Source organism: Rattus norvegicus, chromosome 4, assembly GCF_036323735.1.
Source record: "Rattus norvegicus strain BN/NHsdMcwi chromosome 4, GRCr8, whole genome shotgun sequence".
Lineage (NCBI taxonomy): Eukaryota > Metazoa > Chordata > Mammalia > Rodentia > Muridae > Rattus > Rattus norvegicus.
Genome location: NC_086022.1, coordinates 33,588,105 through 33,732,283, shown reverse-complemented (window position 1 = coordinate 33,732,283; position 144,179 = coordinate 33,588,105). Strand labels below are relative to the sequence as shown.

At 46.0% G+C, this 144,179-nt stretch overlaps 1 protein-coding gene and 1 long non-coding RNA gene across 2 annotated transcripts; one reads left to right on the top strand and one right to left on the bottom strand.

Annotated features, from left to right (window-relative positions):
• Window positions 1-26,462: 26,462 nt before the first annotated feature.
• Window positions 26,463-118,479, bottom strand: Casd1 (CAS1 domain containing 1). The gene is made up of 18 exons (NM_001402046.1): window positions 118,089-118,479; window positions 111,401-111,497; window positions 110,731-110,851; window positions 62,413-62,457; window positions 60,883-60,945; window positions 57,686-57,730; window positions 57,134-57,257; window positions 55,782-55,996; window positions 52,602-53,024; window positions 51,597-51,686; window positions 40,302-40,421; window positions 39,335-39,491; window positions 37,994-38,073; window positions 35,736-35,837; window positions 33,961-34,101; window positions 33,037-33,114; window positions 28,715-28,807; window positions 26,463-27,952 (listed from the first exon to the last, which is right to left on the bottom strand). Exons 1-18 carry the CDS (start codon window positions 118,219-118,221, stop codon window positions 27,686-27,688), a joined length of 2,394 nt encoding a protein of 797 aa, NP_001388975.1. The 5' UTR covers window positions 118,222-118,479; the 3' UTR covers window positions 26,463-27,685.
• A 13,691-nt stretch (window positions 118,480-132,170) lies between these two features.
• LOC102552043 (uncharacterized) lies at window positions 132,171-134,104 on the top strand. Its single transcript, XR_353108.5, has 2 exons — window positions 132,171-133,178; window positions 133,982-134,104. It is a non-coding gene; the product is annotated as an uncharacterized LOC102552043 (long non-coding RNA).
• The last annotated feature ends 10,075 nt before the right edge of the window (window positions 134,105-144,179 follow it).

Here is a 144,179-nt window from a genome sequence, read left to right as displayed (position 1 = left end):
CTTCCCAAGTTCCGAGCTCATGTCACCAAGACAGGAATTCCAGATTACAGAAGACAATGGAGACATGGTGGTAGTGACTGTGGTCTCCAACTGAATTCCGAATCAGAAGCAAATAAGGCCTACTTATCAGATAATAGAATTCAATCAATAATAAATCCCTGGTTTTGATGACTAAACAGGTAATGTAATAGAATGCTTACTGTTTTTTAAAAAAGATTTATACTAAATGATTTAGAAGCAGAGTGAAATCATGTCCACAACTCATCCTCATCTACCTTACAAACTGAATGAAAACGGATGAACACAGCTTGGTAAAACACCAACATTTGATAAATCCTAGTTTATCTGGATTGTTTACTAAATTTAAAGTTTGTGCCCCTCTGTAATTACCTCAGAGGTTAACTTCTTAAAAATAACGCTGTCCAGGGCTGCTCCAGCAAGCATAGGTGCCTGCCCTTGAGCCTGAAGAACTGAGTTAGGTTTCTGGCAACAGGCAGAATAGAAGGAGAGAACCATTTACTGAAAGTTGTCCTCTGGCTTTTCTCGTGCAAACCGTGACACACCCAAATACGCCAAGCTATTTTTAAAAAAAATAGTAAAAATAACATTGTGACCAAAAATTGAAGGCTGGATGAAAGGACAAGAAATCAATGAAGAGGCAGAGGATCAACTGTTTTCGAGCTGAGGACGCTTTAGGCTCAGACGCGCTCCTCATTTGAACATAGAACTACTAAAACTTTCTGATGAGTTATATCACATGAATTAGGGAACGGAGGACTCAAGAGAGCTTCCAATATCACGGTGGGTGTTAGTTTGTGAATGTATTTTTGTTTCTTTCATTGTGTTGGTGAAGACATAAAGGATGAATGCAAGATTTCTTTTTATTTTGAGCATTTTTATTTCCTGTCAGAAAGATGAAATCTCTTCTAGGGACAAGAACAGGGTAAATGTGACATCTTGGGAGTTTTCAATGCCACCTGTCAATTTTTTTTGTCAGTCTTCTGAAACAAACCTTATGAGCTACAGCAGATGGTCAAATATTAGCTAGCCATCATGTTGTCTTGGTCAAAGAGTGTTCAAAGGTTCTACCATGGATATCAATAGGGAAGTCCAGGGGTCTTCTTCATAGGAATGTGTAACACAGCCTGTCTTAAGCAGACCTCTGGAGCAGTAAACACATCGGAAAAGTAAATACAAGTTATAACCCAACTGACCTCTGGTAATCTCTCGTTGTTGTGATTGCTGACAATTAACCCCTTTGTGTGTGTGTGTGTGTGTGTGTGTGTGTGTGTGTGTGTGTGTGTGTGTGTGTTCAGATATCTGAAAGTTGAGACCAAGAACTCACAGACTGTTATAGCCATGAAGAGAGAGAAGGCTCCGCTTACTATGCATGCAACGCCTACCGAGACATAACAGCATACACTAGTGCTTCATCTTGATAGATGAGAGCCCTGGATTAGACTCTTAAGAGCTTTCGTGGCGAGAAATAAAATCAATCATGTCCACTCATTGCATCAGAATGACTCACCAGCTTGTCAAGTCTACTCTGTGAGAAATTCAGAACACTTAAAACTTAAAATGAAGCAGGGGCTATTCTGAGTTACTTCTTTCTTCCTGGTTACATGGTTATCTGCTGCTATCATTGAGATGTGAAAAGACAAGCCATTCTGAGTCTTAGTGGACTTAAATAACTTTTTGGAGGTCTTCGTGAGTCATCTATTTCATCAGAGGATGCTTCTGCTCTCATCTGGGTCTCCCCTTCAGCCTTGTGTTGGGTGACCACTAAAGACATTGGCACATGTAGAGCAGCCTCAGATGCTGGCCGTGCCTAATTTCTTCCTTGTCTGAACTAGGCTGGCAGGATGTGTTCTCATGGTATGACATGTGATGGGGAGAAACTAAAGTGCTCAACATGTACGTCTCTCAAGTCACTCCTTGTGACACATTTGCTAGCATTTGACCAAGCAAGTCAATTAGCTGAGCCCTAAATTAGTGTGGGGAAAGCACATAAAACTATAGGACAGACTATAAATATAGGGATGATATTTAGTGACACTATTCATGCAGTCAGTCACTTTTCCGGTCAGTGCATTGACCCTAAATATTTAGTTCTTACAAATACACAAAGACCTCCAAATTCTGTCCCAAACATGGCTAACGATCTTCATCTACCGAAGTAGTCTCATTTTCTGCACTAAGTACAGATGGGTCCCCTTGGTTGTCTCCTTTTCAAGAGATAGCTAAATCTTTGACTATTCTGCCCCCTCTCACACCCCAGCATCAAATGCACAGAAAGGGAAAAGGTTGGTAGTGAAGACACTTCTGGTAGGAAGCAATCATGACGAACATACAGACAGACCAACATAAAAATAGCCAAATAATCGTTCACTTCTGAGCTCACCTTAATAGGTGAGATTGCCACTAAAAATCAGATCCCGGAAATGGAAGTCTTTCTGTAATTTTCTTCATAACTATCCCAACTTGAACAACAACCACAGTCACTTCCAAGATCTGTGTCTAAACAAAAGTATCCATTAGACAATGCAGAGAAATCAAGACATTCTCAGAAAAATAAAAGCTGAGGGAGTTTAAATATCATTATTGCCGACTGCCAACAAATGCTGAAGGGTAGTCTGTCTGGCAAAGATAGAAAACAGGAACCTGAATCCCCGTGATGCATTGTCTTCAATGACCGTGAGTACCTAGGTTAATAGAAAAGCTACTTCTCTTGTGATGGGTAAATATGAAAGCCAGTGCTTTGTAGTTTTGTTTTGAAGTCAAAGATTTAAAGGTAAATGAGTTAAGAGATAAATTACTAATCCGTACGACTGAGAACTGTATCAGTGACTTTACTCATTGCTCTAAGAAAATACCTGACAAAAGCCCTTTAGAGAAGCTCGTGGTTTGAGGATAAGGTTCAACATGGTGGGGAGGTATTGGTGGCAGGGGTGTGAGGAGGATGGTCATGTGGCAGCCACAGTCAGGAAAAGAGGTGATTGCTCGTTCCCCAATCTGTTTGTCCTTATCCACATTCAAGATGGGCATTCCCTCCTCTGTTAAACCTCTCTGGTCTGTGCCCCCACAGACACACCTCAGAATGTGTCCTTTGGTTTATTCCAAATGCAACCAAGTTGATAATGAAAATTCTCACCGCATGTTCATCGTGTTTAAAAGTTTAGGCAATGACATCAGGAAGACAAAAGAAGACAGAGACATTTGTCGGTTGCTAACAGTGTGAATTTAGAGGCCTGGGTTATGCTGGGAGATTGCTCTGAAGCACCTGGGAAGCCCGGGTTCAACCTCCAAGACAGAGAAAAGCACACGGAAAGGAGAGAGGAGTGTCTGCATGTGTGTGGTTTTGTGTAGTGTGTGTGTGTGTGTGTGTGTGTGTGTGTGTTTGTGTATGTGTCTTGTGTGTGGTCTCTATGTGTGAGGGGTGTGGTTGCGGTTGTCTGTGTGCCTGTGTGGTATAGAATGTGTGGGAAAAGGAAGTAACTTAAACACCTCACTGGAAAAAAAAAAAAAGGCAAAGGAAAGAATGAGGAAACAGGGGACTGAAAAACTTTGACATGTATAGCAGTTAGCAAATGGCAGAAGTGACATCTGTCTTACCAGAAATGACTCTCAAGGTAAATAGGTTAGAGAACGACAGTCAAGCCAGAACTTTGCAGACTGATTTGTCTTTTAAAGCACTCTTAATGACCATGGTAGTCTTCTTCATCGTCTGATCTCCTACCTCCATTTCCCTAGTGCTAGGATCACGTGTGTGTGTGTGTGTGTGTGTGTGTGTGTGTGTGTGTGTGTGTGTGTGTGTTTGTGTGTGTGTGTACCTCCACACCTGGTTTGTGTGGTGCATGGAATTGAACTGGGACTTTGTGTGTGTTAGGCCAGCAATATACCAACTGTATAATACTAAGCTGTAATGCATCCCTAGTTCTGGAAGGTGGCTGTTTTAAAATGATCCAGACATAGCTAAAGATCTGAATTCGTATCTAAACGCACTTTAAGTCATCAACCGATTTTCTTACTACTGTATATTTGTTATATAAAATAATGGGCTTCATTATGAGACTTGCTAAGTTTATTTAGTGTACTTTGGCCAGGCCCCCTCCACACACAAATGCATTATCTTTCCATGCCCTCTGCACAGGCCCTCATCCTCTTATCAACTGAGTTTTTGAAAGAGCCTCAAAGCCATTCTGTGGTGAAAGAAAGCCCCTATCAAACGATGGTAAGAAGATAAGAGAGCCACGTGCAAACATTGTGGTTTAAGGCTACCGTGGGGCAATCACAGATGCAGTTCTAGGCACCTGGAAGTCTGAGGCGGGGAGAGAGCACCTGGTTAATTAAGCAAGACTTCGGCTCAAAAAAAAAAAAAAAAAAAGATAGGAATTCAGTTCAGTGGTAGAAAGGTTGTTTACCATCTATGAGGGTACGGTCGGTATTAATCTGAGTTGAAAGGGGGGACGAAAAGAAAGAGTGAGTTTATGCTTTGTACCATAGTTGAAAAAAAGATCACAGATGAGTGAATAAAGAAAATGTGATATGTGCACATGAAGGAGTTTTCTTTCTTTTTTCCAGAGCTGAGGGACGAACCTAGGACCTTGTGCTTGCTAGGCAAGCGCTCTACCACTGAGCTAAATCCCCACCCCCTATGAAGGAGTTTTCTCTTTTCAGTCATAAAGAATAAGATTATGACACTGGCAAGGACAAGGACATAAATGAGGGCTACCATACTAAGCAGGATGAGTTAGAAGGAGAAGTACTATGTACTTCTATTTAGTACTAAGAATTTATAGGTTCTAGATTTTATACGTATACTTTAAGTCATATACACATCTAGGCCATGAAGCTGGGTGTGAGTCTGATGGGAAAAGAGGGGAGAGGAGGGGGCAGGCGAGGGAAGAGTGGAGGGTGAAGACGGTCGTAGGACATGGGACAGCTGAGTGAAAATGACTTTGTGACACCGGTCCCATGTATGCCAATGAAATTATATAAAAATAATAATTTGGGTGGGAGAGATGACTCAGCAGTTAAGAGCACTGACTGCTCTTCCAGAGGTCCTGAGTTCAATTCCCAGCAACCACATGGTGGCTCACAACCATCTGTAATGGGGGATGCACTCTTCTGGTGTGTCTGAAGACAGCTACAGTGTACTCATATACATAAAATAAATAAATAAAAAAAACAATAATAATTCAAAAGGTCTCAAAGCATCAATTTAAAAACCATAAGCTCAGGAATATGGAAGAAACTGAGTCAGTTAAGGTTCACATATCAACAGCCACCATCAAGGAAGTGAACAGAAATTCTGAAGGACTGGGAAAATGTCTGCAGCTCCGTCATCTGATAAGAGACGCGCACTCTGTACAAAGAGCGACTCCAAGTCAACAGCGGCAGGGCCCAGTCACGTCATCGGCGAAGTGAGTAAGCCTAACAGACATCTCTCCAGGAGATCCAGAAACGGCCAGAAATCTGGACAAAAAGTGCAAATCCGACTCAATGCTGTAAATCCTATGGTTCTATAAATTAATTAACCAATAGTATACAATGAAATGGTCATCCCTATTGTAGCTGAAAAGTAGCAACAATCTTAACTCTCCTTTCAACAAATGGAACCCAGTACTCTGAAACAGAACCCGGCCGGATGTTTGCTTGGTAGGATCCATGCTGTGAGAGGGAAGGGCAGAGGTGATCTGACCCAAGCAGCTACTAAGACAAGACAACAAAAGTAACTCGACAACCTGGTGATGCAGAGACACCAGAAGCAGAAAATAAAAGCAAATAAAAAGAGTAGGCTTAGCTATCAATATAAGGAAAAATATAAACATCTGAGGGGGTCAAATAAACAATTACAAATGAGTCAAAAAGATGGCTTTTTAGAAACCGTCTAGTGTGTGTGTGTGTGTGTGTGTGTGTGTGTGTTACAAGATACAAAGGAAATGTCCTCGCTTAAAATGGCCTCCAAAACCACATCCAAGCAATAACCAAACAGCAGCAACTAGAACATCTATTAAATTGGCCTGCAAAAATTTATGTAACTGGACATTTCAAAAAGCCACTGTGGTTACCATAAAAACACTTGCATGGAGCTTGAGAATTTAGCTCAGTGGTAGAGCGCTAGCCTAGCAAGCGTAAGGCCCTGGGTTTGGTCCTCAGCTCTGAACCAAAAAAAAAAAAAAAAGGTGCATAAATAAAAAAGTCTATCATTCTATCATCTCTGAGCTTAAGAACAAAGGATATCATCTATCCTACAGTTAGTAAAGCTGGTTGGATTTGAAGGTATTTGTATATGCGTCTGTACAATGAGGATATTTTTGAAAGTAGACAAACTAACTTTGAATTTAATTGGAAAAAAATAAGCATAAAAATTGTTAGTAGACAGGCTGGAGAGATGGCTCAGGGGTTAAGGCCGCTGACTATTCTTCCAGAGGTCCTGAGTTCAATTCTCAGCAACCACATGGTGGCTCACAACCATCTGTAATGGGGACCCTGTTCTGGTGTGTCTGAAGACAGCTGTAGTGTCCTCATATAAATAAAATAAATAAATCTTTAAAAAATTGTTAAGTAAGTTTCTCATTAAAATAAAAAGAAAAATAGAGAAGGAGTCTTTCACCAGTAATAGATACATTTCATAGTCTATTGTGAGATAAAGAAACTAGAATCCTCCATAATTAACACTGTGGGAAGTTGCTACCTAAATGTTAATGATACAATATGAAAATCGTAGTGGTCTAGGTACATGTTATAATCAATAAGAAGTCATTTATGGAAAAGGTGGACTGCTTAAAAATTGTTTCTGGCAACAGAGTGGCCATCTGAAACAAAACTAAATTGGATTCTAGCCTACACCACTCAGGACTGCCAGTTTTCCTTTATTACCTTCCTTTGTTAAAGAAGAACGGGAAATTCTGTTTATTCAAAAAGTATTCAAATGCAAAAGTCATAAGACCGCAGATTGACACAATCTATTCTTTGAAAGAAATCTTTTCTTGTAGAACAAAACAGTAAACAAAAGGCAGACTGAGAAAAAGTATTTATATTTTACATCATTGACAATGAGCTAATCTTTCAACTACATAAAAAAATTATTAACAATTTGTAAGAAGGGAAAAAGAAACAATGGATACGCACGCACTTAGGTTTAGATGCCTGTACAACCCACACATATATTTATATACTGAAATGCACGCTGCTAAGCATTGGTATAAGAAGGCAAGGACTTTGTGGAGTAGCGAAGGCACACAAGTGAATCCCTCATGAATGACGTCAGCGACCTTAAAGAGAGACTTTGGAGATGTTCATGCCTTACCCCCTCCACCCCATGGGGACATGGAGAGAAGACTGCTGTCTCTGAAACTGGCATTAGGACCTTGTAGACAGGGTCTGCCAACGTCTTGATCTAGGATTTCCCAGACTTCAGAAGTGAAAGGAATAAATTTTTTGCTTCTTGGCCACTCTGCTGTTAGCCTTTTTGTTAGAGTAGCCTCATGGACTAAGGCAGAGGGCAAGCAGTCACACCAAATTGTTCATATTGAGAGTAACATTGGCTATGCAGAGCGTTGAGTTAGAGCTACGGTGTTGAGAGACCAATGAGGCATCGCTCTTGGAGGTGTACATTCCGAAGGTCCCCAAGGAGGGCAGTCCCCCTGAATAAAATTAGAGGTGCACATTCCCTACGACTCAGTGATTCCACACCTGATGATGTCTCTTACACACTCTTATTAGTGGAAATGACACACAAGCAAAGTGATTTGTGCTGTAGCATTTTTGATATTATTTGGATGGGGTTAACAGCATCAATAAGTAAAGATTATGGTGGCAATGCTACCCATGCCAATGATTTACATCCACACTACGCCATGGTTTTAAGAAAAGATTCAGAGGGCTATAGGGGATGCCCCAATGATAATAAAGTACCTGTTTTTCAATTGTGAGGACTCGAGTTCAGTCCTGAGAACCAACACAGTTGGATAGTGACCTATGAAGGTGCATGGTGATGGGAAGCAGACAGACACAGGCCTATTTCTAGATGACCGGACAGCTGGTCTAACCTAAGACGCAAAGTTCTAGGCATGGAGAGATCTCATCTCAAAAAACCAATGTGGATGACACCTGAAAGTTGTCCTTTCACACACTCACACACACACACACACACACACACACCACACACACCACACACCACACACACACACACACACACACACACCACACATACCACACACATACCACACACATACCACACACACACACACCACACCACACACACACACACACACACACACAACTGGCTCTCACACACAGACTCATATGTATATACACTCACACATATTCTCTCTTGCTCTCTCTCTCTCTCTCTCTCTCTCTCTCTCTCTCTCTCTCTCTCTCTCAATGGAAAGGTAGTACCTTAATAGAGAAAGACATTAAGGAATATTTTTTAGGTGAGAAAAAGCTCAAAACTCTGGTATGTTTTATGTTAGAGAGGAAAAAAAATAGCGATTTTCTTCGCTGTCTGTGACACAAATTTTCAAGAACACAGAAAGCTAATAAATAGATGAACTACATGGAGTTGGATGGTAGACACCACAAGAACTGGGCAGACAAGGAAAAACTGAAACTTCATGCTACTTCTCCTTAGTACTTTTTTTATATTTTGAACTATCAAAATCCATTCCCATATAAAAATAAGTACATAACAAAATATTTTGTCCATGGAAGAAGTTAGTGGTGGGGTGCTGGTAGTTACACAACAAAGTATCTTGTTTTTGAAAGAAGAGGTTAGTGGCAGGTGCTGGCTCCCGCATACAATCCCATCTCTGCAGACTTTCTGTCTCCTCTGGCATTTTAAAGATAACCAGAACCCGGGAGACTCTGGGAGGAATGCCGATCCCTTGGTACCTTCTTTCTGATCTCACTGAGTGATAAACTGATCTCTCCATTGATATTTTTAAGGTCAGATTCTTCTCATAAATGAAGCGTGCACTTACTTCATGGTGGGATCACTGCAATTTAAGTTTCTGTCTCCTCAACTGTCTGCTCTTATTCATGGCCCTGTTCCGATTACATTAGAACTGTGGAGAAAGGGAGAAAGACAACCAGGGCATGGCCGTAGCCATGTGTGGAAGACTCAAGGCGGTAGAAAGGAATTAAAAACTAGACGATTACAACATAGAAGAGAAAAATAAATCACGACGTTAGCGAGCGATAGAAATAAGTAAACTGAGACACAAGTAATAGGACTCAAAAGTAAGCTATCAGAGTACATGTGAAAGTGTAAAACTCTGACCAGTGTCAGCCATGTGGCTGTTTTGTTTGATTCACTGACTTTGCAAATTTAGGCCTTTGCTGCTAGGGGACACAGGGTGACAAAAAGCTTTCGTCTGGATGCTAAAACCCTCACCTTAAGGCTATCTTACTAGCACACCAGGATGAGCTGTGGGAAACACTAAGGGCTAGTAGAGTTTCTCCAGGGAAGCCTTAGAATTTACTCTCAGTCATGGACAGATGGGGCTCTAAACATTCATCCCTACATTGTGGGGTCCCACATAACACAGACGGGGTGATGGAAAGCCCGTGGTAGCACATTTCAAAAGAAAAAAGAATCAGTGAAATAAACATAAACTATCAGCAGGCTGTTTGTAGAAGGACAAGCTTTGATCGGTTGCTTCACTGTAGCCCAGCTAGTCGGTTATGAAATGGAGACCAACATGCTGAAATGAACTGCCGTACAGTGTGGTACAAACTAGAATGCCTTGTTTTAAAAAAAATAAAAACCCTTATGTAAGGATATTAAAAATAAACTCATTAATTTTTTAATTCACTTTTTAATTTTGTTTGGAGCTTTTTTTTGACTAAGAGAAATAGTTCTCTTTTGCAAATATTATGATTGCGTGAATTTTCTTTTCTTTTGTTTGTATGACTAAGCCGTTCCTTCTACGTTGGAGATGAAAATAAATTTTATTTTGTTTCCCTCCATTCTTTGCTTATTAAAATACTATGTCCTCTCTGTTATTAATTCTCACACATATATGACTATCTCATCTTTTTCTTCTGGTTTCTGGATGGAGCATGAGAACTTAATTGTAAATTCTGTCTTATCGTTATTATGAATTATCAATGACCCCTTGCTGTTTTTTTGATTTTTGTTTTCAGGATTTAATAACTTGTTTGTTAGCTCCAGAGATCTTTGACTGCTCAGCCAAAGTGTGTTACTGTGATTGTCATGGATGCTGCTCAGAGACGCCGACTACAGAGGCACTGTGGGGATGGCAGTGGATGGATAACCACCACTTTAAACCTTGGGGTCAGCCTTGGTGTTATTAGAAATTCTGACCGGCTGTGGCTACTGAACCCAGCCATGACTAGGCATGACAAGGGCACGAACTCACCGTAGAACTGTTCAGTATAAGTCTTAGTTCTAGGGTCCCTGCCACCCTCACCATGATGACACTGTTGTGACATGCCTTCTTGGGGATCCTGGCCCACACACTGTTCTGTGTGTAAGTGGTAGACCTGCACGGGGGGCTTCCTCTGTTGACCCCTGCTCCGCCATTTCTCCCTTCTCTGCCTTGAGTATTTCCCATAGCCAATCTCTTGGACATCTAATTCCTTCTGCTCTCTGGGTGCATAGCTGGCAGCCGGGGCAGTCTGAGAATATGATGGAAAAAGAAGAAAAGGAGTTACTTTAGGAGGCCAGAGTGCTCTGCTCAATTGTCGATGAAGAGCCATTATTAAGTAGAACATGGATCACGGCTACTTAGCATAAGATGATGGCATAATTGCCAAAGCTTTCGCTGACGTTGATTTGATCAAATGTCCTGGAGGAGGAAAGAGCCCTTAGAAGTGTGGTAATTGGGACGTTTGAAAGTTTCGAGAAGACTAAGAACAGTGAAGAGCGTTCTGTAGATGATGTGGAGAAATTCAGGGTCGTTAACAGCCATGGACTGGGTTTTAAAGCTGCAGAGTCTATTTGGGAACTTCCAGAGAGGACCTCATATCCTGAGATGCAGAAACAACACAGCGGAGCAGTAATTTCAGGGTTTAGTAACTTGAATGTTAGCTCCAGAGACCTGTAAGTACTCAGTCAAGGTAGGTCTGTGACATTAAGTCAGGACCCATAAAGAATATCCGGGACCCTAAACTGTAGGTTAGGGTCATAGAAAGGGACTAAGGATGCTTATTGGCCTCCGAAATAGAGGCCAGGTGAAGTCCCAGAAGTCTCAGAAGGTGATCCAAAGTCTTAGGGACAGTTATGGGTGTTGGTGAGAAGGAGCAGGAGAGACAGCTACCAACAGGCTGGGAGCTACCATGCCAGTCAGTTAGTCAGCATTTAGGATAAGAAACCAGGACTGAAGGAACAGAGATTAAGAACACCAGTTTAGAGGAATGTCAGAATGTCTTGTTTAATTTCCAGACCTGGAATTCAGATCAGGAACCCACTGACTGTAAAAATATCTTCGCTCTTTTCCCCATACAGTTCTACGAACATTAAACAGTCATGCAGTTGCTTCAGTGAGAAGAGAAAATAACCAGGCATTTGAAGAATATTTGACATTGACACCTAGAGACTCTAAGTATAACTCTACTTGTGGAGGTGGAGGTGGGCCACCCAGGGATTAAGTAGCCAAGGTTCAAGCTAGCCTGAGTTTACAGGTCTCACAGATATGCTCAGCGCTTATCCCGTGAGTAGTACCAGTAGAATTTACTTGGCTTCTGGGTTACCCTCAATTGGATCTTTGCCCATGTAATAAGAACTATATCATAAGCGTGTGAGTGGAAGACAGACTTTCCAGTGGCTGTGAGGGTGAGTTACAAACAATTCTTATATTTGGGGTAATGGTGGATATTAGTGTAGCTGTCCTCCAGTGCCCCAAAATGGGGTTTTGTGGTACTTTGATTTGTCCTGTTTCCACATTTTTAAAACTATACCCAATCAACTTGGTTAAATAGAAGAATGATATGCTTTGACTCTCAGCGTTAGAGTTTCCGTCCGTCCGACATCAGCTGGATCCATCCTCAAGTGGTTACTTCCTTCACCCAGGCTTTACCGTTGAAAGTTTCCATGACCCCCTAATAATGCTGTTAAATTATGAATTTATCTTAAATTAGGTCTGAAGCCTTGGGATCCAATAAGCTCTCAGTGATGGGCTCTACCAACAGGTCACACATGAGACTTTCGTAGAAAATTTATAGAGAAACTATAATAGTGCATGATTAGATATTACATAGTTCCTGAGGAGTGTCAGTCACTCATCAGACTCAACCACGGAACAACCAAGGTCATCCGTGTTGTACTAGACAGGGTTTCAGTACTAGAACAGACTGTTAAAGAGCCACATACTTGTCCACTGATTTTATATATATGTTTTTCTATTCGACTGGAAATAGTTGGTACACACACACACACACACACACACACACACACACAGGTATTCATTTGACACAAGTGTAGTAAGTCACCCTGTGTCAATCTGAGCATTCTGGGTGGTCTATACATCTATACGTTGCAGGCACACATTCTCACAGGAGTATACTATTTTGAGGACAGAACCCTGCTCACACTTTGGTAAGATACACATGCTCTGGGCTATGGGTAATGACCTTTAAAAATAGGCCAGGTGGTTAGGTGAAACCTAGGAGTCCAGCAATGAGCACTGGACCCAGCCGTGTTCGTTGAAATAAAGAATACATCCCCGTACCTAACATCTTCTACTGCAAAGGAGGAAAACAAGCTTGGTCTGGAGTGTTTTTCTTTTTAAGTCCTAGAGGCAACATATTCTTCTCTAAAGAATACTGTTCTGGCCATATGCCAGAGAAAAGAGGCAGCCAGCTTCTAGAGGCCCTGCGTGGCAAAAATCTTCGCAGAATGGAATACTCATAATGTGGATTTTACTTTTTCATGTCTTTTCATGTTTTCTTTTTTCCCTTTTATTGAAAAATAGATTCATTTGTCATATATAATATATTCTGCTTACTCCTCCCTCTCCCCTTACCAGTTCCTCCTCCCCAACCTCCCATCCAGACGTACTCCCTTTCTGTCTCTCATTAGAAAAGAGCAGGCTTCTAAGAGATACTGATGACATGTAACAAAACGAAAATATAATAAGACAAAACAAAATCATCACATAGAAGTTGGACAAGACAAACCTTCACACGGAGAAGAGCCTAAGAGAACACTCACGAACTGGAGATGTGCTCAAGTGGATTTTATTTATTTATTTATTTATTTATTTATTTATTTATTTATTTATTTATTCACTCCAGATTTTATTCCCCTCCCCATCCACCCACCCCCCCGAGTTCCACATACCATATCTACCCCTGTCTCCACAAGGATGTCCCCACCCCACCCACCCCACCAGCCCTCTAAACTTCCTAAGGCCTCCAGTCTCTTGAGGGATAGGTACATCTTCTCTGACCGTGCCGAGACCCGGGAGCCCTCTGCTGTGTTGTGTTGGAGGCCTCATCTCAGCTGGTGTGTGCTGTCTGGTTGGTGATCCAGTGTCTGAGAGATCTCAGGGGTCCAGGTTAATTGAGACTGCTCAAGTATATTTTTAATTAAAATTTAACCAAAATAGAAGGAAAATAGAAACTGGGGATGGAATTTTCAAAATTAGAAAAGGGTTATCATCCCTATTATACAAACATGCTTATAGATGTCTAACAGAATTATAAACCTTTAGGTCACATAGGATACAGGGAGGGGAACCAGCATTTTACTATGAGAAATGCAAACTGATAAACTTAGTTTGATTTGTCCACTGACCCCCATCACTAAAAAATCATTTTCCTTTAAAGAAAATTTTTAATGAGATGTGGATTTCCCAGATCTTGTTTTATCTTCTAGAACGCTCTTTCCTGATCCCTGTGAGGAAGCCACTTCTTTTCTGCCTACTTTGTCATAGGTGACACATTCCACATCCACAGATTCAAGCCCATCTAAAGGCAGTAATGTTGGGTCACCAAAGGAAGAAGGTGTTCCTTCCAGAGCCAAGAAAACTAAGCCACAAGCAAGAGAAATGCTCTCTCTCTCTCTCTCTCTCTCTCTCTCTCTCTCTCTCTCTCTCTCTCTCTCAAGAATTTATTTATTTGTATGTAAGTACACTGTAGCTGTCTTCAGACACACCCAAAGAGGACATCAGATCTCATTTCAGATGGTTGTGAGCCACCGTGTGGTTGCTGGGAATTGAACTCAGGACCTCTGAAAGAGCAGTGCTCTTAACCACTGAGCCATCTCTCCAGCCCCAGCCCTCACTCTTTCAGGGTGCACTGGCATACAGAAGTGAGGGAAGAGCTGGCAGTGATGTGAGGATATGGCAGAGAAACAGTAAGCTAGCACACAGGAGGGCCCCCTTCTGCTGTGAGGGCAAGTGTGTACCACCATTTGTGGGCTGAGTGTGACTCAGCATCTGGTCTTTAGGACTACAATTTCCATGAGGGAAACAGTATTGGCAGTTGCAGTTGGGGGTGGGGAGAACTGAAAGAAATACTATTAGAATTGATGGTAATTTAAAGAGAAAAAGAAAGAAGAGAAATTAAAATTGATTGAGAAAGAGGGCCCACGTGTAATGAGGAGGATGAGGGGAACTTCCAGCACTGTGTTTAGGAGACTGAAAGACTTGCTACAGAGGCATGCTCTGAGGGCTTGCGGTCCACGCACGGCCGCCTGTGACTGTGGTCCCTTGTTCGTTCTGACTACTGTTGTCTACAGACCACAGGCTGCCTTGTTTCTAGAGAGGGTGAGGACCAGGTAAAGTGACCTCATCTGAAATCGACGAGAGAGAACGATCGAGAATGAGGTCGAGGTGAATACACACCGTCGCCCCCACCCCCACCCCCGTTCTATGGGACACACAACGTTCCCTTCTAGTTGGTATCTGTAAAACTTGAAAGCCAAGTTATGAGGTAATCCACGAGACGTTAGTTAGCAAAGAAACTAAATAAGCACTCGAACGTGGCCAGAGGGAAGCCATTGAAAGTTCAGGAAAAGAGTTCACTGAGACATAATCAAGGTTCTCAGCGACACAGCGGTGACTTTAAAAGAGTTGTTCTGTAGGACGAACTGCAAACATGACAGAAATTCTGGATAATAACAAGTTATTGTCCAGGCGATCTTTGCTAGGACTGCGACTAGTTTAATTCTGATGTGCTGTACCTTTCTTTGGGTGTATCTGTAGGTTGCGTTTTGGAAGATTACCTGGGTGGGAAAGACCACCCATTGGTTGTTTGATTGTCAAATATGTCAAGTGAGCCTGGAACTAACTCACTTTGTTGATCAGTCTGGTCTCAGATTCACGGAGATCTTCCTGTCTCTGCCTGCTTAGTGCTGGGATTAAAGTTGTTATACCTCCTTACATTCTGCAAAAAACCTCATTTGAATATGGATGGCACCTTCCCCTGGACGACTGCCCTAGACCAAATGGAGAGCAGGAGTCTGGGGGTCGGGGAGAAAGCCAGTTGAGTGTTAACAACGGTCTCAGTACTTCAGCCACGCCTTCTGTATCACGGTGAGCTGTACCGGAACCGCGAGCCAAAACAAGTCCCTCCTCCTTTAAGGTGCTTCCTGTTAAATACAGATAAATTTTAAAGAATTAGAAGAAGTAACGAAATGAACGTTTTTAATATTCCATTCCAAAGCATTTGCTACAGCCAAACCCATAAATGATTACTATGTGGGATCCACAGCTGATAGTCCTGGAGTTCATCAGCTACCTCAGTGTCCCAGAGGGACGTAGCGTCAGACACTGGTCAGGAGCGACCTCTTTTGGAGAAACTTATAGTCCAACACTCAAGAGGTGGGCCAAGATTCTTTTTAGGAAGAAAAATAATATTGAGTCTGTGTTCTCACACAGACAGATGGGCCATTTAGTTTCCAAATTTCCGCTAAATATAATCTAGTCTTAATTAATTTTAGTTCGGAAAAGGTTGAAGGAAACATAAGAAAATACAGTGGCTATTAAGAAAAAAAAATGCCCCTGCTTACCATTCCCAGAAGGATCCATAGAGAGACTGTATTTAGTATGCCGTTTTCCTGATTTTCTTCCAAGTTAAATTATTTGTTCAATATACATTAAGGCCTGTGGATGAAGTGGCCTTCTGTACAGAATTAGCAAGCAACTAGAATCTGGAGACAGCTTGGTATTTCTACACCACAAGAGCTCTCTATATGCTCTGGGCATTACGTTTCTGTCAAATAGTTACGATCTGCAAATTTCCAGGTTGTATTTTTTTTCTATTTCTGTCTTTCTGGCATGTTTAAGTTTTGGTTTTTTATCTAATAGAATTTGGAATTAAGTTTTAAATTTTCTGGAATGCCATGATTCTGTTTTTAATATTTGATTTTTCCTTCATGGGCCATTTCTCCTTTAGAGAGAAGATAGTCTTATTCGTACTTTTGTGGTGTGTGTGTGTGTGTGTGTGTGTGTGTGTGTGTGTGTGTGTGTGTTCAAGTCCATCAGTCAGTTCATATTTGGGCTGGTCTAAGAAGGGCCATTTAACACTTTCATCCTCAAAGTTAAACAGTTGTTCCAGGACTGTGCATGGTCTCTCTCTGTCTTTCCCAGTAGTAGTAAATAAAATCTGAAGATTCTTTCATCACCGAGTGGACCAGCTTGAGAATCACCATGAAATACACTTCTGGAGGTGTTCCCAGAGAAGCTTAATGGAGGTGGGGAAACCCACTCTAATGTAGGCAATCCCATGGGCTGGCGTCTTCAACAAAGTAAAAAGGAGGAAGTCAGCCAAGCCCCAGCATGCATCTTTCTGCTTCCTGCCTGCAGATGCAGTGTGACCAGCTGCCTTGTGAGATGGCCACCATCCTTTTCACTGTGGTACACCCTGCCCTCCAACCCCGAATCAGAATGCACAGCTCCTTGATGACATAGCTGCTGTCAAGTGTTTTGTTATAGCAGTGGGAAAAATGCCTAATTTAAAGCCACCTAATTTAGCATAATACCTAATTTAAAAGCCTTTATTTTAAGGTCCTTTTTAATAAAGTCAACTTTAACATTGATCTATATATTCTTTCATTTTTGTCCACACTAGCATGATTGTAATTTAATAATGTGTTTAAATATCCAATTATGGAAGTCTTATCTTTCCTCATTATTCTGCTTAAAGATATCCCTTGACCATTTTGGTTGGTCCCTGTACAAGCTCTTTATGATTTCAACTTTAAATTGTGCCATCTGAGGAAGATCTCCTGGCCTAGTTCCTGTGCATAGGTGGGCTTTTTTGCAACTGCTGGACCCAAGATTTCAAGTAAAGATTTCTCCACAGTTGATTCTCTGCAACTGAATGGGACCTAAAATGGAGAGGAGAAGGAAACAGGACAAAAGAAGTGGTGTGTGCTTGGTTCTAGTTCCCCACACCAAAAATGCCTACCACATCTTTATCCTGAGTTACTCCCCTCACACAAGAGAGGAACGTGTCAACTGGTGTTAACAGTAAGCCTCCAAACCACAGTGGATTTTAATTCTCTGCCTTTGCATAACATCATTCCTGTCAAACTCACTTCACAGTCCACATACACCACGTATTCATACTGACTAGTCAGTGGCTTTGGTAATATTCACTGATGTGAAACTTTTAAGATTCTATTAAGCTAGCTCATCAATGAACAGTTGCCTTATAAGGAACCTGATACTGGTAGGAGTTTGAACGACTCAATGACATGAGAAAGCCCCCGAGTACATAAACAAATAAAATAAACTAACTCATGCTGTTGATGTCTGGACTCGGATGAATTACCGAAGAAAATGGCACAAATCGTTTTCTTTCAAAAAAGCTTTCCTTTCAGACCAATTTCCCTTATGAATATTGATGCAAAAATACTCAATAAAATTCTGGCAAACCGAATCCAAGAGTGCATTAAAACAATCATCCACCATGATCAAGTAGGCTTCATCCCAGGCATGCAGGGATGGTTTAATATACGGAAAACCATCAATGTAATCCACTATATAAACAAACTGAAGAACAAAACCACATGATCATTTCATTAGATGCTGAAAAAGCATTTGACAAAATTCAACATCCCTTCATGATAAGAGTCCTGAAAAGAATAGGAATTCAAGGCCCATACCTAAAGCAAAACCAGTCGCTAACATTAAACTAAATGGAGAGAGACTTGAAGCAATCCCACTAAAATCAGGGACTAGACAAGGCTGCCTACTCTCTCCCTACTTATTCAATATAGTTCTTGAAGTTCTAGCCAGAGCAATCAGACAACAAAAGGAGATCAAGGGGTTACAGATTGGAAAAGAAGAAGTCAAAATATCACTATTTGCAGATGATATGATAGTATATTTAAGTGATCCCAAAAGTTCCACCAGAGAACTACTAAAGCTGATAAACAACTTCAGCAAAGTGGCTGGGTATAAAATTAACTCAAATAAATCAGTAGCCTTCCTCTACACAAAAGAGAAACAAGCCGAGAAAGAAATTAGGGAAATGACACCCTTCATAATAGTCCCAAATAATATAAAATACCTCGGTGTGACTTTAACCAAACAAGTAAAAGATCTGTACAATAAGAACTTCAAGACACTGAAGAAAGAAATTGAAGAAGACCTCAGAAGATGGAAAGATCTCCCATGCTCATGGATTGGCAGGATTAATATAGTAAAAATGGCCATTTTACCAAAAGCGATCTACAGATTCAATGCAATCCCCATCAAAATACAATCCAATTCTTCAAAGAGTTAGACAGAACAATTTGCAAATTCATCTGGAATAACAAAAAACCCAGGATAGCTAAAACTATCCTCAACAATAAAAGGACTTCTGGGGGAATCACTATCCCTGAACTCAAGCAGTATTACAGAGCAATAGTGATAAAAACTGCATGGTATTGGTACAGAGACAGACAGATAGACCAATGGAATAGAATTGAAGACCCAGAAATGAACCCACACACCTATGGTCACAAAGGAGCCAAAACCATCCAATGGAAAAATGATAGCATTTTCAGCAAATGGTGCTGGTTCAACTGGAGGTCAACATGTAGAAGAATGCAGATCGATCCATGCTTATCACCCTGAACAAAGCTTAAGTCCAAGTGGATCAAGGACCTCCACATCCAACCAGATACACTCAATCTAATAGAAGAAAAAGTAGGGAAGCATCTGGAACACATGGGCACTGGAGAAAATTTCCTGAACAAAACACCAATGGTTTATGCTCTAAGATCAAGAATTGACAAATGGGATCTCATAAAACTGCAAAGCTTCTGTAAGGCAAAGGACACTGTGGTTAGGACAAAATGGCAACCAACAGATTGGGAAAAGATCTTTACCAATCCTACAACAGATAGAGGGCTTATATCCAAAATAGACAAGGAACTCAAGAAGTTAGACTGCAGGGAGACAAATAACCCTATTAAAAAATGGGGTTCAGGGGTTGGGGATTTAGCTCAGCGGTAGAGCGCTTGCCGAGCGAGTGCAAGGCCCTGGGTTCGGTCCCCAGCTCCGAAAAAAAAAAAAGGAAAAAAAATGGGGTTCAGAGCTAAACAAAGAATTCACAGCTGAGGAATGCCGAATGGCTGAGAAACACCTAAAGAAATGTTCAACATCTTTAGTCATAAGGGAAATGCAAATCAAAACAACCCTGAGATTTCACCTCACACCAGTGAGAATGGCTAAGATCAAAAACTCAGGGGACAACAGATGCTGGCGAGGATGTGAAGGAAGAGGAACACTCCTCCATTGTTGGTGGGATTGCAAACTGGTACAACCATTCTGGAAATCAGTCTGGAGGTTCCTCAGAAAACTGGACATTGAACTACCTGAGGATCCAGCTATACCTCTCTTGGGCATATACCCAAAAGATGCCCCAACATATAACAAAGACACATGCTCCACTATGTTCATAGCAGCCTTATTTATAATAGCCAGAAGCTGGAAAGAACCCAGATGTCCCTTCAACAGAGGAATGGATACAGAAAATGTGGTATGTTTACACAATGGAGTACTACTCAGCTATCAAAAACAATGACTTTATGAAATTCGTAGGCAAATGGATGGAGCTAGAAATGCTATGCACTCACTGATAAGTGAATATTAGCCCCAAAACACAGATTACCCAAGATACAATCCACAAACCACATGAAGCTCAAAAAGAAGGAGGACCAAAGTGGGGATACTTTAGTCCTTCTTAAAAGGGGGAACAAAAATATTCATAGGAGGCAATATGGGGGCGAAGCTTGGAGCAGAGACTTGAAGGAATGGCTACTTGGAGCCTGCCCCGCCTGGGGATCCAGCCTATATACATACAGCCACCAAACCTAGGCAATATTGCTGATGCCTAGAAGTGCTTGCTGACAAGAGCCTGATGTAGCTTTCTCCTGAGAGGCTCTGCCAGAGCATGACAAATACAGAGGTGAATGCTCACAGCCAATCGTTGAACTGAGAACGGAGTCCCCAGGGGAGGAGTTAGAGAAAGGATTGAAGGAGCTGAAGCCGTTTGAAACCCCATAAGAACAATAAATAATACCAACCAACCAGAGTTCCCAGGACTAAACCATTATCCAGAGAGTACACATGAACAGACCCATGGCTCCAGCTGCATATGTAGCAGAGGATGGCCTTGTTGGGCACCAATGGGAGGAGAAGCCCTTGGTCCTGCCAAGGCTGGACCCCCCAGGTTAGGGTAATGTCAGGGTGGGGAATTGAGAAGGGGTGGGTGGCTGGGTGGAGGAACACCCTCATAGAAGAAGGGCGAGGGGGGATGGAATAGGGAGTTTGTGGATGGGAAACTAGGAAATGAGATAACATTTGAAATGTAAATTAAAAAAATCAAATAAAAATTTTTTATTATTTGCTTATTTTCCTACTTTTGATAGACATTTAAATTCAAAGAGATGATTTACTACTGTAAGAATCAACGATAAACAGAGAGGAGCAAATAGGGACTCGTAGTAACCATGGTGGGAAGGCAAGCTATACTCTGCAGGAAGCCTGCGTTCAGTTCTGGTTGGAGTTTATTTTTGGGGACACAAAGATCCCATCTTAATGTAACTGTTTGTCTATTTAAAGCATTAGAGTAGTGTAATTAACATTGCAATGGCCAACTAGAGTATCACTTCAGCCCCTTGTCTCTGTCCCTAAGAGAAGCATCTTCTGAACTGTCTCACAATTTGCAAGTCTGCTTTCTTCCCTCAAACATAGGGTAAAAATCTTACAGTACTTGGTATGATGCTGCAGCATTGGCTGAGTGGTGACATCAGCCAATGGTGTGCTGAGAGAAGCAATGTCCAGCAGCTGGACAAGTGAATGAGAAGTCCAGCAAATGAGAAGACAATTTCCTGTCTTCAGAAACTTGTTCTAAGGGAGTCAGATGCACAGTGAAGACCAGGACATGAGTTCAATTCCAGAGCTTACATCAAAAAGCTCAGGTGGTGTTGCATGCCTGGAACCCCAATACGGGAGAGGTGAAGATATGCTAGTTTAGCCTAGTCAGTGAACCCCAGGCCAGTGAGAAACCTTATCTCAAAAATGAGGGCCAGAATGAGATCAGAGGGCTCTATATGCTTACACCACGCACGCACGCACGCACGCACGCACAGAGACCCCTACCTTACCCCCTCCCCACAAGAAACTAAACCCAAACAAGTTATAGACAGAAAATAATCCAAGAGAGGATTGAAGCTACTTTGGCACAGTGGTCACCTTGGAGCTGATGACAGTAGCTAAATCATGGATGTACTCTAAGAGAAGGCTAACGAGATTTCCTGACTGTAAGACACGTGTGTGAATCAGGGTACCAAAACAGCTTGCATTTTTGTTGTCCTTGGAGGGATGCAGTTGCTATCTGCCAAAGTGGGGAATGACTGGAAGGTTTGGTTGGTCTGTTTCTGCATGGTCAGTGTTTGGGAAGCTTTACCTGCTGTTTTTAATGATTAGATGTCTTTGAAACGAGTCAGACACAGAGAGCAGATGTATATGAGAGTTCTGGTTAAGGTAGAATATAAACTTCATAGTCATCAGCACACAGATGATATGTCAAGTCCAAGTCATGAGACTAGTTAAGGTGTATTAAGAATTGGTTTAGAGGTCAGAGGGACTGGGTTTTGGGAAATAGAATTTAGATGTTGAAGGTGTGAAGAGGATCCATAAAACAAGTCTGGCTTTCCAGATGGGAAGGAAAACAAACAAAGAAGAAACAGAAAGAAATGGCACACAGGTAAAGGGAAGATGGCAGCCTGGGGTCCAGGATAAGGACAGCAGTGACAGTGGGATTTAGCAGGACAGGTTCTTGATTCTCCTGACAAGAGGTAAGACCCTGAGGAGTGAAGCCCTAGCTTTGGGTGTACAAGACCACAAGGGGAAGCTTGTTCTAAGGTGGGAGAAATCAAGCCCAAACTTCTGAGCTGGTGGCCATGGCTTTCTGTATCTACTTTACTTACTGCACACCAAGTCCGAGGAGATGACATCTCCACTGTGGAGTTGCCAGCTTTACTCAAGTACTGGGGTCTGATAAGATAGTGGGTCCAGATTAATATTTGCATAGTTTAAAGAGGAAAAAATGTATGGCTTCATCAGATGATTAAATTTTGCTTTTTTAAGAGAATTGGAAGTAGGCAGGTGAGAAGGGACAGACAGAGCAACAGGAGGAGGAAGAAGGTGGCCGTTAATGGCTGAAATTCAGATTTTAGAGATGGGTAGTAATACACAGAGCTTTGACTATCAGCTAAAAGGAAACATTCAGTTTGTCCATGGGGGCAATATCATTAATGCTTCTGTAATAGTTCTATAAGAAAAAACCAACTATGTGTTTTCAATGGTATTTTAGAGATAAAACTTTAACAATTTTTATTATTAGATAATTCTCTAAAATATAAGTACCAATAAATATTAGCAATGGAAATCCCAATATAGATGAGTTTTTAACACAATTATTCTTAAAGGTTTTTTTTTCTGAAATGATATACTTTTAAATAACCACAAAATTCATATTTTTGATACATTTTGTGTGTGTGGGTGTAGCTGTGCACTTACATACACACATACACATGTACACAAACACTTTTTAGTACATACACACATACACAAACACTTTTTAGCACATACACAGAGGTCAGAGAACAACTTGTGAAAGTTCTATTATTCTACAGTCCCATGAATCCAACATAAGTCTGTTGGATAACACCTTACCCCCTTAACCATCTTGCCAGCCCCAAGCTTCTTTTTAAAATATTGATTTACCTCATTTTTATTCTCCAAGATTTAAGTAGGTGACTTCTAATTAACCTGCTAGGGACTTTATAATAAATAGCCTCAAACTCTTTGAAAAATAACTTCTTGTCTATACTGTTTCATGAATCTTCTAGGGGATTTAATAGTATTTTAAATTCATATAAACACAACCCTAGAATAAATTTTATTGAATAAAAATGTTTACCTGTGCTTTTAAAAAATGAATGTCTAAAGTTTTCATCAATTATTATAAAACTACTTTAAATATGACCAAGCTTAGTATTTACAACTTTTATAATAATTATCAGTATATTTATGTAACTAGCAACTCATCAGGATCCTTTTTTTGAAACAAAGAAAGCCCTCCCATTGATGCCAGGTAAGGCCATCCTCTGCTACATATGCAGCTGGAGCCATGGGTCCCTCCCAGTGTACTCTTCAGTTGGTGGTTTAGTCCCTGGGAGCTCTGGGGGCGGGGAGGGGGGGGTCTGGTTGGTTGATATTGTTGTTCTTCCTATGGGGTTGCAAACCCCTTCAGCTCCTTCAGTCCCTTCCCTAAGTTCTCTATTGGGGTCTCCACGTTCAGGCCAATGGTTGGCTGCAAGCCTCCGCACCTGTATTTGTCAGGCTCTGGTAGCCTCTCAGGCAAAATCCATATCAGGCTCCTATCAACAAGCTCTTGGCATGTGCAATAGTGACTGGGTTTGGTGGATGCATATAGGATGGATCCCTAGGTGGGGCAGTCTCTGGATGACTTTTCCTTCAGTTTCTGCTCCATTCTTTGTCTCTGTATTTCCTTTAGACAGGAGCAATTCTGGGTTAAAAATTTTGAAATGGGTGCATGGTCCCATCCATCAACCAGTGGCCGTGCCTAACCTCTGGATACGGTTTCTACAGGTTCTCTCTCCCCTTTGTTGGGAATTTCAGCTAATGTCATTCTTTTTGGGTCCTGCGAGCCTCTTGCTTTCCTGGCATCTGGAACTTTCTGGTGGCTACCCCCAGTTCCCCATCCCCCACTGCTACACACCTCTGTTCAATTTTCTGACCCAACCCTATACATCTCCCCTGTCTCCTCCCACAACTAATCCTGTCCCCCTTTTCTTCTTTGTGATTATTTTGCTCCCCTTTCTAAGTAGGACTGAGACACCCACACTTTGGTCCTCCTTTTTTCTTGACCTTCATATGGTCTGTGAGTTGTATCGTGAGTATGCTTAACTTTTTTGCTAATATTCACTTATCAGTGAGTACATACCATGTGTGTTCTTTTGTGACTGGGTTACCTCACTCAGGATGGTGTTTTCTACTTCCATCCATTTGCCTGAGAATTTCATAAAGCCATTGCTTTTAATAGCTGAGTAGTACTCCAGGAGGCCCTTGGTCCTGTGAAGACTAGATACCCCAGTGTAGGGGAATGCTAGATCAGTGAGGCTGGGGTGGGGGAGTGGGTCGGGAGCACTTTCATAGAAGCAGCGGGGAGGGAAATGGGATAGGGGGTTGTGGAGGGGAAACCAGGAAGGGGGATAGCATTTGAAATGTAAATAAATAAACATAAATAAATAAATAAAACAATCAAAAAACAAAGGAAGCTGTTAGGTTGAACACTATGAAACTTCTGTATGTCAAAAATAATAGCAAGTTAGCAATTTAATATTGCTCAACATAAAAATGCCAATTTGGTTCTTCTAACATTTGCTAGATTGATAAAAATAGTAAGTTACAGAGATCGATTTCTCTCTGAGGAACTGCAAATACTTGTTGATAGTATCGCCCCTCATTTAGTGTCTACTACATGAAGTGTGGCCCCTGGTTCCATGGAATGTATTTATCATGTCTATCTATCCATCCATCTATGTATCATCTATATATCATCTATCATTTTCCATCTACCTATAAAAGTATCTGTAAAAATTAAAAAGAAACATGGATATGCTATTATTAAAGTTAAGTTGATCAAGTTTAAAAGCTTCCTAGCCTTGAGATAATAATAAAGGCTTTGTGAGGGGAGAGAATGCAACCCTTGAAGAAGCTAGCGTTATCTTATGCTGAGAGGTGGCAGATCAACATTGTTTACTACCATAACAAAAAGCAACACTGTGACCTACCACAGGTAGATAGATAATGGGGTACAATGCAGGGTGAAAGTTCAATGATTCTTTCTCAGGAAACACTAGGGGAAGATTTGACACAAGGAGCAGGAAGGATGTGGGAAAACTGAGTCGGCCAAGTAACACAGAGGTAGAGGATGGTTTCCTGAATGTGATTCCTACTAGAGAAAAATCTGAGTTTAATCTTTGTGTTCTATACTCACTAGCACACAGAGCAGCCTGATATAGAGAATCAGGTGCAGTATCGACACCATGGCGGAAATAACAATTCCTTTACCAAACACAGATGCCATTCTTCTGGTAATTGTGCAATACCCTCTTATCCAGAGGACAGGCTAAATCAAATTAGATATTGTGGATTTCAAGTGTACATGAAACACACACACACACACACACACACACACACACACACACACACACACACACACACACAGAGGCACAGACACACAATGTTTTAATTATATTATTACATATAGTTCTATCTTAAAAATTACAACTTAATAAAACATGCCATGAAGAAACAGGGCTTCTCAAGTTTTCAGCTTGAGTTCAAATAGAATAGAAAAACTTAGCCTTCTCTTGGGCATCACTACTGAAAGACAGTTGCCTTCAAAGCACAGAGAGAAACGGTCATCTTTCTCCTTCAGTTGCTCATCGGGAAGAGCCTTCTTCAGGTGATAATACTTACAAGCTAAATTAAAATGCACTCTGTTCATTGGCAAGCTACAAGTGCAAGAATAATGTGAGCACGGTGCTTGGGAGTTTTTGATTTATAACTCTACGATTCTCTGCTTACGAAGCTGCCGTCCAGGAGACAGAGCAATGAATCATTACAATTGTCTATCTGGGAAATGTCAAAAGATTAAGGAAGGGCAGACGAAGAGAAAGAGAAAAGCACATTTCTGTTGAATAAATATTTCCCAGTTAATGGGAATGTATCAGTTGCACATAAGGCTTGAGAAGTATGAAACTTTTAAAGAAAGGTACCAATAAACCACAATGCTTAAATTCCCTGGTTAGAAGACAGATTATCATCGTGAGCCCTAAGAACTCAATTACTTCTTCCCAACAAGAACTGGGTGACTTCCCTCTACATATTAAGGGTTTGAAAAGCAGAGTGAATAAAAAAAATTGATAAAAACCCAAACAAAAAAACACACATGGCTTGATACTTTGCCAATACAAAAATAAGCATCCACTGAATGTTTATTTATTGTTTAAATTACTTCTTATTGTCACATACTATGAACAGAACATATATCTTACCACACACAGAATAAAAGCAAATAAGTGCAATATTTTATACATTAAAAATCATAATCAGATCTGTACAACAGATAAATAAATGTAAACCTCTAACAGTTAGCTTATAAAAAAACTGAACAGATCATTTATTGTTAAAAATCAGCAGTTTACTCGAAATTCTACTATGGTCATACACTTCAATCAAAGGATTTGGAACTTCACTATGCTGTACAGGTTCAGATCGATAAATATTTTTTTAAAAAATGAGGACATAATAGGGAATACCAAATGGCTATAAAGAAACTTCCAAACATTGGAAATAATATACACTACTTAATCAGTGGCCAGCAAACATTAATGGACCCACAGGGTAGTTTTTTGTTTGTTATGTTTGTTTTTGTTTTTTTAAATCCTGGTATAGATTAGGAAAAAGAAATAGACTGTTTGGATTGAAAGGAAAATTTGGCCTTTTTGAAAATAAGCAACAACAACATTCACAATAACAAAACCTTGTCACAGAGCTTTAGAACAACTCTGAAGGGCAAAGTGTACAAAGAATTAGGCTTACACACCTGCGAACCACAGCTAGGAAAAAAATCACATCAGGAAACACACAGCGGATATAAATACATATGGGTTAAAGACATACGGTTCCTCATTCCACAGCATTGCACATGTGACAGAAAAGAACACTGCAAGTCACTTCGGTACTAAATTGTCTGTGAAGGAGTAGGTTCTGTGTGTACGGATGCAGACACAATGATTAGCACACAGAGGATATCAAGACACACAGTGGTGTCACTAAGCTAATTAACTTACTTACTAGGTTTACTGGTAAGTCCATCATTCCCTGCCTTCATATGCTAACTAGAATCACTATAAATGGAGACACTAATCTGGTAGAAAAGTGTTTTCCACATGCACTTCTATACGATGCAGCTTGGTTCATTGTTTGTATGCATTTCACATTGGATATACACAGTGTTGATATATACAATCACACAAGTTCAACGGACATCACAAGACTGTCCCGTTGCCAAATGTTTATATTTACACAGTCATTAATATCTTCACACAGATGATTTTCTTGTCTAGGCAGATGCAAAGTAAGCCCGAGGGGTTTGCTGTTAGGATTTCAGGAGCCTACAGTCTTGATTTATCTTGAATGGAGGATAAGACAAGTAGTCCGGCAAAGAATGCAAGTGTACACGCCAGCCTTCTGAAGAGGGCCGGGTTATCTTTAGGAATAACCACGTGCGCGAGGTCAGCAGTGATCTGCGAGATCTCATGCGCCACGCACACGAAGATGAAAGTGCTGACGGCGATGTTGAGCGTCGGGTTCCCGGGGATGAGTACCAGGATGCCCCGTGTGTCCGCCGCCAGCCATATGTGGTACTGACAGATGAACAGCTAGGACAGAAACACTTCAGTTAGGCGTGCACAGAGCACGGGTGAGCAAGTCATGACTTTTCCCAGTTTAAACACGCGATGATGCTGCGGGCTTCTCCAGCCCACTTCACTCTCACCGCGGCCCTAAAGCCTGCTGTGCTCCTGCTAACTGAGAGACTCGGAAAAGGATGGAATCCTGGTCAGAAAACTTGGAGAAACTTACCTGCCCTGTTTAAAAAAAGTAACTCAATACATCTCACATTCTAAAATGTATCTGTTATAACTGCACTATGGATCAGTCGAAAGCATTTTAGTTCCAATAATAAAGGTCAGGGTCTGCAGAATGTGCCTCAGACCCCATGGCTTAAATTGATTTTGTTGATAATTTTATCTTTTATAGCTCACACTGTGATGAATTTGACTATCTTCCCACAGTGTCCGGTCATATAAAAGTTACATTTACTACAGTAAACATTAGAAATCTCAATCCAGCAATATATAATTATGGAGATGAATAAAAAGTCAAAATCTCCCCGGTGTGAATTCATTTATATCTAGTTTAATACTTTTCTTCTTATTCAAGAGTGTGAAGAATGCTCTGACAGAGACCTACATCTAGCTATTGTTTAAAAAGTCTTTAAAAATCTTCCCAAATGCTTTATGGCTGTTCAATGTACTATTCACCTAGAATGACTTTAGTCTAAAACAGTGTGTCGGACTTGCACATTTGCATAATCACACATAGATGAATGCATACACTCAGCAAAATATTAGAGTACCAACCTCTAGTGAAATTTTTCCGAACCAAGCAAAAAATGAACTGTAAATAGAGCGGGCATATCCAGGGGTGTTCCTTATCAGGATGAAGGCTACGATCTACAAGGGAAACCCAAACAAGTAAACGTGAACAACACATTTATTTAAAAGGATTTGAGTGATGCTTTAACATTTATATTCTGCAATTTGATAATTTTTAATTGATAAATACTGGTAGGGCATTTTGATTAGAGTGGATCTAAGCTGGGATTCTCGACACATGATCTGTACAATGAAGAGTGGTGTGGTTACTAAGAGAATTGCTTTATTTTATGCATAACGAGGAACATGCTATTCACCGCCAACACCAGACTCTGTGAAGTTAACATACTCTGGCTTCACTCATGCAGTGTCTGCCCGGTGGCCACTCTTTCTCTTTGTATAGTTCAGATGCCTTGTTTAGGTTTGCATATGAAGGGTCCCTAAAATGGAGTCACACTGGTCAGTTTATGGCTGGCCAGATGGTCTATTGCTTGATGGGGCCTAGGAAGAGATAAGGATCAAAGGGGACACGCCTTCTCCTGGCCCTTCCTCTCCAGCTCTGCCTCTCCGCCTCATGGGGCGAGCAGCTTTGACAGGCCACATTCAGTCAGGGCGCTCTGCCTCACAACCCAGATGCACAGACCTACAAACTTCCATGAAACCCAGGAGATCCTGAGTTAAAGTCAGCCTTTTCTCCGTGAAGTTGCTTCTCCTGAGTATTTTGTCACAGTGACAGAAATCCAATGAACGCAATCCTTCCTCCACTGACAGGGATGTGTGTTTGGGAAACAGCAGGGCCATGAATATGGTCAGGTTGCTGCTGCAAAGCCTGAGAGATGACTTCATCCTACACAGCATTCATATGCAGTAGTTTTCTGTCTGGATTTTTACTCCAACATAATCTCCAGTTTGGGGGCTTCTGACTTGTTACCCATCTCCTGTATCTTTTTGCACAAGGTAGAACAGCCTTCCTTACATTTTTAAAATTCTAATTCACAGTTTCATATCCAACAACCAGTTTATTAAGCAAAGTGCTATCCTCAGAATTCATTTTCTTTTCAAAGGAGCAAAATATTAAAAAAGAGATTGTATTTTTCATCATTATCTTTTCAAAACTTTCTCCTATCAAAGGGTTTGAATACCATTTAAACATAAGAAAAGAACTTCTATTGAGAGATGTTTACCCCATGCCTCACTCACAAGATGTAGGCATTCTCTGGAAAGCAGAGGTAAGGAGGTGAAAGGAGGCATGTGGCTAATCTGACTGGAAGGAACTCTCAGACACAATTCAACTGAGGGATACTTGTAGCAATGGCATCAGAGACCTATCACCCTGGCCTATCTGTGCCAGTTTTGGAATTTGAGGAAAGGGAGTTAACTTGGTTTGATTTCTCATCGACACAAATAGGGATGGGGAATGAAAACTTCTGTAGGTATTAATTGAGGCACACAGTGAAGATCTATAAAGAAACTTTTAGCATAGTTAACAGAATTAGCATTACACTGTTAGAGGCAAAGATCAAGAAGGGGAGACCCATGTCTGTTTATTGTGCTATTATAATTAGCAATTCTAAAATACTAGAAAGATGGATATATATGCATGCAATCCACTAGGCTGAGCAACAGGCAATCTGGAAGAGTACATAACAAGCCACTGCCCTCCTTTCTATCTGGTATTTAATAAGTAAGGGAAAGTGAAAAGTCAAAGAAATAATAACCACAGAGAGCACACTGGGAGGTCATTATATGCTTCAAATGAACATAATGCTATTTAAAATTGGGTTAGTATTTTAACTTCCTGGGTAGTATAACAATCATTTTCTATACATTCTTTATGGTTAATAGCAGTTCTATAGCTAGTCACCGTTAGAAATTCTTATCAAGTCTGAAAGGGAAAAACCACAAAGTTCAGATTCAACATCTGACACTGGTGAGGGGTATGCTCAATGGTGATATGACACTGGTGAGGGGTACGCTCAATGGTGATATGACACTGGTGAGGGGTACGCTCAATGGTGATATGCTTGCTGAGCACCTGCCAGACCTTGGGTTTGATTTCTTGCTACAACAACACACACTCACACACACACACACACAGAGACACACACACACAGAGACACACACACAGACACACACACACAGACACACACACACACATACACAAACACTCTCTCTCTCTCTCTCTCTCTCTCTCTCTAATAATGAGAGGGGGTAGGAAGAGTTAGGCTGGGAAATATTTTCAGATCCTAAAGGATTTGCCTCAGATATGTATATACTTTCATGACATCTATATATCTGTCTTTTGCTTTTTCGGTTTCTTAGGAGACAGACAGATAGACAGACAGACACCCTCTGCTCACGTGTAAGAATAAGCATGCAGTCAGGTTGGAAGGATGTGTCTATAACATTTCAAGTTCTTTGATGCTGTTAGCATTCACAAGATGGAACAAACAGTCTTAAAAAGAAGCAAACAGCCAATAAAACTAATGTTTCCTTGTCCATTCTTTTACCCTACAAGGAAGAAGCTATGGTCTTCTCACCAAGGTAACTTCAGATATACGGGCATGTGGAGGTGGCTAAGTGGGAAAGAGTTGGTATTATTCTGCTTGCAGCCATTCTCTCTGTCTGCTCTTCTTAAATTGTTCTGTCTGCTATATTGTGAGCGCTAATGTTCCCTCACCCTGTGAGTCACCGCCATGACATTTTGTAAGTCGTACAAAGAGCTATTGGTAAGTAGAGCTGTTGTCTGCAGAAGTAATAGAAATGGCATTCAGAGACATCACTGAACATTTCATTACTAATCGTGTCTAGAGGATGCCTCGCCTGTGCGCGCTGCAGTCCACAGAGCTGAGAATAAACCAAACAGTCCCTGCACTGAAGAACACTCAGGGCCTGGGAGACACTCCAAAACCTCTCATGACCGTCCGGGCTGGATACTCATCCTTTAGATTTTAAGGCCCAATTTCCTTCCAAACCCCTGCTCTTTCATCAGTAAAGGTTAGGAAAAACACCCATGATTTCAAAGCAATCATACCTACTGTTCGCACACTTATGATCATACCCTATAATGACTGCAACTGTCCTTCTGATTTGTAGGTCCAATCTGAGTCCTCAGTACACTCTGACCCCTTTCGAGAAACTATCCCACACATCTTTATATCTCAGCTCTCTGAATTCCAGTTCCAGTGTCCTGTGTAAAGTTCCTTAAATGTGTCATGTTCCCTTGCCCGAGAGGGTCTTTCCAACTGTTTCTTCATTTTCTCTCTTCTCAGGAAAATGATCCATGATCCCTGACCCCACCTCCTTTGTCTTCCAACTAGGCCACATATATATTCTTATAAGGTATGATATACTTCTATTCATAATTATGTGATTAATATAATAACTTATTACAGAGACAGTCAGCTCTGTAAGGATAGAAACTGCTGGATCTGGTCATTGCCAGAACATCTAACATGCAGAATAATCAAAAGATTATTAAATGATTACAAAACACTGAGACAGATGAATCAATGTATACTGGTCCACATCTTCACTAAATCATAAGTTTTGTGAGAACAGGTGTCATATCTTGTTTGATACTTTTATTATTAACACGGAACTTAGCACAATAGGTAATGAAGTTAAACAAATTCAAGCAAATATGAAAAAGGCAAAACGAGAAGAGACTGTTGAAATGCTTTGTGTCTGATGTAATTGTTTGCAAATGTGCGTGTATGTGCCTGTGCGTAGGACAGATGGGTTGCTCTACTGCCCTTAGTTTTGTTTTCCTGCGGTATGTCTCTCACTGAGGTTGGAGCTCACCAATTCAGCTAGGCAGACTGGCCAGCAAGCTCTAGGGACCCTCTGGGATTTAGGTGCTACTGCTGTGCCTGGCACTGGGGATGGAATTCCAATCCTTGCACAATAAACGTCTCACCAAGTGAGTCATCACCCAGTCCTGGAGTTAACCTGCTCTAAGTTACAAATGCTTAAATGCATACTTTTCAAACATGAGCTCTAAGAACCCTTTGAGGGTGGTCTTAATATCTCTGTTACTGTAGAGAAAGACAAGGCTTGGAGATTAGGTAACTTCCCTACATTTTCTAGGGTTTGAACTCTTACCTCTTTACTTCTGAATACTATATTCTTACAAAAAATGTTTAAGTGAAAAGTTGTCTAAATCAAGATAATGCTTTGGAGCTGTGTGTGGTGGTAAATGCCATGATTTTATTGCCTGGAAGACTGAGGCAAGAGGCTCATAAGCTGGAGGCCAGCCTGGGCTGCACAGTATGAAGAAGTATAGAGAAAAGTCAAGAAAGAATTACCTGGACCACAGACACAGAAGGGTGGAGTTCGTTGCACTCTGCTTTGTTTTTGCAACTGCTAGCCCAGATGGAATAGGTCTAAAATAAGAATGCACAGTCAGATCCCAAACAGCTGACCCTTAAACAGACATGGCCTAGAATGGTTTAGTGGTTCTCTTCTTTACAACATGGCAGCTCACTCTGCTATAAAAAGTACTGTTAAAAGCTCTCCCCAGCAAAGGGGAATGCTAGAGGGGTAAGATGGGAGTGGGTGGGTGGGGGAGCACCTTCTTAGAGGCAAAGGGGAGGGAGTGGGAAGGGGGCTTGTGGAGGGGAGACTGGGAAGAGGGACAAGTGAAATGTAAATAAATACAACTTCTTTTAAAAAGCTCTCTGGAGGTTCATTCACTTGTTTTAGTAGCATCAACTGCCTAAGCAGGGAAAGCATGGGGGGAGGGAGAGAAAGAGAGAGGGGGGTAGATATTTGGGCATTTCTGGTAATCTGGTCATCATCATAGACTGCTGGCTTTTCACATTAATGAGCACATGGAGCTGGGTGGTGGCAGTGGTGGCTCTGGGAGGCAGAGGCAGGCAGATCTGTAGTCTACAGAGGGGTTCCAGGACAGCCAGGGCTACACAGAGAAACCCTCCCTCCAATTCCCCAACAGGTAAATAGATCGATCAACTGATCGATAGACAGATAGTACATGGTATAATTTTTTCCCAAATTGATTTTAACTTTTAAAATTCTTATTTACTATACTCTCAGCTAGTATTCATAGGTAACTTATATATACATTCTATTTAGAACTTACATTAATTAGAAAAAATAACTGTAAAAAGTTTAATGTGTTCATTTAAACTACAATTAACCTTTATTTAAAGGTTAATTTTCTCTATCAGTTAAAACTTTAGAAAATTAGAAACTTATATTTTGAAACTTACCAAGAAAGACACTACTGAAACAAACAATAGAAAGTTGGAGATTTTGTTTGAAAAAAGAGGTTCACCCTTTCCTTCAGAAAGTATCTGCCGTCTCTGCAAAGCCAGATAAATGAAGGCAAACAGAGCCCCATGGAGGACGACCTGAGGAATACACAGAAATTGGTTTTGAAGAGCTACTTCTCAAATCCTAGAACCACCCTAGGATATGTAAAACTGTATTTATAAAAGCACGTGGCTAGAGGCTTAAGATTTCCGGGCGCTGTGAAGAGCAAACGTCTAATAGAGCCAGCACATGCTGGAGAGGGCCAGCCAGGAGAGCAAGCATCCAGCAGGGTCAGAGGCTCCTATCCAAGGCCTCTGCGTCGCACGCAAGGGAAGGAAGGCACTGATACCTTCAGGCACTGGAGACTGAACCGAGGGCTTTATACTGAGAAGCACAAACCCCTGTGCTGAGCTACATCTCCAACCTCAACAATACCAAACTCTTTCAAACATTCTCTAAAACATTAAAACATACTTTATACAATCAAACCAAACAACAGTCCCAAAACTTACATTTAGGAAAGTATGAATATCAAACAACATGGGGGGGGGGAAGAAAGCACACAGCTCTTTCTTTAAAAACCAAAATTATATAAATAACCATAATATGATTTATCACTGCAATGGACTGGACTTCTGTGCCACCCCTCCCCCAAAGACCCTCTCCTATGCTGAAAATGAATTCCCATGTGGAATTTGGAGTTTTGAAGTGGGTATGTGGGAACTGGTCAGGTCATGAGGGTGTAATCTTTATGAGCAGGGTTAGTGCCCTATAAAAGAGACCCCAGAGACCATTTCCAGTGAGAACATGGCCGCCCATGATCCAGGAAGCAGGCCCTCACCAAACACTAAATCTGCCATCACCGCAAACTTGGATTTCCCAGTCTCTGGAACTGTAAGAAATATGCTTTGTTGTTTGGGAGCCAGTCAGGTGATCCTGCTCTGTTTCAGTTTCCCAAACAGACCAAGATAAGCACATCCTAGCAGCTTATCTGCTAAGGCCCTTTGAGGCTTTAGCAGAGACATTTTCTTTGTATGTGGCTTGGAGATGCAATAAACTATCCTGGGAAGTAAACAGGAGTTAGAAAGCAGGGATAACACAGAATAGCTATCAAGGCATATTGAAAGATGGTGAAGGATAGAAAGAAAAGAGCAGAAGGGTAAAGTAATTAGCACTGACTGAGTGCTCTGCTAGGTTTACGTTTTGTTAGTCAAAAGTATCTGAACTATTTCAAGTTAAGTGTGTGGAGTCACTCACCATGTTGTGGCTGCTGCTGCTTTGCATGCCTATCACCAAATCTACACTGTGTGGAGCTTAATAAGCCCATTATAATAGTGGTTTTAGGGTTGAGAGCAGACCGAAAACACTTGGTTGCTCAGGGGTTTGCTTTTCTTTAAGACACACTTCTCAACATCAACATCTTGTGAAACTCAGGACATATCATGAAAATCAATGAATAGTGTTCTGAATGGTAGAGCACATATATGTGAACCACCAAAAAATTACAACTGTCAGTCAGAGGCCCCTTTACAGACAACACTTAAATTATTTCCCTGCTGAGAGAGATGCATACTTATTTTCTGCTGTCATGAGAAAAGGCTCATGGGTAGTCTGTTTTAACAAACTCTCAACAAGTTTCTTTGTATGAAACTAAGCAGAAATAGACAGGAGTGCAGATAATTTTCTAACACTATAATTTAAGGCATGAAGATATCACAAAGTAAATACATACGTAACGGTCTAACCTCCATCTGAACCACCATTCATACACACTCCCTTCCAGTTCAAAACATTTGGAAAGTGGCCAAAGAGAAAAGATCTTCTCAAACGCACCCTAAAAAAAAAAAAAAGAATCCAGCCAGTTAGGTCAGTGCTCGCTTTGCAGGCCATTATCATCTATACATTGTTAAGCTAGGATTAAACAAAGACTATTCACTTTCTTAACTTCTGTTCAATTCTTTTGAAAACTTGGTTTCATTTCAAAAAGAGTAAATTTATTTTAGCTGTGGCCAAAAAATTTAATATTTTTCAAAAACAAAAAAACCTAGTAATTAGAAAATCATTCTATTAAGTAGTTTAATCAAATATCGAAAAATTCTTATATTTAATGGTTAGAAACACAAAAATACAAAACACCTCAGCTGATTAAGGTAAAAATTTAATTTATTTTCCTCTAAATGTCTTTAATTATCTATAATTATTACAGTTGAAAGAGCCCCCTGAATTAGTCACTCCAATCAGCCATCCCCAAATGCTATTACTAGCCACAGTTTCAAGTTCTACTCTGTCCAGTTAGTGAATGGCACCCTCTTATTAATGTGACAGCAAGAGAATGTGAGAACGAAGGGGTAGAAGTCTGGGGGACATTCCTGCACATTAATGAAGCCTTTCAAAGAGAACGAGTCCTTAGTATGGACTAAAGAATGGCAGCAAATTCTACTAAGGAATGCCCCATTGCTCGACCTACTGCAACAGCATAAAAAAGGATTACTAAGAAATGATTACTGCAAAACAAAGAGAGATATGAAGATAATACTTCAGACACTACTGAGTCCTTGTGTCAGAAGAAATTCATTACTTTAAGAAAATACAACTATTTACATTTCTCCACAATGTCAACTGCACATAAAAGAACTATATCAAGATTTACTCCACAGAAAATGTAGATTCATTCTTAAGAATTGCAAAATAAAGCCCCCTGGATTATACGTGTATAAATAGTGTTCAAATATAGATATAAGCAAGCATATATATATAAAACATAACAGGTCTGGATCTATTGAATATAAGCATATAATCTTAGCAACTATATATGAAGAATATCTAGATATAAATGCATTTGTAATTTAAAATTTTATTTCTAATTGAAATATTTTATTATATTACCGATAAGAAAGTTATTGAGCACTGACTTTAGTGTGCTGTACAGTGAGCAGAACGAAGAGTGAGTGCTCTGAACTAGGTACTTTATTTTCCTTGTCTGGGGTCCACAATGACCCAGAGCTAGGGAAGTTTTCTCATTCTCAATATTTAATGATGGGTCAACTTCCCTTTTTCCATTCAAATGTACCCACAGAAAGCTGGGTATTCATTGTTACCTATTTCTTTATACATTTGCCTTGTTTTATTTTATTATTTGATGTATCTCTCATGGAAAAGAAAACTGGATGCCATGAAGAAACAAAAATGTTTTATTATATACTTCTAAATATGAAAATAAGTACAAAAGCCTAAAAATGCCTCCCCGAAAGGTTCTGAAGAATTAGCTCATACCCCTATCCACACATAACAAAACGTAAATGGACATTTACACTTGAGGCAGCTTTATGCAAAATGGAGCATTGTAAGCCAACTGCAGCTTATGTCAGAGCTATAGTTATTCAAATTAAAATATTTTGTTATGAGTATCGTGATACCCAAATAGTATGTCTGCCTGATGGATTTAACCAGCAGATAACAGACCGCCATTCTGCTAAGTGTACAGAAAATCTCAACCATCAAAATAAAGGATATAAGGTCAGAAGTACAAAACTGACCCAAGTCCTGTAAACTAAGTACAGACGAAGTTCTCAAACCCTATGCACAATAAGTGCATTTGACTCTCTCAGTTTTACTCTGTGCACTTAAAGAAAAGCCAAGAAACAGTTTGATGCAATGCACAGTGCACGAACTACACTGCAAATTCTGTCCAGAGACTTCCGATCCTCACTTAGAGCATGTCTCCTAAGAGGCATTCAATAAATGTTTGATTCATCAAAGGTCAAGTCAAATGGATCTTGAACAATTGCCAGAGGAAGAGCTTACAATTATTCCTGTAACAAAAATTGTGGGAAGAAAGTAGACTGGGTCTCAAACAAGTACACTGAGCACTCATGCCAGTGACACTTAGGTCATTAAAAATGAGGCTAACGAAAGACTCTAGCTCTCCTCACATACTTAGTAGACAAACTTCAAGACATTGTAAACATAAACTGAGAAGACCATACACACCTGAGAATATGCCAAGAAACATATGCACAGCAGCAGAAAGGCTAGTTTCAACAGTAAGCCGAGATACCAGAAACCATTTCCTAAAAGAGAAAATATGCAACATACAAAGCAATCTAAATATTAGTGAACACACTGTGGACACTGTTTAATGTTTTTGTATTGTGAATGTTTCTCAAAAGAAGCCTTGAATCTGCTCTCTGTAAACGTGTTTAGGGCATAAGTCAAAGGTAAGGCAAAGAGACCAGTGGTGGACCACTGTGCGGGAAGCGGCTGACAGGGTTGACTGACAGCCCTCACCCCTGCACATTACGGGAGATGCACACTTCCGGTGCCTCTAGGATGCAATTACACCCATGTACTATCGAGTGTTTCAACTGAGTATACAACTATATGTTCAATGCAATGTTCAAACTCAGGCTAAATACTAGCATATGTAACACTGCCACTGCTTAAACATAAAGTTCCAGGAGGTGTACACTCCCTAGTCGACTAGATTTAACCACAAGGTACATTAACATATGCATACTTCAACATACATGTTCCAAGTTTATGCATTTTCCTTAATGTACTGTTTCTATAGACAAACTGTATTCTAAATCTATAGACTGTCCAGAGATACTAACAAGTTTTAAAACTTTTCTGAAACTTATTTAACATTTTAATGAAACTTAAAAAGAAAAATTTATTAGCAAGATTAAAGTTGAAAGTCAAATACAGCTTTAATATTAGAACCAATTCTCTATTTTTTTAAAAATGAAACCTAGAAAATTTCATTTGAATGACATGATCATGGGGAAACTACATTAAGATAAGCAGCTGTGGCCTGACTTGAACATGATCGGTAAGATCAGGATAAGGTTGGAAATGTCAACCTTACAGGTAGGGAACTGGTTCCTTATATGTAAATACGCTGACAATAGTACCTAAAGAATTGTGCAGAGGACAAACTATAAACGCATTGAAACATGAAGGCTTTGAGAGTACATGTCTACTCAGACTCTCCACATAGATAAGAAACCACACAAACAGAGCACAATGTGGGAAGAGCCTCTCACCCACATGGCTTCTGCCTGCTTATACCTTCACTACTCTGCTGTATGTAGGGCAGCCTGACAAGTGCCTTCCTAGTAGAGGAAAACACACACTCTAAATGTAAACCAGTGTTCTGTAGTGTCCGTCTGTAGTAAGCTATCTGGCTGTATTAGTTTAGAAACAGTTGTAAAGCAAAAATCCTAAAACCACACACACTACATCTTTTAGTGAAACATAGCTTTAAACTAACAGGAAATCTAGTCCAGTGATAACATATATTTATTGACATCAGTAAGTCAGTCTATTTACCATTCGCCTTTTTCTGGGTTACTTGTGGCCACAGTGCTAAAGTGATATATATGACCATGAACCACACGGTGACCAAGGGGACAAAGTAATAGAATTGATATGGTCGATCCATTACGATACATAACACCACAACCAGGAAATTGAGACGAAATAAGACCTATGAAAATGGAGAAGAAAATGGTTTTCATTCACAATACACATGGAAAGCAAAGACAAATTTACCTAAATACAGTAATATACTTATGAGTCAAATAATGACTTTACAAATGTATTTTACCAATCCCCAAAGTTTCGTTGGCCCCACAATCACTAAAGAGGCTGATATAAAACATTTTTGCATTTCCTAATGAAATTGCAGTAAAGAACCACCCGAGCTGTCCTGTGCCTACAGGTGCCATTTTTTTAAAGAGAGGGAGGAAGAAATCACACACCGCCCGCCCTCCTAGGCTTATGCTTTACAGGCAGAGACTCAGTTCCTCAAGGAAAGCTGGATGTTGATTTGCCCATTAATATCATTCAAGTTTTCAAAAATCTTTGTGATTTCCTTACAGTTGTTTGGATACAGTTTGAATTTATCAATAGAATATAGAGTGTGAGCTGGCTTCTCTCAGTCCTGTCTGCTGACTTTGTCGCTCTGGATAGAGCTTTTAGCCCCTCTGAGCCTCTCTTCCCACCTATGATTGAGGCTACCTCAGGGTTGCAATAGAGGGAAAGTAGTGTTTAGAAACTGCTTAGCAAGAGGCAGAAATCAGTACGTATTAATTGATTCTTCCAGCCCTGGCACTATTACACATGCATCTAGGTTCCATTTTCCTCCCACCACTAAAAATGTCTTTCAAATTACTAAACACTTAACACAAAAACTTGAAGATGATATTTCATAAATCCTAATGACCCACGACCTCAAAGTGAGAGAAAGTCATATTTATACTTTCTTAACAGACAGAATAACTGCCTGCATTCTTACCTGACATACTCTATGAATTCCGAAATCTCCTTTGATCCAAAAGTAAGAGAAATGCCCATACCCTGTCTGAAACAGATAAGCAGCCACCAGAACGCGAATGTGCATGTACACAGGCAGAAACTGTTGGCAGAAATAAGCAGGGACAGTGTGTGACGACGTGACTACAAAAACCCATTAGACATTTGGAGGCATAACTTACTGCGTGCTCTCTCTCTCCATGCCCTTCCTCGGGAAAGCATCTCATTTGGAACTCTGTCACCCTCATGGCTCTCTGCATCATGCCTAGGCTTAGCCATGCCCACTACAGTGTTCTAGAGACCTCCTCTTCACAACTGAAACACCATACATTTTCACCTACCAGGAAGGCAGTGCCCTCCTTTCCACATACTCTGTCACCCCATCTTTAGAGTGTGGCTATGTCTCAATATAACTAATTAATGCCTTTAAAAGCTTTGCAACCCCTGAACTTCACTGGCTTCTGTTTTACAGCTACCTGGTCGCCTCTGCAACTGTCCAGCCTTAACGGTGCTTAGAGTTATAAAATAAGATAATGGGAATGTCCCAAATGATTCTTTGTAGGATAAAATAACTTATGTGCATACATACCTTAATTAGATGTTAAGGCCTAGATTATATACATTTTGGAATGCATCTCTTTTCTTTACAAAGGACATTTTACTCGAGAAGGAAAAACAAACCCCAGCAAGAACCTTTGAACCTACAACACATACACATGTATGCCTAGCCTCTACTCTATCCAATCTGATAGACTCTGACTCTGAAGATGGGCAGTCCCATGCTTCCTTGTCATCTATCTTCTGTGTGATGTCAATGCATGCCCTGGATCTCCTTCTAAATGCAGTTGTGTTCCTGGAATCCTATCTGCAAGCCAGGAGGTGGTGGTGTCTGTAATCTTAGCGTTTGTGAGGCTGAGATTGGAGGGCCAGGAGCTTCCATAATGAGAGACTATTTAAAATACCCAGGGCTAGGGCTAGCTCAGTGGTACAGTGCTTGCCCAGCATGCTCGGGGCTTCGGGCTCCACCATAGGCACGCAAAATCTCCAAATCCTATTTTCAGATAAAATCTTAGTCTTTATTTCTCCCAAGTCACAATAGTGGAAATGATCTGCATATCAGTTTTTATTAATTGCATTTCATCATTAGTATTTTTCTTCTCAATGTCTTACGTTGTCATTAAATGAAAAATTCTAAAATGCATTAGAATCACAGACCATAGAGAAGAAAAGAGGAAATTGAGTGTTGAAAAAATCCTTAGAAGTTAGCAGACACAAACTCATCTTTGTCTACTCCATTCTTGAATGGCAGCTCTGGCATAAATCTGAGTTGTTTTTTGCTGCTGTTGATTTTGGAGACAAGATTTCTCTGTAGTGCCCTGGCTATCCTGAGAGATCTGCCTGCCTCTGCAGACAGGTTTGCACTATGTGGTCCAGGCTGATCTCAAATTTATAATCAATCTGTTTGTCTCAATTTCTTGGTTATGGAATTACAGGTGGAGACAATCACACACAGGAGTAAGCGTGCGCACATGTACACACACACACACACACACACACACACACACACACACACACTTAAAAAGAACATGCGCATTTGAGTGCAGATGCCCATGGAGATCATGACAATAAACTGGATCTCCTTGAGCTAGAGTTACAGATAGTTGTGAGTGACCTGATATAGATGCTAGGACTGGACTTGGGTCCTCCAGAAAAGCAGCACTCACTCATAACCACTGAGCCATCTCTCTAGACCATAAATGCTTTTTTTTTTTCTTTTTTCTTTTTTTCGGAGCTGGGGACCGAACCCAGGGCCTTGCGCTTGCTAGGCAAGCGCTCTACCACTGAGCTAAATCCCCGGCCCCTCATAAATGCTTTTTAACAGCAGAAAACTATACTGTTAAGACAGTCCACTCCATCATAAGATGGTCACTAACGGCTATAAAGCCCCCCTGTAGTGTAAAGTTGCAGTACAACTATTTATAAAGGCTGCGACCTCTGCATTTCACAGCAGCTTGTCCAGTAGAAGTAAAGAGTAAATTCTCTAGTAAATTTTAAACATGGCTTCTAGAACCTTTATAGACAAAAAGAAACAGATGAATCCAATTTTAATAAACATATTCTATTTACTTAACTAAAATATTTTAAAACTATCATTTAAACATGTTAATGTAAAGGCCTTATATAACATCTCTCATAACTTTTGACTCTACTATATATCAAACCAATAGAAAAGCTGCAAAAACAATACAATGAACACAAATAGACTTGTAGTCAAGTGTACTCCTAAATATTTTACCATGGATCTTGTTAGAAAGACAGCTCCTTACATAGCCACATTATCATTATGATGGCCAAAAAACATAATATCAATAGAATAGTTTCTGCTATATAATCCATATTTAAATTTCTCTGGACATTTCTGTCTGCTGAACATAGTGGTTCATGTCTGTAGTTTCAAAAGCAGAGGAAGGAGGATAATGAATCTAGGGCCAGCCTATGCTATACAGAGAGCTCTAGACCCACCAAGTCTACCCATCCAGACACTGTTTCAAAGAAACAAGGACTGAGAAGTAACTTAGCATAGGATACTGGCCTAGAGTGCGTGAGTCTGTGATTCTAATCCCTGACCCTGCAAACAATGAATCACACATTGCATTTGACTGTTATAACACTTTAGTATCTTTTAATACATAGTTCCCTTTTATCTTTCATGTATCTGACTTCTGACAAAATTTTAGAGTTGAAATTATTTGAAAGTTCAACTTCATTAAAGAGCTAGGCCAACTTTCTAAACCCTCACGGTCTTTCATGAAAATCTCAAAAAGGAAGGAAACCGCAAAATGAAGCACAAAACCTTTGTGTACTGCAGATGCCGGGCTTGCCGCTCTTAGCATTTTAAGCGCATTTGACATAAACTTTATTTAAGTCAATATAATAGTTCTTTTAAAAAAGAATGCTTGACCCGCGGATCCCGGCCCGCAGCAGCTCTCTGCTCCCAGACCCGGTGAGAGAGAAACCCAACCGCCTGGTCAGGTGGGCACTCCTGAGGCTGCAGAGCGGAAGAGACCACCAACACTGCTCACCCCTGCCCACATCCCTGGCCCAAGAGGAAACTGTATAAGGCCTCTGGGCTCCCGTGGGGGAGGGCCCAGGAGCGGCAGGACCCCGCCGGACCCTGAAGGAAACAGACCGGATAAACAGTTCTCTGCACCCAAATCCCGTGGGAGGGAGAGCTAAACCTTCAGAGAGGCGGACAAGCCTGGGAAACCAGAAGAGACTGCTCCCTGCACACACATCTCGGACGCCAGAGGAAAAAGCCAAAGACCATCTGGAACCCTGGTGCACTGAAGCTCCCGGAAGGGGCGGCACAGGTCTTCCTGGTTGCTGCCGCTGCAGAGAGCCCGTGGGCAGCACCCCACGAGCGAACTTGAGCCTCGGGACCACAGGTAAGACCAACTTTTCTGCTGCAAGAAAGCTGCCTGGTGAACTCAAGACACAGGCCCACAGGAACAGCTGAAGACCTGTAGAGAGGAAAAACCACACGCCCGAAAGCAGAACACTCTGTCCCCATAACTGACTGAAAGAGAGGAAAACAGGTATACAGCACTCCTGACACACAGGCTTATAGGACAGTCTAGCCACTGTCAGAAACAGCAGAACAAAGTAACACTAGAGATAATCTGATGGCGAGAGGCAAGCGCAGGAACCCAAGCAACAGAAACCAAGACTACATGCCATCATCGGAGCCCAATTCTCCCACCAAAACAAACATGGAATATCCAAACACACCAGAAAAGCAAGATCTAGTTTCAAAATCATATTTGATCATGATGCTGGAGGACTTCAAGAAAGACATGAACACACTTAGGGAAGCACAGGAAAACATTAATAAACAAGTAAAAGCCTACAGAGAGGAATCGCAAAAATCCCTGAAAGAATTCCAGGAAAACACAATCAAACAGTTGAAGGAATTAAAAATGGAAATAGAAGCAATCAAGAAAGAACACATGGAAACAACCCTGGATATAGAAAACCAAAAGAAGAGACAAGGAGCTGTAGATACAAGCTTCACCAACAGAATACAAGAGATGGAAGAGAGAATCTCAGGAGCAGAAGATTCCATAGAAATCATTGACTCAACTGTCAAAGATAATGTAAAGCGGAAAAAGCTACTGGTCCAAAACATACAGGAAATCCAGGACTCAATGAGAAGATCAAACCTAAGGATAATAGGTATAGAAGAGAGTGAAGACTCCCAGCTCAAAGGACCAGTAAATATCTTCAACAAAATCATAGAAGAAAACTTCCCTAACCTAAAAAAAGAGATACCCATAGACATACAAGAAGCCTACAGAACTCCAAATAGATTGGACCAGAAAAGAAACACCTCCCGTCACATAATTGTCAAAACACCAAACGCACAAAATAAAGAAAGAATATTAAAAGCAGTAAGGGAAAAAGGTCAAGTAACATATAAAGGGAGACCTATCAGAATCACACCAGACTTCTCGCCAGAAACTATGAAGGCCAGAAGATCCTGGACTGATGTCATACAGACACTAAGAGAACACAAATGCCAGCTCAGGTTACTGTATCCAGCAAAACTCTCAATTAACATTGATGGAGAAACCAAGATATTCCATGACAAAACCAAATTTACACAATATCTTTCTACAAATCCAGCACTACAAAGGATAATAAATGGTAAAGCCCAACATAAGGAGGCAAGCTATACCCTAGAAGAAGCAAGAAACTAATCGTCTTGGCAACAAAACAAAGAGAATGAAAGCACACAAACATAACCTCACATCCAAATATGAATATAACGGGAAGCAATAATCACTATTCCTTAATATCTCTCAATATCAATGGCCTCAACTCCCCAATAAAAAGACATAGATTAACAAACTGGATACGCAACGAGGACCCTGCATTCTGCTGCCTACAGGAAACACACCTCAGAGACAAAGACAGACACTACCTCAGAGTGAAAGGCTGGAAAACAACTTTCCAAGCAAATGGTCAGAAGAAGCAAGCTGGAGTAGCCATTCTAATATCAAATAAAATCAATTTCCAACTAAAAGTCATCAAAAAAGATAAGGAAGGACACTTCATATTCATCAAAGGAAAAATCAACCAAGATGAACTCTCAATCCTAAATATCTATGCCCCAAATACAAGGGCACCTACATACGTAAAAGAAACCTTACTAAAGCTCAAAACACACATTGCACCTCACACAATAATAGTGGGAGATTTCAACACCCCACTCTCATCAATGGACAGATCATGGAAACAGAAATTAAACAGTGATGTAGACAGACTAAGAGAAGTCATGAGCCAAATGGACTTAACGGATATTTATAGAACATTCTATCCTAAAGCAAAAGGATATACCTTCTTCTCAGCTCCTCATGGTACTTTCTCCAAAATTGACCATATAATTGGTCAAAAAACGGGCCTCAACAGGTACAGAAAGATAGAAATAATCCCATGCGTGCTATCGGACCACCACGGCCTAAAACTGGTCTTCAATAACAATAAGGGAAGAATGCCCACATATACGTGGAAATTGAACAATGCTCTACTCAATGATAACCTGGTCAAGGAAGAAATAAAGAAAGAAATTAAAAACTTTTTAGAATTTAATGAAAATGAAGATACAACATACTCAAACTTATGGGACACAATGAAAGCTGTGCTAAGAGGAAAACTCATAGCGCTGAGTGCCTGCAGAAAGAAACAGGAAAGAGCATATGTCAGCAGCTTGACAGCACACCTAAAAGCTCTAGAACAAAAAGAAGCAAATACACCCAGGAGGAGTAGAAGGCAGGAAATAATCAAACTCAGAGCTGAAATCAACCAAGTAGAAACAAAAAGGACCATAGAAAGAATCAACAGAACCAAAAGTTGGTTCTTTGAGAAAATCAACAAGATAGATAAACCCTTAGCCAGACTAACGAGAGGACACAGAGAGTGTGTCCAAATTAACAAAATCAGAAATGAAAAGGGAGACATAACTACAGATTCGGAGGAAATTCAAAAAATCATCAGATCTTACTATAAAAACCTATATTCAACAAAATTTGAAAATCTTCAGGAAATGGACAATTTCCTAGACAGATACCAGGTATCGAAGTTAAATCAGGAACAGATAAACCAGTTAAACAACCCCATAACTCCTAAGGAAATAGAAGCAGTCATTAAAGGTCTCCCAACCAAAAAGAGCCCAGGTCCAGACGGGTTTAGTGCAGAATTCTATCAAACCTTCATAGAAGACCTCATACCAATATTATCCAAACTATTCCACAAAATTGAAACAGATGGAGCCCTACCGAATTCCTTCTACGAAGCCACAATTACTCTTATACCTAAACCACACAAAGACACAACAAAGAAAGAGAACTTCAGACCAATTTCCCTTATGAATATCGACGCAAAAATACTCAATAAAATTCTGGCAAACCGAATTCAAGAGCACATCAAAACAATCATCCATCATGATCAAGTAGGCTTCATCCCAGGCATGCAGGGATGGTTTAATATACGGAAAACCATCAACGTGATCCATTATATAAACAAACTGAAAGAACAGAACCACATGATCATTTCATTAGATGCTGAGAAAGCATTTGACAAAATTCAACACCCCTTCATGATAAAAGTCCTGGAAAGAATAGGAATTCAAGGCCCATACCTAAACATAGTAAAAGCCATATACAGCAAACCAGTTGCTAACATTAAACTAAATGGAGAGAAACTTGAAGCAATCCCACTAAAATCAGGGACTAGACAAGGCTGCCCACTCTCTCCCTACTTATTCAATATAGTTCTTGAAGTTCTAGCCAGAGCAATCAGACAACAAAAGGAGATCAAAGGGATACAGATCGGAAAAGAAGAAGTCAAAATATCACTATTTGCAGATGACATGATAGTATATTTAAGTGATCCCAAAAGTTCCACCAGAGAACTACTAAAGCTGATAAACAACTTCAGCAAAGTGGCTGGGTATAAAATTAACTCAAATAAATCAGTTGCCTTCCTCTATACAAAAGAGAAACAAGCCGAGAAAGAAATTAGGGAAACGACACCCTTCATAATAGACCCAAATAATATAAAGTACCTCGGTGTGACTTTAACCAAGCAAGTAAAAGATCTGTACAATAAGAACTTCAAGCCTCTGAAGAAAGAAATTGAAGAAGACCTCAGAAGATGGAAAGATCTCCCATGCTCATGGATTGGCAGGATTAATATAGTAAAAATGGCCATTTTACCAAAAGCAATCTACAGATTCAATGCAATCCCCATCAAAATACCAATCCAATTCTTCAAAGAGTTAGACAGAACAATTTGCAAATTCATCTGGAATAACAAAAAACCCAGGATAGCTAAAGCTATCCTCAACAATAAAAGGACTTCAGGGGGAATCACTATCCCTGAACTCAAGCAGTATTACAGAGCAATAGTGATAAAAACTGCATGGTATTGGTACAGAGACAGACAGATAGACCAATGGAATAGAATTGAAGACCCAGAAATGAACCCACACACCTATGGTCACTTGATTTTTGACAAAGGAGCCAAAACCATCAAATGGAAAAAAGATAGCATTTTCAGCAAATGGTGCTGGTTCAACTGGAGGGCAACATGTAGAAGAATGCAGATCGATCCATGCTTATCACCCTGTACAAAGCTTAAGTCCAAGTGGATCAAGGACCTCCACATCAAACCAGACACACTCAAACTAATAGAAGAAAAACTAGGGAAGCATCTGGAACACATGGGCACTGGAAAAAATTTCCTGAACAAAACACCAATGGCTTATGCTCTAAGATCAAGAATCGACAAATGGGATCTCATAAAACTGCAAAGCTTCTGTAAGGCAAAGGACACTGTGGTTAGGACAAAACGGCAACCAACAGATTGGGAAAAGATCTTTACCAATCCTACAACAGATAGAGGCCTTATATCCAAAATATACAAAGAACTCAAGAAGTTAGACCGCAGGGAAACAAATAACCCTATTAAAAAATGGGGTTCAGAGCTAAACAAAGAATTCACAGCTGAGGAATGCCGAATGGCTGAGAAACACCTAAAGAAATGTTCAACATCTTTAGTCATAAGGGAAATGCAAATGAAAACAACCCTGAGATTTCACCTCACACCAGTGCGATTGGCTAAGATCAAAAACTCAGGTGACAGCAGATGCTGGCGAGGATGTGGAGAAAGAGGAACACTCCTCCATTGTTGGTGGGATTGCAGACTGGTAAAACCATTCTGGAAATCAGTCTGGAGGTTCCTCAGAAAATTGGACATTGAACTGCCTGAGGATCCAGCTATACCTCTCTTGGGCATATACCCAAAAGATGCCTCAACATATAAAGGAGACACGTGCTCCACTATGTTCATCGCAGCCTTATTTATAATAGCCAGAAAATGGAAAGAACCCAGATGCCCTTCAACAGAGGAATGGATACAGAAAATGTGGTACATCTACACAATGGAATATTACTCAGCTATCAAAAACAACGACTTTATGAAATTCGTAGGCAAATGGTTGGAACTGGAAAATATCATCCTGAGTGAGCTAACCCAATCACAGAAAGACATACATGGTATGCACTCATTGATAAGTGGCTATTAGCCCAAATGCTTGAATTACCCTAGATCCCTAGAACAAACGAAACTCAAGACGGATGATCAAAATGTGAATGCTTCACTCCTTCTTTAAATGAGGAAAAAGAATACCCTTGGCAGGGAAGGGAGAGGCAAAGATTAAAACAGAGACTGAATGAACACCCATTCAGAGCCTGCCCCACATGTGGCCCATACATATACAGCCACCCAATTAGACAAGATGGATGAAGCAAAGAAGTGCAGACCGACAGGAGCCGGATGTAGATCGCTCCTGAGAGACACAGCCAGAATACAGCAAATATAGAGGCGAATGCCAGCAGCAAACCACTGAACTGAGAATAGGTCCCCTATTGAAGGAATCAGAGAAAGAACTGGAAGAGCTTGAAGGGACTCGAGACCCCAAAAGTACAACAATGCCAAGCAACCAGAGCTTCCAGGGACTAAGCCACTACCTAAAGACTATACATGGACTGACCCTGGACTCTGACCCCATAGGTAGCAATGAATATCCTAGTAAGAGCACCAGTGGAAGGGGAAGCCCTGGGTCCTGCTAAGACTGAACCCCCAGTGAACTAGTCTATGGGGGGAGGGCGGCAATGGGGGGAGGGTTGGGAGGGGAACACCCATAAGGAAGGGGAGGGGGGAGGGGGATGTTTGCCCGGAAACCGGGAAAGGGAATAACACTCGAAATGTATATAAGAAATACTCAAGTTAATAAAAAAAAAAAAAAAAAAAAAAAAGAAATCTCAGATTAAAAAAAAAAAAAAAAAAAAAAGAATGCTTATACCAATAAGTACCATCAGCCTAGGCTATTTAATAATTCTGTGAGATTTTACCATATTTTCCCTTGTAGCATGAAAACACAGACATATTTTATTTAATATACCACAATTGGACAATTAAAATACTATGGCAGTTAAAGTTTTAACTAACATTAATTTCTCAACTACCCATGAATGACAGCCCCAAATAACTTCTAACCTACATGAACAATGCTTTTCCAGTGAGGATACAGGTAATTTTTAACAACAAAATGTGTATAACAGAAGTGGGACACATAATTAATCATTACAAATGATCTGCTAATGAAAATTATGTTCTTTCAGAACAGAGTCGTTGTTTTTTCATTGTAAATGAGAATGTATTGGGAGGCCGTCTAGGAAGATGCATTAAATGCTGGGTTGGTAAATGAGTATACTAGAATGCCAAATTGCCTTCATCTTTTTACGATGTAATTCCTTTCTGGAATCACTGAATTGAGGAACTTAATCTGCCATTAATTTTTTCCCACCTAATTTCTTAGAAATATCACCACTTAATATGTCAGCAATTAATTACATTTCCAAATGGCACGTTCTTAAAACAAAGCACCCCTCCCCCTATTAACTAAATCTTTATTCATACATCAGAGGTGTTTCCAGGCTCCAACATTCACCTCTTCTTATTTCCCAGAGAATTGAGGTGTTTATGCCATGAGTCCTAAGCCATCTCCCCTGACTGGATTTTCTTCACCGTCTAAGCTTTACTAGCTGCAGCTTAAACTTACAGCTGCAGGGACCATAGAAATCTCAATGCTGCTGCAAGGACACATAGCACAGGTGTGGAATTTCAGAAAGGAGCACATTTCATTCCTTTGCTCTCTGACTTCAAGCAAAGCATCCGTAAAACTCAGAAGTTCAACTGCTTTTAATTTTCTTAGAAAAAATTCAGTAATAATATTTACACTACTAATTGCTATCCTTCAAGCACTTTCTTCTCACTTGAATTTATCAAGTCAAATACTAAATATTTATAGATGAGTTTGGGATAAGCAACAAAACAATAAAACAACTTGGTACTTCACACATTATGAATGCGTTTCTAACTTTGAATTCTAAAACATTTTTCCCGTGAGTCTGCTGTCCACTGTGAAAGCCACGTGACAAGCAGCTGCCAGCTTCACCCACGGAAGCTTGTTCCCACTGGGCGACAGCTGGCCTGTCTTTAAAACAGGGACGACTATAGTCTTCTTAACCCTCCCATAGCCAGGCCAATCCAGACTCTCTTTCCTGGGAAGAAGAAAATGGTGAGGGCAAACATAAGTTTTTAAAATATAAAACTAGCGGGGCCTGGAGCGATGGCTTAGTGATCAGGACACTTGCTGTGCTGAAGAGAACCTGGGTTTGGTGCCCAGCACCTATATCAGGCAGCTCCCAACTGTCTGTCAGTCAGGCTCCTGGGGAGCCAACGTCTCAGGCTTCCACCGGCACTTACACTCATGGACACATATCCAAATGCAGACACACGATGAAAAATAAATCTTCAAAATGTTTCAATATAAAACTAGTTAACCAAAGTTCTTAAAACACAGTGACAAATAGGATATAAATTTGAATTCTTTTGATCGTAAGTAGCCTATTCTAAATCCTTTGCTATTTACAGAGCTTCCTGATACCTTAGCTGTTCAACAAGATGATATAAGATATTGGCTATTTCTATAGTATTAAGGACAAAGACATATAAAATATAAAGTCTCTCTCTCTCTTTTTTTTTTTAAAGAAAATTGACTTGGCTTTTAAAATGGTAGACTTTTGAGAGACTTCGGGGAACAGTTGGGTGAGTGGCTTTCTCTTCGCTCTGAACTTGGCCGCCGAGTACTTACCGTGCTGGCCCCTGAGATGTGATAGATGAGAATCACCAGCTGCATCCAGCCCTTCCATTCATCCGTCTGCTCTCTATTTAACACTTTCGTCTGCATGAGGGAACCAAGATCCATTTGAAAATCTACTGGGAAGTAGTTATTTGGCAAAATACATTAAGAATGTATCACTTTTCTTACAGTATTTAAAGCTAATGTGAAAACCAATGTCAAAGAATCATGGTTGGGGAAAACTACCTCTATTTCTTGCTAAAAGATATAATAAAAATTTTTAAATGTAGATCCAATTTGAAAGACAACTATAATGAGATCTTGAGGACTTCAGGTGATCCTTCTGATTTTGCTTCAAATGACACTAAAACTATAACAAATGTATTTATAGGTATAAAAAATAGCATCCTACAATTTTCTTTACAAAATTGTAGAATTTCAGGATTGAGAAAAGATCTTACAGCCCTCTTATACTTTCGCTGACAGATAATGTTCCATTATTAGAATTTATTTTCCTTAGCACACTCTTACAGGATATGAAGAACTGATTAATCATGTTCATAAAAGAGCTTTTTTTTTTTTTTGGAGAAGAGTTTGGTAATTCAAATAAGAGACCCTTATAGAGAAGTTATGCAAATAATTCTGAATGATGATCACACTTCTAATTTAGGAAACTCAGAGGATCCCAAATAGAAGCCACAGCATTATGTAAGTTCTAATTTTTGTGTACATGTCTGATAAATATATAAATATAAAATATTTGCTTCATATAGAACCATTTCTTAATATAATTATATTTTTACATTTTAATTGACAATGAATACCATCTAGTACTTGAAGGAACCATTCTATTTTTTCTAGCCTTAAGCAAACAAAATAACGTAAGTCGTGACATACGGCACCCTTCTTCCTCCTGTAGGAACATGTTTGTAACTTCTGCCATAAAGCATGACAACAGTTTTTGAAAAGACATTTTGTAGTTCATGGAATAGGATAAACTAATGAAAATGATCTTACCTCTTTTGTGTTTTCATTGTAAAACACTCCCAAAACCAAGATGTAAATAATTGGAATAAAGAATGATGAATGTGTATAAAATTTGTTTTCCTTCATAAACAGGTTTGCACGGTCACACATATAGAAATAAGCCATAATCAGGCCAAGTTTGCAAAAAGACTGTAAAAGTATTTCTAATGAGGACACAGGAGTATTGATGATATTCTTCTTTTCCTCACCACTTTCCAAATCAGGACATGGTTTATTCTTCCGGTGAGCATTACGATGAATTACATAGAAGATTAAATACCCAATAATGGATAAAGTAAAAAAGCAAGCAGCTAGCTTCTGAATGAGAGTAAGAGGTGGCCGAGGCTGACAGCAGGAACCATCCACGGGCTTCAAAATTTTATTACAGTACACGTTCATGAGAATCATTGCACTCTGTGAACACACAGGTTTTATCCTGGTTATTATCTTGTCAGTGATACACTCCCCGTCACATTTCCTCCTTAGACTACTGTGGAGATCTTGACACTGAAACCAAATGTTCTTGTCTGTTTTGCACCCTCCTCCCAGACACACATGTAAATGATGGTATTCCTGCACATGGTAAAAGCTAGTTTGGGCGACTTGAATTTCTTGGATTTTAGTCACAGTAAGAAGTTTATTTTCGAATGTGACCCACGACATACTAAAAAGTGATACCTCCTTCCTACTTAGAATGCACTGATATTGTTCTCTTCTTTTAGAAAATAACAATGAAACAGCAATGAAAAATAGCAAAAACCTCATGGCTCCTAATAGATCAGCTAAAAAACAAAATCCAGAGAGTTGTCAAAGACCAAAGAATTTTAATTAGCAGAATTCCAAAACCATAATAGTTAAGCTGGAGTCCCAGTCTTTGCACGGCAAAATGTTGCAATATAGGTAACAATGAAAAATTAATAACGCTTAGCTAATGATATTGATAATTTGCTTTTTATTTAATTCATAGCTTATAGATAATTTATGAGTATAATATTAAGATATCTGTTGTTATATCAAATGTGTGGAGTGTTCACTATAGTTTGACTGTAACAAACTTATTTTAGGCAAGCTGTTAAGACTCTGTCCAGCTAAAGATTTGGTCAAAATCTAAACTTATGAAAACTACAATTTTCTGCTGGATGTCTGCTGGATGCTGGTGTTATCACTTGAGCATTGTTCTTCAAAGTACTCAATTAACCACTGAAAAAATCCTGTCATCATAGCCCTCAGATTGAGGAAGTTCTTGGGTCGGCATTCTTACAAACCCTCATCTACAGATGTTCTGACAGAGTCCTCAACTGTGTCCTGGAGTCTTCAAAGCCAGTTTGTACATAGAGAACTGGGGTTTACAAATAAAGACATGTTCCTATAGGTGAGGGATGTTTACATGAACCCTAATCCTAAGCCTAATTCTACAGAAAGACAGGACTTTATAGCTACACTGCCTCCATCCAGTTTGTGGTCTAATACAAGTAACATGGGCTCCTTTTTTTTTCTTAAAATTTAAGTTCCTCCTTACAAACACCTTTTCGTTTATAGAATTCCTCACTGGATCTTGCTACAATAAAATAAACAGCCAATGCCAAAAATTTTAAGTGGTTAATGTGATTAATCCCTCTCCCTCTCCCTGTCCTCCCTCTTTCCCCCTTCCCCTCTCTCTATCACCACTGCTATTTTAGAAAGTTAAAAAGTCCAGTGGGGTGAGCTCTCCATTGCTGAAGACACCACACACTTAGGACTCAGAACACCTTGATCTATGACAATGACCGGCATGCCAAGATGTCTGTAAAGGTGTAGGAAGAGCCATTCACATGTTGGTGACAGCCAACAGCTGTCTGACTGAATGTAAAACCCTCTCAACAAAAGGGAAGCCATGGCTGGTACTGAATCCTAGCCAGTTCCAGAGCTAATGAGATCATGGACCTTAAAAAAGAATTTACTATTACTGCTTTGCAAGACCAGCACAATTCCTTACTGAATTCTAAATCTTATCCTTATACCCACAGATAAATATAGCGATAGCCCTTCGTTAAAGAAGCTTCTCTTTATAGCAAACAGAAACCATCACAGAGTGCACAAGTGGACATGATTCAGGGGTGAATGGGTCATAGGGAAGTACAGCCCCAATAGACACGTTTACATCACAGCCCCTACATCTATGGCTAAGGGAACAATGTGGACCAAGGAGTAGGAAGATTGTGAGAGACAGAATAGCAGGAAGTCTGCTGTGAAATACTCGTCTAGAAATGGCTGCATAAACAAGGCTGAACAATGGTAATATCAAGGGACATGTTAACAAGGAAGGGGGAAATTTTATGGGGTCCTAACCCCCAGACAAAGAACTACAGACAATTAGTGACTGCTGGGAGAAGGAGATATAGGTCTTTCCCAGGGATGAGCTCTCTTATAGGTTGTCCACACTGAAACCATATCCACATACATATAAACAAACAAGAAAAGCAAACTTAGTTGTATTTATATATTTGTGTATGTATATATGTCCATACATTTCTATATAATAATAATAATAGTGTAATAATAATAAAGAAAAAGAGGCTATCAACTTTAAAGTGTGGGGATGTGGGAGGGGCTGGAGGATGGGAACCTGCAGGGAAGAGAGGGAAGAAGGAAAGTGATATAATTCTTTTCCAACTAAAGGTATGTTTTTGAAAAGCCCTCTAGATACTGTCTTCTAGTGAGTAAAGTGTTTACTTATGAAGTTTTCTTTCACACTTAACAAAGCTTTTCCATCTGTTACTCTGCTGTTTACCTTGACCAAGGCAATTTAAGAACCAGGAGGTTATAAACATGCTTTCTTTTTTTAATCTTGCAAAGTGCGCTCCTCACCATAGCTGTATCTTGAAGGAGAACAAAGCGGTCCTTTGGGCATGCTAAGAGCTTAGAGGCTTCTTAATGGTGACAGCCACTTTAGATGACATTTCATTTTTCCTACCACAGCTACTGTTACATGGAGTTTTGGAGTATAAGAAATTTCTTACTTAGTGTAGCATCAGTTAGGTGATAGACAGCAATCTTATTTCTCCATGTGCATTTGAAGAGAATGAGTAATTAGTACTGCAGTGAGACAAAAGGATTGACATCCAGGCTCTGACTGGTAGCCTATCAGCAACTGAATCTAGCCTCCTCCCACTGACATACAAGAACACTTACAGTTTCTCTGCTTGATTCAGGAAGGTGTAAGCCATCCAAAGACTCCATGATGGTTTCTTGGGCGATGAGTTTGGAAACACTGAACATCTTGACATTGGACTTGGATGTCCTGGTGCTGCTGTTCAGAATGCTGACTGCAGCTTCGTTGTAGGCGTCTATCTTCTCGTTAGTAATCATTTTTCTATTTTCACTTAAGAGATCTTCATAAACTGGGTCTGCACATTGAAAGTACATTTAAAATAAAGGTCAAACCCTCTTATTGGTAAAAGCATGATCACACACGTTAGATAATCTCCATTTCATAGTTTGTTCTGAAACTAGAGGTGACACCGGATATTGAATAAAATACTTCTACAAAAAGCTGGATGAAGTTGGCAATGTTTTCCTATTTTACATCTGACTTATGAGTCGATATGTCCCTCAAATTTAAAGAACTTTCATCACTTTCCCATGTATATTATGGAGGGGAAATATTTTCATGTTGCAGCATGCCTCACGAATTTAAAATTCTTGATGTCGATTATGACAAATTACAACTGGAGTGTGGAAGAATGTCTAAGGAGCAATAAGCAGTATGCTTTCCCAAGGCTCTCTGCAGTTCTGGGAAGAGTATTCAAATGATCTGGATGTAATCCTCAGGAGCCAAGTCTGCCTGTTCTCATCAATGGTTATATGTTAACTCTCGCTCATTTTCCGAAGAGAAAGGTTAACCATGAGCCTGAGAATTGAACAGAAATGGCACAACAGACTCTCACTCCCTTTCTTGTTCCTTCCAACTTGGAAATAATTTTCAGAGTCTTTGACAAACATATCGAATTGCTAAAATATCCAAGGCATTTCATATTGTGGTGCTTTAAATAATGGGCATTCAATACATTCCTGAAATGAGCTGACTTAATGCGACTTTCACACCCAGGATACACTAGATGGGGTGTCGATTTAAAGACCGGTGTCATTTGCATGTATATTTATTTCTAATGGTTTCAATATTATACAAAGTGTGATTAATATCTATCTTCACTGCTTTCCCTGAGCACAGGAATATACTCTGTAAAAAGTGAAGCAGTTGGAGGTGAATGTATTTGCCTTCAGGGTTTATCTCTTCATTGTATTTTGCAGCCATTCTGCTGCTTGGTGGATATTTTCTATTTATTTTATGCTTGCTGTATTTATTAGTTTGTTCCTTAAATTTAAAAAAGAAAGCAAGTTCCTCCAGTTTATTCTAATCTTGCAAACATCATTTCAAAATTTATTCTCATAAAGCAGTAATTTTGTTTCTTGGAATGTGGTATAATAAAACCTATACCTTAAAATGTATATAAAATGACATTTTTTCATTACTCACTCCTTACCTTGTAAGACCCAATAAACATCACTAGTCTTGGCCAGTTTTTCTAAGAGCGGTGCTATGGAGGTGATATTCATTTTATATTGAGACAGTGCTTCCTCGCTACCATTATGAATCTTGATGGACCACTAAGAAACAGTGAAGGTTAAGCATTGACTTAGCGCTTAGCACAGGAAAGTAACATATATAATACACCTATTTTAACAGGGTAATTTAAACACAATTCTAATTTCAGTCAATACTAGAATAACTTTGGTCAAATTATTTAATGAAATACATGTTCACAATTACAAAAAGGCACGATAAAATAGTTTTTGAATGTATAACACTCAAAAATATAACTCTGGATATAAAATAATACTGAGATTTAATATGAAATTTACTTAGTTCATTCAGGCCCTTTTATTAAAATTCATCAGTCTGGTTAATTATAATTGAAATGGAAATTAAAATGTAAAACAATCAAGAATTCTACTTAATATAAGTTAACTTTTTCTTAGCATGTCCTTAAGAGTGAAACAAAGATCAGTCTGTTAGAATGCAGACAGGAACTTACCGTGGCTGCTCCCGCTACAATCACATGGGGCTTCGAAACCACGTCCTAAAGGAAGAAAAGCCTTATAGCTATGCTATATCCAGGTAGACGACTGAATGTAAGCAACAACAGTCACGTGACTCCTACATGCTCTTGACAAGTGAACTCTAGTTATAGATCCCTTCAAGGCTTACATGGCTATATGGTCACAGTGCATGGCAAGACACTAGTGCAGTTAATCCTCTAGTATTCTCACACACACACACACACACACACACACACACACACACACACGCACATGCACACATACACACACATACACACATACACACACGCACACGCATACGCACAGGAACACTACTGAAATCGAACATGACCTACTATTATTCAGAATTCTGAGTAAATTGCTTAGAGTAAAGCTCCAGTGTATTATGTCAGTCAATTAAGAAGTATTCATGGAAGTCTACAGGGTACACAGTATAAGTGTTAAACAAACTATAGGATCAGTGCCCTAAGGAAACATAATCTGTCAGGAAGGCTAAATCTAACATATATTTAACAAAATATACTGGTGATTACTAAAGACCGCATGTGGGGAAACAAAGGAAAAGTCTCTAGAAAGGCTCACAGCTGCACAAGGCACTACTTCTAACCCAGTGAGCCCATATACTAGCACAAGGAGGTTTGTAACATTGACACAGTGCTGAGTTTTTAGTATCCTCTCTTAAAATGTCTCCTTTCAAAATAGATTCCTACTGCCTTGTGAGACAGGCAGGGGTGATGTTAACTTGTTCAGTAAGGACCATCCAGAAAAACAGTAGGGTATTCCTCAGCCGGACAGGAATAGTCAGAATACCAATAGCCTAACCTAGGAATCCAATGCATCTTTTGCCACTCAGAAGACTTGATGCTCAAACAGTGTGAGGAAACAAAAAATAAGCACCACATTTAATTAATCATGTCACTGACATCAATCTTAATTGATAACTGCTATTTCTTATCATGAAGGTAATCCGTGTTGACCATAGTCCATTTCCCTTCAGCTGGGTAAGACTTTAGTTTATATCACCATACTTCTTTCTTTTTCCTCATCCCCAGGTAGCTTCCTTTCTCGTTCTTCAGAACAGTGGTTCCAAGCCTACCATTCCCTCAGCAGGTCCACTTGCTCTCCTCCAGCAGAGTCTGACCCTTCAACTTTATTCAGAAACAAGAATTGAGACAGCGCATGCGCTCTGCTCTCCCACACGATGCCGCCCGCTTCATCTCCACATTCAGTCGCCTATCTTCCTCTAATAGAAAATGGACTCCATGTCTCAGTCCTAGCCCCAAACTCTTTTCTCGACTTCCCCTTTCATACCTGCAGCTCTGATCCATGTCGCCTCCAAAGTTCCTAATATCAATCCTGTCCTGCTCTGCCTTTCTTCTTCCTTTGACCTCAAAGTACTAACTGATCTTTATTCTTCAAAGCCTGTCTTCCCGGCCTGCCTCATTTTCTGCAACCTCCTCGACTTAAGAGCAAAGGCTTACTTGGATGAATATTCTGTGTTCTGTGCCAGTTTCTCTTTCTCAGGCCTAGGATTCACTTCACCAGGCTTTCGGTTTGGACATAAGCCATCCATTTAAACCGTCGTAGCGCCCGCCCACTAATGAACCCTGAGTTGCCAATCCCAGAGGTTCATTCATCTTACCTAGTTAACATCACATCATGGCCCATCCTCCACTGAAGATGCCTTCTCCCTGCACTGTAACAGCTCAGTCCCTCCACTCCTCCTCCTTCCGCTGCCATTTCTAGATAATTCAATTCCCCGGAAGCTTTCCCCTTTCATCTCTAAATTCTGACATATTCAAGTTTTTCTATGCAAATGCCTTCTAATGACACCTTAATCTATACCAAAACTCATCAAATCAACTAATGTAGCTTCGGCTTGATTTTCGCTCACTTAACAAACCCATCATATGCAGCTGGTTTCTTCACAGGTGAGCTTGCTGTCCTCTCTCTTTTCTGCTGTATCTTGGCATTCTTCTCCTAACTGGTTTCAATAGATGTCTACTACCCTCAAAATTCAAAACATATTCAATCTAATGGCCTTTAGAAAATCCACTCTAAAGTATCTAGAAGCACAGGCAAATAAAGTTAGTGTTGTTTAGACTACATCCTAGTAGGTAGCTATCCTATGCATTATCAAGTCTCCCCCAAATAAAAAGAAGTAAAACCAAAGTGTGATTGATCTCCAGGCACGCTCAGACTGCTGCCGGTCCCCTGAGCAGGCTGCACCTGTTCTCCACTGTGGTCCATACATCTGAACACATGTCTCAAACAAATGAATTTCCAACAGAGGTGAGGTTTCAACATGACCTAAAAAGCTTATCTGTCCCATAGTGTGGTTCAGTTTTAAACAGTTATTGTAAAACAAGGAGGGTGAGTTGGTGTAAAAATGTCATTATGTAAAACATGTCAACACTTCTAAACATTGCTTTATTCATGACAAATGTAAACAGCTTTAGGGAAAAAAAATACAAGCTTCATCTGTACAGCATCGTGGAGACCACTGTAGAGACTGCAAGGCGGACTTAGAAGAGCCTACGAACTTTCTGACATCAAGAACACACTTGCTGTTCAATTTATCTCCACAGATTATGTCATAAAAGCAATGATACATTTTTTTATAAAAGTAAATGCAAGTTAGTTCCTTTTAGTCCCTGGTTATAAATAAGGAAACCTCAGAAAGATGCCAAGAAAACATGTTTTGTTGGAAGATTATTTGTGTTTATTTATCTTTAAGATAGGTACTCACTAAACACCTCAGCCTTGCACCAAATCAATCAATCTCAATTGCTCAATTGATGTCTCTCCTCTCTTCTCTCCCTACTCCAGACACCCCCGCCCCCCAACCAGCACTTGAACTCAGGGTATAATGCATGCTAGGCAAGTTCCTTACCACTGACTTCTATGCCCAGTATGTGACCTCACCTTGACCCTTTTTTCTTGTTGTGTCACCCCAAGTTTGAATTCCCTGTGTGACAGCAGTAAGAGAGGACCTCATACATGGAGAATCTAAGTATTATCTACATGGTGATAACAGGCAGAGATATTTAATAACACTTATTCATCTTAGCCAAGGACCTGAATCAATCTCACACACCTTAGAAAAAAACCAGTTTCTCATTGGCTTGTTAAATTTGGTTACACACCCAAAAGCCTGTTTTCAGATACAGACCTCAGTCCACAACTTGATACACTGTTTCATAGAACCATTAACTTCTGGATGCCAAAGAAAATCCTAGGAGAAGAGTTAGAAATAAAAAAAAAGTAAAAAAAATAAGTACTTTCATTTCCATTATTCAAAATAAGTATTATCACTTTCCTAGAGAGGGTTTGAGAGTAAATTACCAGGTTGTCTAGGACATCTTCACCTGTCATCTCAATTTGGACAAGAAGTTCATGACAGTTCTTCTGTCTCCTCTCTACTTCCCACATTTGAGCAGAACAATCCCTACTCAAATCCGGTAACTGTCCTCAGAATACAGTCCCCTGAACTTGACGGAGTCAGCATGTGCCTCTGCCTGCCCTTCCACTTTCCCTGCTGTGTTCACCTTGCTCCCCAGCTTTTGGCTCGAAGTCAGCTCCTGCAAGGCACCTGTGTGCTCCTGCAAGGCACCCGTGTGCTCTTCCTCCAGAGTTTTTGCACATTTCCAGTCTTTTGCCCACAGTATTTGTGGCTTCATCCCCTGAACCTGGCTCATCCTCCTTACCCTTGAGGTCTTGATGAAAGCACCATTTGGTCACAAGGAAAACCACTGCCCATCCTTCCCTGTGTATAGCCCTTCTGCCCTGCTCTCACTTTGCAGTTATCCTACCCTACTTACATTTGTGCGGGACTACAATGTCCTATAACTTCTTTAGGCTAAGGACATTCTTTCTTGTATCTATACAGAAAATTTACATATATTCTTAAGTATCTGTCATTAATAATTTATTTTATATTAAATTACATAGCAAACCACAATAAAGCTACTATGCTGCCTGCTTTCAAGCATTTCTGGTGTCTGGAGGCAAGGTCTTCCTCCTGTGCCCTGGCTATCTGTGATTACTGCATCCCTGTACGTTTGGGATCACACGCACGAGCCACTAAACTGGCTTCCCGAGTTTCCTGATGCTTATATTTTGAAACAGATTCGCTCTATTTTCAAAGCTCAGTGTGGCAAAATACATTTTCTAAAAGTGAAAGTGATGATTTTGGGTACACACTGTCTCTGACTTTTCTTTACTGACCCATTTAAAGGTGAGCTCTGACAGTCTCTCTGAAGCTGGGTAGGTCTGACTCTCAACTCTTATAGACTATGATAGAGACAAAGGCCTGTAATTTTTCTTCTTTTATTAACAAATGTTTCTTTTTCCTATGTAAAACATCGTGATTAGTTTCCCCTTCCTTTACTCCTCTCAGGTCCTCCTTGCCTCCCTACACACGTTCTTGAACAGACATTAATCCTGAACTCACACTGGTTTCAAATTACTATACAAGATTATTGCTTCCTGGACAAAATTTTGAGAGCCCAATATTTTCTGTTATTTCATAAAAAGTTTTCATAGACATTAACCCTACTACTTCGCTCTCTAGATATACTAAAAAAGAGTGCACTGAAATCTATTTATTATAGATACAATGTACAGAGTATTAGCTGATCTACAAATAAATTTACCTTTGAATATAACTTCAACATTTGATTTATTAGCAAAACTAACTTACCACTTTAAGGGATGCAACTTTGTCTTCAAAAGGAATGTTTTCATGCTGTGTAGGAAGGAGGCAACAGAGAAGCTTTAGTCCATAAGTGTTTCTGTGGTATAAATTCATCATCTTGCTATCTTTCCAGTGACATTTTTTCTTATATATAGAACTTTCCCCTACATTAAGTTAATAAAGATATTCTTTTTTTCAAAAAGTTTCAAAGTTTTGACCATTTGAAATTCACCTAAAAATTATTTTATTTGATGATGAATGTTACCAAGTGCTTCAGCAAAGTTAATAAACAGACCTGCCTACACTCAGGACTCTTCAGTAGTATGTGCATGTGGATAAGCTTGTGTGTATGTGTGTGTGTGTGTGTGTGTGTGTGTGTGTAAGAGAGAGAGGAGAGAGAGAGAGCATATGTGTGCACATGTATGTGTATGTGTGTGTGGGTGTGCATGGGTGCGTATCTTTTTAGAACTCCCTGTTTTAGTAATTTGGTTTCTTTGTTTAGCCTACTCCATCACTGTGTTACCTTTATGACAACAGTTAAGATAAATGTTTATATTATAGAACAGATCCTTATTCTGAAGATATGCTGGAGTTACTGATACCTTTCCTCATAAAATGTAAGATAAATCCACTGGTTGCACAACACATTCTGTTAGACTTTACAGGAGTTATATTGAACCTATGGGCCAATCTGGGTTTAACTGACTTCTTTACAATGTTGAGTTATTTTACCAAGGACATATCTACTACTGAGTCCCATCACTTTAAACTGTCTTTCAGCAAAGTTTTGCCTAGTTCTTGTGCATACAGAAACACCATCTTTACTGGTTGCCCTTTGGCCCCCCACCCACCCCTTTTTTGTAGCTCAGTAAAACTTTAAAAGTTTTGGTTTTGTATTACTATGGCAGAGACTGTAATTGGATTTTAACCTTTATTTTAGTTGTGCATATAATGTTCATGTTTACATGTCCACCTTCTGACGAGCTACCCTCCCTGACAAGAACATAGTTGCATCATGCAGGCTCCTGAGTCTTCTTGTCTCCAGACCTTCATCTTTACAGTTTTCAACTAGTCTAATAAAATGAGGAAGAGGAACAGCAGCAATGAACACCATTTATTCTCTCCTGATTTCAATGAAGATGTGTCTAACATTTCATTAAGAAATTTTCTGTAGGCTTCTGGAACTTTTATCAAGTTAAGCTCCAACATAAATGGCCTAACAGAGAAAGAATGACACCAGTTTCCTGACACAATTGAGACATGCTTGCTAATGGAGTGATATGTGATTAAAAAAAGCCACACATGTTCCAAGTGTGATCCAATCAACTCTCACAGTTACCCTCTACCAAACACAAGGCTATAGAGTCGGGATGGCAACAGATTAGCCATGTTGGTTAGTTTCATTTGCTTGGCCCTCCTTAATTGAGAGCAATGGGATAAATCTGCACTAATTTGTCATTGTTTTGTTATGTTAATCTTCACTAATCTTAATGTAAAGGGTAACATCACAATTTCTCCATCTTCTCAGTGATTGGACCATTTGTCATTAGAAAATAACTTTCTGAGGTGATAATGCTTTTACCTCAGTATCTATTTTGTCCTATATTAATATAGCTTCCTTTTCTTCAGCAGGAATTTGCTCTTTTTTGTAACTAATACCTTCATGGTTTTTTTTATTTTCATTTTGGGGATACTTTACTAAGCAGGTCCCCATTGTCGCTGAGCTCACAACTCCTTAGGTCTCCTCTGTCCCTCAGCTCACACCTCCTTAGGTCCACTCTGTCCCTCAGCTCACACCTCCTTAGGTCCCCTCTGTCCCTCAGCTCACACCACCTAAGGCCCGCTCTGTCCCTCAGAGCACACGTCCTTAGTCAACTCTGTCCCTCAGCTCCACCTCCTGGGGCCCCTCTGTCCCTCAGCTAACACCTCCTGGGTCCCCATTGTCCCTCAGCTCACACCTCCTTAGGTACCCTCTTTTCCTCAGATCACACTACTTAGGTCCCCACTCCCCTCAGCTCACACCCCCTTAGGTCCCCTTTGTCCTTCAGCTCACACCTCCTGGGTCCCCACTGTCCCTCAGCTCATACATCCTTAGGTCCCTTCTGTCCCTCAGCTCACACCTCCGTAGGTCCCCTCTGTCCCTCAGCTCACACCTCCTTAGTACCCCTCTATCCCTCAGCTCACACCTCCTTAGGTCCCCTCTGTCCCTCAGCTCACACCTCCTAAGGTCCCTCTGTCCCTCAGCTCACACCTCTCTGGGTCCCCACTCTCCCTCAGCACACACCTCCTTACGTCCCCTCTGTCCCTCAGTTCACACCTCCTTAGTTGCCTTCTGTCCCTCAGCTCACACCTCCTTAGTACCCCTCTATCCCTCAGCTCACACCTCCTTAGGTCCCCTCTGTCCCTCAGCTCACACTTCCTATGGTTCCTCTGTCAGTCAGCTCTAACTCTCTATGTCCCCACTGTCCCTCAGCTCACACCCACTAAGGTCCCTCTGTCCCTCACCTCACACCTCCTTAGGTCCCCAATGTCCCTCAGCTCACACCTCCTTAGGTCCCCTCTGTGCCTCAGTTCACACTTCCTGGGTCCCCTCTTTCCCTCAGCTCACACCACCTTAGGTCCCCACAGTCCCTCAGCTCATACTTCCTTAGGTTCCCACTGACCCTCAGCTCACAACTCCTTTGGTCCCCTCTGTCCCTCACCTCACACCTCCTTAGTTCCCTTCTGTCCCTCAGCTCACACCTCCTTAGGTCCCTATGTCCCTCAGCTCACACCACCTTAGGTCCCTATGTCCCTCAGTTCACACCTCCTTAGGTCCCCTCTATCCCTCAGCTCACACCTCCTTAGGTCCCCTCTGTCCCTCAGCTCAAACCTCCTTAGGTCGCTTCTGTCCCTCAGCTCACACCTCCCTAGGTCCCCTCTGTCCCTCAGCTCACACCTCCTGGGTCGCCTCTGTCCCTCAGGTCACATCTCCTGGGTCCCCACTGTCCCTCAGCTAACACCTCCCTATGTCCCCTCTGTTCCTCAGCTCACACTTCCTTAGGTCCCCTCTGTCCCTCACCTCACACCTCCTTAGGTCCCCTCTGTCCCTCAGTTCACACCTCCTTAGTTCCCTAATGTCCCTCAGCTCACACATCCTTTGTTCCCCTCTGTCCGTCAGCTCACACCTCCTTATGTCGCCACTGTACCTCAGCTCACACCTCCTTAGTACCCCTCTATCCCTCAGCTCACACCTCCTTAGGTTCCCTCTGTCCCTCAGCTCACACCTCCTAAGGTCCCTCTGTCCCTCAGCTCACACAACTCTGGGTCCCCACTCTCCCGCAGCACACACCTCCTTATGTCCCCTCTGTCCCTCAGTTCACACCTCCTTAGTTCCCTTCTGTCCCTCAGCTCACATCTCCTTTGGTCCCCTCTGTCCCTCAGCACAAACCTCCTTATGTCCGCACTGTCCCTCAGCTCACACCTCCTTAGTACCCCTCTATCCCTCAGCTCACACCTCCTTAGTACCCCTCTATCCCTCAGATCACACCTCCTTAGGTCCCCTCTGTCCCTCAGCTCACACCTCCTATGGTCCCTCTGTCAGACAGCTCTAACTCTCTATGTCCCCACTGTCCCTCAGCTCACACCCCCTAAGGTCCCTCTGTCCCTCAGCTCACACCTCCTTAGGTCCCTACTGTCCCTCAGCTCACACCTCCTTAGGTCCCCTCTGTGCCTCAGTTCACACTTCCTGGGTCCCCTCTTTCCCTCAGCTCACACCGACTTAGGTCCCCACTGTCCCTCAGCTCATACTTCCTTAGGTTCCCACTGTCCCTCAGCTCACAACTCCTTAGGTCCCCTCTGTCCCTCACCTCACACCTCCTTAGTTCCCTTCTGTCCCTCAGCTCACACCTCCTTAGGTCCCTATGTCCCTCAGCTCACACCTGCTTAGGTCCCTATGTCCCTCAGTTCACACCTCCTTAGGACCCCTCTATCCCTCAGCTCACACCTCCTTAGGTCCCCTCTGTCCCTCAGCTCACACCTCCTTAGGTCCCCTCTGTCCCTCAGCTCACACCTCCGGGGTCCCCACTGTCCCTCAGCTCACATCTCCTGGGTCCCGACTGTCCCTCAGCTAACACCTCCCTATGTCCCCTCTGTCCCTCAGCTCACACTTCCTTAGGTCCCCTCTGTCCCTCACCTCACACCTCCTTAGGTCCCCTCTGTCCCTCAGCTCACACCTCCTTAGTTCCCTTCTGTCCCTCACCTCACACCTCCTTTGTTCCCCTCTGTCCGTCAGCTCACACCTCCTTATGTCCCCACTGTACCTCAGCTCACACCTCCTTAGTACCCCTCTATCCCTCAGCTCACACCTCCTTAGGTCCCCTCTGTCCCTCAGCTCACACCTCCTAAGGTCCCTCTACCCTCAGCTCACAACTCTCTAGGTCCACACTGTCCCTCAGCTCACACCTCCTTAGGTCCCATCTATCCCTCAGCTCACACCTCCTTAGGTCCCCTCAGTCCCTCAGCTCACACCTCCTTAGTACCCCTCAATCCCTCAGCTCACACCTCCTTAAGTCCCCTCTGTCCCTCAGCTCACACCTCCTTATGTCCCCTCTGTCCCTCATTTCACACCTCTCTGTGTCACCACTTTCCTTCAGCTCACACCTCCTTAAGTCCCCAATGTCCCTCAGCTCATACCTCCTTAGGTTCCCACTGTCCCTCAGCTCACACCTCCATAGGTCCCCACTGTCCCTCAGCTCATACCTCCTTAGCTCCCCACTGTCCCTAAGCTCATACCACCTTAGGTCCCCACTGTCCCTCAGCTCATACCTCCTTAGGTCCCCTCTGTCCCTCAGCTCACACCTCCTTAGGTCCCCTCTGTCCCTCAGTTCACACCTCCTTAAGTCCCGTCTGTCCCTCAGCTCACTGATCCTTAATCCCCATTGTCCCTCAGCTCACACCTCCTTAGGTCCCCTCTGTCCCTCAGGTCACACCTCCATAGGTCCACTCTGTCCCTCAGCTCACACCTCCTTAGGGCCCTACTGTCCCTCAGCTCACACCTCCCTAGGTCCCCTCTGTCCCTCAGCTCACACCTCCTTTGGTCCCGTCTGTCCCTCAGCTCACACCTCCTTATGTCCCCACTGTACCTCAGCTCACACCTGCTTACTACCCCTCTATCCCTCAGCTCACACCTCCTTAGGTCCCCTCTGTCCGTCAGCTCACACCTCCTTATGTCGCCACTGTACCTCAGCTCACACCTCCTTAGTACCCCTCTATCCCTCAGCTCACACCTCCTTAGGTCCCCTCTGTCCCTCAGCTCACACCTCCTAAGGTCCCTCTACCCTCAGCTCACAACTCTCTAGGTCCACACTGTCCCTCAGCTCACACGTCCTTAGGTCCCATCTATCCCTCAGCTCACACCTCCTTAGTACCCCTCAGTCCCTCAGCTCACACCTCCTTAGTACCCCTCAATCCCTCAGCTCACACCTCCTTAAGTCCCCTCTCTCCCTCAGCTCACACCTCCTTATGTCCCCTCTGTCCCTCATTTCACACCTCTCTGTGTCACCACTTTCCTTCAGCTCACACCTCCTTAAGTCCCCACTGTCCCTAAGCTCATACCACCTTAGGTCCCCATTGTCCCTCAGCTCATACCTCCTTAGGTCCCCTCTGTCCCTCAGCTCACACCTCCTTAGGTCCCCTCTGTCCCTCAGTTCACACCTCCTTAAGTCCCGTCTGTCCCTCAGCTCACTGATCCTTAATCCCCACTGTCCCTCAGCTCACAACTCCTTAGGTCCCCTCTGTCCCTCAGGTCACACCACCATAGGTCCACTCTGTCCCTCAGCTCACACCTCCTTAGGGCCCTACTGTCCCTCAGCTCACACCTCCCTAGGTCCCCTCTGTCCCTCAGCTCACACCTCCTGGGTCCCCTCTGTCCCTCAGCTCACATCTCCTGGGTCCCCACTGTCCCTCAGCTCACACCTCACTATGTCCCCTCTGTCCCTCAGCTCACACTTCCTTAGGTCCCCTCTGTCCCTAAGTTCACACCTCCTTAGTTCCCTTCTGTCCCTCAGCTCACACCTCCTTAGTTCCCTTCTGTCCCTCAGCTCACACCTCTTTGGTCCCCTCTGTTCCTCAGCTCACACCTCCTTATGTCCCCACTGTACCTCAGCTCACACCTCCTTAGTTCCCCTCTATCCCTCAGCTCACACTTCCTTAGGTCCCCTCTGTCCCTCAGCTCACACCTACTAAGGTCCCTCTGTCCCACAGCTCACAACTCTCTCGGTCCCCACTGTCCCTCAGCTCACACCTCCATAGGTCCCCACTGTCCCTCAGCTCAAACCTTCTTAATCCTCCTCTATCCCTCAGCTTACACCTCCTTAGGTCCCATCTATCCCTCAGCTCACACCTCCTTAGGTCCCTTCTGTCCCTCAGCTCACACCTCATTAGTACCCCTCTATCACTCAGCTCACACCTCCTTAGGTCCCCACTGACCCTCAGCTCACACCTCCTAAGGTCCCTCTGTCCCTCAGCTCACACCTCCTTTGGTCCCCTCTGTCGCTCAGCTCACACCTCCTTGATCCCCACTGTACCTCAGCTCACACCTCCTTAGTACCCCTCTATCCCTCAGCTCACACCTTCTTAGGTCCCCTCTGTCCCTCCGCTCACACCTCCTAAGGTCCCTCTGTCCCTCAGCTCACAACTCTCTAGGTCCCCACTGTACCTCAGCTCACACTTCCTTAGGTCCCCACTGTCCCTCAGCTCACAGCTCCTTAATCCCCCTCTATCCCTCAGCTTACACCTCCTTAGGTCCCATCTATCCCTCCACTCACACCTCCTTAGGTCCCCTCTGTCCCTCAGCTCACACCTCCTTCGGTCCCTATATCCCTCAGCTCACACCTCCTTAGGTCCCCTCTATCCCTCAGCTCACACCTCCTTAGATCCCTTCTTTCCCTCAGCTTACACCTCCTTAGTACCCCTCTATCCCTCAGCTCACACCTCCTTAGGTCCCCTCTGTCCCTCAGCTCACACCTCCTAAGGTCCCTCTGTCCCTCAGCTCACACCTCTTAGGTCCCTTCTGTCCCTCAGCTCACACCTCCTTAGGTCCCTCTGTGCCTCAGTTCACACCGCCCTGGGTCCCCTCTTTCCCTCAGCTCACACCGCCTTACGTCCCCATTGTCCCTCAGCTCATACTTCCTTAGGTTCCCACTGTGCCTCAGCTACATCTCCTTAAGTCCCCACTGTCCCTCAGCTCATACCTCCTTAGGTCCCCACTGTCCCTCACCTCCTACCTCCTGTGGTCCCCAATGTCCCTCAGCTCACACCTCCGTAGGTCCCCTCTGTTCCTCAGTTCACACCTCCTTATGTCCCCTCTGTCCCTCAGCTCACACATCCTTAGGTCCCCACTGTCCCTCAGCTCACACCTCCTTAGGTCCCCTCTGTCCCTCAGCTCACACCTCCTGGGTCCCCTCTGTCCCTCAGCTCATATCTCCTGGGTCCCCACTGTCCCTCAGCTCACACCTCCCTTTGTCCCCTCTGTCCCTCAGCTCACACGTCCTTAGGTCCCCTCTGTCCCTAAGCTCACACCTCCTTAGGTCCCCTCTGTCCCTCACCTCACACCTCCTTATTTCCCTTCTGTCCCTCAGCTCACACCTCCTTTGGTCCCGTCTGTCCCTCAGCTCACACCTCCTTATGTCCCCACTGTACCTCAGCTCACACCTGCTTACTACCCCTCTATCCCTCAGCTCACACCTCCTTAGGTCCCCTCTGTCCGTCAGCTCACACCTCCTTATGTCGCCACTGTACCTCAGCTCACACCTCCTTAGTACCCCTCTATCCCTCAGCTCACACCTCCTTAGGTCCCCTCTGTCCCTCAGCTCACACCTCCTAAGGTCCCTCTACTCTCAGCTCACAACTCTCTAGGTCCACACTGTCCCTCAGCTCACACGTCCTTAGGTCCCATCTATCCCTCAGCTCACACCTCCTTAGTACCCCTCAGTCCCTCAGCTCACACCTCCTTAGTACCCCTCAATCCCTCAGCTCACACCTCCTTAAGTCCCCTCTCTCCCTCAGCTCACACCTCCTTATGTCCCCTCTGTCCCTCATTTCACACCTCTCTGTGTCACCACGTTCCTTCAGCTCACACCTCCTTAAGTCCCCAATGTCCCTCAGCTCATACCTCCTTAGGTTCCCACTGTCCCTCAGCTCACACCTCCTTAGGTCCCCTCTGTCCCTCAGTTCACACCTCCTTAAGTCCCGTCTGTCCCTCAGCTCACTGATCCTTAATCCCCACTGTCCCTCAGCTCACACCTCCCTAGGTCCCCTCTGTCCCTCAGCTCACACCTCCTGGGTCCCCTCTGTCCCTCAGCTCACATCTCCTGGGTCCCCACTGTCCCTCAGCTCACACCTCACTATGTCCCCTCTGTCCCTCAACTCACACTTCCTTAGGTCACCTCTGTCCCTAAGCTCACACCTCCTTAGTTCCCTTCTGTCCCTCAGCTCACACCTCCTTAGTTCCCTTCTGTCCCTCAGCTCACACCTCTTTGGTCCCCTCTGTTCCTCAGCTCACACCTCCTTATGTCCCCACTGTACCTCAGCTCACACCTCCTTAGTTCCCCTCTATCCCTCAGCTCACACTTCCTTAGGTCCCCTCTGTCCCTCAGCTCACACCTACTAAGGTCCCTCTGTCCCACAGCTCACAACTCTCTCGGTCCCCACTGTCCCTCAGCTCACACCTCCATAGGTCCCCATGTCCCTCAGCTCAAACCTTCTTAATCCTCCTCTATCCCTCAGCTTACACCTCCTTAGGTCCCATCTATCCCTCAGCTCACACCTCCTTAGGTCCCTTCTGTCCCTCAACTCACACCTCATTAGTACCCCCTATCACTCAGCTCACACCTCCTTAGGTCCCCACTGACCCTCAGCTCACACCTCCTAAGGTCCCTCTGTCCCTCAGCTCACACCTCCTTTGGTCCCCTCTGTCTCTCAGCTCACACCTCCTTGATCCCCACTGTACCTCAGCTCACACCTCCTTAGTACCCCTCTATCCCTCAGCTCACACCTTCTTAGGTCCCCTCTGTCCCTCCGCTCACACCTCCTAAGGTCCCTCTGTCCCTCAGCTCACAACTCTCTAGGTCCCCACTGTACCTCAGCTCACACTTCCTTAGGTCCCCACTGTCCCTCAGCTCACAGCTCCTTAATCCCCCTCTATCCCTCAGCTTACACCTCCTTAGGTCCCATCTATCCCTCAGCTCACACCTCCTTAGGTCCCCTCTGTCCCTCAGCTCACACCTCCTTCGGTCCCTATATCCCTCAGCTCACACCTCCTTAGGTCCCCTCTATCCCTCAGCTCACACCTCCTTAGATCCCTTCTGTCCCTCAGCTTACACCTCCTTAGTACCCCTCTATCCCTCAGCTCACACCTCCTTAGGTCCCCTCTGTCCCTCAGCTCACACCTCCTGGGTCCCCTCTGTCCCTCAGCTCATATCTCCTGGGTCCCCACTGTCCCTCAGCTCACACCTCCCTTTGTCCCCTCTGTCCCTCAGCTCACACTTCCTTAGGTCCCCTCTGTCCCTAAGCTCACACCTCCTTAGGTCCCCTCTGTCCCTCACCTCACACCTCCTTATTTCCCTTCTGTCCCTCAGCTCACACCTCCTTTGGTCCCGTCTGTCCCTCAGCTCACACCTCCTTATGTCCCCACTGTACCTCAGCTCACACCTCCTTACTACCCCTCTATCCCTCAGCTCACACCTCCTTAGGTCCCCTCTGTCCGTCAGCTCACACCTCCTTATGTCGCCACTCTACCTCAGCTCACACCTCCTTAGTACCCCTCTATCCCTCAGCTCACACCTCCTTAGGTCCCCTCTGTCCCTCAGCTCACACCTCCTAAGGTCCCTCTGTCCCTCAGCTCACACCTCTCTGTGTTCCCACTCCCTCAGCACACACCTCCTTACGTCCCCTCTGTCCCTCAATTCACACCTCCTTAGTTCCCTTCTGTCCCTCAGCTCACATCTCCTGTGGTCCCCTCTGTCCCTCAGCACACACCTCCTTATGTCCGCACTGTCCCTCTGATCACACCTCCTTAGTACCCCTCTATCCCTCAGCTCACACCTCCTTAGTACCCCTCTATCCCTCAGCTCACACCTCCTTAGGTCCCCTCTGTCCGTCAGCTCACACTTCCTATGGTCCCTCTGTCAGTCAGCTCTAACTCTCTATGTCCCCACTGTCCCTCAGCTCACACCCCGTAAGGTCCCTCTGTCCCTCAGCTCACACCTCCTTAGGTCCCCACTCTCCCTCAGCTCATACTTCCTTAGGTTCCCACTGTCCCTCAGCTCACAACTCCTTAGGTCCCCTCTGTCCCTCACCTCACACCTCCTTAGTTCCCTTCTGTCCCTCAGCTCACACCTCCTTAGTTCCCTTCTGTCCATCAGCTCACACCTCCTTAGGTCCCTATGTCCCTCAGCTCACACCTCCTTAGGTCCCTATGTCCCTCAGTTCACACCTCCTTAGGACCCCTCTATCCCTCAGCTCACACCTCCTTAGGTCCCCTCTGTCCCTCAGCTCAAACCTCCTTAGGTCGCTTCTGTCCCTCAGCTCACACCTCCCTAGGTCCCCTCTGTCCCTCAGCTCACACCTCCGGGGTCCCCACTGTCCCTCAGCTCACATCTCCTGGGTCCCCACTGTCCCTCAGCTAACATCTCCCTATGTCCCCTCTGTCCCTCAGCTCACACTTCCTTAGGTCCCCTCTGTCCCTCACCTCACACCTCCTTAAGTCCCCTCTCTCCCTCAGCTCACACCTCCTTATGTCCCCTCTGTCCCTCATTTCACACCTCTCTGTGTCACCACTTTCCTTCAGCTCACACCTCCTTAAGTCCCCACTGTCCCTAAGCTCATACCACCTTAGGTCCCCATTGTCCCTCAGCTCACACCTCCTTAGGTCCCCTCTGTCCCTCAGTTCACACCTCCTTAAGTCCCGTCTGTCCCTCAGCTCACTGATCCTTAATCCCCACTGTCCCTCAGCTCACAACTCCTTAGGTCCCCTCTGTCCCTCAGGTCACACCACCATAGGTCCACTCTGTCCCTCAGCTCACACCTCCTTAGGGCCCTACTGTCCCTCAGCTCACACCTCCCTAGGTCCCCTCTGTCCCTCAGCTCACACCTCCTGGGTCCCCTCTGTCCCTCAGCTCACATCTCCTGGGTCCCCACTGTCCCTCAGCTCACACCTCACTATGTCCCCTCTGTCCCTCAGCTCACACTTCCTTAGGTCCCCTCTGTCCCTAAGCTCACACCTCCTTAGTTCCCTTCTGTCCCTCAGCTCACACCTCCTTAGTTCCCTTCTGTCCTTCAGCTCACACCTCTTTGGTCCCCTCTGTTCCTCAGCTCACACCTCCTTATGTCCCCACTGTACCTCAGCTCACACCTCCTTAGTTCCCCTCTATCCCTCAGCTCACACTTCCTTAGGTCCCCTCTGTCCCTCAGCTCACACCTACTAAGGTCCCTCTGTCCCACAGCTCACAACTCTCTCGGTCCCCACTGTCCCTCAGCTCACACCTCCATAGGTCCCCACTGTCCCTCAGCTCAAACCTTCTTAATCCTCCTCTATCCCTCAGCTTACACCTCCTTAGGTCCCATCTATCCCTCAGCTCACACCTCCTTAGGTCCCTTCTGTCCCTCAGCTCACACCTCATTAGTACCCCTCTATCACTCAGCTCACACCTCCTTAGGTCCCCACTGACCCTCAGCTCACACCTCCTAAGGTCCCTCTGTCCCTCAGCTCACACCTCCTTTGGTCCCCTCTGTCGCTCAGCTCACACCTCCTTGATCCCCACTGTACCTCAGCTCACACCTCCTTAGTACCCCTCTATCCCTCAGCTCACACCTTCTTAGGTCCCCTCTGTCCCTCCGCTCACACCTCCTAAGGTCCCTCTGTCCCTCAGCTCACAACTCTCTAGGTCCCCACTGTACCTCAGCTCACACTTCCTTAGGTCCCCACTGTCCCTCAGCTCACAGCTCCTTAATCCCCCTCTATCCCTCAGCTTACACCTCCTTAGGTCCCATCTATCCCTCCACTCACACCTCCTTAGGTCCCCTCTGTCCCTCAGCTCACACCTCCTTCGGTCCCTATATCCCTCAGCTCACACCTCCTTAGGTCCCCTCTATCCCTCAGCTCACACCTCCTTAGATCCCTTCTTTCCCTCAGCTTACACCTCCTTAGTACCCCTCTATCCCTCAGCTCACACCTCCTTAGGTCCCCTCTGTCCCTCAGCTCACACCTCCTAAGGTCCCTCTGTCCCTCAGCTCACACCTCTTAGGTCCCTTCTGTCCCTCAGCTCACACCTCCTTAGGTCCCTCTGTGCCTCAGTTCACACCGCCCTGGGTCCCCTTTTTCCCTCAGCTCACACCGCCTTACGTCCCCATTGTCCCTCAGCTCATACTTCCTTAGGTTCCCACTGTGCCTCAGCTCACATCTCCTTAAGTCCCCACTGTCCCTCAGCTCATACCTCCTTAGGTCCCCACTGTCCCTCACCTCCTACCTCCTGTGGTCCCCAATGTCCCTCAGCTCACACCTCCGTAGGTCCCCTCTGTTCCTCAGTTCACACCTCCTTATGTCCCCTCTGTCCCTCAGCTCACACATCCTTAGGTCCCCACTGTCCCTCAGCTCACACCTCCTTAGGTCCCCTCTGTCCCTCAGCTCACACCTCCTGGGTCCCCTCTGTCCCTCAGCTCATATCTCCTGGGTCCCCACTGTCCCTCAGCTCACACCTCCCTTTGTCCCCTCTGTCCCTCAGCTCACACGTCCTTAGGTCCCCTCTGTCCCTAAGCTCACACCTCCTTAGGTCCCCTCTGTCCCTCACCTCACACCTCCTTATTTCCCTTCTGTCCCTCAGCTCACACCTCCTTTGGTCCCGTCTGTCCCTCAGCTCACACCTCCTTATGTCCCCACTGTACCTCAGCTCACACCTGCTTACTACCCCTCTATCCCTCAGCTCACACCTCCTTAGGTCCCCTCTGTCCGTCAGCTCACACCTCCTTATGTCGCCACTGTACCTCAGCTCACACCTCCTTAGTACCCCTCTATCCCTCAGCTCACACCTCCTTAGGTCCCCTCTGTCCCTCAGCTCACACCTCCTAAGGTCCCTCTACTCTCAGCTCACATCTCTCTAGGTCCACACTGTCCCTCAGCTCACACGTCCTTAGGTCCCATCTATCCCTCAGCTCACACCTCCTTAGTACCCCTCAGTCCCTCAGCTCACACCTCCTTAGTACCCCTCAATCCCTCAGCTCACACCTCCTTAAGTCCCCTCTCTCCCTCAGCTCACACCTCCTTATGTCCCCTCTGTCCCTCATTTCACACCTCTCTGTGTCACCACGTTCCTTCAGCTCACACCTCCTTAAGTCCCCAATGTCCCTCAGCTCATACCTCCTTAGGTTCCCACTGTCCCTCAGCTCACACCTCCTTAGGTCCCCTCTGTCCCTCAGTTCACACCTCCTTAAGTCCCGTCTGTCCCTCAGCTCACTGATCCTTAATCCCCACTGTCCCTCAGCTCACACCTCCCTAGGTCCCCTCTGTCCCTCAGCTCACACCTCCTGGGTCCCCTCTGTCCCTCAGCTCACATCTCCTGGGTCCCCACTGTCCCTCAGCTCACACCTCACTATGTCCCCTCTGTCCCTCAACTCACACTTCCTTAGGTCACCTCTGTCCCTAAGCTCACACCTCCTTAGTTCCCTTCTGTCCCTCAGCTCACACCTCCTTAGTTCCCTTCTGTCCCTCAGCTCACACCTCTTTGGTCCCCTCTGTTCCTCAGCTCACACCTCCTTATGTCCCCACTGTACCTCAGCTCACACCTCCTTAGTTCCCCTCTATCCCTCAGCTCACACTTCCTTAGGTCCCCTCTGTCCCTCAGCTCACACCTACTAAGGTCCCTCTGTCCCACAGCTCACAACTCTCTCGGTCCCCACTGTCCCTCAGCTCACACCTCCATAGGTCCCCATGTCCCTCAGCTCAAACCTTCTTAATCCTCCTCTATCCCTCAGCTTACACCTCCTTAGGTCCCATCTATCCCTCAGCTCACACCTCCTTAGGTCCCTTCTGTCCCTCAACTCACACCTCATTAGTACCCCCTATCACTCAGCTCACACCTCCTTAGGTCCCCACTGACCCTCAGCTCACACCTCCTAAGGTCCCTCTGTCCCTCAGCTCACACCTCCTTTGGTCCCCTCTGTCTCTCAGCTCACACCTCCTTGATCCCCACTGTACCTCAGCTCACACCTCCTTAGTACCCCTCTATCCCTCAGCTCACACCTTCTTAGGTCCCCTCTGTCCCTCCGCTCACACCTCCTAAGGTCCCTCTGTCCCTCAGCTCACAACTCTCTAGGTCCCCACTGTACCTCAGCTCACACTTCCTTAGGTCCCCACTGTCCCTCAGCTCACAGCTCCTTAATCCCCCTCTATCCCTCAGCTTACACCTCCTTAGGTCCCATCTATCCCTCAGCTCACACCTCCTTAGGTCCCCTCTGTCCCTCAGCTCACACCTCCTTCGGTCCCTATATCCCTCAGCTCACACCTCCTTAGGTCCCCTCTATCCCTCAGCTCACACCTCCTTAGATCCCTTCTGTCCCTCAGCTTACACCTCCTTAGTACCCCTCTATCCCTCAGCTCACACCTCCTTAGGTCCCCTCTGTCCCTCAGCTCACACCTCCTGGGTCCCCTCTGTCCCTCAGCTCATATCTCCTGGGTCCCCACTGTCCCTCAGCTCACACCTCCCTTTGTCCCCTCTGTCCCTCAGCTCACACTTCCTTAGGTCCCCTCTGTCCCTAAGCTCACACCTCCTTAGGTCCCCTCTGTCCCTCACCTCACACCTCCTTATTTCCCTTCTGTCCCTCAGCTCACACCTCCTTTGGTCCCGTCTGTCCCTCAGCTCACACCTCCTTATGTCCCCACTGTACCTCAGCTCACACCTCCTTACTACCCCTCTATCCCTCAGCTCACACCTCCTTAGGTCCCCTCTGTCCGTCAGCTCACACCTCCTTATGTCGCCACTCTACCTCAGCTCACACCTCCTTAGTACCCCTCTATCCCTCAGCTCACACCTCCTTAGGTCCCCTCTGTCCCTCAGCTCACACCTCCTAAGGTCCCTCTGTCCCTCAGCTCACACCTCTCTGTGTTCCCACTCCCTCAGCACACACCTCCTTACGTCCCCTCTGTCCCTCAATTCACACCTCCTTAGTTCCCTTCTGTCCCTCAGCTCACATCTCCTGTGGTCCCCTCTGTCCCTCAGCACACACCTCCTTATGTCCGCACTGTCCCTCTGATCACACCTCCTTAGTACCCCTCTATCCCTCAGCTCACACCTCCTTAGTACCCCTCTATCCCTCAGCTCACACCTCCTTAGGTCCCCTCTGTCCGTCAGCTCACACCTCCTATGGTCCCTCTGTCAGTCAGCTCTAACTCTCTATGTCCCCACTGTCCCTCAGCTCACACCCCGTAAGGTCCCTCTGTCCCTCAGCTCACACCTCCTTAGGTCCCCACTCTCCCTCAGCTCATACTTCCTTAGGTTCCCACTGTCCCTCAGCTCACAACTCCTTAGGTCCCCTCTGTCCCTCACCTCACACCTCCTTAGTTCCCTTCTGTCCCTCAGCTCACACCTCCTTAGTTCCCTTCTGTCCATCAGCTCACACCTCCTTAGGTCCCTATGTCCCTCAGCTCACACCTCCTTAGGTCCCTATGTCCCTCAGTTCACACCTCCTTAGGACCCCTCTATCCCTCAGCTCACACCTCCTTAGGTCCCCTCTGTCCCTCAGCTCAAACCTCCTTAGGTCGCTTCTGTCCCTCAGCTCACACCTCCCTAGGTCCCCTCTGTCCCTCAGCTCACACCTCCGGGGTCCCCACTGTCCCTCAGCTCACATCTCCTGGGTCCCCACTGTCCCTCAGCTAACATCTCCCTATGTCCCCTCTGTCCCTCAGCTCACACTTCCTTAGGTCCCCTCTGTCCCTCACCTCACACCTCCTTAAGTCCCCTCTCTCCCTCAGCTCACACCTCCTTATGTCCCCTCTGTCCCTCATTTCACACCTCTCTGTGTCACCACTTTCCTTCAGCTCACACCTCCTTAAGTCCCCACTGTCCCTAAGCTCATACCACCTTAGGTCCCCATTGTCCCTCAGCTCATACCTCCTTAGGTCCCCTCTGTCCCTCAGCTCACACCTCCTTAGGTCCCCTCTGTCCCTCAGTTCACACCTCCTTAAGTCCCGTCTGTCCCTCAGCTCACTGATCCTTAATCCCCACTGTCCCTCAGCTCACAACTCCTTAGGTCCCCTCTGTCCCTCAGGTCACACCACCATAGGTCCACACTGTCCCTCAGCTCACACCTCCTTAGGGCCCTACTGTCCCTCAGCTCACACCTCCCTAGGTCCCCTCTGTCCCTCAGCTCACACCTCCTGGGTCCCCTCTGTCCCTCAGCTCACATCTCCTGGGTCCCCACTGTCCCTCAGCTCACACCTCACTATGTCCCCTCTGTCCCTCAGCTCACACTTCCTTAGGTCCCCTCTGTCCCTAAGCTCACACCTCCTTAGTTCCCTTCTGTCCCTCAGCTCACACCTCCTTAGTTCCCTTCTGTCCCTCAGCTCACACCTCTTTGGTCCCCTCTGTTCCTCAGCTCACACCTCCTTATGTCCCCACTGTACCTCAGCTCACACCTCCTTAGTTCCCCTCTATCCCTCAGCTCACACTTCCTTAGGTCCCCTCTGTCCCTCAGCTCACACCTACTAAGGTCCCTCTGTCCCACAGCTCACAACTCTCTCGGTCCCCACTGTCCCTCAGCTCACACCTCCATAGGTCCCCACTGTCCCTCAGCTCAAACCTTCTTAATCCTCCTCTATCCCTCAGCTTACACCTCCTTAGGTCCCATCTATCCCTCAGCTCACACCTCCTTAGGTCCCTTCTGTCCCTCAGCTCACACCTCATTAGTACCCCTCTATCACTCAGCTCACACCTCCTTAGTACCCCTCTATCCCTCAGCTCACACCTCCTTAGGTCCCCTCTGTCCGTCAGCTCACACCTCCTTATGTCGCCACTCTACCTCAGCTCACACCTCCTTAGTACCCCTCTATCCCTCAGCTCACACCTCCTTAGGTCCCCTCTGTCCCTCAGCTCACACCTCCTAAGGTCCCTCTGTCCCTCAGCTCACACCTCTCTGTGTTCCCACTCCCTCAGCACACACCTCCTTACGTCCCCTCTGTCCCTCAATTCACACCTCCTTAGTTCCCTTCTGTCCCTCAGCTCACATCTCCTGTGGTCCCCTCTGTCCCTCAGCACACACCTCCTTATGTCCGCACTGTCCCTCTGATCACACCTCCTTAGTACCCCTCTATCCCTCAGCTCACACCTCCTTAGTACCCCTCTATCCCTCAGCTCACACCTCCTTAGGTCCCCTCTGTCCGTCAGCTCACACCTCCTATGGTCCCTCTGTCAGTCAGCTCTAACTCTCTATGTCCCCACTGTCCCTCAGCTCACACCCCGTAAGGTCCCTCTGTCCCTCAGCTCACACCTCCTTAGGTCCCCACTCTCCCTCAGCTCATACTTCCTTAGGTTCCCACTGTCCCTCAGCTCACAACTCCTTAGGTCCCCTCTGTCCCTCACCTCACACCTCCTTAGTTCCCTTCTGTCCCTCAGCTCACACCTCCTTAGTTCCCTTCTGTCCATCAGCTCACACCTCCTTAGGTCCCTATGTCCCTCAGCTCACACCTCCTTAGGTCCCTATGTCCCTCAGTTCACACCTCCTTAGGACCCCTCTATCCCTCAGCTCACACCTCCTTAGGTCCCCTCTGTCCCTCAGCTCAAACCTCCTTAGGTCGCTTCTGTCCCTCAGCTCACACCTCCCTAGGTCCCCTCTGTCCCTCAGCTCACACCTCCGGGGTCCCCACTGTCCCTCAGCTCACATCTCCTGGGTCCCCACTGTCCCTCAGCTAACATCTCCCTATGTCCCCTCTGTCCCTCAGCTCACACTTCCTTAGGTCCCCTCTGTCCCTCACCTCACACCTCCTTAAGTCCCCTCTCTCCCTCAGCTCACACCTCCTTATGTCCCCTCTGTCCCTCATTTCACACCTCTCTGTGTCACCACTTTCCTTCAGCTCACACCTCCTTAAGTCCCCACTGTCCCTAAGCTCATACCACCTTAGGTCCCCATTGTCCCTCAGCTCATACCTCCTTAGGTCCCCTCTGTCCCTCAGCTCACACCTCCTTAGGTCCCCTCTGTCCCTCAGTTCACACCTCCTTAAGTCCCGTCTGTCCCTCAGCTCACTGATCCTTAATCCCCACTGTCCCTCAGCTCACAACTCCTTAGGTCCCCTCTGTCCCTCAGGTCACACCACCATAGGTCCACTCTGTCCCTCAGCTCACACCTCCTTAGGGCCCTACTGTCCCTCAGCTCACACCTCCCTAGGTCCCCTCTGTCCCTCAGCTCACACCTCCTGGGTCCCCTCTGTCCCTCAGCTCACATCTCCTGGGTCCCCACTGTCCCTCAGCTCACACCTCACTATGTCCCCTCTGTCCCTCAGCTCACACTTCCTTAGGTCCCCTCTGTCCCTAAGCTCACACCTCCTTAGTTCCCTTCTGTCCCTCAGCTCACACCTCCTTAGTTCCCTTCTGTCCCTCAGCTCACACCTCTTTGGTCCCCTCTGTTCCTCAGCTCACACCTCCTTATGTCCCCACTGTACCTCAGCTCACACCTCCTTAGTTCCCCTCTATCCCTCAGCTCACACTTCCTTAGGTCCCCTCTGTCCCTCAGCTCACACCTACTAAGGTCCCTCTGTCCCACAGCTCACAACTCTCTCGGTCCCCACTGTCCCTCAGCTCACACCTCCATAGGTCCCCACTGTCCCTCAGCTCAAACCTTCTTAATCCTCCTCTATCCCTCAGCTTACACCTCCTTAGGTCCCATCTATCCCTCAGCTCACACCTCCTTAGGTCCCTTCTGTCCCTCAGCTCACACCTCATTAGTACCCCTCTATCACTCAGCTCACACCTCCTTAGGTCCCCACTGACCCTCAGCTCACACCTCCTAAGGTCCCTCTGTCCCTCAGCTCACACCTCCTTTGGTCCCCTCTGTCGCTCAGCTCACACCTCCTTGATCCCCACTGTACCTCAGCTCACACCTCCTTAGTACCCCTCTATCCCTCAGCTCACACCTTCTTAGGTCCCCTCTGTCCCTCCGCTCACACCTCCTAAGGTCCCTCTGTCCCTCAGCTCACAACTCTCTAGGTCCCCACTGTACCTCAGCTCACACTTCCTTAGGTCCCCACTGTCCCTCAGCTCACAGCTCCTTAATCCCCCTCTATCCCTCAGCTTACACCTCCTTAGGTCCCATCTATCCCTCCACTCACACCTCCTTAGGTCCCCTCTGTCCCTCAGCTCACACCTCCTTCGGTCCCTATATCCCTCAGCTCACACCTCCTTAGGTCCCCTCTATCCCTCAGCTCACACCTCCTTAGATCCCTTCTTTCCCTCAGCTTACACCTCCTTAGTACCCCTCTATCCCTCAGCTCACACCTCCTTAGGTCCCCTCTGTCCCTCAGCTCACACCTCCTAAGGTCCCTCTGTCCCTCAGCTCACACCTCTTAGGTCCCTTCTGTCCCTCAGCTCACACCTCCTTAGGTCCCTCTGTGCCTCAGTTCACACCGCCCTGGGTCCCCTCTTTCCCTCAGCTCACACCGCCTTACGTCCCCATTGTCCCTCAGCTCATACTTCCGTAGGTTCCCACTGTGCCTCAGCTCACATCTCCTTAAGTCCCCACTGTCCCTCAGCTCATACCTCCTTAGGTCCCCACTGTCCCTCACCTCCTACCTCCTGTGGTCCCCAATGTCCCTCAGCTCACACCTCCGTAGGTCCCCTCTGTTCCTCAGTTCACACCTCCTTATGTCCCCTCTGTCCCTCAGCTCACACATCCTTAGGTCCCCACTGTCCCTCAGCTCACACCTCCTTAGGTCCCCTCTGTCCCTCAGCTCACACCTCCTGGGTCCCCTCTGTCCCTCAGCTCATATCTCCTGGGTCCCCACTGTCCCTCAGCTCACACCTCCCTTTGTCCCCTCTGTCCCTCAGCTCACACGTCCTTAGGTCCCCTCTGTCCCTAAGCTCACACTTCCTTAGGTCCCCTCTGTCCCTCACCTCACACCTCCTTATTTCCCTTCTGTCCCTCAGCTCACACCTCCTTTGGTCCCGTCTGTCCCTCAGCTCACACCTCCTTATGTCCCCACTGTACCTCAGCTCACACCTGCTTACTACCCCTCTATCCCTCAGCTCACACCTCCTTAGGTCCCCTCTGTCCGTCAGCTCACACCTCCTTATGTCGCCACTGTACCTCAGCTCACACCTCCTTAGTACCCCTCTATCCCTCAGCTCACACCTCCTTAGGTCCCCTCTGTCCCTCAGCTCACACCTCCTAAGGTCCCTCTACTCTCAGCTCACAACTCTCTAGGTCCACACTGTCCCTCAGCTCACACGTCCTTAGGTCCCATCTATCCCTCAGCTCACACCTCCTTAGTACCCCTCAGTCCCTCAGCTCACACCTCCTTAGTACCCCTCAATCCCTCAGCTCACACCTCCTTAAGTCCCCTCTCTCCCTCAGCTCACACCTCCTTATGTCCCCTCTGTCCCTCATTTCACACCTCTCTGTGTCACCACGTTCCTTCAGCTCACACCTCCTTATGTCGCCACTCTACCTCAGCTCACACCTCCTTAGTACCCCTCTATCCCTCAGCTCACACCTCCTTAGGTCCCCTCTGTCCCTCAGCTCACACCTCCTAAGGTCCCTCTGTCCCTCAGCTCACACCTCTCTGTGTTCCCACTCCCTCAGCACACACCTCCTTACGTCCCCTCTGTCCCTCAATTCACACCTCCTTAGTTCCCTTCTGTCCCTCAGCTCACATCTCCTGTGGTCCCCTCTGTCCCTCAGCACACACCTCCTTATGTCCGCACTGTCCCTCTGATCACACCTCCTTAGTACCCCTCTATCCCTCAGCTCACACCTCCTTAGTACCCCTCTATCCCTCAGCTCACACCTCCTTAGGTCCCCTCTGTCCGTCAGCTCACACCTCCTATGGTCCCTCTGTCAGTCAGCTCTAACTCTCTATGTCCCCACTGTCCCTCAGCTCACACCCCGTAAGGTCCCTCTGTCCCTCAGCTCACACCTCCTTAGGTCCCCACTCTCCCTCAGCTCATACTTCCTTAGGTTCCCACTGTCCCTCAGCTCACAACTCCTTAGGTGCCCTCTGTCCCTCACCTCACACCTCCTTAGTTCCCTTCTGTCCCTCAGCTCACACCTCCTTAGTTCCCTTCTGTCCATCAGCTCACACCTCCTTAGGTCCCTATGTCCCTCAGCTCACACCTCCTTAGGTCCCTATGTCCCTCAGTTCACACCTCCTTAGGTCCCCTCTGTCCCTCAGCTCACACCTCCTGGGTCCCCTCTGTCCCTCAGCTCATATCTCCTGGGTCCCCACTGTCCCTCAGCTCACACCTCCCTTTGTCCCATCTGTCCCTCAGCTCACACGTCCTTAGGTCCCCTCTGTCCCTAAGCTCACACTTCCTTAGGTCCCCTCTGTCCCTCACCTCACACCTCCTTATTTCCCTTCTGTCCCTCAGCTCACACCTCCTTTGGTCCCGTCTGTCCCTCAGCTCACACCTCCTTATGTCCCCACTGTACCTCAGCTCACACCTGCTTACTACCCCTCTATCCCTCAGCTCACACCTCCTTAGGTCCCCTCTGTCCGTCAGCTCACACCTCCTTATGTCGCCACTGTACCTCAGCTCACACCTCCTTAGTACCCCTCTATCCCTCAGCTCACACCTCCTTAGGTCCCCTCTGTCCCTCAGCTCACACCTCCTAAGGTCCCTCTACTCTCAGCTCACAACTCTCTAGGTCCACACTGTCCCTCAGCTCACACGTCCTTAGGTCCCATCTATCCCTCAGCTCACACCTCCTTAGTACCCCTCAGTCCCTCAGCTCACACCTCCTTAGTACCCCTCAATCCCTCAGCTCACACCTCCTTAAGTCCCCTCTCTCCCTCAGCTCACACCTCCTTATGTCCCCTCTGTCCCTCATTTCACACCTCTCTGTGTCACCACGTTCCTTCAGCTCACACCTCCTTATGTCGCCACTCTACCTCAGCTCACACCTCCTTAGTACCCCTCTATCCCTCAGCTCACACCTCCTTAGGTCCCCTCTGTCCCTCAGCTCACACCTCCTAAGGTCCCTCTGTCCCTCAGCTCACACCTCTCTGTGTTCCCACTCCCTCAGCACACACCTCCTTACGTCCCCTCTGTCCCTCAATTCACACCTCCTTAGTTCCCTTCTGTCCCTCAGCTCACATCTCCTGTGGTCCCCTCTGTCCCTCAGCACACACCTCCTTATGTCCGCACTGTCCCTCTGATCACACCTCCTTAGTACCCCTCTATCCCTCAGCTCACACCTCCTTAGTACCCCTCTATCCCTCAGCTCACACCTCCTTAGGTCCCCTCTGTCCGTCAGCTCACACCTCCTATGGTCCCTCTGTCAGTCAGCTCTAACTCTCTATGTCCCCACTGTCCCTCAGCTCACACCCCGTAAGGTCCCTCTGTCCCTCAGCTCACACCTCCTTAGGTCCCCACTCTCCCTCAGCTCATACTTCCTTAGGTTCCCACTGTCCCTCAGCTCACAACTCCTTAGGTGCCCTCTGTCCCTCACCTCACACCTCCTTAGTTCCCTTCTGTCCCTCAGCTCACACCTCCTTAGTTCCCTTCTGTCCATCAGCTCACACCTCCTTAGGTCCCTATGTCCCTCAGCTCACACCTCCTTAGGTCCCTATGTCCCTCAGTTCACACCTCCTTAGGACCCCTCTATCCCTCAGCTCACACCTCCTTAGGTCCCCTCTGTCCCTCAGCTCAAACCTCCTTAGGTCGCTTCTGTCCCTCAGCTCACACCTCCCTAGGTCCCCTCTGTCCCTCAGCTCACACCTCCGGGGTCCCCACTGTCCCTCAGCTCACATCTCTTGGGTCCCCACTGTCCCTCAGCTAACATCTCCCTATGTCCCCTCTGTCCCTCAGCTCACACTTCCTTAGGTCCCCTCTGTCCCTCACCTCACACCTCCTTAAGTCCCCTCTCTCCCTCAGCTCACACCTCCTTATGTCCCCTCTGTCCCTCATTTCACACCTCTCTGTGTCACCACTTTCCTTCAGCTCACACCTCCTTAAGTCCCCACTGTCCCTAAGCTCATACCACCTTAGGTCCCCATTGTCCCTCAGCTCATACCTCCTTAGGTCCCCTCTGTCCCTCAGCTCACACCTCCTTAGGTCCCCTCTGTCCCTCAGTTCACACCTCCTTAAGTCCCGTCTGTCCCTCAGCTCACTGATCCTTAATCCCCACTGTCCCTCAGCTCACAACTCCTTAGGTCCCCTCTGTCCCTCAGGTCACACCACCATAGGTCCACTCTGTCCCTCAGCTCACACCTCCTTAGGGCCCTACTGTCCCTCAGCTCACACCTCCCTAGGTCCCCTCTGTCCCTCAGCTCACACCTCCTGGGTCCCCTCTGTCCCTCAGCTCACATCTCCTGGGTCCCCACTGTCCCTCAGCTCACACCTCACTATGTCCCCTCTGTCCCTCAGCTCACACTTCCTTAGGTCCCCTCTGTCCCTAAGCTCACACCTCCTTAGTTCCCTTCTGTCCCTCAGCTCACACCTCCTTAGTTCCCTTCTGTCCCTCAGCTCACACCTCTTTGGTCCCCTCTGTTCCTCAGCTCACACCTCCTTATGTCCCCACTGTACCTCAGCTCACACCTCCTTAGTTCCCCTCTATCCCTCAGCTCACACTTCCTTAGGTCCCCTCTGTCCCTCAGCTCACACCTACTAAGGTCCCTCTGTCCCACAGCTCACAACTCTCTCGGTCCCCACTGTCCCTCAGCTCACACCTCCATAGGTCCCCACTGTCCCTCAGCTCAAACCTTCTTAATCCTCCTCTATCCCTCAGCTTACACCTCCTTAGGTCCCATCTATCCCTCAGCTCACACCTCCTTAGGTCCCTTCTGTCCCTCAGCTCACACCTCATTAGTACCCCTCTATCACTCAGCTCACACCTCCTTAGGTCCCCACTGACCCTCAGCTCACACCTCCTAAGGTCCCTCTGTCCCTCAGCTCACACCTCCTTTGGTCCCCTCTGTCGCTCAGCTCACACCTCCTTGATCCCCACTGTACCTCAGCTCACACCTCCTTAGTACCCCTCTATCCCTCAGCTCACACCTTCTTAGGTCCCCTCTGTCCCTCCGCTCACACCTCCTAAGGTCCCTCTGTCCCTCAGCTCACAACTCTCTAGGTCCCCACTGTACCTCAGCTCACACTTCCTTAGGTCCCCACTGTCCCTCAGCTCACAGCTCCTTAATCCCCCTCTATCCCTCAGCTTACACCTCCTTAGGTCCCATCTATCCCTCCACTCACACCTCCTTAGGTCCCCTCTGTCCCTCAGCTCACACCTCCTTCGGTCCCTATATCCCTCAGCTCACACCTCCTTAGGTCCCCTCTATCCCTCAGCTCACACCTCCTTAGATCCCTTCTTTCCCTCAGCTTACACCTCCTTAGTACCCCTCTATCCCTCAGCTCACACCTCCTTAGGTCCCCTCTGTCCCTCAGCTCACACCTCCTAAGGTCCCTCTGTCCCTCAGCTCACACCTCTTAGGTCCCTTCTGTCCCTCAGCTCACACCTCCTTAGGTCCCTCTGTGCCTCAGTTCACACCGCCCTGGGTCCCCTCTTTCCCTCAGCTCACACCGCCTTACGTCCCCATTGTCCCTCAGCTCATACTTCCTTAGGTTCCCACTGTGCCTCAGCTCACATCTCCTTAAGTCCCCACTGTCCCTCAGCTCATACCTCCTTAGGTCCCCACTGTCCCTCACCTCCTACCTCCTGTGGTCCCCAATGTCCCTCAGCTCACACCTCCGTAGGTCCCCTCTGTTCCTCAGTTCACACCTCCTTATGTCCCCTCTGTCCCTCAGCTCACACATCCTTAGGTCCCCACTGTCCCTCAGCTCACACCTCCTTAGGTCCCCTCTGTCCCTCAGCTCACACCTCCTGGGTCCCCTCTGTCCCTCAGCTCATATCTCCTGGGTCCCCACTGTCCCTCAGCTCACACCTCCCTTTGTCCCCTCTGTCCCTCAGCTCACACGTCCTTAGGTCCCCTCTGTCCCTAAGCTCACACTTCCTTAGGTCCCCTCTGTCCCTCACCTCACACCTCCTTATTTCCCTTCTGTCCCTCAGCTCACACCTCCTTTGGTCCCGTCTGTCCCTCAGCTCACACCTCCTTATGTCCCCACTGTACCTCAGCTCACACCTGCTTACTACCCCTCTATCCCTCAGCTCACACCTCCTTAGGTCCCCTCTGTCCGTCAGCTCACACCTCCTTATGTCGCCACTGTACCTCAGCTCACACCTCCTTAGTACCCCTCTATCCCTCAGCTCACACCTCCTTAGGTCCCCTCTGTCCCTCAGCTCACACCTCCTAAGGTCCCTCTACTCTCAGCTCACAACTCTCTAGGTCCACACTGTCCCTCAGCTCACACGTCCTTAGGTCCCATCTATCCCTCAGCTCACACCTCCTTAGTACCCCTCAGTCCCTCAGCTCACACCTCCTTAGTACCCCTCAATCCCTCAGCTCACACCTCCTTAAGTCCCCTCTCTCCCTCAGCTCACACCTCCTTATGTCCCCTCTGTCCCTCATTTCACACCTCTCTGTGTCACCACGTTCCTTCAGCTCACACCTCCTTAAGTCCCCAATGTCCCTCAGCTCATACCTCCTTAGGTTCCCACTGTCCCTCAGCTCACACCTCCTTAGGTCCCCTCTGTCCCTCAGTTCACACCTCCTTAAGTCCCGTCTGTCCCTCAGCTCACTGATCCTTAATCCCCACTGTCCCTCAGCTCACACCTCCCTAGGTCCCCTCTGTCCCTCAGCTCACACCTCCTGGGTCCCCTCTGTCCCTCAGCTCACATCTCCTGGGTCCCCACTGTCCCTCAGCTCACACCTCACTATGTCCCCTCTGTCCCTCAACTCACACTTCCTTAGGTCACCTCTGTCCCTAAGCTCACACCTCCTTAGTTCCCTTCTGTCCCTCAGCTCACACCTCCTTAGTTCCCTTCTGTCCCTCAGCTCACACCTCTTTGGTCCCCTCTGTTCCTCAGCTCACACCTCCTTATGTCCCCACTGTACCTCAGCTCACACCTCCTTAGTTCCCCTCTATCCCTCAGCTCACACTTCCTTAGGTCCCCTCTGTCCCTCAGCTCACACCTACTAAGGTCCCTCTGTCCCACAGCTCACAACTCTCTCGGTCCCCACTGTCCCTCAGCTCACACCTCCATAGGTCCCCATGTCCCTCAGCTCAAACCTTCTTAATCCTCCTCTATCCCTCAGCTTACACCTCCTTAGGTCCCATCTATCCCTCAGCTCACACCTCCTTAGGTCCCTTCTGTCCCTCAACTCACACCTCATTAGTACCCCCTATCACTCAGCTCACACCTCCTTAGGTCCCCACTGACCCTCAGCTCACACCTCCTAAGGTCCCTCTGTCCCTCAGCTCACACCTCCTTTGGTCCCCTCTGTCTCTCAGCTCACACCTCCTTGATCCCCACTGTACCTCAGCTCACACCTCCTTAGTACCCCTCTATCCCTCAGCTCACACCTTCTTAGGTCCCCTCTGTCCCTCCGCTCACACCTCCTAAGGTCCCTCTGTCCCTCAGCTCACAACTCTCTAGGTCCCCACTGTACCTCAGCTCACACTTCCTTAGGTCCCCACTGTCCCTCAGCTCACAGCTCCTTAATCCCCCTCTATCCCTCAGCTTACACCTCCTTAGGTCCCATCTATCCCTCAGCTCACACCTCCTTAGGTCCCCTCTGTCCCTCAGCTCACACCTCCTTCGGTCCCTATATCCCTCAGCTCACACCTCCTTAGGTCCCCTCTATCCCTCAGCTCACACCTCCTTAGATCCCTTCTGTCCCTCAGCTTACACCTCCTTAGTACCCCTCTATCCCTCAGCTCACACCTCCTTAGGTCCCCTCTGTCCCTCAGCTCACACCTCCTGGGTCCCCTCTGTCCCTCAGCTCATATCTCCTGGGTCCCCACTGTCCCTCAGCTCACACCTCCCTTTGTCCCCTCTGTCCCTCAGCTCACACTTCCTTAGGTCCCCTCTGTCCCTCACCTCACACCTCCTTAGGTCCCCTCTGTCCCTCACCTCACACCTCCTTATTTCCCTTCTGTCCCTCAGCTCACACCTCCTTTGGTCCCGTCTGTCCCTCAGCTCACACCTCCTTATGTCCCCACTGTACCTCAGCTCACACCTCCTTACTACCCCTCTATCCCTCAGCTCACACCTCCTTAGGTCCCCTCTGTCCGTCAGCTCACACCTCCTTATGTCGCCACTCTACCTCAGCTCACACCTCCTTAGTACCCCTCTATCCCTCAGCTCACACCTCCTTAGGTCCCCTCTGTCCCTCAGCTCACACCTCCTAAGGTCCCTCTGTCCCTCAGCTCACACCTCTCTGTGTTCCCACTCCCTCAGCACACACCTCCTTACGTCCCCTCTGTCCCTCAATTCACACCTCCTTAGTTCCCTTCTGTCCCTCAGCTCACATCTCCTGTGGTCCCCTCTGTCCCTCAGCACACACCTCCTTATGTCCGCACTGTCCCTCTGATCACACCTCCTTAGTACCCCTCTATCCCTCAGCTCACACCTCCTTAGTACCCCTCTATCCCTCAGCTCACACCTCCTTAGGTCCCCTCTGTCCGTCAGCTCACACCTCCTATGGTCCCTCTGTCAGTCAGCTCTAACTCTCTATGTCCCCACTGTCCCTCAGCTCACACCCCGTAAGGTCCCTCTGTCCCTCAGCTCACACCTCCTTAGGTCCCCACTCTCCCTCAGCTCATACTTCCTTAGGTTCCCACTGTCCCTCAGCTCACAACTCCTTAGGTCCCCTCTGTCCCTCACCTCACACCTCCTTAGTTCCCTTCTGTCCCTCAGCTCACACCTCCTTAGTTCCCTTCTGTCCATCAGCTCACACCTCCTTAGGTCCCTATGTCCCTCAGCTCACACCTCCTTAGGTCCCTATGTCCCTCAGTTCACACCTCCTTAGGACCCCTCTATCCCTCAGCTCACACCTCCTTAGGTCCCCTCTGTCCCTCAGCTCAAACCTCCTTAGGTCGCTTCTGTCCCTCAGCTCACACCTCCCTAGGTCCCCTCTGTCCCTCAGCTCACACCTCCGGGGTCCCCACTGTCCCTCAGCTCACATCTCCTGGGTCCCCACTGTCCCTCAGCTAACATCTCCCTATGTCCCCTCTGTCCCTCAGCTCACACTTCCTTAGGTCCCCTCTGTCCCTCACCTCACACCTCCTTAAGTCCCCTCTCTCCCTCAGCTCACACCTCCTTATGTCCCCTCTGTCCCTCATTTCACACCTCTCTGTGTCACCACTTTCCTTCAGCTCACACCTCCTTAAGTCCCCACTGTCCCTAAGCTCATACCACCTTAGGTCCCCATTGTCCCTCAGCTCATACCTCCTTAGGTCCCCTCTGTCCCTCAGCTCACACCTCCTTAGGTCCCCTCTGTCCCTCAGTTCACACCTCCTTAAGTCCCGTCTGTCCCTCAGCTCACTGATCCTTAATCCCCACTGTCCCTCAGCTCACAACTCCTTAGGTCCCCTCTGTCCCTCAGGTCACACCACCATAGGTCCACTCTGTCCCTCAGCTCACACCTCCTTAGGGCCCTACTGTCCCTCAGCTCACACCTCCCTAGGTCCCCTCTGTCCCTCAGCTCACACCTCCTGGGTCCCCTCTGTCCCTCAGCTCACATCTCCTGGGTCCCCACTGTCCCTCAGCTCACACCTCACTATGTCCCCTCTGTCCCTCAGCTCACACTTCCTTAGGTCCCCTCTGTCCCTAAGCTCACACCTCCTTAGTTCCCTTCTGTCCCTCAGCTCACACCTCCTTAGTTCCCTTCTGTCCCTCAGCTCACACCTCTTTGGTCCCCTCTGTTCCTCAGCTCACACCTCCTTATGTCCCCACTGTACCTCAGCTCACACCTCCTTAGTTCCCCTCTATCCCTCAGCTCACACTTCCTTAGGTCCCCTCTGTCCCTCAGCTCACACCTACTAAGGTCCCTCTGTCCCACAGCTCACAACTCTCTCGGTCCCCACTGTCCCTCAGCTCACACCTCCATAGGTCCCCACTGTCCCTCAGCTCAAACCTTCTTAATCCTCCTCTATCCCTCAGCTTACACCTCCTTAGGTCCCATCTATCCCTCAGCTCACACCTCCTTAGGTCCCTTCTGTCCCTCAGCTCACACCTCATTAGTACCCCTCTATCACTCAGCTCACACCTCCTTAGGTCCCCACTGACCCTCAGCTCACACCTCCTAAGGTCCCTCTGTCCCTCAGCTCACACCTCCTTTGGTCCCCTCTGTCGCTCAGCTCACACCTCCTTGATCCCCACTGTACCTCAGCTCACACCTCCTTAGTACCCCTCTATCCCTCAGCTCACACCTTCTTAGGTCCCCTCTGTCCCTCCGCTCACACCTCCTAAGGTCCCTCTGTCCCTCAGCTCACAACTCTCTAGGTCCCCACTGTACCTCAGCTCACACTTCCTTAGGTCCCCACTGTCCCTCAGCTCACAGCTCCTTAATCCCCCTCTATCCCTCAGCTTACACCTCCTTAGGTCCCATCTATCCCTCCACTCACACCTCCTTAGGTCCCCTCTGTCCCTCAGCTCACACCTCCTTCGGTCCCTATATCCCTCAGCTCACACCTCCTTAGGTCCCCTCTATCCCTCAGCTCACACCTCCTTAGATCCCTTCTTTCCCTCAGCTTACACCTCCTTAGTACCCCTCTATCCCTCAGCTCACACCTCCTTAGGTCCCCTCTGTCCCTCAGCTCACACCTCCTAAGGTCCCTCTGTCCCTCAGCTCACACCTCTTAGGTCCCTTCTGTCCCTCAGCTCACACCTCCTTAGGTCCCTCTGTGCCTCAGTTCACACCGCCCTGGGTCCCCTCTTTCCCTCAGCTCACACCGCCTTACGTCCCCATTGTCCCTCAGCTCATACTTCCTTAGGTTCCCACTGTGCCTCAGCTCACATCTCCTTAAGTCCCCACTGTCCCTCAGCTCATACCTCCTTAGGTCCCCACTGTCCCTCACCTCCTACCTCCTGTGGTCCCCAATGTCCCTCAGCTCACACCTCCGTAGGTCCCCTCTGTTCCTCAGTTCACACCTCCTTATGTCCCCTCTGTCCCTCAGCTCACACATCCTTAGGTCCCCACTGTCCCTCAGCTCACACCTCCTTAGGTCCCCTCTGTCCCTCAGCTCACACCTCCTGGGTCCCCTCTGTCCCTCAGCTCATATCTCCTGGGTCCCCACTGTCCCTCAGCTCACACCTCCCTTTGTCCCCTCTGTCCCTCAGCTCACACGTCCTTAGGTCCCCTCTGTCCCTAAGCTCACACTTCCTTAGGTCCCCTCTGTCCCTCACCTCACACCTCCTTATTTCCCTTCTGTCCCTCAGCTCACACCTCCTTTGGTCCCGTCTGTCCCTCAGCTCACACCTCCTTATGTCCCCACTGTACCTCAGCTCACACCTGCTTACTACCCCTCTATCCCTCAGCTCACACCTCCTTAGGTCCCCTCTGTCCGTCAGCTCACACCTCCTTATGTCCCCACTGTACCTCAGCTCACACCTCCTTAGTACCCCTCTATCCCTCAGCTCACACCTCCTTAGGTCCCCTCTGTCCCTCAGCTCACACCTCCTAAGGTCCCTCTACTCTCAGCTCACAACTCTCTAGGTCCACACTGTCCCTCAGCTCACACGTCCTTAGGTCCCATCTATCCCTCAGCTCACACCTCCTTAGTACCCCTCAGTCCCTCAGCTCACACCTCCTTAGTACCCCTCAATCCCTCAGCTCACACCTCCTTAAGTCCCCTCTCTCCCTCAGCTCACACCTCCTTATGTCCCCTCTGTCCCTCATTTCACACCTCTCTGTGTCACCACGTTCCTTCAGCTCACACCTCCTTAAGTCCCCAATGTCCCTCAGCTCATACCTCCTTAGGTTCCCACTGTCCCTCAGCTCACACCTCCTTAGGTCCCCTCTGTCCCTCAGTTCACACCTCCTTAAGTCCCGTCTGTCCCTCAGCTCACTGATCCTTAATCCCCACTGTCCCTCAGCTCACACCTCCCTAGGTCCCCTCTGTCCCTCAGCTCACACCTCCTGGGTCCCCTCTGTCCCTCAGCTCACATCTCCTGGGTCCCCACTGTCCCTCAGCTCACACCTCACTATGTCCCCTCTGTCCCTCAACTCACACTTCCTTAGGTCACCTCTGTCCCTAAGCTCACACCTCCTTAGTTCCCTTCTGTCCCTCAGCTCACACCTCCTTAGTTCCCTTCTGTCCCTCAGCTCACACCTCTTTGGTCCCCTCTGTTCCTCAGCTCACACCTCCTTATGTCCCCACTGTACCTCAGCTCACACCTCCTTAGTTCCCCTCTATCCCTCAGCTCACACTTCCTTAGGTCCCCTCTGTCCCTCAGCTCACACCTACTAAGGTCCCTCTGTCCCACAGCTCACAACTCTCTCGGTCCCCACTGTCCCTCAGCTCACACCTCCATAGGTCCCCATGTCCCTCAGCTCAAACCTTCTTAATCCTCCTCTATCCCTCAGCTTACACCTCCTTAGGTCCCATCTATCCCTCAGCTCACACCTCCTTAGGTCCCTTCTGTCCCTCAACTCACACCTCATTAGTACCCCCTATCACTCAGCTCACACCTCCTTAGGTCCCCACTGACCCTCAGCTCACACCTCCTAAGGTCCCTCTGTCCCTCAGCTCACACCTCCTTTGGTCCCCTCTGTCTCTCAGCTCACACCTCCTTGATCCCCACTGTACCTCAGCTCACACCTCCTTAGTACCCCTCTATCCCTCAGCTCACACCTTCTTAGGTCCCCTCTGTCCCTCCGCTCACACCTCCTAAGGTCCCTCTGTCCCTCAGCTCACAACTCTCTAGGTCCCCACTGTACCTCAGCTCACACTTCCTTAGGTCCCCACTGTCCCTCAGCTCACAGCTCCTTAATCCCCCTCTATCCCTCAGCTTACACCTCCTTAGGTCCCATCTATCCCTCAGCTCACACCTCCTTAGGTCCCCTCTGTCCCTCAGCTCACACCTCCTTCGGTCCCTATATCCCTCAGCTCACACCTCCTTAGGTCCCCTCTATCCCTCAGCTCACACCTCCTTAGATCCCTTCTGTCCCTCAGCTTACACCTCCTTAGTACCCCTCTATCCCTCAGCTCACACCTCCTTAGGTCCCCTCTGTCCCTCAGCTCACACCTCCTGGGTCCCCTCTGTCCCTCAGCTCATATCTCCTGGGTCCCCACTGTCCCTCAGCTCACACCTCCCTTTGTCCCCTCTGTCCCTCAGCTCACACTTCCTTAGGTCCCCTCTGTCCCTCACCTCACACCTCCTTAGGTCCCCTCTGTCCCTCACCTCACACCTCCTTATTTCCCTTCTGTCCCTCAGCTCACACCTCCTTTGGTCCCGTCTGTCCCTCAGCTCACACCTCCTTATGTCCCCACTGTACCTCAGCTCACACCTCCTTACTACCCCTCTATCCCTCAGCTCACACCTCCTTAGGTCCCCTCTGTCCGTCAGCTCACACCTCCTTATGTCGCCACTCTACCTCAGCTCACACCTCCTTAGTACCCCTCTATCCCTCAGCTCACACCTCCTTAGGTCCCCTCTGTCCCTCAGCTCACACCTCCTAAGGTCCCTCTGTCCCTCAGCTCACACCTCTCTGTGTTCCCACTCCCTCAGCACACACCTCCTTACGTCCCCTCTGTCCCTCAATTCACACCTCCTTAGTTCCCTTCTGTCCCTCAGCTCACATCTCCTGTGGTCCCCTCTGTCCCTCAGCACACACCTCCTTATGTCCGCACTGTCCCTCTGATCACACCTCCTTAGTACCCCTCTATCCCTCAGCTCACACCTCCTTAGTACCCCTCTATCCCTCAGCTCACACCTCCTTAGGTCCCCTCTGTCCGTCAGCTCACACCTCCTATGGTCCCTCTGTCAGTCAGCTCTAACTCTCTATGTCCCCACTGTCCCTCAGCTCACACCCCGTAAGGTCCCTCTGTCCCTCAGCTCACACCTCCTTAGGTCCCCACTCTCCCTCAGCTCATACTTCCTTAGGTTCCCACTGTCCCTCAGCTCACAACTCCTTAGGTCCCCTCTGTCCCTCACCTCACACCTCCTTAGTTCCCTTCTGTCCCTCAGCTCACACCTCCTTAGTTCCCTTCTGTCCATCAGCTCACACCTCCTTAGGTCCCTATGTCCCTCAGCTCACACCTCCTTAGGTCCCTATGTCCCTCAGTTCACACCTCCTTAGGACCCCTCTATCCCTCAGCTCACACCTCCTTAGGTCCCCTCTGTCCCTCAGCTCAAACCTCCTTAGGTCGCTTCTGTCCCTCAGCTCACACCTCCCTAGGTCCCCTCTGTCCCTCAGCTCACACCTCCGGGGTCCCCACTGTCCCTCAGCTCACATCTCCTGGGTCCCCACTGTCCCTCAGCTAACATCTCCCTATGTCCCCTCTGTCCCTCAGCTCACACTTCCTTAGGTCCCCTCTGTCCCTCACCTCACACCTCCTTAGGTCCCCTCTGTCCCTCAGCTCACACCTCCTTAGTTCCCTTCTGTCCCTCAGCTCACACCTCCTTTGTTCCCCTCTGTCCGTCAGCTCACACCTCCTTATGTCCCCACTGTACCTCAGCTCACACCTCCTTAGTACCCCTCTATCCCTCAGATCACACCTCCTTAGGTCCCCTCTGTCCCTCAGCTCACACCTCCTAAGTTCCCTCTACCCTCAGCTCACAACTCTCTAGGTCCACACTGTCCCTCAGCTCACACCTCCATAGGTCCCATCTATCCCTCAGCTCACACCTCCTTAGGTCCCCTCAGTCCCTCAGCTCACACCTCCTTAGTACCCCTCTATCCCTCAGCTCACACCTCCTTAAGTCCCCTCTGTCCCTCAGCTCACACCTCCTTATGTCCCCTCTGTCCCTCATTTCACACCTCTCTGTGTCACCACTTTCCTTCAGCTCACACCTCCTTAAGTCCCCAATGTCCCTCAGCTCATACCTCCTTAGGTTCCCACTGTCCCTCAGCTCACACCTCCATAGGTCCCCACTGTCCCTCAGCTCATACCTTCTTAGGTCCCCTCTGTCCCTCAGTTCACACCTCCTTAGGTCCCCTCTGTTCCTCAGTTCACACCTCCTTAGGTCCCGTCTGTCCCTCAGCTAACTGATCCTTAATCCCCACTGTCCCTCAGCTCACACCTCCTTAGCTCCACTCTGTCCCTCAGGTCACACCTCCATAGGTCCACTCTGTCCCTTAGCTCACACCTCCTTAGGGCCCTACTGTCCCTCAGCTCACACCTCCCTAGGTCCCCTCTGTCCCTCAGCTCTCACCTCCTGGGTCCCCTCTGTGCCTCAGCTCACATCTCCTGGGTCCCCACTGTCCCTCAGCTCACACCTCACTATGTCCCCTCTGTCCCTCAGCTCACACTTCCTTAGGTCCCCTCTGTCCCTAAGCTCATACCTCCTTAGGTCCCCTCTGTCCCTCAGCTCACACCTCCTTAGTTCCCTTCTGTCCCTCAGCTCACACCTCCTTTGGTCCCCTTTGTTCCTCAGCTCACAACTCCTTATGTCCCCACTGTACCTCAGCTCACACCTCCTTAGTTCCCCTCTATCCCTCAGCTCACACTTCCTTAGGTCCCCTCTGTCCCTCAGCTCACACCTACTAAGGTCCCTCTGTCCGACAGCTCACAACTCTCTAGGTCCCCACTGTCCCTCAGCTCACACCTCCATAGGTCCCCACTGTCCCTCAGCTCAAACCTTCTTAATCCTCCTCTATCCCTCAGCTTACACCTCCTTAGGTCCCATCTACCCCTCAGCGCACACCTCCTTAGGTCCCTTCTGTACCTCAGCTCACACCTCATTAGTACCCCTCTATCACTCAGCTCACACCTCCTTAGGTCTCCACTGTCCCTCAGCTCACACCTCCTAAGGTCCCTCTGTCCCTCAGCTCACACCTCCTTTGGTCCCCTCTGTCCCTCAGCTCACACCTCCTTGATCCCCACTGTACCTCAGCTCACACCTCCTTAGTACCCCTCTATCCCTCAGCTCACACCTCCTTAGGTCCCCTCTGTCCCTCCGCTCACACCTCCTAAGGTCCCTCTGTCCCTCAGCTCACAACTCTCTAGGTCCCCACTGTACATCAGCTCACACTTCCTTAGGTCCCCACTGTCCCTCAGCTCACACCTCCTTCGGTCCCTATATCCCTCAGCTCACACCTCCTTAGGTCCCCTCTATCCCTCAGCTCACACCTCCTTAGGTCCCCTCTGTCCCTCCGCTCACACCTCCTAAGGTCCCTCTGTCCCTCAGCTCACAACTCTCTAGGTCCCCACTGTACATCAGCTCACACTTCCTTAGGTCCCCACTGTCCCTCAGCTCACACCTCCTTCGGTCCCTATATCCCTCAGCTCACACCTCCTTAGGTCCCCTCTATCCCTCAGCTCACACCTCCTTAGATCCCTTCTGTCCCTCAGCTCACACCTCCTTAGATCCCCTTTGTCCTTCAGCTCACACCTCCTGGGTCCCCACTGTCCCTCAGCTCATACCTCTTTAGGTCCCCTCTGTCCCTCAGCTCACACCTTCGTAGGTCCCCTCTGTCCCTCAGCTCACACCTTCTAAGGTCCCTCTGTCCCTCAGCTCACACCTCTCTGGGTCCCCACTCTCCCTCAGCACACACCTCCTTACATCCACTCTGTCCCTCAGTTCACACCTCCTTAGTTCCCTTCTGTCCTTCAGCTCACATCTCCTTTGGTCCCCTCTGTCCCTCAGCTCACACCTCCTTATGTCCGCACTGTCCCTCAGCTCACACCTCCTTAGTTCCCCTCTATCCCTCAGCTCACACCTCCTTAGGTCCCCTCTGTCCCTCAGCTCACACCTCCTTAGGTCCCCTCTGTCCCTCAGCTCACACCTCCTTCGGTCCCTATATCCCTCAGCTCACACCTCCTTAGGTCCCCTCGATCCCTCAGCTCACACCTCCTTAGATCCCTTCTGTCCCTCAGCTCACAACTCCTTAGGTCCCCTTTGTCCTTCAGCTCACACCTCCTTAAGTCCCCACTGTCCCGCAGCTCATACCTCCTTAGGTTCCCACTGTCCCTCAGCTAACACCTCCATAGGTCCCCACTGTCCCTCAGCTCATACCTTCTTAGCTCCCCACTGTACTTAAGCTCATACCTCCTTAGGTCCCCACTGTCCCTCAGCTCATACCTCCTTAGGTCCCCACTGTCCCTCAGCTCACACCTCCTTAGGTCCCCTCTCTCCCTTAGCTCACACCTCCTTAGGTCCCCTCTGTCCCTCAGTTCACACCTCCTTAGGTCCCGTCTGTCCCTCAGCTCACTGATCCTTAAGTCCCCACTGTCCCTCAGCTCACACCTCCTTAGGTCCCCTCTGTCCCTCAGGTCACACATCCATAGGTCCACTCTGTCCCTCAGCTCACACCTCCTTAGGTCCCTTCTGTCCCTCAGCTCACACCTCCCTAGGTCCCCTCTGTCCCTCAGCTCACACCTCCTGGGTGCCCTCTGTCCCTCAGCTCACATCTCCTGGGTCCCCACTGTCCCTCAGCTCACACCTCCCTATGTCCCCTCTGTCCCTCAGCTCACACTTCCTTAGGTCCCCTCTGTCCCTAAGCTCACACCTCCTTAGGTCCCCTCTGTCCATCAGCTCACACCTCCTTAGTTCCCTTCTGTCCCTTAGCTCACACCTCCTTTGGTCCCCTCTGTTCCTTAGCTCACACCTCCTTATGTCCCCACTGTACCTCAGCTCACACCTCCTTATTTCCCCTCTATCCCTCAGCTCACACCTCCTTAGGTCGCCTCTGTCCCTCAGCTTACATCTACTAAGGTCCCTCTGTCTCTCAGCTCACAACACTCTAGGTCCCCACTGTCCCTCAGCTCACACCTCCTTAGGTCCCCACTGTCCCTCAGCTCACACCTTCTTAATCCTCCTCTATCCCTCAACTTACACCTCCTTAGGTCCCAACTATCCCTCAGCTCACACCTCCTTAGGTCCCTTCTGTCCCTCAGCTCACACCTCCTTAGTACCCCTCTATCCCTCAGCTCACACCTCCTTAGGTCCCCTCTGTCCCTCAGGTCACACCTCCATAGGTCCACTCTGTCCCTCAGCTCACACCTCCTTAGGTCCCTTCTGTCCCTCACCTCACACCTCCCTAGGTCCCCTCTGTCCCTCAGCTCACATCTCCTGGGTCCCCACTGTCCCTCAGCTCACACCTCCCTATGTCCCCTCTGTCCCTCAGCTCACACTTCCTTAGGTCCCCTCTGTCCCTAAGCTCACACCTCCTTAGGTCCCCTCTGTCCCTCAGCTCACACCTCCTTAGTCCCTTCTGTCCCTCAGCTAACACCTCCTTTGGTCCCCTCTGTTCCTCAGCTCACACCTCCTTATGTCCCCACTGTACCTCAGCTCACACCTCCTTAGTTCCCCTCTAACCCTCAGCTCACACCTCCTTAAGTCCCCTCTGTCCCTCAGCTCACACCTACTAAGGTCCCTCTGTCTCTCAGCTCACAACTCTCTAGGTCCCCACTGTCCCTCAGCTCACACCTCCTTAGGTCCCCACTGTCCCTCAGCTCACACCTTCTTAATCCTCCTCTATCCCTCATCTTACACCTCCTTTGGTCCCATCTATCCCTCAGCTCACACCTCCTTAGGTCCCTTCTGTCCCTCAGCTCACACCTCCTTAGTACCCCTCTATCCCTCAGCTCACACCTCCTTAGGTCCCCTCTGTCCCTCAGCTCACACCTCCTTAGTTCCCCTCTATCCCTCAGCTCACACCTCCTTAGGTCCCCTTTGTCCTTCAGTTCACACCTCCTGGGTCCCCACTGTCCCTCAGCTCATACCTCCTTAGGTCCCCTCTGTCCTTCAGCTCACACCTCCGTAGGTCCCCTCTGTCCCTCAGCTCACACCTCCTTAGTACCCCTCTATCCCTCAGCTCACACCTCCTTAGGTCCCCTCTGTCCCTCAGCTCACACCTCCTAAGGTCCCTCTGTCCCTCAGCTCACACCTCTCTGGGTCCCCACTCTCCCTCAGCACACACCTCCTTACGTCCCCTCTGTCCCTAAGTTCACACCTCCTTAGTTGCCTTCTGTCCCTCACCTCACATCTCCTTTGGTCCCCTCTGTCCCTCAGCTCACACCTCCTTATGTCCGCACTGTCCCTCAGCTCACACCTCCTTAGTACCCCTCTATCCCTCAGCTCACACCTCCTTAGGTCCCCTCTGTCCCTCAGCTCACACCTCCTTAGGTCCCCTCTGTCCCTCAGCTCACACCTCCTTCGGTCCCTATATCCCTCAGCTCACACCTCCTTAGGTCCCCTCTATCCCTCAGCTCACACCTCCTTAGATCCCTTCTTTCCCTCAGCTTACACCTCCTTAGTACCCCTCTATCCCTCAGCTCACACCTCCTTAGGTCCCCTCTGTCCCTCAGCTCACACCTCCTAAGCTCCCTCTGTCCCTCAGCTCACACCTCTTAGGTCCCTTCTGTCCCTCAGCTCACACCTCCTTAGGTCCCTCTGTGCCTCAGTTCACACCGCCCTGGGTCCCCTCTTTCCCTCAGCTCACACCGCCTTACGTCCCCACTGTCCCTCAGCTCATACTTCCTTAGGTTCCCACTGTGCCTCAGCTCACATCTCCTTAAGTCCCCACTGTCCCTCAGCTCATACCTCCTTAGGTCCCCACTGTCCCTCACCTCCTACCTCCTGTGGTCCCCAATGTCCCTCAGCTCACACCTCCGTAGGTCCCCTCTGTTCCTCAGTTCACACCTCCTTATGTCCCCTCTGTCCCTCAGCTCACACATCCTTAGGTCCCCACTGTCCCTCAGCTCACACCTCCTTAGGTCCCCTCTGTCCCTCAGCTCACACCTCCTGGGTCCCCTCTGTCCCTCAGCTCATATCTCCTGGGTCCCCACTGTCCCTCAGCTCACACCTCCCTTTGTCCCCTCTGTCCCTCAGCTCACACTTCCTTAGGTCCCCTCTGTCCCTAAGCTCACACCTCCTTAGGTCCCCTCGGTCCCTCACCTCACACCTCCTTATTTCCCTTCTGTCCCTCAGCTCACACCTCCTTTGGTCCCGTCTGTCCCTCAGCTCACACCTCCTTATGTCCCCACTGTACCTCAGCTCACACCTGCTTACTACCCCTCTATCCCTCAGCTCACACCTCCTTAGGTCCCCTCTGTCCGTCAGCTCACACCTCCTTATGTCGCCACTCTACCTCAGCTCACACCTCCTTAGTACCCCTCTATCCCTCAGCACACACCTCCTTAGGTCCCCTCTGTCCCTCAGCTCACACCTCCTAAAGTCCCTCTACTCTCAGCTCACAACTCTCTAGGTCCACACTGTCCCTCAGCTCACACTTCCTTAGGTCCCATCTATCCCTCAGCTCACACCTCCTTAGTACCCCTCAGTCCCTCAGCTCACACCTCCTTAGTACCCCTCAATCCCTCAGCTCACACATCCTTATGTCCCCTCTCTCCCTCAGCTCACACCTCCTTATGTCCCCTCTGTCCCTCATTTCACACCTCTCTGTGTCACCACATTCCTTCAGCTCACACCTCCTTAAGTCCCCAATGTCCCTCAGCTCATACCTCCTTAGGTTCCCAGTGTCCCTCAGCTCACACCTCCTTAGGTCCCCTCTGTCCCTCAGTTCACACCTCCTTAAGTCCCGTCTGTCCCTCAGCTCACTGATCCTTAATCCCCACTGTCCCTCAGCTCACACCTCCCTAGGTCCCCTCTGTCCCTCAGCTCACACCTCCTGGGTCCCCTCTGTCCCTCAGCTCACATCTCCTGGGTCCCCACTGTCCCTCAGCTCACACCTCACTATGTCCCCTCTGTCCCTCAACTCACACTTCCTTAGGTCACCTCTGTCCCTAAGCTCACACCTCCTTAGTTCCCTTCTGTCCCTCAGCTCACACCTCCTTAGTTCCCTTCTGTCCCTCAGCTCACACCTCTTTGGTCCCCTCTGTTCCTCAGCTCACACCTCCTTATGTCCCCACTGTACCTCAGCTCACACCTCCTTAGTTCCCCTCTATCCCTCAGCTCACACTTCCTTAGGTCCCCTCTGTCCCTCAGCTCACACCTACTAAGGTCCCTCTGTCCCACAGCTCACAACTCTCTCGGTCCCCACTGTCCCTCAGCTCACACCTCCATAGGTCCCCATGTCCCTCAGCTCAAACCTTCTTAATCCTCCTCTATCCCTCAGCTTACACCTCCTTAGGTCCCATCTATCCCTCAGCTCACACCTCCTTAGGTCCCTTCTGTCCCTCAGCTCACACCTCATTAGTACCCCCTATCACTCAGCTCACACCTCCTTAGGTCCCCACTGACCCTCAGCTCACACCTCCTAAGGTCCCTCTGTCCCTCAGCTCACACCTCCTTTGGTCCCCTCTGTCTCTCAGCTCACACCTCCTTGATCCCCACTGTACCTCAGCTCACACCTCCTTAGTACCCCTCTATCCCTCAGCTCACACCTTCTTAGGTCCCCTCTGTCCCTCCGCTCACACCTCCTAAGGTCCCTCTGTCCCTCAGCTCACAACTCTCTAGGTCCCCACTGTACCTCAGCTCACACTTCCTTAGGACCCCACTGTCCCTCAGCTCACAGCTCCTTAATCCCCCTCTATCCCTCAGCTTACACCTCCTTAGGTCCCATCTATCCCTCAGCTCACACCTCCTTAGGTCCCCTCTGTCCCTCAGCTCACACCTCCTTCGGTCCCTATATCCCTCAGCTCACACCTCCTTAGGTCCCCTCTATCCCTCAGCTCACACCTCCTTAGATCCCTTCTGTCCCTCAGCTTACACCTCCTTAGTACCCTTCTATCTCTCAGCTCACACCTCCTTAGGTCCCCTCTGTCCCTCAGCTCACACCTCCTGGGTCCCCTCTGTCCCTCAGCTCATATCTCCTGGGTCCCCACTGTCCCTCAGCTCACACCTCCCTTTGTCCCCTCTGTCCCTCAGCTCACACTTCCTTAGGTCCCCTCTGTCCCTAAGCTCACACCTCCTTAGGTCCCCTCTGTCCCTCACCTCACACCTCCTTATTTCCCTTCTGTCCCTCAGCTCACACCTCCTTTGGTCCCGTCTGTCCCTCAGCTCACACCTCCTTATGTCCCCACTGTACCTCAGCTCACACCTCCTTACTACCCCTCTATCCCTCAGCTCACACCTCCTTAGGTCCCCTCTGTCCGTCAGCTCACACCTCCTTATGTCGCCACTCTACCTCAGCTCACACCTCCTTAGTACCCCTCTATCCCTCAGCTCACACCTCCTTAGGTCCCCTCTGTCCCTCAGCTCACACCTCCTAAGGTCCCTCTGTCCCTCAGCTCACACCTCTCTGTGTTCCCACTCCCTCAGCACACACCTCCTTACGTCCCCTCTGTCCCTCAATTCACACCTCCTTAGTTCCCTTCTGTCCCTCAGCTCACATCTCCTGTGGTCCCCTCTGTCCCTCAGCACACACCTCCTTATGTCCGCACTGTCCCTCTGATCACACCTCCTTAGTACCCCTCTATCCCTCAGCTCACACCTCCTTAGTACCCCTCTATCCCTCAGCTCACACCTCCTTAGGTCCCCTCTGTCCGTCAGCTCACACCTCCTATGGTCCCTCTGTCAGTCAGCTCTAACTCTCTATGTCCCCACTGTCCCTCAGCTCACACCCCGTAAGGTCCCTCTGTCCCTCAGCTCACACCTCCTTAGGTCCCCACTCTCCCTCAGCTCATACTTCCTTAGGTTCCCACTGTCCCTCAGCTCACAACTCCTTAGGTCCCCTCTGTCCCTCACCTCACACCTCCTTAGTTCCCTTCTGTCCCTCAGCTCACACCTCCTTAGTTCCCTTCTGTCCCTCAGCTCACACCTCCTTAGGTCCCTATGTCCCTCAGCTCACACCTCCTTAGGTCCCTATGTCCCTCAGTTCACACCTCCTTAGGACCCCTCTATCCCTCAGCTCACACCTCCTTAGGTCCCCTCTGTCCCTCAGCTCAAACCTCCTTAGGTCGCTTCTGTCCCTCAGCTCACACCTCCCTAGGTCCCCTCTGTCCCTCAGCTCACACCTCCGGGGTCCCCACTGTCCCTCAGCTCACATCTCCTGGGTCCCCACTGTCCCTCAGCTAACATCTCCCTATGTCCCCTCTGTCCCTCAGCTCACACTTCCTTAGGTCACCTCTGTCCCTCACCTCACACCTCCTTAGGTCCCCTCTGTCCCTCAGCTCACACCTCCTTAGTTCCCTTCTGTCCCTCAGCTCACACCTCCTTTGTTCCCCTCTGTCCGTCAGCTCACACCTCCTTATGTCCCCACTGTACCTCAGCTCACACCTCCTTAGTACCCCTCTATCCCTCAGATCACACCTCCTTAGGTCCCCTCTGTCCCTCAGCTCACACCTCCTAAGTTCCCTCTACCCTCAGCTCACAACTCTCTAGGTCCACACTGTCCCTCAGCTCACACCTCCATAGGTCCCATCTATCCCTCAGCTCACACCTCCTTAGGTCCCCTCAGTCCCTCAGCTCACACCTCCTTAGTACCCCTCTATCCCTCAGCTCACACCTCCTTAAGTCCCCTCTGTCCCTCAGCTCACACCTCCTTATGTCCCCTCTGTCCCTCATTTCACACCTCTCTGTGTCACCACTTTCCTTCAGCTCACACCTCCTTAAGTCCCCAATGTCCCTCAGCTCATACCTCCTTAGGTTCCCACTGTCCCTCAGCTCACACCTCCATAGGTCCCCACTGTCCCTCAGCTCATACCTCCTTAGGTCCCCTCTGTCCCTCAGTTCACACCTCCTTAGGTCCCCTCTGTCCCTCAGTTCACACCTCCTTAGGTCCCGTCTGTCCCTCAGCTAACTGATCCTTAATCCCCACTGTCCCTCAGCTCACACCTCCTTAGCTCCACTCTGTCCCTCAGGTCACACCTCCATAGGTCCACTCTGTCCCTTAGCTCACACCTCCTTAGGGCCCTACTGTCCCTCAGCTCACACCTCCCTAGGTCCCCTCTGTCCCTCAGCTCTCACCTCCTGGGTCCCCTCTGTGCCTCAGCTCACATCTCCTGGGTCCCCACTGTCCCTCAGCTCACACCTCACTATGTCCCCTCTGTCCCTCAGTTCACACTTCCTTAGGTCCCCTCTGTCCCTAAGCTCACACCTCCTTAGGTCCCCTCTGTCCCTCAGCTCACACCTCCTTAGTTCCCTTCTGTCCCTCAGCTCACACCTCCTTTGGTCCCCTCTGTTCCTCAGCTCACACCTCCTTATGTCCCCACTGTACCTCAGCTCACACCTCCTTAGTTCCCCTCTATCCCTCAGCTCACACTTCCTTAGGTCCCCTCTGTCCCTCAGCTCACACCTACTAAGGTCCCTCTGTCCGACAGCTCACAACTCTCTAGGTCCCCACTGTCCCTCAGCTCACACCTCCATAGGTCCCCACTGTCCCTCAGCTCAAACCTTCTTAATCCTCCTCTATCCCTCAGCTTACACCTCCTTAGGTCCCATCTACCCCTCAGCGCACACCTCCTTAGGTCCCTTCTGTCCCTCAGCTCACACCTCATTAGTACCCCTCTATCACTCAGCTCACACCTCCTTAGGTCTCCACTGTCCCTCAGCTCACACCTCCTAAGGTCCCTCTGTCCCTCAGCTCACACCTCCTTTGGTCCCCTCTGTCCCTCAGCTCACACCTCCTTGATCCCCACTGTACCTCAGCTCACACCTCCTTAGTACCCCTCTATCCCTCAGCTCACACCTCCTTAGGTCCCCTCTGTCCCTCCGCTCACACCTCCTAAGGTCCCTCTGTCCCTCAGCTCACAACTCTCTAGGTCCCCACTGTACATCAGCTCACACTTCCTTAGGTCCCCACTGTCCCTCAGCTCACACCTCCTTCGGTCCCTATATCCCTCAGCTCACACCTCCTTAGGTCCCCTCTATCCCTCAGCTCACACCTCCTTAGATCCCTTCTGTCCCTCAGCTCACACCTCCTTAGATCCCCTTTGTCCTTCAGCTCACACCTCCTGGGTCCCCACTGTCCCTCAGCTCATACCTCTTTAGGTCCCCTCTGTCCCTCAGCTCACACCTTCGTAGGTCCCCTCTGTCCCTCAGCTCACACCTCCTTAGCACCCCTCTATCCCTCAGCTCACACCTCCTTAGGTCCCCTCTGTCCCTCAGCTCACACCTTCTAAGGTCCCTCTGTCCCTCAGCTCACACCTCTCTGGGTCCCCACTCTCCCTCAGCACACACCTCCTTACATCCACTCTGTCCCTCAGTTCACACCTCCTTAGTTCCCTTCTGTCCTTCAGCTCACATCTCCTTTGGTCCCCTCTGTCCCTCAGCTCACACCTCCTTATGTCCGCACTGTCCCTCAGCTCACACCTCCTTAGTTCCCCTCTATCCCTCAGCTCACACCTCCTTAGGTCCCCTCTGTCCCTCAGCTCACACCTCCTTAGGTCCCCTCTGTCCCTCAGCTCACACCTCCTTCGGTCCCTATATCCCTCAGCTCACACCTCCTTAGGTCCCCTCGATCCCTCAGCTCACACCTCCTTAGATCCCTTCTGTCCCTCAGCTCACAACTCCTTAGGTCCCCTTTGTCCTTCAGCTCACACCTCCTTAAGTCCCCACTGTCCCTCAGCTCATACCTCCTTAGGTTCCCACTGTCCCTCAGCTCACACCTCCATAGGTCCCCACTGTCCCTCAGCTCATACCTTCTTAGCTCCCCACTGTACTTAAGCTCATACCTCCTTAGGTCCCCACTGTCCCTCAGCTCATACCTCCTTAGGTCCCCACTGTCCCTCAGCTCACACCTCCTTAGGTCCCCTCTCTCCCTTAGCTCACACCTCCTTAGGTCCCCTCTGTCCCTCAGTTCACACCTCCTTAGGTCCCGTCTGTCCCTCAGCTCACTGATCCTTAAGTCCCCACTGTCCCTCAGCTCACACCTCCTTAGGTCCCCTCTGTCCCTCAGGTCACACATCCATAGGTCCACTCTGTCCCTCAGCTCACACCTCCTTAGGTCCCTTCTGTCCCTCAGCTCACACCTCCCTAGGTCCCCTCTGTCCCTCAGCTCACACCTCCTGGGTCCCCTCTGTCCCTCAGCTCACATCTCCTGGGTCCCCACTGTCCCTCAGCTCACACCTCCCTATGTCCCCTCTGTCCCTCAGCTCACACTTCCTTAGGTCCCCTCTGTCCCTAAGCTCACACCTCCTTAGGTCCCCTCTGTCCATCAGCTCACACCTCCTTAGTTCCCTTCTGTCCCTTAGCTCACACCTCCTTTGGTCCCCTCTGTTCCTTAGCTCACACCTCCTTATGTCCCCACTGTACCTCAGCTCACACCTCCTTATTTCCCCTCTATCCCTCAGCTCACACCTCCTTAGGTCGCCTCTGTCCCTCAGCTTACATCTACTAAGTTCCCTCTGTCTCTCAGCTCACAACTCTCTAGGTCCCCACTGTCCCTCAGCTCACACCTCCTTAGGTCCCCACTGTCCCTCAGCTCACACCTTCTTAATCCTCCTCTATCCCTCAACTTACACCTCCTTAGGTCCCATCTATCCCTCAGCTCACACCTCCTTAGGTCCCTTCTGTCCCTCAGCTCACACCTCCTTAGTACCCCTCTATCCCTCAGCTCACACCTCCTTAGGTCCCCTCTGTCCCTCAGTTCACACCTCCTAAGGTCCCTCTGTCCCTCAGCTCACATCTCCTTTGGTCCCCTCTGTCCCTCAGCTCACACCTCCTTGATCCCCACTGTACCTCAGCTCACACCTCCTTAGTACCCCTCTATCCCTCAGCTCACACCTCCTTAGGTCCCCTCTGTCCCTCAGGTCACACCTCCATAGGTCCACTCTGTCCCTCAGCTCACACCTCCTTAGGTCCCTTCTGTCCCTCACCTCACACCTCCCTAGGTCCCCTCTGTCCCTCAGCTCACATCTCCTGGGTCCCCACTGTCCCTCAGCTCACACCTCCCTATGTCCCCTCTGTCCCTCAGCTCACACTTCCTTAGGTCCCCTCTGTCCCTAAGCTCACACCTCCTTAGGTCCCCTCTGTCCCTCAGCTCACACCTCCTTAGTCCCTTCTGTCCCTCAGCTAACACCTCCTTTGGTCCCCTCTGTTCCTCAGCTCACACCTCCTTATGTCCCCACTGTACCTCAGCTCACACCTCCTTAGTTCCCCTCTAACCCTCAGCTCACACCTCCTTAAGTCCCCTCTGTCCCTCAGCTCACACCTACTAAGGTCCCTCTGTCTCTCAGCTCACAACTCTCTAGGTCCCCACTGTCCCTCAGCTCACACCTCCTTAGGTCCCCACTGTCCCTCAGCTCACACCTTCTTAATCCTCCTCTATCCCTCATCTTACACCTCCTTTGGTCCCATCTATCCCTCAGCTCACACCTCCTTAGGTCCCTTCTGTCCCTCAGCTCACACCTCCTTAGTACCCCTCTATCCCTCAGCTCACACCTCCTTAGGTCCCCTCTGTCCCTCAGCTCACACCTCCTTAGTTCCCCTCTATCCCTCAGCTCACACCTCCTTAGGTCCCCTCTGTCCCTCAGCTCACACCTACTAAGGTCCCTCTGTTTCTCAGCTCACAACTCTCTAGGTCCCCAGTGTCCCTCAGCTCACACCTTCTTAATCCTCCTCTATCCCTCAGCTTACACCTCCTTGATCCCCACTCTACCTCAGCTCACACCTCCTAAGTTCCCTCTGTCCCTCAGCTCACACCTCCTTTGGTCCCCTCTGTCCCTCAGATCACACCTCCTTGATCCCCACTCTACCTCAGCTCACACCTCCTTAGTACCCCTCTATCCCTCAGCTCACACCTCCTTAGGTCCCCTCTATCCCTCAGCTCACACCTCCTAAGGTCCCTCTGTCCCTCAGCTCACAACTCTCTAGGTCCCCACTGTACATCAGCTCACACTTCCTTAGGTCCCCACTGTCCCTCAGCTCACACCTCCTTAATCCCCTTCTATCCCTCAGCTTACACCTCCTTAGGTCCCATCTATCCCTCAACTCACACCTCCTTAGGTCCCCTCTGTCCCTCAGCTCACACCTCCTTCGGTCCCTATATCCGTCAGCTCACACCTTCTTAGGTCCCCTCTATCCCTCAGCTCACACCTCCTTAGATCCCTTCTGTCCCTCAGCTCACACCTCCTTAGGTCCCCTTTGTCCTTCAGTTCACACCTCCTGGGTCCCCACTGTCCCTCAGCTCATACCTCCTTAGGTCCCCTCTGTCCTTCAGCTCACACCTCCGTAGGTCCCCTCTGTCCCTCAGCTCACACCTCCTTAGTACCCCTCTATCCCTCAGCTCACACCTCCTTAGGTCCCCTCTGTCCCTCAGCTCACACCTCCTAAGGTCCCTCTGTCCCTCAGCTCACACCTCTCTGGGTCCCCACTCTCCCTCAGCACACACCTCCTTACGTCCCCTCTGTCCCTAAGTTCACACCTCCTTAGTTGCCTTCTGTCCCTCAGCTCACATCTCCTTTGGTCCCCTCTGTCCCTCAGCTCACACCTCCTTATGTCCGCACTGTCCCTCAGCTCACACCTCCTTAGTACCCCTCTATCCCTCAGCTCACACCTCCTTAGGTCCCCTCTGTCCCTCAGCTCACACCTCCTAAGGTCCCTCTGTCCCTCAGCTCACAATTGTCTCGGTCCCCACTGTCCCTCAGGTCACACCTCCTTAGGTCCCCACTGTCCCTCAGCTCACACCTCCTTAATCCCCCTCTATCCCTCAGCTTACACCTCCTTAGGTCCCATCTGTCCCTCAGCTTACACCTCCTTAGGTCCCCTCTGTCCCTCAGCTCACACCTCCTAGGTCCTTATGTCCCTCAGCTCACACCTCCTTAGGATCCCTCTATCCCTCAGCTCACACCTCCTTAAATCTCTTCTGTCCCTCAGCTCACACCTCCTTAGGTCCCCTTTGTCCTTCAGCTCACACCTCCTGGGTCCCCACTGTCCCTCAGCTCACACCTCCTTAGGTCCCCTCTGTCCCTCAGCTCACACCTCCTTAGGCCCCCTCTGTCCCTCAGTTTACACCTCCCTGGGTCCCCTCTTTCCCTCAGCTCACACCTCCTTAGGTCCCCTCTGTCCCTCAGCTCACACCTCCTTAGGTCCCCACTGTCCCTCAGCTCATACCTCCTTAGGTCCCCTTTGTCCCTCAGCTCACACCTCCTCAGGTCCCCACTTCATCAGTTCTGTTTCAGCAGGGTGGATAAAGGAAGGCTGGGGCTGTGGGTCAGTGGGGCTGGTAGACTACTTTACCTTATTTCCTTCTTCTTTAAACTGGGGGTTAATGATTTTTACAAAAGAATAAAATAATTGACGTATCCTGGAATCTCCAATAAATGCAATGTGTTTATCTACAAGGCAAGTCTTTGCTTCACTGAAATGAAAAAAATTAATTAAAAGAAAGCCAACATAATTAAAATAGAAACAACATGGCTTAATAATAACAATATTTTTAAAAAGGTCAAAACAGTACAAACTGCTAGATAGGCAGTCACACAGCTTTAGAATTATGTGGCCATGTCTGTTTGACTTCCTACCTATTAACAACTAAGTCACCAATAACACCCTAGCATTACACGTCGAGAACCCCAAGTGTACTGGCCTTTATGCTATTACTCCGAGTGTTTTAGGGGCCAGGCACCCAGGTGCAGAACAGGTCCTCTCCCACATCCTGTTCTGGTCACCTGTTACCTGAGATAAAGTTGTTTTCTCAACGTCCTTCCTCTAAGGCTTCAGGGCAGCAGCCTACACTTGGGATCAACTCCAGCCCAGCCCAGCCCAGCCCAGCCCAGTTTTCTATCAGGAAGTCTCCAGCCCACCGCCATCCTGTATAGAAAAATACTATCTATGCTTTACCCCTGCTTCTTGCTATATATTAAGATTAATGCTAGGAGAGAAAACAAGCGAAGGGAAGATATTTTACCTTATTTTGTATTTATGCATCATACAACTGTGAGGTTGCCAAACTTTTTCTCCAAGAAATCTGCCACTTGAGAGAAGGAATTCACACGAATCATTGCCTATGACAGTAAAGCATGTGGTGTTGTAAACATTAGTATTTATTTACTTTATATTTTCCTTGTCCTGTCCTAGCAGTAAAGTTTTCTGGTCGTCCTTATGGCTTCCAGATGCACGAAAACCTTTCATGAGAACCATGGTCCACATCAGCACACTGGCAAACACCTTCCCACTTTACCCTTAGGGGACTTTTTCTTCTTTTTAATTACAAGTGGATTCTTCTCTCATACAATAAATCTCAACCACAGTCTCCCCTTACTCTACTCCTCCTAGCCCACCCCCACACCCCCTCACCCCCAGGCCCATCCCCTCCCTCTCTGTTTCTTCTTCAGAAAGGAGCAGGCCTCTGAGAGATGACAGTCAAAACAAGGTAAAACAAGACAGGGTAAAAGCCCTCCTATGGGGGCTGGGAAAGCCAACCCCACAGGAGGAAAAGAGTCTCAAGAGCAGGTAAATGAGTCAGAGACACCATTCCCACTTTTAGAAGTCTCCCAAGAACTCTGAGCCAAAGGCCATAATACATATGCAAAGGACCTGGTGCAGACCCATACAGGCCCCATGCTTCCACCTCTGTGAGCCCTTGTGAGCCCTGCTTAGTTGATTAAGTGGGCCATGTTCTCCTGGTCTCCTTCATTCCCTCTGACACCTATAGTCTTTCCTCTCCATTTTCCTTGGACTTCCCGATTGCGGAGGCGAGGGACCAGAGGGAGACCTGCAATTTTGACTTCCTCTCCACATATTGTCCGGCTGTGGGTATGTGTACCCGCTCCCATCTGATGCCAGAGGAAGCCTCTCTGATGACTGTAAGGAACTTCTAATCCTTACGTGCTATGGCCACCATTTTGGCGGCTTCTTCTATTTCCACTTTCTTTGTTCAGACATCTCAGTCTGAAGCAAGCTTTTATAGCATGTTGTCAATCCTGTTCCCGAGGAAAACAGATGTGTAAGGGTGATAAGAAGGACTTTGGGACTGACCTCTGTACAGCCATATGTGTGTTCTTACACATGCACGCATGGGCACATCTAGAAACCTGGTTTAAACTGAGGTTGAGAGCTGCCTGGCTAGGAACTCCCTCTAGCTCTGTATAAATCAGGAGAGCCACTTTACCCTTTGGCCATTTTATTTTACTTTAGCCAAATCAAAAGGATGAAAGGGAGATATTTGCATTAACTGCACATTGTATGAAAGCAGATTTTCAAGTTAACCTCTAGTAGTTCCTTATTAATAGTTAAGAGCAAGCTAAATTTGGTTTATAAATATAGTTACTTCAGGTTGCACTAAGGGGTCTGGCTAAAGGTACACAGGAGAACTGACAAGCAACTAGTACTGAGGCACTGGGCTTCGAGTCAAGGACCACCAAGCTGGCTGCTGTTTCTATCTGCCAGGGTACTGGGTCCACGCCAGGGCTCCCTGAGCTGTGCAGGAACAGTCCACACTGGACCACAGTGTCACAATCACACCTTCCTTCCTCAATCTAGTTATTTATTTATCTGCCCTGGCATAACACGCGTGAGAAGAACACATGTGCAAGGCAGGACAGGCCAACGCAGAAGTGCTATTGTCGCAGTATCCCAAACAAAATGAAGGGAAAATTCACAACACTGCACCACCTTGCTGGTGAGAAACTGGCTAACAAATGCAGGATACCATGATTAAATTTTGGCGTTATAAATGTACCCTAAGCAAGAGTTTTTTATTTCAAAGATTTTAATAAGCTATCTCTAAATATAAATAGTTCTTAATTTTTTCCAATTTTAAAACCTAATTCTAGCTCAAAAAAAAAAAAAAGCACAAAAGTAACCAAAGATGAATAAAAGAAGAATACTTGTGGAGAAACTCAATGCAGTTATTTTCCTGAGAACAGCACTCCTGCAAGTACTCCTTTATGGTGGCCCCATAGCAAAATTCCTATTCTAAATTAGGGTAAGTTTAAAATGAGAAAGAAAATGTGATTCTTATTGCATTTCTACCTTTTTAGATATACATATAAAATCAACTTATAAGTTAGTAGCAACTAGTTTTAAAGGAATGAGCTATGAGTTGCGAAAGCGAGGTATTGAGCTTACGGTGTGTTCCTGTCCTTTATTATTATTTAATGAAAGTCTCAACAAAAACACTTAGTGTCTCCATGCGGAGACAGAAGCGCCATGCCCATAGCTTAAACAGCCCTCTCTTTCGCTGGACGCCGTGACATGCAGAGTCCTTCATTCTTGGTGCCACTGCCCACACCAGGCCCTCAGCTCATCTACTGAAAAGGCAGCTGGGCTCCTGTCCTGAGCACACTGAGGAGAATCGGACAGCAGAGAGGACTTGAAGAGATCAGCAAGCTCTACCAACACAGAGCTGAGTCTGAGAACAAACTTCCTTCTTATGCAAGCTGGTTGGTGATGACTTTGCTTAATATGTAAGAGTAGCCTTTTCACGTTTAGCAAGATAAAAATAACAGGAATAAGTATGTGTGGAATCTAATTAAAAAATAACATGATTTACAAAATTTTCTAAAATGACATAATCTAACGTGCATTCTCTTTTCTTAGCAAGGAAATACTTTCAGATCAAACCACTAAATGTATATCTAACTATTAAGACAATGTCCCACATTTTAAAATTCTGTATACTATACGTAAATCCTTTCCAACTGTATCAAGACAAAACAAAGAAATCTCTGGTTGCTATTTTCAATTGTCTAATATAAATCAGATAGTTACTTTAATATAACCAACTTGGGCCACGAAGTACACAGAGAAATCAAACTAGGAATACAGCTTTTAAAAGGCAATTCTAAAAAGGCTGGCTCCAACATTCACGTTATCTAGATGGTGGATCACTTCTTCCTTATTCTATTATTACTAGAATAATACTTCCAGTCAGTGGCTGTAGATATTCATTTGAACGCATAACTTTTTTTTTCAACAAGAGAAAGGATAAAGCAACTAAACAAGCAAACCAGGAAACTGAAAACATGCCAGCAGCAACAACTAAAGCAAGCCTTCAATGTCCTTCATAAATCACAAACTGTGTTTTCCTTTGAACAAAATATCACTAGGACACTTACTGCCTCTAGACTGAGTCACCCTACTAAAACTGTATTGCCTACTACTAACCACGAAAATACCACATTATACAGTGTACACATAATATGCTCCAGAGAGGACTATGTCTAAGATTCAGCAGGCTCACTCTGTGCTGGAAACATCACTTAAATGTTCCTCTCCAAAGCTCAGCATATCCTGGGGCTCTAACAGCTTCGCACAGACATATGTGTAAGCACAACACCGCTGCACATAAAAAATAGAAAAGTTTAAAAAGTTTAAGAAAGAAACAAACAAAAAAGAAAGCTGAGCACAGTAGTGGTAACATCCGGGAGCAGAGGCAGGAGCACTGGCATTTGCTTAGTGATGGAAAGGAAACTGATCTCAAGAAACGTAAGAAGTTTGAAGGAAGTAGCTTTGCCGCTGTAAACATCTGCTTAAGGGTTCAGACACTAGCCTCTAGCCAGAAGTCATGCTTTTCTCCATAATCTTGGAGAAGGTGGAGATTCTTAAGAAGGCGCTTTAAAGCTCATTCTAACATACTATATGAAATATTAAAAGTTCAAAAAAAACGCTTCTTCCTAAAATTGAGAATAGAACACAAAATTCACTTCAAGTCACAACCAAACCAAATAAATTTTGCAGGGGCACTCACCCAATAGGTATCTATAGAGTTCCTACTGTGTGTTAGACTCTGGCTATTTAAAATTGGTTAAGATCCGTGTGTGTGTGTGTGTGTGTGTGTGTGTGTGTGTGTGTGTGTGTGTGTGCGCGCGTGTGTGCGCGCGTGTGTAAGAGAACAAGACTTATTCTTCCAAGCACTACATGATACGTATGGACAAGTTGCCTTGGCAGACACTGAACTGCTCACTCCCACTACTGTGAAGACAGCAGTGGAGTCAAGTATTAAAAAAGCCCTGGAGCCTTTTCTTTCAAGGGAAGAGAGAATGTTGTAGGCGGAGAGAAGCAGAAAAAGCAGAAGTGTTTTTACACTGTAAGCTCAATGCTTAGGAAGAATGTGAGGGTACCAAAAGAACACCATGCTTTTAAGTTCTAAACATGCGACCTCTAGAAAATTATCTCTTGGTCTGAAAATAAATGGGCAAATGCTTTACTGGTAGTAAATTAGTAGTTCTAAATTATCTAGCATTAGTAATTAAGTTCATCTTCCATAGAGCTTCCATGAAGCTCTAAGAAAGGCAGTCTATACATAATGGCACCAGGCACACTGACTGGTGCTAAATCATAGCTCAGCCACTGACTAGCTGTATATTCTTAGGCAATTTACTTAACCTTTCTGGCTTCATCTTTAAAATGTAAATAATTCTCTAATTCACTGAATCTAAGACACATCATTATTTTTTCATAGCAGGAAAAAAATGTTACCAATTAAACTTTGACATGCAATCAAAGTTTTAAAGACTCTTCTTGATTACGGAAATGTTAAAAGGGGGGAGATGAAATACTGTACCTCACAGAGGCTCTAAAGATGGAATGAAAAGCCTTTAAACACAGCCTGCAGACCGGAAGTGCTCCATGTCATGCACAGTACCGGGAAGTTTTACTTTCTAAAATGTGTAGTTCTTTAAGGTTGAGTAATTTTCAAAGCAAGAGGTGTGTGTGTGTGTGTGTGTGTGTGTGTGTGTGTGTGTGTGTGTGTGTGCGCGCGCGCGCGCGCGCGCACGCTTGATGTGTATTCATACTCACATACCCAAGATCCTAATGTCTAGTTCCTCTAAGACTGCAAGTCCATTCTTGTTCCAACTACTTCTACGTGATTCAAGTGTATGTCTATCTGTGAAAGGCACTGCACCTGACATGGTTGACACTGCCACGGCTGAAATGTTCCTGGTAAGATGTCTAGTTTTCCCTGCACAGCCTCTGGTGCACGTTCTTGATATTCAATCTGGGCAAGTCCCCACGGCAGGTGCACTGCTTCATACTCAAGGCACTGAAGTACCTCTGGAAACTCATGACTCCCTTCTGGAGGAGACTTTACAACCCGAGACTGCTACACTGACTCATAAGGCCCCATCTGACATTCTATTTTCCCCGGATGATGACAGACCTTGGCAAGATGCACAATATAAATTTAAAAATTAGTATTCCAAACTTAGCAAAAGACAGCAAGCACAATAAAAAGACAAGTAGGCAGGGCAGATGTTTACATTTGGGACAACAACGTTGCAGTTATAAACTTTAGCTCCACTGACATCACAAACCTCAAGTTGAGTTAGATGACAGTCATCTCATATCAAACTAGCATAAAAAGATTAATCACATTAAAAGAAACATGTTTTCCTAGTTATCAAAAGTCGTTGCATCAGTACTGCTAATTGTATTGTAAATATGAAAATGTAGGCTTTCTTGCTGGCAGCTGTAGAAGTTAACGCTCTGATAGGTCATCTGCTATGAATCTATAGAGGACTGGAGAATTGCCACAACGATATAAGGACTCTATCTTTTTAGTTCAATTTAGTAATTTGTAAGATAATATATTTGTAAGATACAGTTATGATACTAAAGTGTAATGTCTGGAAAACTCCAGAGTAGGCAGAAAGCATCGAGTTTGACCAAAATGGCCTCCACTTTGAGAGACCACGTGAAATGGGAAGACAGCTCAAATTCTAGTACTCTGGTGACTGGGTTGTCCAGTATAAATGTGCCCAGTGCTAATGTGTACGAGGCTATCACATTTGACTATCTCACAGTCACCAAGAGCTGTCCATATAATGACTTTGATGGTACCAAAGGTCAAAGTCAAATGATCCTACCATTATAATTTTCTTCCTACTGTCAGTGGCTGACTGTCCTCGTGGCATTTTTTCGTAAAATCAAAAAGGGGATCAATCAAAAAGACAAGCGAATATGCCTAGATAACTGGATAATTCCTTCTGAGGCGAGGTTATGGTTCCTTTCCAGCATCCCACCAGTATCTAAACCCATATTGAAGGCCAGCTTTCAAAAGGCTTATTACATGCTTCGCCCGCCCAACTCCTTAACTTAAGAAGCAAACAAAACCAAAACCCTTGCCTCAGTGCCTTTATTTTCAAAAGTGTGCAACCCAAACTCTTGAAAAGTGTTTGAAGGGCTGGTGGCACCTCCTCCAAGGGAGGGAGGTGGGCAATGGGCATCTTAAGCCAGACTGGCCCTTCTGGCAAAGGCTAACAGGGCGCCCAAGCCGCTGTCCAACCGTTGGGCCCTTAAGTGGCAGGGCAAGAGGCTGACCCCTTGGGCGCGCAATGTGCGACCCCAGCGTCCCGGAGGCGGTGCCGCGGGCAGCCCCCCGGAGAGCCTCTGGTCCGACCTCCTGCACGGGAGCGAGGGCCGGGCACGGCTCCAGAGCCCTGCTTCAGCAGGAGGTGGACCCGAGGGCGGGAGGCTGGGGGCTGAGGGCCGCACGGCCCAGCCCGCTGGGGTCGGTCGCGGCACGTGGGGCGCCGCGGGGCCGCGGGAGGCCACGGGCGCGTGGGCGTGCTGCGGCGGGGGGCGGCCTCCCGCGCTCGGGGCCGCGGCGCCGCCTCCCCCGGCCGGCCCGGGCAGGGGGAGGGCCCGCTCACCTCGGTAGTGGCGGGACGCGAGGTGGCACGCGGCGAGCAGCAGCACGGCCACCAGCGCCAGCACCTTGGCGCTCCTCACGCTGAAGTAGTGGTTGATCTCCCGCTTGCCCAGGTTGTAGGCCAGAGCCGCCATCTTGGTTCCTCCATGACAACAGTGCGCGGCGGAGCGGGGAAGGGGCGCCGCGCAGGGGCAGCACTGGGGCGGCCGGCGCAGTAGCCAGCCGAGGAGCAGCCGCCAGCTCCCTTGCCCGTCGCCCGCACCGTCGGCCGAGGAGCCAGAGCCTGCGGCCTCGGTGCCGCCGGCCTTCCCCGTGCCCACGTCGGCCTCCCCCAAACCCCGCCGCCGTTGCTCCGCCGTGCCGGTGCCCCAGGCGCCCTGGCCGCCTGTCTCCTCCCCTTCCTCCTCCCTGGTAGCCTCCTGCCTTAATAGCGGCTGCGCCTGTGACGGGGGTCCGGATGCCCGGGGCTCCGGGGTCACTGGGCCCAGACGGGCCTCCGGGGTCACCGGGTCACAGGCGGCGGCGGACGGCGACGGCTGCACAGGCATTGGGGCTGTGGGCAGAGGGCCACGGCCTGCAGTCCAGCCCAGATGCCAGCTCTGGGGCTATGTCCAGGTGGACTGGCTGCTACCTGAGCGCAGGTTGGGGCAATAGAAGTACTGTTCCGGAAGAAAGTACACTCCCTGCTTCCCTATCACACCCTTTCTGAACTTTCTTAAAAGAGAGGCCACCCACGACTTATCTGGCAACTTCCTCTGCACCTGAGATGCTGGACAGGCGTTTGGGTGGCTGTAAATCCCAACACTCAACCCAAGAATAGGGCCCACGTCCACCCTTTACTATTCAACTGTCTAATGTCCTGTTTGTCCAGTTGCAGTGGGTGTAGATACATTCAGTACAGCGTATAAAGTACCTGACAGAGGCCTTAGTGTGAATGTCAGTATAAGAGCCCCACTTCTTTATGTTTACATAAAGGCTCTGTTGACACTAAGACTGGCCAGGGTAGCAAACTGGTTGCCTATGGGCTGTCCTGGCTCTTAAAACTTAGTTAATGTTTTGTGATTATCAATAGAACCAGTACTCTGTGTGTCCTTTGTAAAGGACTGTTATCCCCTTTGATCTTGAGACGCCTTGCGGACCAGAATGGCTATTGACATTGTGGTTAGAAGAGTCATGGTTGAGCTGGAGGTGTTTGCAAGCGTTCTTTACAACTTCCACTCTTGTGCTTCTAGGCCCTTCTCAACATTCTAGAATGTTAGCGAGAAGGGACTTAGAGATCCTGTCGAATCATCCCCGTCCTCTCTACTAAAGGATTTTTTAAAATTATATTTCCAGGCACGAGCGTCATATCATGAAAGATCCTTGTCGCTTAAATGAAATCACATACATCACTGTCATAGATATAATGCTAATAAGCAATAACGTTAAATAAGTGTACAAACACTTAGGCACTGTTCCCTGCAAATGGTCGCTTAATTTTGGCTCTTTCTGATCTGAGGCTGATCACATGCTGGCAGAATTGAATCAGATACAGCAACAACCAGATAACTGAGCTCACAATATGTGGCTTGCCAATCATACCCTAGGCACATTCTATGATGTCATCAGCAGCAAATTAGAATTTCTGATCCACCTTCAATAACCAGTATTAACCTACAGGGTTGACATAACGCTTGGCAAAAATAAAGAAGCCTGGCGTCATACTTGTGATTTCTAGAAGGCTTTTGGAGATACTGGGAAAATCTGGGAACCGAATTTGTCCCTTCCTCCATTTTAAAGCTACCCCTCTAGCTATTCCTATGTTTCCTGGTAGATATTGCCACATAAGATGGCCCTTTCTTGTGTCATCTATAAATGGTCCCTCTCTCCTAGCTGCTGGCCTTTCCACTGATAAATGTCCCTTTTAAATTAAAACCACCACTGGGTTCTATGTTCTTTTAGAAAGAGTAGTTGAAATTTTCAGTTGCTTGGTTTCCATCCTGTTCTGAAGAACTAAATGGTTCTTTGCCAGTGCTATGAGGAAGGATTTCTTGTTAAATCCAAAGGACACTTTCCTTACTTCCTTCCTTCCTCCCTCCCTCCCTCCCTCCCTCCCTTTCTAGCTTCAAATGCTATTGAGTATCATATTTGGTATTTATCCATCAAGTTTTCTTCCTTCCCTAGACCTACTTTTTTGCCCCTTCTTCAGAGCACTGGCCAGGTGCCAGTTGTCAGGCTGCTTCTGGTGATGACTGTGGACCCATCCTCACCGTCAGTTGGGTTCCCCATCCTCTTTAAGGGATCAGTTACCCTCTATTCACAGATATACACACAAGACTGTGTTGGGTCATATTCCTGTGTTTATCTTGTCCCTATAGAGCTGTCCTCTGCTTAGGATAGCTTTTCATTAGCTAATTGTTGGCATTTCTGATGTCGAATCATCCCTGGTCTTCTACTATCTACGTTTAACCTACAAACCTCATATACGGGATCAACCAAGCCAATGTCGACCCTGTCTTTAGTCTCTTCTAAATAGTTCATGAATCTGTTGCCCCTCCCCATCTCCTAGATGTTGCTTGGGTGAAATGTGCTTTTCTTGCTGAATGCTAAAATCATGAGATTAATAGTCTCCTGCTTATTTGTTTAACTCTAACATATCTAGAATGTTTAATTAATAGCTAGTTACTTCTTTTCTAATAACATTAAGGAGGGGGGAGAAGAAGAGAGATTATGGGGGAAGGGCATCTGATGTTTCTTTCTCCTATAAATTACTTTAAAACAAGTTTCTCTCTCTCTCTCTCTCTCTCTTTCTCTCTCTTCCTCCCTCTCCCCCCCTCCCTCTCCCTTACTCCTTACTCTATCACATGGGCTTTTCTCTTTAACAATCAGACTCCTGAGAGGAGCACACCATGGCTGTTCTCTTGTGTGGACTGCTTATTGCTTTTGCGGGTGAAGAGTAGACAGGATCTCAGCACACAGTACCAGCTGCATTGACTTGTTATGCTACCCCCTCAGCTTCCCAGAGGCAAGGGTTATGAGCATGAACCACCACACCTGGTTTCACATGTTTAAATAGAGAAATGAGGAAAATGGAACTGTGCCTACTGTTTAAGTAAACATTTCTTAAAATGTCAGCCAAGGTGCTGGAGAGATGGTTCGGCAGTTAGGAGTGCTTGCTCCTCTTCAAGAAAACTACAAGCTAGTTTCCAGTAGCTATGTCACAACCTTCTTTACTCCAGCTCCAGAGAGTCCAACACTCTCCCCTGGCCTCTGTGAACATGTAAGAACACGCAGACACATACGAATGAATGTTTTAAAAAGGAATATCTGTATATATAATGTAACATATGTTTTATATCATACATGTATTTATATATAATGATTACTTAAGAAATCAGAAATAATGAAATTATCAAAACTATTTGAAATAAGAATTTATATCTACTCATTGCTAAGGATGGATCCTAAGTAAATGTGAAGTGCTTTATATGATATTCCTCTACTGATATGAGGTCATAAAAATCAAGACATTTAGAAGCTGAGTGTCTAAAACATGCACAGATTTCCTACTCTTTGAGCATGCAAGAATGCTTCAAATCGTATATTCATGTGAGAACATTGGTTGGACCATACATAATTTATAGGTATATGTGTACAAGTTGATGCAAGCTCAACTCTTTAACTGACATGCGTACACTGTCTGGGAAAATGGACTTAATTATGAATCACCATGTGTGTTCTCTCTGCCTTCCCCAAAGCTCGTTCTTCTCTTCAGAACCCACCCTCAGATTAAGTTCCAGCCTTTATTGGCCCACATTTCCACTTCCTCTCTCTCTTCTCCTTCCTAGTGACTTTCTTCTCCTTCTCTTCTCTTTCTTTAATTGCTACAAAAACCATTTGCCATGGCTGATATTGTCACTTCCCTGCTTTAAAACCTGGGTGGCTCTTCAGGGAACAACATGATTTCCAACCTTCTAACATGTTTACGATAGTCTGTGATCAAACTCTAGCTGGTAGTTTTCTAGTTATGCTAAACTGGAACTAGCAACAGGACCTGTCTGTGGCATTTCTTTTTCTGTTCCTCTTAAATTTAAATGTGAAATGCCCTGCCTAGGCTCATGTACTTGAGCACTCGGTCAAAACTGAAAGTGCTGCTTTAGCAAGTTGTAAGTCTTGTAGACAGAGGCTTAGCTGTTCCACCTAGCACTGTAGAAGGATTGTAGGTTATCTTCATTTTAGATTCAGCCATTACTTCATGATCCTCAGTGATGTGGTCCAGCAGTCTCACAGCCCTGCTGCCACTGCCTGCCCTGTCATATTGCACTACCTCCCCTGAACCATGAGCCAAAAGAAATACTTAAGAATATGGTCACAGTGATGAGTAAAAATAGTAACTAATTCAACAACCCTGGCTTGAACTATTTCTTTTTCTTCCCACCAATATATTAATTGTACTTATTTAAAATCTCTCTCTCTCTCTCTTGAAGATTTTGCTTCTTCCATTCAACTGTCCTGTGCTCCTAAGGGAGTATAGATCTTTCCCTCTCCAGATCCCTCATGGCACATTCTTCATGTCTGTGATTCATGTCTGTGTGACCATTCTGCAGAAAGGCCAAGCCAATAAGAACACCCACCTCCCTGGCCCGCTGTACTGTAGGCATGGAGACACCATCAGTTCTCTTTGGAGTGAGAACTATCCAGTGCACCTGTCAATCACCCAGTTATTGTGTTCATCTCCTTTACCACTTCCTTTGCTTGATTTCATATGGTAGAGCACAAAAAATTAGTCCTTTCATGTCATTTTAAGGGGAAACATGTAAAAGACTCAATGATAGATGAACATGAGATGAACATCGAGAATCATGAGAGTCGTGACAACTTCTGTGTGTGGTCTTCAGGGAATGCAGCTATAGGAAGGACTATTATGTGATGAACTGGGGAAAAGTCCTTACAATATTGCTTTTAAAAATTGATGCTTACACATAGGCATATTGAAAGTTAAAGGTGAAAACACCCAGAACATGATAAAGATTTATGTGTGAAATTCTGTCTCAAGTTACCATCCTTTTCCCACCCAGGACAGAAGTCCACAAAGGATATCCACTCTGTTCCCAGCTTGCAGCCATTCTTTTAGGCACAATCAGCAATTTCTCCCACCAGTGAGTCCATTTTGTTTGTTTGGTTTACAAACTGGAAAGGAAGACATGGTGCTCTGACAGTCACTATGCCCCGAATGTCCCTCATAGACTAGGAAACATTTGCTCTATGGAGTAATAAGTTCGAATAGCTGGAAATATACAGTTCACTCCTTCTAAAAGTCACACTGTCCTTCGGAGAAGGTGAATGTGACTATCTCACATTGTTTCTAAGGTAGCAGACTGTAGCCATTGATTGGATCAGAGCATGGCAACTGAAATCTGGAAAAGAAAATTTTAAATGATTTGCCTGCCTTCCCAGCCTCTTGGCCAAATGGCAGTAGCACTTTCGTTGAGCAGGTTAAGGACAGGCAGTGGTGGTTAATTGAGTTATACTTGTTGCAGCTGAAATATCCAAACTGCGCTAGGCCTCAGGTAAGTCTAATGCTGTTAGGTGCTTTCTGCTCTTCACTGTATAATAGAATACCAGCAAATGTCTGTAAACAAATTAGGATTGCTTTTTGAGTGGGGCCATATAGCTCACAGGGACATGCGAAATGTATTTGGTAATGTCTGTAAAGCACTTGAAATGTTTTTTTTTCCTTCCTTTAGCCACTTTTTCCTCAGGGATACTTTGCCTCCCATACTTCTAATTCCAACTCGTGCATTGATAAAGAATCATTGTCTACTCAACACTTAGTGGGTTGCCCAAGATGACTCACAAAGCTTTTTACGACGCATCCAGAATTCATGATTCCATTTCTCACCGTGCAGATCTGCCTTCCTGACTTGTGACATTTAGATAACACTTTTAGCTTACAGGAGTGGCAGTTATAACTTTGTGGTCCTTAGGGAAAAACTTTTACTACGGGGGTAGAAGAATGTAGTAAAACAGAGCGTAGGTTTTTGAAAGAACATTTGGTACCTGACACCTGGCACTCACATTTATGAGCTAAACGATCTGGCAAATCACTTTACCTCCTGGACTCCAGCTCTCTCACCTGTAAAGTGAAGACAATGGCACCCGCCACTCAAGGCTGTTTGTATGTCTCAGGGAGTAATGTATAGTTCTTGACAAGTTAATGATGCCCAATGAAGCCTCCTCCTTCCTTCAAAATTCATTGCAATTAGTCAACTTGAAAGCAATTGTTCTTAAATCTTCCCTCTGTCTATGCAGGCCAACTCAGAGATTGACTGATATTATTTAAAAAATAGCCAAATCAAACACACATATGTTTACTTAAATCATTAAATAGTCCTTGACTTAACCTTTCAAAAAAAATCAAAAAACAAAAAACAATCCAATATTAATGTTCTCACCTTTTGATAATTCACTAAGCATCTTATTTCTCAGTTTTAAGTACTTTTGCTTAACAATCTAAACTCTTGAAAGTATGTTGTGTGCAAGTGCATGTGTGTGTGCTTGAGTGCTGGAGTTTGAATCTGGGCCTTCTGCATACCAGACAAAGTTTCTAGCATTAGACTGTGCCCCACTCCATAAGGAACTGTTCTGTGCGTGGGCAGACTGAGATTCAGTCTCAATATATTTTGGCCGGTTGTTTACATAGTTCAACAAGAGGTTCTAACTAATGAGATGTGCTTCCTTAAGTCAGTATTGATTCACTACAGAGGCCAAACAATTAAATTCTGCCAGGTAATTTCATTAGAGAATATTGGATTGGTGATTTAAATGTCTCTATTGTTTTTCCATCTATCCAAAGCCCAGGAAAGCAAGCCCACAAATCTACCCACCAAGATTTTGCCTTCATTACTTTTGGATTCTGGAAAATTCCTCTTTCCCTTGAAGTATTCAAACAAGTGAAAGTACTCAGCTGACCACCAAATGATGTTGATTCTCACTGTGAGATTTTACCTATGAAATTCTCAGGTGACATTGGTAGGTACTGTCCTAAATGATACTCTGGTTAAATGTCATTTAATCTCAAATGTGACTCCAGGTACTATCTTCTAAATTTCTTTTTTTCTTTTTGGTGTGAATTATATAATTTTGGAAGTTTTTATTACCTTTTTATCGTGTGTTTGTGTGTGTGTGTGTGTGTGTGTCTGTCTGTCTGTCTGTCTGTCTGTCTATATGCATGCATACATGCCACAATGCACATGGGAACATCACAGAACAACTTGGAGAAGTCAGTCCTCTTTTCATGTTGTATGAGTCAAGGGCATTGGATGCTTTGCAGTTAGTGGATTTACCTGTTGAGCCATCCTGCCATTATCTATATCGATATCTAAACATCTATAATTATGCAACAGATTTACTCATCTATTTCTGTATAAATATCTCCACCATCACAACTGGACACAGTAAATATTCTCTTTGAGAGAGAAGCACATGAGTTTGATTGCATTTCTCTGGGAATAAGAATGCACTATGGATGTTGAAGTCCGCCAAAGATCCTCAGATGGCTTTTAATGCCATCAATAATGGTAGGCTCTGACATATGCAGGCGAAGACTATTTTATGAATGAAAAATGTCCTATAATTTGACTACTCTTGGTCAATGCACACCGCCACGTGGAAATTTTTTTTTAATATCTAGTACAAATTTCTGGGCCTCACTTCTTCTTTCAGGTAAAAACCCAAGCTTTCCAGATTCTTCAGTTACCCTATTAAAAAAATCTTAAAATACTCAAAATTAATTTTCTTAACTTAGAATATTATTGTAGAAAAGCAAAATCAAAAGACTCACCAGAGTACCTTAGCTCACTTCTAACCAAGTACGCATAAGAAACAAACGTGTTATCAGAATGACCATTAATATTTTAAGGGGAAAAAAGTACAGAAAAAAGAAGTCACGGGTCTTTCAGGGATGGGAGGGTTACTTTTTTTTTCTTTAACAACTTGATGGAAGCTTGACAAAGTCAGCACCAGACAGAAGCCTGTTGAAAGGGATATGGAATTTTGTCATGTAGAACGAAGATGTAAAATACAAAAGAATAGCATTGACTCCCCTTCCCCAACAGTTCAAGATTTGATATGTAGAAAATCACTTTCTAGTTTCAGGTTTCTACAGTAGTAGTAGTAGTAGAGTAATGGGTCCATGTATTCTCAGACTTCACTCTTAGATTAACTCATGAATAAGCAAAAAAAAAAAAAATTGCCAAACTTTGAATGTATTTCTTCGTTTCTTTTCCAACTCATTATCTGCAGTAGAAGAAAGTATTCTTCTTTTGCACATCTATAAACTTCTATGTCTATTAGGCCTTGCATTACACAGTCTTTCTAAAATACATGTTAGAAAACCCAGAGCTTTTACTTCAATATAACCCCCTACCTTTGTGACAGTGTCTTCCTGTGTGTTCCAGGCCTCAAACTTGGACTCTGCCTATTTCATCATCCCAGAGCTGGAGTTACTTTGAGCACCACCATGCCTGGGTATCTTCATTCCATGGAATTTAAAAACACACTTTGTGCTTTGTACCAATAGATGTACTTTCCTTTTTCTAAGATTTATTTGTGTGTGCGTGCATGCATACGTGCGTGCATGTATATGTGTAGTATATGCACATGATTTCACATGCCCTTGGAGATCAGAAAAGAATATTGGGCCCCCTGGAACAGGAATTACAATGGTTTGAACCACCAGGCATGGATACTGGGAACCAAAACCAGGTAGGCCCTCTGCAAGAGCAGTCTGCTTTTCAGAGCGATGCCATCCTTTCAGCCCCTTGTTTGTACTTTGCTACCATGGCATTAATACAGCCTTTGGTCATGAATGCAGATGATAGCTTTAGGCCAAATCAGTTTCTGTTGCAGAGAAAAAAACCTTGAGTTCAAGAAATATCTTTTCCATACAGTCTGCAAATTCAGTGAAACCCATAAAGAAACACACAATTCCTTTGAGTCAGAAACATCCATTTTTCAAATGTTTGCAAAGAAAATACAATAATTAATATGTTCAATTACCAACAAAAGACAAAATAAATTTTGAAATTTGCTGTTGAGCAAATTAAAAAAATTTTTTTTTGCCTAAAAATTACCCAGTGTTCAGGTTCTTCATTGAATCATTAGGTTGTTGTTCAAAGGTCATTTCCTGGACCATGTGTTCCTCTATGCATCATTAAACTTCCTCAGAACTACCCACCTCCCTCTGTCCTATAGAAAATGGCTATAAATATGTCTACATAATGGTGAGTAGGTAGGTAACCATCTCCCTATAATATTCCCCCCATCCTGTGATTCCCCTTTATACATTAGTAAGCGTATACGCCTTTTTCCTAAAGACAAATGACAACAGAATAATCTGAGCTTTTAGAGCTAAATACAGATGTTGCTTATGTTGGGAAACCTCACCATGGAAAGTCACATGTCAGTACAGTACCATTTGTGTTCCTGTAGCTTAAGGTGAGGCTATAGTTTATATGCTTCAGGTCAGTTTTTGCCTCATTTTTTTCTCTATCAATTTGATTGGATTATTTATTTTAAGTCTTGTCTAAGAATATGAAGCTGTACACCAGTAAGTAACATCACGGCGTCCACCAGAAAAATTTTAAATAGTAATTCCAGATCTAGTTAGAACATCTGGCCAAAGGGATTCCTGTAAAAACAACAGACTGCTAACTTAGCCAAGAAGTTATTATTTAATTTGCAAATTATCAAAATTTACAGAAGACTGTAGCTATTAAACTGGTTCAACTTTAATACAGACAGAAAACCAAGAAAGACTCAATCGATGGTACATATGAGCACACAGCTTGTATAAAACCTGTCCAAAACTAGACTGAATCCCAGTGTGGAGAGGGTGTGTGCTAGGAAGTTCCACACCTAGGAGAGGGGCTGTTATTGGCTGTCCTTAGCATCTGAAAGAGGAATGGGCAGTTTTCTCTTAAAGTTTAGTTCCTTATAGGTCCATCGCACAGATGAAGGCTACATATCCAAGGATATTTTGACAGCACCACTTGATGAGAAAAAGGACAAAAGAGGCATGGGAGGGGTAACCTGAGATTGAGTGAGAAAGGAGGGGGCGGAATCTGGAAATAGTTGTGGAAGGGAAGGTAACTATGACCAAACACATTGTATGAGATTCTTTAAAAGAACTTACAGAAAAGAAGCTGGCTTTCTCTGTGTCTCTCAGTCCTCCGTGATGGTGGCCTAGCCCATCCTCTAGCTTCATTAGCGTCCTCTCTTGATGTCCATACTGTAATTGCTTATCCCAGACCTCACATTCCTCTTGGCTTCCCATTTAGAGGACCCCCCAAGATGAAGTTCTCTTGATGGTCCTCTATCTAACACATTTAGTGTTGTTTCACCAAAGGGACCTGTGAGTCAACCATTTGCTATGTGGAGAAGTGTGTGTGTGACAGTGTTCTGCAGAAACAGGAAGAGGATTTAACCACATCTTAAAGCAGAGAAGATATACAGCTGCTCTCAACTCGAGTTATCAAACAGGCCCAGTCTATAGGAGAGTCAGCATTACCGTGTGAAATCGTGTTTCTCTACATACCCACTTCGGATCTTGAAGTCTTCCCGAGGATTCTTTTTTTTTTTAACATCTCAGTAATTTTGATTTATTTATTTTTTTATTTAATGTGCATTGGAGTTTGCCTGGATGTATGTCTGTGTGAGAGTGTCAGATCTTGGAGTTATCCTGAGCTGGTTGTGTGGCTGCTAAGAGTTGATCCTGAGTCCTGTGGAAGAGCAGTCAGTGCTCTTAACCACTGAGCCATTTCTTCATTCATCCCTACAGATTCTCCAGTTTTAGGTGCCCACTTTATCAACTTCCTAAGAAACTCGTGAACCCATTTACAAATACACTCTTCTTACTGAACCAGTGAGATTACAACTCTTTATAAGGGACTGTTCATCTCCATATGTCAAAGATAGAAAAATATTGAATTTATTTGATTAAAATAAAAGATATTCCACAACTAAAGACAATCACACCTACTGAGAACCTGCTGTCATGCCACAGACTCATCCAAGTTAACAATGGCAGGCCTGTGAAAACCCCCATGGCAGATGGCAAAGAGATGTGGTACTCTAAGGGAACACAAAATATTTTCTTGGCGTGAGTTGAGCTCACAATCAGAAGGACAAGTAAATTAGAAAAGGGCTGAAAAACCAGATTTTTCATCATCTCTCATCCAATAGAAACTGATACCTAGTATCTCCAGGGAGACAATACCCAACATTACACCAACACCATAACACTAGATTCTCAAATACTCTATCACCGAGGAGGAGTTAGTTGTCATCAAGGAGTTGGTTGTTCACATCAGACCCAAACTTACATGACTCTAAAGTTAAGACTGCCCTGGAGCTCTGACATTCCTACCCTCTTCTCACTGAATCCAGACAACACAGGCACATTTGAAGACTCTCAGGTAAGAACTAGAGAAGATGAGAGTTCTCACACAGTACTGGGGGAGAAATGATTCTGGCACTTTAAATATCGCTTTAACTGAGGAACGCAACAGCCAAGAGGACAAGATAGTATGTCACCGTCGAGCATTCCCAAGAAGGATTCTGGAAAAGTCAAATGACTACTGGGTTTATAGCTCAGTTGTAGAGCATGTGGTTGCTACACATACAGCCCCGAGTTCCATCACCACATCAAAACAAGAAAGATGAATAACTTCATAATCAAACAAAAGGAAAAACATAAAGATCTCACTTAACTCGAAGGAAAAGGTGAAATGTTACACGTCCAATGGAGAATTTTTCTAAAAGATTATAAATCAGGAATGTCTAAATAAATGTGTAAATAAAAATAAAACCAATCCCTAAAATGGGCAGGTGGAAAGTTAAAAGCAAACAAACAAACTGCCAGCAGGCTCAGCATCATACAGGATTTGCTTATCCATAGACGTCATTGTGCAACCAGTTAACCACGGTTTACTGTTGTGTGAAATTTTGCAAGGACAGTTATTTGTAGTAATGTTTACTGAGTCACATTTGTTTTCCTATATTGAGCTGGTGTTGCTTTGAGATAGGAAGTAGTAAACCAGATTGGAGAGCTACTTTGGATTAGAAACTACACAGATTGGTAATTTTGTGGATGTAGCAATCATAAAATATGTTTTAAAGATCATTCTTGGCCAAAGTTAGCCAAAGTCTTGGTAGGTTGCTTCATGTGGTCTGGACTTAGATGATGTTGGGGACAATATGGGGAGAGGTGTGAAACATGCCAAGCACTGCATTTCTCTTGGCTGGGTGCTGCCATCCACTCTGTCAGTATGGCTCCCTTCTTCTGCTGTCCACACCACAGCCAATAGTATCATCTCAACTGCTATGCCCCTGGACAGATCTCCTGGTTTCCCCTTCAGAACTGACTGAGAATATACCTCCTGCACTGTGACTCGAAGCTGCTTCTCCCATTAAAAGATTTAGAAGGAACGAAGGGGGATCTTAATGTGGACACTGTTCAGCACTGCTATAAATTTGACATGTGAATATTCCAAGTTTAGAAAATTATTTGAAGAAAATTTAGGAATTAAACTAGTTTTGAGAGTTTTGGAGAAGCTCAAGTACAAATGGATCGAGAACCTCCACATGAAACCAGATACACTGAAACAAATAGAGAAAGTGAGGAAAAGTCTCAAACACATGGGCACAGGGGAAAGTTTTCTGAACAGAACACCAACGACTTATGCTCCAAGATCAACAATAGACAAATGGGACCTCATAAAAAATGCAAAGCTTCTGTAAGGCAAAGGACATTGGGAAAAGATCTTTACCAATCCTACATTAGATAGAGGGCTAATATCCAAAATATACAAAGAACTCAAGAAGTTAGACTCCAGGGGATCAAACAACCCTATTAAAAATGGGGTACAGAGCTAAACAAAGAATTCTCAACTGAGGAATATCGAATGGCCATGAAGCACCTAAAAAAAATGTTCAACGTCCTTAGTCATTAGGGAACTGCAAATCAAAACAAGCCTGAGAGTCCACCTCACACCAGTGAGAATGGCTAAGATCAAAAACTCAGGTGACAGCAGATGCTGGCGAGGATGCGGAGAAAGAGGAACACTCCTCCATTATTGGTGGGATTGCAAGCTGATAAAAACACTCTGGAAATCAGTCTTGTAGTTCCTCAGAAAATTGGACATAGTACTACCTGAGGACCCAGCTATACCACACCCAAAAGGTGCTCCAACATTTAACAATGACACATGCTCCACTATGTTCATAGCAGCCTTATTCATAATAGTCAGAAGCTGGAAAGAACTCAAATGTCTCTCAACAGAGAAATGGATACAGAAAATGTGGTACATCACACAATGGAATACTTCTCAGCTATCAAAAACAATGACTTGATGAAATTCATAAGCAAATGGATGGAACTAGAAAATATCATCCTAAGTGAGGTAACCCAGTCACAAAAGAACACACATGGTATGCACTCACTGATAAGTAGATAGTAGCCCAAAAGCTCAGAATATCCAAGATACAATTCACAGACCACATGAAGCTCAAGAGTGCGGATGCTTCAGTCTTTCTTAGAAAGGGGAACAAAATACTCACAGGAGGAAACATGGAAACCAAGTGTGAAGACAGAATGAAGGAAAGGCCAAACCTAGTCACTGTTGCTGATGCCAAGAAGTACTTGCTGACAAGAGCCTGATCTAGCTGTCTCCTGAGAGGCTCTTCTAGAGCTTGACAAATACAGAGGCAGATGCTCACAGCTAACCATTGAACTGAGCACAGGGTTCCCAATGGAAGAGGTAGAGAAAGGACTAAAGGAGCTGAAGGGGTTTGCAACCCCATAAGAACAACAACAATATTAACCAACCAGACCCCCCCCCCCCAGACCTCCCAGGGACTAAACCACCAACCAAAGAGTACAAAGGAGGGACCCATGGCTCCAGGAGCATATGTAGCAGTGGATGCCTTATCTGGCATCAATGGGAGGGGAAGCCCTAGGTCCTGTGAAGAGTGGACCCCAATGTAGGGGAATGCCAGGGCCAGGAGGCAGGAGGGAGTGGGTGGGTGAGTGGGAGAGCATCCTCATAGAAGTAGGGGGAGTGGGGATGGGATAACAGATTTCTGGAGCAGAAACCTGGAAATGGGACATGTGAAATGTAAATAAAGAAAATATCCAATAGAAGAAAAGGAAAAAAATAAAAGTCAGATTAATTAGGCATCACAGTATAGGTTAAAACATCAAAAACAAAAATGTAATTTGAGAAGTATGAGAGAGACAAACAATGAATTTCTAATTTCAATGATGATGGACAAGCAATTAAAATGGATGTTTACAAACAAAAAAAAAAAGAAAAAGAAAAAAGAGAGAAAGCTTTGGAGATAAGAAACTTTGGAGATTGAGAAGTAATGAAATCCTTAGCCTACAGCCTTCATTCGGCTCCTTTATTCTAGGAACAGAGGCCGGCTACACCCTTGTGGCTGCCTTGCAGGTGATCTTCGACTTCAGGCTAGCTCACTGGGCTTCCTCCCCTTCAGAGAAAATGAAGAGAGAGGAAAAGATGGCGCTGCATGGCCGATGGCGCTGCATGGCCTGAGGAACCCGTACCCAATTCTCTTTTTGGTGCGAGTTGGAGAAATGTCTCCTCAGAGTCACCTGAGCATTTGTTAGTGTCCAAAATCAAATAAAGGCAACTATAGGACAGTCACCCAGAGATCCGGGCCCCCTGCAGGAGGTAGGACAGTCTGTCTCCTAGGTTACCATCTGCTCATGCTTGTACTTGTGGGGCTGCCTCTGCCATGGCAACAGAGGAAGAAGGGGCCTGAAAAGAATGAGGGGAGAGAAAGAGGCAGTACCCCACCTTTCACCTTGGTATGGCAAGGATGCGAGTGTTCCCCAACGCTAACAGACACTTTAGGCTACAGGGAGACGAGCTCACTTCCGGTGTGCCCCACTTAATGAGTAAGGTACACTGGGCATACTATTGGAGATGGGAAATAAGCCAGAAGGAGATCTTCATCTGGAGATTCGTGAAGTCCTCTGAAGAACTAGCAGTGGAGAACATGGCTGCTTCAAGGGAATGTCAAAGATCAGGTGAGTATCCAGTCAAAACAGTCTTTAATATTTTAAAGGAACAGGAAGAGGTGCGAAGGAGAACTTGGGAAAGAAATATCCTGGGAGGGAGGATGGTACTGAATTTTGCTAAGAGACTCAACAGATTTGACTGCTTTTGAGTTACTGTCCAAAGGCAGGGAAGGAAAATCATGTTGTTCAAATATGAAGGCAGTGATGGGGACTATGTAACAATTATTTTGTGCTTGTTCCTCCATAAAGACCAAACTAAAAATAAACTTATGTGGAATTGTCTTGTCCAGTGTTAATTCTATGAAGCAAACAGAGTTATGTGCAGAGAGCAGTAAGAGAGCAGTGTGGCCAGGAGGCTACTCTGGAGAAGTGGGAGGGCATCGTCATGCTAGAGTCATCCTTGGGAAGAGCTGCCCATTCCAAATTGTAGGCCAAGTGCAAGAAGAGGCTCTCTAGACTAAGACTGAGAAGACCCTGAGACCAGATGTGGTTGCCAAGGTGAAGTGTGGGCAGCGATAGATGATGTCTTGGGTGATATGAGCGTAGGCCAGTATCAGTGTCAGAAAGACTTTTAGGCCATGTCTCAAAACATCTTCAGGCATTCCTTGGTCGTTGCATCCTTATAGAGAATTCTGGATTTACTTACCTTACTTTGTTTACTATATAACATAGATTATAAATGCTTAACAATTGTAGCCTCAAACCTAAGAAATTACCAAGAACTCACCTTTGTTTCCTTATGATCTCTTAGACTCTAAACACATAAATAATCAGAAAAAAATTGTTTTATGCTGTTCTGATTTTTATTTCAGGGCTCCATACCCAAGGATTAAACCCTTGCCATCATGAGCGTGTACATACTCAGGGAGATGTGGTAGAGACCTAGAGCTGGAATGAGAAGAGTTCTTCCATGAAAATAAAGCAGAAAGCCTGTGTGTTGTCTCGAAGAGTACATATTAATCACGACGAGAGAAACAACTTCTCTGCTAACACGTGGGCAGTGAATTAGAAGTATTGACGACATGCCGACCAAAAGTTCTCATCTCATAGCTATGGTTTAAAACCCAGGATAGGAAGCCTTTTCTCCTTAGCTTTAAAGTGCGGAGATGGAAATCTTGGTCAGGAGCTGTACTGCTTCTCATTTGAGCACAGCTCTGTAACCACAGTAAGGAATGCAGAGACTGCCAGGGACGTGCGCTGAGCTCCCCAGAACCAATGTTCCCGGTTTCTTCTCTAATATGAATTACAGGCCCCCCCCAGCACAATCCCCACCCCTCTTCTCACTACACTTATGCAAATAGTTGCTCTGAATCCAACATGACACCTTCTAGTTAATCCTGGAACATTAGGTATTGCAGCAGTTGTCTGGTGGAAGAAACAGAAAAAAAATTCTCTTCGCTATGGAAATAACTCCAGAGAGCATGATAAACGGAGGCTTATGAATAGTGTATCCGTTATTGCCGTCGCCATTACGGGAGTATATTTCCTCGGGTTCCTGTGGGAAATTACTTTCTTTGGCACATTCTTGGGAATTATTTCCTGTGTTCTATTAGCTCCCCGGGATGACATCCTAAAATGACAGATGCAGATCTGTCTAGTGTTTCGTTAGAATACTCCGTAGCTGCTTTCAACGTTCCTTGCCTGAATGAATATTATATTCTCTTTGAATATTACCTGAGAACGTGATTCACAGTTTAGTCTTTTTTTTTTTTTAAACCACAATGGCTAAGAAGGAAACCTGTTCTGGAAGGAAAGAAGAGTAATACACCAGCAGGCCAGGCAACCCTTGTTCCCACCCTCACTCTGCCATTCTCGGGGAAAAGTCCTTTGGCTATCGAGTGTGCTCCTCTAACTCACTCTTACACTCCTTTTCTGGTTTATGTGTCTTACGGAACTCCTCCATCGTCAGGCACTGAGTATCAGCTAGGTAACTTAAGGCTCTGGGGGTGAGGCAAAAATTAAGTATAACATTGCAGAAGGGGCTTGCAACACCATAAGAACAACAATGCCAGCCAACCAGAGCTTCCAGGGACTAAACCACTACCCAAAGACTATACGTGGACTGACCCAGGGCTCCAACTGCATATGTAGCAGAGAATAGCCTTGTTGGGGCACCAGTGGAAGGGGAAGTCCTTGGTCCTGTCAAGGTTGGACCCCCAGTGCAGGTGAATGTCAGAGGGGGCAGCCGGTAAGGCCGGTGGATTGGGGGAACACCTGTATGGGAGAGGGACAGGGGTGGGGGGGCTTATGGACAGGAAACCGGGAAAGGGAATAACATTTGAAATGTAAATAAAGAAAAAATCTAATAAAAAATAAATAAAATTAAAAAAAAACATTTTTGGAAAAAAAATATAGCGGCCAGGACTCTGCTGCTCTGCTGGTCACTGCAGTGGGTCAGCCATGGATCTTGTATGTGGAGGCTCGCTGTGTGGAACGGGAATACCCTAAGGGTTGGGGCGAGGTCAAGACAGGCACCTCCAGTTACTCTCCAACTGCTTTCATATTCAGGGCACATTTCTAGAGTCAGTTAGAGCGCTGTGAGTGCAGTGAGCGGAGGCAGCAGCAATGGCTGCCACGTGAGGCCTCTGAGACCAGAGAGGCAGCGCACTTGGGAACTGCTGAGAGATTTTAGGGACCCGACTAGCTAGACACTGAGGCAAGATTAACAGAGTGAGAGTAAAATCCCTATAGCGAAGAAAGAAGAAAGGAGGGGGCTGGGAAGGGGGAGAGGGAGAGAGAAAGGGAGGAAGGGGGAGAGGAAAAAGGCAGGGGGAAAGGGGTAGAGTGAGGGAGGGAGAGAGGGAGGGAGGGAGGGAGGGAGAGAGAGAGAACAATGAACATAGGAAAGATAGAAATCCAAGAAAATTGTTTTTTGTTTGTTTGTTTTGTTCTGTTTTGTTTATTTGTTTTTCTTTTTGTTTTCTTTGCGTACCTCTGACCATACTGAAATGCACTCTGTAGACCAGGCTGGACTCAAATTCAGAGATGGCCGCCTTATGCCTGGAGTGCTGGGATTAAAGGCTTGTGCCACCAGCTCCCAGCAGGGTTTAAACTCAGCCTGTGAAACTTTCTATCCTCTCTCCTCAGCTTCCCAAAGGCCACTGGGTTTGTACACTAAGATTGCAGAAATGGATTTGAGCAGTGACTGACACACCGACCTTTCATACGGTGTGCCGCCACGGAGACAGACGTCATCTCCACAGAGCATAAACAGCAACGGCCATCTCTTCAACATTGGGTTTCAAGGACAGTGAAAGGACTTCTGTGGCTGACACATTTGAGTCAACTTCCACTGGTCTTACCCACCCTGTAGTAAAAACTGAGGCTGTCTCATAGATACTCCAAATATTCACTTAAATTGGAGCATCCTCATGACTACAAACTTAAGAACTCTTAAGTGCCAAGTGTGCATGGTAACGACTCAATAAATACAGCACGATTTCCTCCCGACTGTCAGGAAATCCCATCACCCTTGTTTGGGTTTGTCCTGCGCAGTACAGCTCTTGTTTCCCCCCAGAAACAGTAGGGAGGGCAAGCAATGCTCAGGTAGCACAGGTAACCACGAAACAAATGTATTTACAGTATTTCACCTTGATGACTTTGTAAACTCATTTTCAGATGTTCAAGACATACGGGGAAAATGCACAGGAAGGAAAAAAATCTGCATTATCAAAGCCGGCGAAAGATAATAGCAACTTGCAGAAAGCATGAAAACCTAGAAACTTTAGAGCGAGGCCATGTTCTCTGTGCTGCTGGGTGGGGAGGTGGGGGGGGGGGCAGGGAGGAGGGCATAGTGATTACTGACTTTCTCAACTTTAATGTTTTTCTCACCAAACATGACAATTGACAGAAGGTGGGATGAGAAGCCACAAAAATGGATTTTTCACCCCAATTAGATGTGAACAATATGTTCTCTGTGTGGTGAGTTCCTGTGCATACGGCTGACTAGGATGCCAGCAATTAATGGGGTGCTGTGGTTAACACTGTTCCCTAGAAGCAATGGAAATGTCAAGTCAGACCCTGACTGTGAGTGGGATGTCATCAGGGCCAGGCCAGCAGCTGGCTGTCTTGACACCTCACAGAACCCCGCAAGAAGCCTTTGCTTGGGTGAAATCACCCCTGCAAATGTTCTGGCTCTGAGCACATATAGGTTTGGAACTCCGAAGTCGTTATCAGTTCGGAAGAATAGATGTGGCAGATCCACATAAGTCACGCTCACGAAGTGGATGTCTAAAATGGAATGCTGATTTATTGACTTTTAATTGGAAATACAATTGCCTCACTACCCACTTACTACCTACGTCCAGCTCACTCTTCCTTTAGAGACACGTAAGGTGTCAAAATATCACCTGAAGCTTAATGGATGGACACAGGATCAGAGGAGTTAAATAGATACTCCTAAACTATGAATGTACCTCGAGACAGAGAGTTATGCTGGTACAGAACCTTTGCCTGTGTCTTCCTGGTCACTGTATGTGAAGACTTAATTTAACATCCAGCTCTTCTCCTCTCAGTCTTAAGGAAAAAACCATCATCTTTCATGGGAAGCGTGTAGGAGAGTTTTACTTTTGACGTTTGTTCTAATGAGATATGATTTATAAAATACAGAGTAAGGAACAAGTTTCCTAAGTACGGATTCATAACCATGTAAATAGGCAACAATAAAAGCTATAAGTAACCTCTGGAGGTAAAGAGATGAAGGAAATTGAGTACTACCAATTTTTTTTGAGAGAAGTGAGCTGCCCTCTTTCCACTGATAAAGCTTGAGAAGACTGTCCATTTTTACACAACGGGGGAGGCTTGAAGTCATTCTAGGACTGAGAAAAACCTTGGAGGTAAAGAGATGTCATCGTCGTCGTCGTCATCGTTAACATCACCACCACCATCATCACCATACCTCTTATGACCTAGATGAAATGTTCACAAACAGTACCCATACAGATTCTTATATACCTTAGCAGCAGCAGTGTTTCCCATTTAAAAAAAAAATCAGTGAGTCGGTATCTTGGATTTCACAATATATGGCAGACCAACTGTGTAGGCGAAATCAAACTCTGCTGGGTCTTGTATCTGGCTGACCTTTGTTGTTAGAAAACCCACACTGAACGTGCAGCTTCCCATTTCTCACCTAACATGGCGTGTTTAGTGAGGTGAGACATCTGACAAAGGCCAATGAAGAACGTAGAGGAAAGGACTCGCTGAGGCCTTTCTCATCCGTTTCCACATTTCCCTTCCCCACACAGATCCTAAATTGTCATTGAGCAACTGCCTCTGAGGAGTCCAGTGTGCAAGCATTCTTGGCTATGAATGACACTTGGGTCAGTTGCACTTTGAGGGGTGACCTAGAATAAGTTGAGTCCAAACTGCTCAAATTCATTTCTCTTGTCAAGAAAGAAGGCCCACTCCTTACACTTGAATCAGCAGATTTTAAAGACCGCTATGCCGTCACCCTGATGCTGTTCTCGCCCAGTGCCAAGTGTCTATTTTCAGACAAGTGGCTGGCTGGGCTTTTTTTCGGGAGAACAGGTGACTGAGGGGAGCATTTAGGAAAATGCCTGGTTCAGATGAGGAAGAGTCTGGTCATGAGTTGAATACTCAGGAAGAGCAACAGGGAGGACCTGTATGCCAGAGAGAGCTTGCCCAAATGTAGCAGGAAGAGCATGGGCTCCAAGGCCCTGTGGACTGAATCTCACCTCGTCGCAGCTCCCGTCACCCTTGGGACCACCTCACTGCAGCTTCTTTAGCCAGATGAGAGAAGCAGACATCCAAGTCAGAGAGTTAATGAAAGCAACAAGTGGGAACCTGGGAACCCAGTACCATCACCATGCCCCGTCTGCTGCGGCTCGCCAATACCACCTCCCTTCCTCTTGTCCTGCAATATTTAATTATAATCAGGTGACAACGAAGGCTTCCGGGATAAAAGCTTTCCTTCTGAGTTGATTGAACATTTCCCTTACCTTAATGTGTTTGCCCCGATAAAACCAAAAAAGAGCTCTTTCTCACCCTTTCTGCTGACAGCCCTGCAGGCAATCCTTCCCCCTGAGTCACTTAGTCAACCTTCGATTGCTGTGATCACCCCCATACGAGAGGCAGATTGGTCCAGTTCTTCAATGAGGAGAACATTTCGCTCTCCCTCTGTGGCACTAATGGCCCTACACCCTCGGGGGGAGAGAGAGCTGGGGCTGCCGAGTTATTGGGAAGTTTATCTGTGTAGCTTTGCTCTTTTCTTCTTCTATCCATTTGAGCTCAAGAGACTGCCTTGGTGCTGTTTGTCTTTAATAGTATTTCTCAATTTTCCAGTATTTCCAAGGCGGGGAAAAGCAGACCTATCATTTATTTTTATATTCCCATTTGTCAGATCATTCTAGATGCACACAGTTGAACTTTAGCTTTTCCATGGTTTCATAGTTAAGTGACTATCTTGTACCCCCTAACTCTTTATCTTTTGTATACCTCTGGATACCATACATTCATTTCTATAGTGATTTAACAGGTTTTTTTTTAACCAAGGATAATATAACCTGATTTCACTAAACTTGTCTTTTAAGGGTAAGAACTGTGATTGCCTAAGGGCCCGGAACATTAAATGAGGATCGAAAAACAAGAGTGTAAAATTAGAGAGGTATCTTTTTTTTCCCCCAAAGGAATACAGACATATAATTAAAATTATTTCTAACCTTGTAGACAGAGCCTAGATTTAACTAGACCTAACAACAGTAAGGGACACAATAAAGACATTGTCATCTTGACCAACAGGGAAGATATCCGATATATATTCAAATATAATGTTTTGTACTGCAGAGCCAATTCCTAAACAAAGTATTCAGACAGAATGATTGTGATATAATTGCAGTTAAATCTGAATTGGAAGATGCCAATCATTTGATTTTGATACAAGAGATAATGATTTGCTACAGTTAGTATCCAAACCTCAAAAGAAGTCCTTATTTTTAAGTTGGATTTAACATACAGAAAATTCTGGTAAAGCTTTTCAAGTCTTATTTAATACCTGGGTGACTCCAACTTGAGAAATGCCTTAAATCAGTAACCAGTATTGTAAAGTGACTTTTATGAATTCCTCAGGTGGCAGGCCTGGAGACTCCGGTACCACGTGACTGTCAGTCAAGCCCAGACAAGCTGTAGACAAGTCCTAAGAGAGAGTGGGAGGGAAAGAGGGAAGGGAAGAGAGACAGAGACCTAGAGACCGAGAGACTGAGAGACAGAGACACAGAGGGAGAGAGGAATCCTGAACACATGGGAGTGAGAAAAGGCTACCCACTTGGGATACATTTGCTCTTCGCATGCTATTTCCCATCTCGCTTGCCTCCCATGCGCACCAGTTTCTCGCCCCCCTGCTAATTCTTTCACTGCCAGCATGGCAGAGAAAAACCGCACAGCGATTGGTGCATGTTGGTGAGTACTGCACAGATTGGGACTTTGCGAGCGTTTCTATTTCTGTTCGCTGTGAAAGAGGGCAGGCGGAGCAGGGAGGGCTTCTACAGCTCTAATGGGCCCTTTGGCCAGAAACTGACGGATACCTGCAGGATTCAGAAATTGTTATTTAGGATGACCTTTAAATGTGTTGCATTATAGATAATTAGAGCCTAAATTAGATTTCTGAGAGGCAGTATAGCAAGGTGGCTGAGGAACAAACCCAGGACCAGAATCTTTATTCTCTACCTTTATTAAGCTTGTGCCCAGTAGATGCATATTTTGGGTAGATCCTTTAACCTCTTTCTGCCTGAGTTTCCTTGCTGTCTATTTTATATGATCAACTCGTGGTGGAACCTAGTGTTAATTTTCAAAGTATTAAAATGTGTCAGGCTCATGACAGATGCAATTTAAACGTTTGCTACTATTACTTTGTAGTTAATATTAATCTTGCTTTCTATACGCTGACCCAAAACAGTTGGTATGGGAATGGGTTCCATAGCATCTTGGTCCAATAAGCGTGGAAAACAGTAACTGCGGCGAGCACAGAATGAATGCGTATGGTAAGTATGGGTTGCCGAGCTTTAACAGAGCTCACAGAGAGCACTGTCCAATGCTATACCCACACAAGTCAAGCGCTCTCTCTCTTACAGTGCTGTGGTCAGCAACGCCTGTGACTTCCTTTAATCGTCTCAGCAGCTCTGTGCGCTGCGCGTTATTATCATCTTATGATCATCTCACTTAACTCACGAGCACGTGGAAAAGTCACGTGGAAAATCAGCGAAACTCAAGCCACAAACACATTTTCACATCTGAGTGGGATAGCCTTTAGTGGTTCAGGGGACGTGAACCGTGACTGTACTGTCCCACAAAGACACCGGCAGGAATAGCTGCTACTACTAATAGCTGCGTTTAATTATTTTTTTTTTACTTTTATATCAAACAATGCGTTGAGTCTAGTAATTACTCAGGTGGGAACCACATCAATAAAAGAAGTTAATTAAAAATTTCTTCACAATTATTCTCTCTCTCTCTCTCTCTATATATATATATATATGTATATATATATATATTTACGCACACACAGAAACACACACACACACACACACCACCTTTCAAAAAATTCTACCTCTAACAAAATGGTTGCTCTTTAACTCTAAGGTTAATAATCTGCTAGGTCACATAAAACATAACACTGTAAAATCCTACTGTATTGAATTATTATCCCTCCATGTTTCCTTTATGGGGACAACTGTCAGATGTGTCACATCTACAGAAACTGTTAAGTCTACAAAGAATTTTATACATTCTATGGTTGAATTTTGCTGGTTGAGAATCTTGTTGCGTGACCTCAGCTTTCCTGGAAGTCACCATGAAGCTCAGACTGGCCATGAACTCTTGGAACTTCTCCTGCCTTAGCCTGAGTAATTGTGACCATTTGAAAATTTCATACTTTTTTTTCACCTAAACATACATGTATGTATGTATGTATGTATGTATGTATGTATGTATACATGTATGTATGTATGTTTTTTAAAAGACTAAGTGACGAAATAGAATTTTATATCCACCCAGATGTCTACATTTCTAGTATCTTCACTCCTTAAGAACTCCAGCTTTCATCTGGAATCATTTCTCTTCAGCCAGAAGAATTTCACTCATGATTCCAACAAGACAGTTAGAAAACAAGTTTCTGTAGCTGTACTCACACACACTGCCACTTCTCTCTGTTTTCTTTCAAACATATGGGCGTATTGACTGCGTCTGGAACTGTGTGTGTGGCTGACGCTTTTTCTTTCCGCAATTTGAATTTATGGAGTCCTGTCCTCCACAGTTTCAAATGTGAAATTCAATTTATTTGAATCATCGTCCCTCATCCTTGTGTTTCTAAGCCTGCCTGCTTTCCTGTCTGCTATTAAGATTTTGTCCCTCTACTTTGGCTTTCCGCAGATAGACTATGAAGTATCAGCCCATAGCCTTTTCATATTTATCACACTTGAGATTTAACAAGCCTCTGACCGTATATATTTTTTTCCTTTACCAACTGTTGGAAATTTGGGTCTGTTTTTTCAAGTATTTCTCTTTCCACATTCTTTTACCTCATCCTGGAAATCCAATTATACACGGCCTAAGTCCTGTGACTTCTTAGTGTTTCAAAGGCTTTCTTTGGTTTATTCCAATTTTTTTCGAGGGGGTGCACTTTTGATTGGCAGTTTGGGCACCTTCTCTCCCCCTCTGCCCCTCCCCCTTTATTTTCTTTATTATGGTCTTGCTAGAGAGCTTACATTAGCCTCAAACCTGTGTCCCTTCTGCCTCAGCCTCGTGAGTTCTGACAATACAGGTGGTTCTGCTGTCCATAGCCTTCTATTTCTTTTCTTTTGTGATCAAGTTCATTGGCTGTTTCCAGGTTCATGTCTGTTCTATCACTTCACCAAACCAATGCCTTTCTTTAGCTTCACAGATTTCATGTGTTTGCAGTGTGCACGTGCGCAGGTGTGTGTATATGCCAGCCATCAGTCAAATGTCTTTTACCTAATTTTTGTTAGATAGATCTCACATTGAACCTGGAGCATGCCAATTGGCCTCACCAATTGACCAGAGAGCCCAGGGGTTCCCTGCCTCTTGACACAACACTGGTGCATGTTAGCCTACCTGGCATTTTACATAGGTTCTGGGAATCAGAACTCGTCTCCCCTGTTCAAGTTTTAAAGTTTTTAGTTTCTCTTTAGTAGTTTCTGCATCTCTACTTAGACTTCTTATCATTTTTTTTTTTTTTGGTTACTGACATATTTATCCTTATGTCACTGAGCATAATAGTGTCTTAGTCAGGGTTTCCAGTGCTTCAAAGAGACACCATGGCCAAGGCAACTCTTACAAAGGACAGCATTTACTGAGGCTGGCTTACTGGCTCTGAGGTTCAGTCCATTATCATCATGGCGGGAAGCATGGCAGTGTCTAGGTAGGCATGGCACTGGAGCAGCTGAGAATTCTACATCTGTTTCTGAAGGCAAACAGGAGAAGTCTGGCTTCCTGGCAGATAGGAGGAGGGTCTCATTGCCCACCCCCACAGTGACACACTCCCTCCAACAGGGCCACACCTCCTAAAAGTGCCACTGTCTGGGCTAAGCATATTCAAACCATCAAAGAGCTCCTTAAAGTTCTTGTCATCAACTTATTTCATGGAATTCTCTACCCCACAGTTTGAAACGTTTACATATGCTCATATACGTTCTTTCCCTCTTGTAAAAATTTCACCCCCTTTATTATTGATAATTCTTATGGTTATGATGAAATTGCATGATTTTTCAATTATGTAGTTGAAATATGAATTTTCAAATTCAGCATTTTATGTATTGTACCCCGAACATTGTCAATGTTGTGTTGTATGTTCTGCTGTGGTCTTTAATGGGCTTTGTTTTTATTTTTCAAAAATTTTGATTAATTTTAGGGTGCTGAGAACTGAATTCAGAGCCCATTTGAGCCAGGTCAGTGGTTAATTGCACCTCCAGTCTTTGTTCTTTGGCTTCAGCAGATCATAGACTTGGTTGGCCTCCAGTTTCAAGTTCTATTTCTTATAGG

Bases quoted from the DNA above. Each gene is read 5' to 3' on its own strand.
- Casd1 (NM_001402046.1), bottom strand. From the start codon at position 118,221: ATGGCGGCTCTGGCCTACAACCTGGGCAAGCGGGAGATCAACCACTAC. The intron at 60,946-62,412 runs GTAAGTTAGTTT...CTCTTCTCCTAG, and splicing joins AAGTTGCATCCCTTAAAGTG to GATTTTCTTTGGCATCCAGA. The intron at 53,025-55,781 runs GTAAGTGTTCTT...GTGTGTTCACAG, and splicing joins CTGAATCAAGCAGAGAAACT to AGTGCAATGATTCTCATGAA.